General features: G+C 46.4%; 6 protein-coding genes across 6 annotated transcripts; 3 read left to right on the top strand and 3 right to left on the bottom strand.

Moving 5' to 3' along the window:
• Nucleotides 1-53,533: 53,533 nt before the first annotated feature.
• Nucleotides 53,534-60,141, bottom strand: RHOU (ras homolog family member U). Its single transcript, XM_082756316.1, has 3 exons — nucleotides 59,570-60,141; nucleotides 59,222-59,280; nucleotides 53,534-56,534 (listed from the first exon to the last, which is right to left on the bottom strand). Exons 1-3 carry the CDS (start codon nucleotides 59,916-59,918, stop codon nucleotides 56,079-56,081), a joined length of 864 nt encoding a protein of 287 aa, XP_082612442.1. The 5' UTR covers nucleotides 59,919-60,141; the 3' UTR covers nucleotides 53,534-56,078.
• Nucleotides 60,142-77,937: 17,796 nt separating this feature from the next.
• Nucleotides 77,938-83,418, bottom strand: EXOC8 (exocyst complex component 8; the record flags this gene model as incomplete). Its single annotated transcript, XM_082757625.1, has 2 exons — nucleotides 77,938-81,255; nucleotides 81,907-83,418. 2 exons carry the CDS (start codon nucleotides 83,416-83,418, stop codon nucleotides 80,647-80,649), a joined length of 2,121 nt encoding a protein of 706 aa, XP_082613751.1. The 3' UTR covers nucleotides 77,938-80,646.
• Nucleotides 83,419-83,629: 211 nt separating this feature from the next.
• SPRTN (SprT-like N-terminal domain) lies at nucleotides 83,630-90,419 on the top strand (the record flags this gene model as incomplete). The annotated part of the gene is made up of 5 exons (XM_082756160.1): nucleotides 83,630-83,907; nucleotides 84,642-84,741; nucleotides 85,487-85,615; nucleotides 86,704-86,971; nucleotides 87,239-90,419. 5 exons carry the CDS (start codon nucleotides 83,630-83,632, stop codon nucleotides 87,961-87,963), a joined length of 1,500 nt encoding a protein of 499 aa, XP_082612286.1. The 3' UTR covers nucleotides 87,964-90,419.
• A 1,665-nt stretch (nucleotides 90,420-92,084) lies between these two features.
• LOC309875915 (uncharacterized protein) lies at nucleotides 92,085-94,375 on the top strand. Its single transcript, XM_082755699.1, has 2 exons — nucleotides 92,085-93,109; nucleotides 93,289-94,375. The coding sequence occupies exons 1-2, from the start codon at nucleotides 92,696-92,698 to the stop codon at nucleotides 93,523-93,525; spliced, it is 651 nt and encodes a 216-aa protein (XP_082611825.1). The 5' UTR covers nucleotides 92,085-92,695; the 3' UTR covers nucleotides 93,526-94,375.
• Nucleotides 94,376-95,303: 928 nt separating this feature from the next.
• LOC309876844 (uncharacterized protein) lies at nucleotides 95,304-109,146 on the top strand. The gene is made up of 3 exons (XM_082757630.1): nucleotides 95,304-99,932; nucleotides 100,112-100,392; nucleotides 100,719-109,146. The coding sequence occupies exons 1-2, from the start codon at nucleotides 99,519-99,521 to the stop codon at nucleotides 100,346-100,348; spliced, it is 651 nt and encodes a 216-aa protein (XP_082613756.1). The 5' UTR covers nucleotides 95,304-99,518; the 3' UTR covers nucleotides 100,349-100,392; nucleotides 100,719-109,146.
• On the bottom strand, nucleotides 106,812-140,956 carry EGLN1 (egl-9 family hypoxia inducible factor 1). The gene is made up of 5 exons (XM_082757626.1): nucleotides 139,640-140,956; nucleotides 114,890-115,009; nucleotides 113,060-113,196; nucleotides 111,467-111,534; nucleotides 106,812-109,556 (listed from the first exon to the last, which is right to left on the bottom strand). The coding sequence occupies exons 1-5, from the start codon at nucleotides 140,597-140,599 to the stop codon at nucleotides 109,492-109,494; spliced, it is 1,350 nt and encodes a 449-aa protein (XP_082613752.1). The 5' UTR covers nucleotides 140,600-140,956; the 3' UTR covers nucleotides 106,812-109,491.
• Nucleotides 140,957-142,594: the final 1,638 nt, after the last annotated feature.

Here is a 142,594-nt window from a genome sequence, read left to right as displayed (position 1 = left end):
TAAATCCCCACAACTTAGATCCAAAATCTAGGTAACTAGGCTTCTACATTACTGTGGTGTTTGTGGTTCTTCTGCTTCATTTCTCAGCTGAAGATATGAAAGTAATGTAAATAAAAGTGCCACATTTAACTTTCCAAAACTTGGGGAAAGTTTGTCTCTGGGTAACAACATGTTGTAAAGGTGAGGGGTTTAGTGCCTAGCACAGGCTGCCACTTTGTGCACTTTCCTGCAGCTTGGGCCTTTTTTGAAGTTAATCTTGACATGAAAAGCTCCTGCTATTGCTTTTTATGTAGTCTCTTTCTCCTTTCTGCCTTTCCTTTCCTCCTTTCTTGCTTACCTTTGTTTTACCTTTCACATCATAGTCACCACATCCTTGAAATGGGAGGAGAGAAATTAAAAGAAAACATTCAGCACTTCAAGCATTTTTAAACCACCAGAAATCGGTAGAAGCTTGACGAGGTCACCCCTGGAAATAATCCAGCTGGTAAACTCCTTATGGATGTCACCCCTCCAAGAGCAGTGCCATTTCCTCATGGTGTGGGTGTACTTATTTGCTATGTCATTAAAGTTGTTTTCTTTCGGGTAGCCTTTAAGGACCTTCCCTGGGGATTCATCAGGCTGGGCAGCAAGCCAAGTGGAACCCCCTAACGTTAAGTGCTCAGCTCCGTTGGACACAAACCACTCAGTATTTCAAAGTCAACAAAAGCGATACAGATCCAATTTGTTTCCAGGAGGAAAGGAATAATGGGCAGGTAACACACTGAGCCCACTACAACTGCCCCTTCTTCAGGTACGAATAGTGTGGTGCTGCACACTCATAGCTGCAAGTCGTGATTTCAAATCCTTTGCTCTGCTTGCCATGGCTCAAGAGAGAACAAGGCTGTTGCTCCAAAATGCCATGCTCTGTCACTCTGATGAGCTCTTACGGCCACTGAGTCCCATCATGGCTGAAAACCTTCCCCTCTGCCCTGCTTACAGTGCTCAAAGTCTGATGCTGAGTTTCTTAGTTGCAGCAGGCCAGAGCTCACAGGACAGCACTGCTCATTGACTGCTCCTGGGACAGGTAACAGCAGAGGACCCTGGAGCAGCTGCTGAATCCCTGTCCTTGGAGGTCTTCAAGCTGCGGCTGACAAAGCCACGCTTAACTGACCTGGCCTTGGTGAAGCCCTTTTTCAGGAGGTTGGCCTCCAGCCAACATTTCCTATGATTTTTACAAAACAAATTAAAGAAGTTTTGCTAAACTAATCTCTCTCTCTCTCTCTCTCTCTCTTTTTTTTTTTTTTTCTTTTTTTTTTTTCTGTGGGATTTCTGGTGTGACTAGTGTTTACTGCTGTGTACTTTGGCACCAGGATAGCTTCCCCTTTGATGCTGTACAACATTTTGGTTAAGAAATGTGAGCAGTGAAGAAAATCAGTGTGACAGTTACTGATGGACTTGGAAGCAGACTAAATGAGAGGTCCTGAAATGAAATGGAAGATGGGGAAGTGTAAGCGTGCACAGCAATATCGAGCAGTGCATTTCTGGCAAGCATCCTTGCAAAGAGTGGCAGGGGGCTGATTTCATACTTGTGTGAATGAGCTGGAAGAAAAGCCCCTGTCAAAGCCTGCAGATGATCAAGAGATTTCAGAGGAGGTGAACACTGCCCTGAGAAACAGACAGGAAAACTGAGAGAGGGAAATCACAGGAGTGCCGTGTCTCTTCCTGGGGTCCACAAATCAGGAAGGATGCTGAAAAACTGGGGACAATTCAATGAAAAGTCATGGGAATTACTGGCCTGTTATATTAAGCATCTGCTTTGGTGCTGGGGGAACTGGAGCCCAAAAGACTAAAATGCAGTGTTAACAGTAAGAAAGGCACAAGCACTAGAGCATGAATGTCCTTTAACTTTAATAACTCAGAGCTGACAAGAGGAAAAGAAAAACACGACATCTCTTAATTTCACTCCTCTTCCCAATACTTCTGCAGCTACCTATTGCTCTGCTTGAGAGATAAAGCCTTACTCTTCTGGTCATTTGTGAATATTCATTGTGGTTGTTTTTTTAAATACAGAAAATTATTAGTTTTCAAGGCAGGGAAATGCTTTCCAAAAAATGCAACTTGTAAAAGAACTTAAAGCAAACATTAAAAACCATCATTCAGAGCTTTTAATATGCCAGCTTCTTTTGAAAAAAAAAGCATTTTCCTTTAAAGAAGTCAGTAATTACAGACATATATGTTTGTCCTACCCCGCACCTTTCTACAGAGAAATAATTTAAATGACTGAATGCAGTGGGTTTTCCCCAAAAGAGCAGAGATTTTAGTGGGAATGTTAATAGACATTTAACTTTAACACATGCAGCTATAAACATTTCTCCAGAATTCACCAGGGAACCAGGACTTCATCACTCGAGGAGCCCTGCATGACTCTGCGACGTGCTATGCATCTCGGCAAAGCCACCACACCTCTGGGAGAACCAGAAGACCTGAGACTAATGTGTACCCATTTCCCAGCCCACAGAGCAGCACGGACCAACAAGGCTGCAGCAGTCTTCTCTTGCAAGCAAGGCTTGAGGTAAAGTGCTTGACCCTGGGCATTGGATGCAAAAGCACAGATTCACTGATTTATTTTTTTTCCTGGAAATTGAACCTGCCATTACTCAGATCAGTAAATGTGGACATGCAAAAGGAGACCAAACTCCAAACTCTTCCTGTAGTCAAGAGGAACAGCAGGAGCTTTGCTCTAGTCTAGCCAATTGTGCTAGCAAAAGCAAAGTCTGACCCCTGGGAACTAAAAAGTGGGTGGGTAGGGGGATAATTGACAATCTTCATTTATTAAGAAAATGAGATTGCTGGTTATAAAACAAGAGACCTCTGGCTATTTCAGGACAGATGCAATTTCCAAGGCTAAAGGCATCATTTTGCTTTACAGCTCACGTTGTTTGAGGCTAGAATTTAGCAAAACCAGCTGAGAAACTTCTCCAGACACTTCCCAGATGAGTTTTTCCAGCAAGTGTGCCAGCTGAGCTTGTTGGGGACAGAGAGGGGCACTCAGCACCCCACAGCACAGGGCCCCTGGTTCCCCCAGCAGCAGCCATCAGGTTTGTGTTTTACCATGTGCTACGCTGATGGGGTTGTTTAGCTTTTAAGTGGTCTCAGTCCCTTTCATCTCCTCTTTGAGTGAGAAGAGGGAATTGCTTTGACGAGCGGCTGATGAGGTGGCTGGTCCCCAGGGGCAGGGGCTGGGGGCTTTCTTCCCTGGTGAAGCTCTGTGATCGAGTCCAGGGCACCCCTAGCAAAGCAGGACTTGAACTGACTTGTGGGTGGCAAAGGACAGAGTGATTTGCCAGGCTAAGGAAGATTCTGGCTGGCTGGAGGATCACCCATCACTGTAGCCAATACTTTTCTGGTGGTTTCCACAATGCATTCTCCAACTGGTGACTAAAGGCACTTCGGGTTTCCTGCCAGCAGACTCCTAGGGGTGGACAGATGAGGGCAGGTAAAAGGGATGGGAGAAGGCAAAAGCAGTGAGAGGGCTTGGCAAGGTGACCAGGAGCCAACCCATCAGCAGGATGTGAATGGAGGTCTGCAGGGGGTCCTTCAGACCCATCAGACTCCATCCCACACCTATGGGGTGAGGGGTTGCAGAGCTGGCAACCAGCCCCTGGGGGAGGCTGGCAGTGCCAAGCAAGTGGGCTGCTGTGCAAAACAGAGCCCAAATGACAAGGATAGAGGGACTGGGGATAGTGGGGACTAGTAACAGTGGTGGGGAATTTGTGTTGGACGTGCCAGCAGACGGTGGGTACTGGAAAGTGGAGGGGCTGCAACAGTGCAAATGGTGCAAGCCATTCCTCAGAGCATCTTGACCTTCCTCTAGCATGGAAACAACTGGTTTTAAAGTTTTAAAGCAACTGATGGCTTGCAGATTTCAGCTTTAGAAAGGGCAAAAGTGTTTCTGGTCCTCCCTGTAGAAGGACTTGAATAATCCTGGCTGGGGGGCAATACATCCCAGCAACCCTTCTCTCCATAGATATTATTCTCTCTATTATCTCTCCATATTATTCTTCAGTCACTTACCCACCTGGATCTCTCTCTCTCTCTCTTTTTTTTTTTTTTTTATAATAAATAAATAAGGATCTGAATAAGCAGGCATGTAAGCTTTCAGTCAGATGTTTAAAGGCCAGTGCTGTGACTGCTGTGTGCCATACTCACTTTCCATAGTCCTTTAATGACAGCTTTCATATACAGAAGATAAGCGCCGGAATATGTATGACACAGCCCTGACTGCTTAACAACCCCCCAGTGTTAATCCCTGGGTAAACCTGAGATTTTTATCATAGGAGCTTAAGACACTGATAGGAGGGTTCCTACAGCAACATCCGCCCACCCACCAGCACTCACAGTGTAATGGGTGCTTTCATGACAAGCAGTAATCTTCCTCTCCTCGTGGCATCTCTGGCAGACCTTGCCACCGGAGCACAGAGGCACTGATTTTGCATGCTTGGATAGCTGAGAAGGAGATGGAGTGGGATTTATGAGACTCCGTTGCAGGACTTCAATCAAGCACATGAGGTTTGTGCCTCAGAAGGAAAGTGTCAGAGAAACAGCCACCAACCCCATGCAGCACCCATCACTCCTGGTAGCATTTTGCCCAGGAAGGGACAATTCACCTCTGTGCCAGTACCAGTGTCCCTGATTCCTGAAGATATCAAACAGCAGTGTTGTAGCAATCTGAGTGCATCATAGCTGTGGGCATGTGACAAGAACCTTGTGGTTACTCTAATGAAGGCATTATGAATATTTCACTGTTTTCTGTCATCTCATACCTATTTGGCAAGTTCTGTCTGATGGGGATCACCTTCTTCTGACAGACATGGGCAGCAAATTCTGTGATATAGATGGCAAAAGGAACAGGGAACGACAGAGATCTTTAATCAGAATTTTGGTTGTTAAAGCTTCAGTCTAACAAAATCTATAGAAAAAAAAAAAAAATCAGATGAATCAGGTTGTCCCAGGGCATCTGATGCTACCACAAACCATTTGAGCTTTGCTTATGTAATTTCATTATCAGGCACAGCATGATGTTAGGCATCCACATATGTAATGCTGGGGATCCCCCTTTCCAGGTTCTCTGCTCCATTAGCCAGTGACATCAATTCATCACATTCAGGGAAGGAAAAAAAAAAGAAAAAGAAATAAAAAATATATATATTAAGGATTTCTAAGGATTAGAGATGGACAAAAAGCAAAATTTCAGCTCAAAACCTGTTCAAGGCAGTTGAAATCTCTCTGCCTGGTCAAGTCTGAGTGCCTTAGGTTTTGACATCTGCCATATCTGTATGCAGGCTGTAACTAAGATTGGGAGGATCTGTGGTTATATGGGTGGTTCACTCCTGTCTGAACTGAAATATGTGTCCAGGGCTGTAGCAGAGCCCCATTCTCTAATATAAAATCCATTTGATAATTTAAGACACCCAAACGCACTCATGTTTGTGCAAAGCATTGCTCAGCTGTCCCACAGGCAGAGAGGCAGGCTGTAATTTTAAGCAGCAGCTCATCAGATTCCCAGCCATCACCTACTAATTAACCCACCGAAGCACTCTCTATTGGAGTCTCACTTCCAGAAAAAGGCTGACAGTTTTTCTGCCTTTTTTGTTATGCCTCCCCAAGGAGCAATCTAACCTGACAAAGTGTTTTTCAGACCCACCAGCATAAGCATCTTTGGTGGGGGTATATGAACCGGTAACCTCAGCCATATTCCCCAAATGGTCTTCAGAACTGAAGGTCTGAAGAGATGCAGCTTTGCTCCTGGTGGAAGGTCGCCCCCACTCTGAGCAAGCACTGTCCCAGTGGTTTTGGGATCAGGATGGAACCCTCAGTGCCCCTCTTTGCATAGGTGCCCTGAAATCCTACTGCAAACACAGCCAGCTCTCGGGGAGGGGGCAGTTTAGCCCCACTGCTCATTTGTAATCAGAAAGATACAGCATGGACTGTGTCCCGCTGAAGGAAGTGTGAGGACCTGCCAGGCTGTGTGAGCACCCCTGTGGGCTTAGCCGGCTTACAGGGGGCACCAGGATGTGGGATGAGCAGAGCGGAGAACTCATTTTTGCTCCCTGGGGAATTTCATGCTCCATCAGTACCACAGCCTCGCGCGGAGATGAAATATTATGCAGAGCGAGAACGCCTTCATCATATAAATCAAGCCAAGGAAGCATGAACAAAGCCCTTTCTGTGCTCATTCCCCATAGCCCCGCTGCTTCGCAGAGTGAATGCCCCATACTAAACTTCACGACTGAAGCCTTTTGCTAAGAAAAGATGAATTTCATGCTTTTTCCAGGCTGGACGAGTACTCATCTGTGGAGCCATCGGGGAACTAACCTTTGTTTAAGGTTAACCATTAATCTGTCCTTGATCTTAATAAAGAGTACAACAAAGAGAAAGTACTCTTAGACTAAAAAAAAATCAGAAGGCATCGAACGGCAGCTTGTCCACCACCTTTCTGCAGAGGGGGAGAGCAGCTAGCACTGATAACGATATTAAAAGTGGGGATTAAGCAGCGGAGCTCTGGGGAAGCCAGCATATGGCAGGCCGCTGACCCGTCCCATATGCAGCCGTATTGTTCCCTGCCTGCTCTGCCCCTGCTTGCTTGCTTTCCCCCCCACGCAGGGACTGTGCCTGCGATCTGCTCGAACCTGACATTTGCACATGAAGTGTGCAGCAGGGCGGTGCAGAGAGCCAGGGTGACCTGGGCCACTCTACAGCACCTTGGCAATTAGGCTCAGCAGAAAAAAAAAAGAAAAAAAAAAAAGAAAAAAAAAAAAAGACCTGCAGTGCTGTTGGAGAGGAGGCTATGGGTGGGATGGCAGAGAGCTGCTTGCTCTCATTCAGCTGGTGGGTATGAAGGAACCTCTTGGGCACAACTGGATCCCATGTAATCCTCTGCAAAAGAGATATTCAAATGTCCTGCTGCTTGCAGCAGTTCCTGGCAGCTTTCACCATGCAGGACCACCAAAGAAATCCCAAACTAATTAAAATGATATAGCTATTTTAAAATTCTACAAGCTATTAATCTGTAACGTGTTCCTCAGCCAGAATTCTGCTGTTTTATTTGATTTCTATCTAAAACCATAACTAAGCCTCATTCACTGATGAAGTTTCAAATTTACTGAGCCAATCTTGAGCTACAGGGACTTTTAAGAGCTTTTAGAGAATGGCTTTTTCCCCCACACTGCCACTTTTGGCATTTTTCAGGTGGCCCTGTACCACATCTCCACAGCCACACTTTCCCTTCTGTAGGCACAGCCATTAAACTGATATTGCTGCAAATAAAAATGCATGCACATCAAGGAAAAGATGCCCTTTCTGTCATAACATTAGTCATCATGACCTAAATTGCTCTATGGGACAGTAGATATTTGGAAAGAATTCTTCACCATGCACGTGACCAAGCTTGGGAGCAAGTACTCAGGGAGGATGGGCAATCTCCATCCTCAGAGGTGTCCAAAACCTAGGTGGGCACAGCCATGAGCACCTTGGTCTCCTTGGCCCTGCTTGGAGAGGTGTCTTGTAGCAGGGACCTCCTGTGGCCCCTTCCCACCTGTGATGCCACAGAACCCTACACCCTCTGGTTGTGATGGCACTGAAGAAATGAGGGCAGTCAGTATTTCATCAGCTGCAGGCCATGTCCCATACTAGAAAAGAGGGAGAGGGAGAGTTGGGCAAAGAGGGACATTGCTAGCAGTGAGGCTCTGTTGGTGCTTGGGTACCACTGATGGCTGGTGGCACCAATTCTGCAGGAAGGGAGGGGACTGCACTGCTCAGCAAGCAGTGGGGGCCACCCAGGAACACAATGGGAAAGAAGGAAATCTGATAAAACTGATGCAAATAGGGCTCAGGGCTCCATGGAAAGTGTCGCGTGACTGTGGCTAGTGAAAGAGCCGCCTTAAAGCCTTGGGGTGAAGGATGGAACAGGCTGCTGAGGCTCTCCCAGTGCAGTGCAGGGAGCAAAGCCCCCGTGTGATTTCTCCATTACACACTGAGTTAAGCCGAAGGCCGGCACGTCCTGTGAGCGCTGAGGACCTGCCAGAGGCTGAATGGGAGCATTGTGCGTCAGCTGCTGCTGTCAGGAACCAGGTCTGCAGTCAGGCACTGTCTGCAGAGGCTCTTTTCTGCTGAGGAGCACTTTAATTGCTCGCTCGCTCGGTGGCATCAATGCAGATGCTTGTACCTTTGTGCTCCCCATGCAGGGAGGCCTTTTCACGGAGCTCTGTGCAGCAGGCGGCAGGGGAGGGAAGAGTGCTTCTTAATGGAAAAGCAGCAAGATCCCAGTCATCAGAACAAGAGCAGTGCAGAGTAACTTTATCAAGGCTACTTGGCCTTAGAGAATGAATGCAAAAGTGAGAAAACCAAAGCAGTGTTACAAAATCACTAATGTGGATGGACCTAGGCCTTTGGAGGGGTCACGCAGAGGTTTGGAAAACATCTGATCCATTGAAAACTTTTCCTTTAAGAGATGGGTGGGCTGGAGCTGTCACATTTATTTGATTTTTGAGTACTAGGACAGCACATAAGCATGCCCTGATGGCCAGATCAATATCCTGGAGGTGGGTTCAATGTACAGAAACTGCGTGATTTTGCTCCTCTCAACTTGAGTTTTCTGCTAATTTAATGCAGCTGATTCATGCCTGTCCCCACTTACACTGCAAGGAGGACCAGAAGAAACGGGTCCCTGGAGGCTCTTTGCCAGGGTGTCCTCTGTAGTTAGCCGACTTGCAACAGGCTGAGTGCACAAGGAAGAGATTAGTGGGGTGCCTTTATTCTGGCTGCAGCTCCTCTGAAGTAACAGGAGTCGCAGCACAGATTAATTTGGACCAGGGTTTTTACTTGACCATCATTATAAAAGAAGGTTGTTCAGGTCTGAGGAGAAACAAAGACACTGCGTCCTTTGTAATTCAAATGTGTTTTCTGCTTCAATAGGCTTCAGAGAGTGATGGACAAAAAAAACATTGTACAGGGATGTCTGTGGCTTTGCTCTTATTCTTCTGCGATGTGCAACTTCAAAAGAAGGCATTTTAATTTGACAGATGGACGTTTAATCATAAATAATAATGGATACTGGTTCTTAAGTCACAAGCGTGTGGCTCCTCTGCACCTGTAGTCACCCTCCCTTACAAATGAAGCCTCTCCTCTGCCCAGACCTTGCAGCCCATTTTTCCCTGTTTCCCTACGAAGTATCACTGCCGTTTTGGCAGGTGACCCAGCAGAGCTCAGCTCCTGCAGACACCCATCCCTCCTGGCAGGGTGGCTTGGGACAGTGAACACTGTGGGACCTGCCTGACTGCAGGCTGGAAGACGGCGGGTCTGGTGTGGCGAGAGCACGAGGCAGTGTTTGCTCGTGTCCACCTGTCTCTGGCCGTCTGCTGCCTCTTGTCTCATGTTTGAATAACCAGGCTCCCCAGGGAAGAGGCAACCTTTTTGTGCCGCGTGCGGCACAATGGGCCCGCCGTCGGGGCTGGATGTTATGACATTAATGAAGAGTACAGTGACACTGAGTTCCATGGGCATGGGCATGACAAAAAGAAGAACGGGACTAAGGCTGAGGATAGTGACTGTTAGGAAAAAAAGGGAGGTGTTTTATATCAAGGTTTGCCCAAACCTGCACACACGGGCTCTATCCAGCTCCTATTCATCACTTCAGAAATCACTTATCTCCATGACAGTTTCCACAGTTAGGTGATTTACATTTTATACGTCTGAATCTGCAGCCAAGCAGTGGAAGAACGTTTTCTCAGAGATGAACTCAGTCCGTGACATCCAGAGAAGTTTAGGCTGCAGGCTGGGAACAATGTGTAAGAGCAGCTCAAGCCTGGAGCTGAGACTTGCTTTGGAAGTCACTAAAAATCACATGATTTGTGCTTGTGAGAAGTGTTATTGCTGGTTTTAAGGGATTTAATTCAAGTCTGGGTCATGTTTTCTAGGCAGTCTGGAGCTATTCCAAGGGATTCGGTTTGTGATATTAGTGCTCGCTTCGTGCTCTGGGTATGTGTCTAGCAGGCAGGAAGCCCTCTGTAACATGTCGGGTCTGTGTTTAGAAATAGGCTGAGGAGATTTAGAAATTTTGTGGATTTGCCTGCCTTTGAAGTCGAATCAGCTTGAGCCAAAAACTTTGAAGGCAAGCTGGAAAGCCATTTTGAGGCTTTGTATTACCGTCACGGGCTTAAGGGGAAACCCAGGAACAGCTCCTCAGTGCGACAGGAGCCAACTCCTCAGAGGCCCCAGCTGGGCCCTCATGTTTCTATACCTGCAGGAGAAATTTGGCCTTGCCTCCCAGGCCAAGAGGGCCCAACAACCTCTGCCTTCCTGTGCTGAGCCTGGAGCACTGCCCCTGCTCCCTCTGCCCCCCTGGTGTCACTTCTCTGCCCCCCTTTTTTTGTGTTTTGTGGCACAGGCTTCCTGCAACATGGCTCTGCATCCAGGACCTCGTCCAAAGGGCAGCCAGAGGGGACAAAATACCCTGCAGCAGCACAGCATAAAACGTGGTCCCTGTCAGCTGGCTCCCTATCCTCTCCCTTCTCTCTCTCACACACACAAAGAAGTTAATATTTGGTTTAAAATAAAGCAGAGTAATTTAAAACACACACTTCGCAGGCAAACCAGTGTTCAGTGTAAACAAAGCATTAAACTGAAAAGATCCATATGCACTCGTTATCAGTTATTGCATTTTTTTTAAAGGAAATCTAATACATTTAAAATAAACCCATAGCATGAAACAAAATAAACTATGGTCTTGGTCAGTTTGGTTTGATTTTTTTTTTTTTTTATTATTTAATGAGGAAAAGACCTCTGTGATAAAGTTATCCTTTCAGAGGGAAAGGCCTGAGCAGCAGCGAACACATCAGCCACATGTTGCGGGAAGATTAAAGTCTGACAAGACTCTCTTTCCCACAGTTTTTGCAGCATTGCAATATTTCTGTGCTTGGGGTAGTCCAGAATATCCTCCTGGACGGAGGCCCAGAGCCCCACAGCCCTTTGCACAGAAGGCATGTAAAGACCCACTGACGGTCCTGTTGTTCTCCAGCACCTCGGAGTCGAGGGAATCTGGCACAAACAGCATGCACTCAGCCACCTGAAGGGAATCCAGACTTCGGGGGTTTGATACAACAATATTTGCAGGGAGCTTTACAAAGGATCCAGTGGGCTCCACCATCTTACCCACATCCCTCTCATCCAGTGCCACAACCTCCTTAGGAGGGGGGAGAGTTAGTTATATGCGTGGCTTAGGTTTCTGCCCTAGGTATTTGTCAGAACGTTTTCCACTTTTTTTCATGCCCTTGCCATGCTCACACATACACCTATATTTCTCTGGCTCCCATCATCAAAGACGACCAAAGAAGCCACTTCCAACTCTCCGCTTTGTAGCGGATATGGATGTTGAGCAGCACGCAGAGGAGGAGAGCCCCTTTACACCCAGCAGCAATGGCCTGGCATCCCAAACCAGCTCCTAATCTCTCATTATGATCCTGAATTTAGCTTGCACAATTATGTAAAGCTCAGGCTGAGAAATTTCCAAAGGTAGTAAGATGACATAATTAGTGCTAGTTTTTGCCTTCTGATGAAAGGCTGAGGACTGTCTGGCAAGCCATAAATTTCAGAGGATAAAGCTATGGGTAGAAGCACAGATACAGACAACAGCAACCAACAAGATAGAAAGGCTCTGATAGATGGAAGGAGTGGGGATGGAGCAGATTTTGAAGCTGGCCCAGCTATCCAGGCCATCACATCACATGAGACTTTAAATCTGTCCCTTTGTTTTGTCAGCATGTGGTCAAATCAAGCTGTGATGACTGTGGCTGGGCCTTTTGGAGCAGGGCTCCCTTTGGAGCAAAATTCTCTGTGTTTTGTGAAAAACAGGAACAGTGAGGAAGATTGAAAGCAGGGAAGTGGGATGTTTCAATATTGTCACAGCGTTAAGTGTTTTGATTTCTCAGGAACAGCCTTTTAATGTGACTGCTTTTTAAGGGTGATTATCTCGACTGAAACATGCTATTAACTGAAAAGCCCAAAATGATGATACAAAATGTTTCAATCAAACTAAAATCTTTTTTTTTTTTTTTTTTTTTTTTTTTTTTTTTTTGTGTGTGCGTGTGTGTCAGTCAGAAGAACTGTGGGTTGCTTCTTTCTTTTTTTATTTTTTTTCTTTCTTTTTTTTTCCCTTTTTTTTTTTTTCTCCCTTTCATTCCTTCCTGGAACAAAGGAAATGCAATGCTCTGCAAATGGTGCTGTCCTCTGGGATGTCTGGTCTGTGCCCATCAGTGTGCCACACGCTGCCTTGCAGCACCTCCAGCCCTCCCTGCACAGCTCTGCAGGCTTCTGGAGCAAGGAAAGTGATAACTGGCAGGGCAACAGAGGATATTCCAGTGTGATAGAGATGAAGGGAGGGGAAATCTAAGCTGGATTTCCCTCTTGACCTTAGAGCAAGGATGAAGGAAGTGCTTCAGGAGGTGCAGGTGAAGTGCCACAGAATAACCTGGTGTGGTAAGGTTCATTGCCACCTCCAGATGTGAGTGCCGTAAGGATGCTGAAAAACACAGCAGTGAGAGCTTCTGGTTTAATAGCTAAGGGGGTCACACCTGCTTTCAGCTTGGAAAATGTCTGTGTTTTAGAGCAGAAACCTGGTGCGAGTGGCCAAAGCTTCTTATATCCGCAAATTCTGTACACATGAACACAAGGAGGGAGTGGAAACACTGTGCCCCATCCCCTTCAATAAATAGCTGAGAGAAGCAGGTAATTTCCTCCAGCCCTGGCGAGCGGCAGGGCTGTCTGGCCCTGCGACATCTGTATGTTCTTACTGCTTGAGGAAGTGCATAATCTGATCCAGAACGAGTGGTTTCTTATTGAAAGCCTAAAGCGGAGACATCCCCGCCCTGGGTTTCGCAGGCGGGCGAGGCACTCGTCCCCACAGATGCTAGCAATTAGCCACGGGGAGGGGGCTGGCCGCAGGGCCGCTCGGTGCTGCAGGGTGCACGAACACGAGACGATGGTGGTGCCCTGCCTTCCTCTGCCTGGCCAACCCATTTTCTGCCCAGCTGGCTGTTAATTAAAAGAAACTATTACAGGATGACAGATGAACTTCTCCCCCAGTCCCAGGTCTCAAGAGTACCAGGCGGGGACTGGAAGATGGGGCAGCATCACCAGGTCTGGCTGTTCCTACAGACAGACAGCTCACCCTGTCCCGGGCAGAATTTGGCTTGGGAAAGGAAGAAATTGCAGTCAGCCTATGAAGTCCACCAGGGACCTCATTATTGTTAATTACTTTATGTGGAAGATGTTGGATACTCTGGTGGTGGGGAAAAGGCACAGAGAGGGAGAGGAAGGGAAAGAAAGCACAATAAGCCTTGAAATTTGCTGGGAGAGAAACAGATTTCCCAGTGGGGCTGTTTGAAGGGCTCTCATCTGGAAACCCCCTTTCTGCCCCTGGGGTGGAAGGAGAGGGAAGGGCAGGGGAGCGGTGGCTCACCCACTGCCTGGGCTCACCCAGCTCCCACCAGCACTGCTGCAGCTGCCTCTGTGCTTTCTCTTGCATGCTGGCTCTCCTCTGAGACAGAGATCATAACCCAAGTTAACTTTGGTGCCTCTCACTGCTGTGTGAAAACTTGCTTTTTCCGGACTTGGTGGTAAATTTTGAACAAAAGCAGGCACTTTTAGAGGGAAATGCTCCAACACTCCCACTTACAGAAGGTATTGCAGAGAAGAGACAGCAGAAAACCCATCTCCCCTGCCATTTGCAATTAGTCACACCAAAGCCCTGGAGAATAGCATGGGAGGAATATGCCTGAAGGTGTGCTACAGGGAAGGATGCAGGCACTATGACTCGGAAAGCATCCTTCTGTCTCCCACCTTGCTGAATGGGAACCTGCCCCTTTTTATGGACCCATTCGCAGATGCTAAGTGTATTAGCATAACCCTGGCAGGATATTCATCATCTGCAGGAATAACGAATGCCTTAGCAAGTACAGAGAATTAACGAGTATGAGCAAGGTATTTGATATGTAATTTGCACAGATTCCACAATAATTAATTGAGCTTCAGCTAAAGAAGTTAAATCTCTAATGTTAAGGGAGTTCACTGTACACTTCATTCCCACAGTGAGGGTATGTGTCTGTGAGAACCCCTGAAAACCACTTTGGAAAATTAGGGAGAAATATTCCTCCCCCACCCAAGTAATTCACTTTGATATTTGTGTGTGGGCCTCTCATATGAAAGAGGGGTGATATCGCAGCAGTGTTTGGGACTGGGCAAAGCAAGATGCAAAATTCAGATGATCACAGTTCCCAGGGATCCCAGTCAAAGAGATGCCTGCGATAGGCAGAGGTGACATGGGTTTAACTAAGGATCCTTGGACAAAAAAAACGCAGGTCTGCATTGCAAGCATTGCCCCTAGGTGGGGGAGAGGGCAGCCTTTCTCAGCCCATTACTGTTTATTTAATGAAAGATGGGAACCAGATAGGCCCACTTTAAGAAACAGTTCAGTGCGCCTCCTGGTTCACATGCATTCTTCTACAAATCAGATGCCAGGGATATACTTTATGGCTCGTAACTGGAGGTGCCACCTGGACTTCTAAAAGCCCTGCTCACTGGTGAAGGATAACTGTGAGACACAAATAAAATAAAATAAAAATAAAATAAAATAAAATAAAATAAAATAAAATAAAATAAAATAAAATAAAATAAAATAAAATAAAATAAAATAAAATAAATACATAAATGGCTGTAGGACTGTCAGAAAGATCCCATACAAGATAGTAGTTAAAAATAAATGCTGCAGAATGTCATACCCTTGCATCACCTATTGGAAATACCAACCCTACAAAGGAGCCATGGGTGGTGACAGGCAGAAGTTAGCAGTTAGTGTCTTGTTGCCACCTCTGATGGAAACAAGCTAGAGAGAGAAACTTGAGTTGTTTTCAGATGTCAGATGAAAAAGAGAACGGAGAGAGCCGATGAAACAGAGATTATCTAGGAGGTAGAAAAACTTTATCATAGCCTTACGAAAACATTGTACATCCTTATCTCCAGCTCTTTTGGTGGGTTGTTTGCGTCTAGAAAGACCATTGTTTCTGAAGGAAGTTTACTTCTGAAGGGTGATGGAGAATAGCAATTGCACTCGGTTGCTTGTGGGAGTTCCTAGTGCGTGGGAACAAGGGGCAGCTCCTCAGGGCTGTAATTCTGACAGCTGTAAAATGTTTGCTTTGAGAATATCCAGAGAAAGTCAGCAAGCCACCTCACTGTGCCATCTAGTTTCTGTACTGCCCACCTGCTTTCCTCCCTCTCGTTAAGTGTTCCTGAAAAAGCAAGGCCAAGAATTTCTCCTGGAAGGAGTGCATTGTAATAAAATGTAGCTTTTGCCCATTCTAGCGCTTGGAAATTGTGTTTTGATTTATTATATGTGGTTTGGCAAATCTGCTTTTGCAAGCTGCAGGCAATTGTCTGTAGAAACCATGCTCACTCTAAATGCAATGAGCACAGAGGCCTCTGATGGGCTCCTTAGAGACCACCGTGAATGGAGCCAATAAAACAGAGAGCCAAAGGAAACATTTGTGTTACAGTCCAGGAGGAACCAGACCTTGGTTTTATCAGTCTCCTTAGTCTTCCGTGATGGAAACCTTCTCTAAATGTGCTCATGATTAACTCAAGGTAAACACGCTGTACATCCCCCCTCCAGAAAAGGCGAGCAGGGCACTGGCACAGCTGCACCCTGGGCTGTCAGCATCCCTGACACGAGGCTCAGCCTCCTCCCCGTGGGAGGAAATCTCCTGAACAATCCCAAGACATTTCCATAGCAATTCCCTGTGTAACAGGGCTGAGCACTGCAATAAAGAAGGCTTGAGGAAGCCACAAGCACAGGAGGCTCAGCAAGGCCTCCAGGCACTCCACTACGGTCCTAAGTAGTGGCAATGACTTTTTCTGCCGTCCTAATTGCAAAAGATTGTGGTTATACTCACCTTTTGGCTAAAAAATAAATACATTTTCTATCAGATTTTCTTTCTGAAGCTGCCTTGTTTTGCATTGCACATTTCTAGTACAGCATTCAGCTGTTGGTCACCAGCCTCTTCATAGTCCAGCAACAGGGAAGGGAATATTCCTTCCTTTGTCAGTTCATAAATGGAGTTCCTAGTTCACAGCATCTTGATTTTTGAGGAAAGTGAAGAATCACTGCAGAGTCCTTCTAGGAAAGCCTGTGCCCTGCTACATGGGCAGGATCACTGCAAAATCAAGAGGAGATTGGCCATCCCCACCACTACTGCCACAGACCACCGGGACTGTCACAAATAAGGGGTCTTTTTGACAAGTCCAGAAGAAGGTCACACATCAGCAGGCTAATATGAGCCTCATGATAAGTCAGAAACTACTTTTTTTCTGCAAGGCCACAAAAATGTCACATCAGTTGAAACACACACTCACACTTGAACGCTTTTTCCCAGAAAGTTTGGGTGCATGTGAATAATGTTATTGCTGAGTGGGAAGATACTCAGGCTCCATCCCCCAGCGCTGCTATGCAGTGTGTGGGCTGCGCGAGGGTGAAGGAGGAAGCTGCTAGCACGCCTACGGTAATCTGTCATCCCTGGGTTCAAGCAGCAGTGAGCAAGTGCCAACACCATGCACCGTTTAATTAACCTTTCTACAAGTTGTAAGATGAGACATCAGCGTTCACCACCAGATTTATTTTCAGAGCTACACGACGGCAATAGAAAATAGATACTGCAATTTGACAGGAAATGAAGTGTAATAGGGGCAATGCCGTTCCATTAGGGAAATTGTTTCAGCACAATGTAGCATTTTGATTTTTTTACAGTCCCTAGCAAATTCATTTTCATTCATCCGTCAAGGTTACTGCAAAAGGCTTGTGTCGTATTCATTTCTCTTCAGCACGTGTGTGAGAGGCATCCTGGGCCCGCAGAGCAGAACTGCAGCGTAAGAGATTCGCAGATGTTTCGCCGGCACCATATGGCGCCTTAGTCACCAGTCCCTGCAGATCGGCTTCTTGCGCAGAAAGTCAATGTTTTTCCCACACATGGGGAAACCAAATGGAGTGCCTATAAAAGGGAAGAACAAACCAACGACCAACAAATCAAAGAAAACTGGTCTGAAAAGCCAACCCAGAAAGGGAATAGACTTCACTAACAGTGTGCACACCAGTATAAAAAGCTGTCTTCACACTTTTCAATGTAAAATTTTAGTTTAAAGTGCAACTAAAGACTACATTAGACAGTATGTTAATCTTTATCATAGCCATGTACCCTATTGTCAGCTTGTGCCCCAGCATTCATTCAGACATTTAACTCCAGAGGGGCTCTGGGGAAACTGCTGCTTTTTATAACTGTCTGTGCTTTGTCAGAGGGATGGGATGTTGTCAGCCCCGCTTGCAAATAACCTTACTGAAAAGCATAGAGTATTTCTGCAGCGTCTTTCATTTAAATCTGCCGAGTGCAGTAAGAGTGAATTCATTTTGAATTAAAGATAAATAAATAAAAAGAAATGGATTAAAGTAATACAGGACTTCCCAAGTCCTCAGGCTCTGTGACCTAGCTGTGTCTGTCAATCACAGAGGCATGTTCAAAAAGATTTTCTAAGGCACTAATGCCAGTAAGACACCTATGGTAAATCCTGTTTGACCTTTCTGGGGGCAATGTACCTAGCTCCCAGCTACAGCTGTGCAAATTTTCCCCAGGAAACATCTCCAACCTCTCTTTGCCCATTGCTTTGGGCCATGCTGTAGCAGCTTCTCATGAATGTATTGCTGCTGTGGAAATAGCCCTTCAGGGCAGGATGCAAGGAGCATCAGCTCCAGTCAGAACTAGAAGTTAAGCATAAAAAACAGCTTGTATAATCTCCTTCAGCCCCTTGGTTTTCCTTCAGGAATCTTCCATCCAAAATGAAGTCAATTCATGACTTAGCCAAGCCCAAGCATGCTCAGCTGGGGAAGCGGGAGCACAGCCCCATCTGAAAGCCCATGGAGCTGCACCGTGCCACAAGCCACAGGAGCATGAGGAGAGATTTTACATCCTGGTTGTCCCTGGCTTTATGGGGATGGTCTGGCAGCAAGCCTCCAGCCCGTGCAACAGAGCCAAGGGAGTTGTGGTGGTGGAAATGTGGAGTGATAAGGGAGTGTGGCCCACGGGCCCCCCGTGCACGCGCTATCGGAGGTAACTGGTACCAAGCTTCACTGTGTAAACAACGAGGGCAAAGGAGAAGGAGGCGGTGGTGGGGTTAAATATCTGCTTTCTTTTACAAGACCACCTACAAAACTCTGCAAAGACCCCGCAACAAAAATAATCTGCCCCGATTCCAGTGTTAGGCAAAATATAAACAAGTTAAGTGCTCTGTTAAAGAGAACATCTGGGAAGTTGCGGGCTGTGCAGATGTTTTCACAAGTTGTTTTTCACGGAAAAGTAACCCTGCTAAGCTTCCTGCCTCTTCCATCTTCTCTCTCTTGACTATGTTTATCAAGTCTGGATATAAACACATTAAAAAACCTTTAGAGGCCCTTCTCTTGTCGTGTTATTAATTTGGAATACACTGAGGGTTGACAGCTGGTTTTGTTTTGACCCCGGGTTCTTGGAAAGTGACTCCACAGGAATAATCACCCAGTTTTATGATGATTGGGTTTAACATACATATATATGTATATGTATATATATGTATTTATATGTATATATATACACATATGCATGTAGTAATTTGCCAGAAATGAACATTAGCATCAACACCCAGCTGGCACAGAGTGCCCAGGCCTTGGGTACCAGTAGTTTCAGGAGTATGGGGGATGCAGGGGATGAGTGGATGGCCTCAAGAGTCACTAGGTGAGGAAGATTTATTGCTTGGGGAGGTACAAAGAGTATGGTGGTTAAGGCAGCTTTTATTTTATCATCAAGTTCCCACAGCTTGGAAAGAAAAAGACTATGGAAACCTTTTTTTTCTATCTTTCTCTCTTGAGATGATTTATATGTCATCCATCAAATCTTGGGAGCCTGATCTCTGCCCACATTTCTGCTTTTCCTTTTGGAGTGAGGTTGATGCATATGTCATATTTTTAGGGTAGAAACTATCTATTCTTAATTTTGTTAAAAAAGTGATCTTGAATCATTAAAATATACGAAGTAAATTAGGAAGGCTAATTGGAAGAGCAAATATGTAGGTCATAGTAAAGTACAAATGCACCTATTCCTTGAAATACATGTGAAAATAAATTTGTCCACTGGGTCACTAGGAAGTAGAGCAATTAAACGGAGTGGTAATCTTATGGCAGAATATCTGTTTGATCCCTTTAAACCCAAGCCTTTTCCACAGAGGGTTCTGGAGGTACTTACCACATTCAGGTAATAAAAATAAGGCACGGCGAGAACCAGAGGTGTTGAAAGAAGAGGTGCTGAAACAAATTAATAAATTAAGTACTGTGAGGCACCAGATCCAGATGGCAAATGCTAACAAGAGCTGAATGAAGTGTTAGAGAACCCAGCAACTGAACAGCTAACAAAAATATCTTCTTTCCCACCAAAACCTGTTGATGCCTCAGAGGACTAGGAAACAGCTGGTGTTGGGACTGCACCTTCAAGCCACTCCAAACCTGTGATGGGGGAAGGCCCTTGCCAGCAGGGTTCATCTCAGACCTGCTTGGTCGTTTGAAAACTGAATAGAAAATAAAATGTTGAGTCATCTGCATGGGGATATGCTGTTGAAAAGCCATGCCTCTACACTGCAGTCAGCCGGTGGTCCAGCTGCACGGCACCTGGGGATAGTGAGGCAGGATGGTGGCTGACCTGGGGCTGGTCACAGGTGGTGTAGGGTGTCTGAGGCATGGTCTCACCAGCGCCATAACCCCTGGGAGAAGTTTTAGTAAAACCAGGGAGCTGCTCTTGTTGAGCTGGAAGTAAAATAAACTCATAATGACTAAGATAGTAACAAGCTTCACACTGCATTATTTGCTCCAATTTTCCTCCATCAAAAGCTTTTTAGCCTATCAGCACAGTGGGGGTTTTTATTAGTTCCTGGGAAGCCTCTGTTACGTGGCCAACTTGTGGTGCCTCAAAATCAGTTTGATTTCCTGCCTGTGCTGAACGCTCACTTCTTCTAGGACATAAGCTGGATCTTCTGGAGAATTAAGGAATTAAAATAAATGAATGAATAAAAATAAATATTCATAAAATGCACATGTATAATGTTTATATATGTATAATATTAATGCATTTTACACACGCTGTATAATTTTTTATTATATTTTTTTTTCCACAGTCCCAGCCTGCATTCCTCTGTGATCAGAGGTACCCTCCTTGCCTTGGGCTCCATCACAGTCCACATGAAATAACAACAGGCATTTGGCTGACACGTGCCCTGGTATGAGCTGGATCTTGAGGAATTCCCGGCTTCTCCGGGTGGCTGGGGCACGCAGCACCGTGTCCCCAGTCAGCTCCTTACGTTTCGGCAGATGGCCATGAGCACAGCAGGCTGCAGTGCTAGGAATCCAAACCTTGGAGCAACTTCAAGCCCCTTGTTTTACTGTGGCTGGCAAGAGACAAGAAGCATGTGGAGGCGCGAAGCTCGCAGTCTCCGAAGGACGTGCAGCTCACACCTCCCCGTGGAGTGAAGCCCCGGCTGCCACTAATGAAGTGGCGATGATTAGCCACGGCCCAGAAGGATGGAGAGCTGCACAGGAATGCAGCTGCTGACACACATGGAAGGGGACAATGCCTGCACTAGCCCCCTGCCACCACGGGCATGGAGATGTGGCCCCAGGGGGACTGTGCCCATTGCATGCCCAGCAGGTGGAACCAGAAAATGTGGTGGGACTGAGAAGCAAGGGGCCCGGGAGGCACTTCCCAGCACAAACGATGTTGAAACACAGCCCTCAGAAGGAATCCATTGTGGTTTCACATTGCAGAGTGTACAGAGCCTGAGGACTGTACTCCCTCTTTCTGGGGGTGAAGCAAATTAGTAAGAGAAGGCAAAGGAAATTCTGAAATGACTTTATTGCTGCTTGACCTCTGATACCTGCATGTTTTCCTCTTGAGTTTCTCTCCTCTGTCAAAATCCTGGAGCAATCTAAGCAAGCTGAAGATTTTGGGCGGTGATGGCCACTGAGCAGCTCTGCATCATGGCCAGGTGATGAAGGGAACTGCCCAAATACACCACACTCCTGACATCTTAAAAAGTCACTGCACTGCAAGTCCCAAAGGGACAAGCAAGAATCAATGCAACTTGCAATCTATAGATATAGATCCCTTTCTCTGTATTTTCTGCATAGGAAGAAAACATTGAATTCTCCCTTGCTAAGTACAGAAGGAAAACAAAAACGTGCCCCTTTCTCTCTATTTTATTCTGACTGTAATTGTGAGTGGGTTTGGTGGTTCTGGATTTGCCCTGGTGCAAAGGAAAGTATGATTGGAGGCTAAAGCAGAAGATTTATTTATGGCTGTGAACATCACTTATACCCAGAGATGTTGAACAGCAGGACTTTTGGTTTGCAGAGACACACAGCCCCCCTGGCTGTGTTTCAGACTACATGCCTCACTGTCTCCTGAGCCCTGCATTTGACTAAATCCCCAAAACTCCAAGACAAATTAAAACAAATCTGCACAGATTGATCAGGTTTCTTTGTGCATCTTGGAGTTGTGCTGTGGGTGTCCAAAGAAACCATCAGATGACACAAATCACTTTCTTAGCAGTGTCCCTTGGCATGTGGCACATCTTTATAGGTGTTTTTATTTGCATTAATTTCTCCTACTAGCCTGGTGCCCAGAGCTCTGGTCTTGGCACCACGGGTCAAGAACAGTTGCTTTACTTTCGCAAAATCTGGACAGGTTCAGCTCTGTTCAGTTTTGCACCAGGGACAGGAACTTAGCAGTAGACCCTACTGAACTGTGCGTTGGACTCAGAGGTTTTATCTGAAGATTTAGGGTCAGGTTGACCACTGTGCAGTCACAGGAGCTGTGTCCTTTTTCACCTGAGTTATTGCAGTGTGCTTGCTTGGGGCTACATGACACCGCAATGGGTAGTGGTTGCTCCCTCTCTGCCCTCTATCTCTAGGGTGGCTGCAGCCAGAAAGAGCATTTCCTTCTTCATATTGTGCTCATCTACAGGAAGTGACCATGCGATTGTTTGTGCCATGCTGTGTGTACAAAAAAGGCTCTGAGCTCCGGGCTGGCTCTGGGGTGCTGCTGCTGCTGCTGGAGCGATCACCAGTGGCAGCAAACAATGGCTTTTGTCTGCTAAGGACAATCGGTGACAGAGATGTGGGCAGGCAGCTTCTGCTTCTTGTCTCTCTCTGCTTTTAGAGACGTGGGGCAAAAGAGCCCCTTTTGAAGAGAGCAGGAAGGACAAAATGATTTGGAAAATAAAGTACTTCAATATTTTCAGTATCACCCTTTCCTTCTGCCTTTTTAATGGTAAAAGTAAATCATTTGTAATCTACCAGAGCCCTCATCTCATTGCTTTCAAGTAGCTCTGTCCTCCAGCTCGCAAAAAGCAAGATATATATTTTCTAGTCTGTATCATGTCAGTGTACCAGTTCACAGCTTGCCCCCATGCACACTTCTTGGCAAAGAAGCCAAGAGCTTGGCTTTGCCACCACAGCCAGCATGTCAGGCCACCAAGTCACCAGCACTGGATGTGTTAGCATGTCCATGGAAGGCAACTGGAGCTTTGCTAAAATCTGTTTGTGCTCCCAGGTCTGTAAGAAGTCATGGCTCTGACCTCTGGGGAGCCTCAGGACGGGTGAGATGGGAGGCAAGAAGTAACGGAGGAGAAAGGTGACATTTGCATTAATATCCTACCGCTACTATTTCAGGCAGCACGGGAGCCCACTGGTAGCGAAGTGACCTGATTTGCATAATGATCTGTGTGCCTCCACGCATCCACCAGAATCGTTTATTGCTTAATTGTTTGTAGCAGAAATGGAGATATCAGCGGGTCGCACCGTTAGCCTTCCAGCCACTTACTCCCTGCAGTGCTGCTCACAGCCCTTGCTGTCCTGCAACGAGAAAACGCCAAAGGAAAAGGTTGTGTGGGGGGGCACAGCCCTTCATGGCTTAATTCAAGCTCTTTGCTGGCTGGAGCTGAACGTGAAAAAACTCACCCACTATTTTTCCCCCTTTGGGAAGCTGCTGATGGGGATAAACCTGCCTGGCAGCCCCAGGGACTGAGTGAAGCTACAAGTCTCCTCTGCCTGCAAGGCACAACCCAAACAACAGCTTATTCTGCCTGGTTTGGGCTTAAAATGCTACAGCCCTGATCTTTGAGAGGAAGTGGGGAACTCACCTCTGGGAACAGTTTTGAATCCTCCTCTGTGTTTGTTTTTTTGCAGTTCTGCCTGTGCTTTGCCTTTCCAGCTCCCCTTGTGGGGCTGGATAGACAGACAGACACCAGGAAATATGAAATAGCCTCTCTAACAAGGGTCTTGACAACTCTGTTTTCATGGGTTCTGGGGGACAGATGGCTTCGCTCCTAAACAGATCTGCTAAAGCTGGAAGTCAGTTCAGATCCTGGCTATGTCCAGTGTTGTCTCCATGACCTTAGGAAATCCTTTAAGCTAGCTGAGTGTCTTTCTTCCATCTCTAGCCCATGGATGCTGCAATATTTTGTCGTCCTCCCTTTAGCAAAGAGACATGAAATCTGCAAATAAAAGATGCTAGGGAAGTATAATTTTGAAGTTGGTCCATCCCTAGATTGTGGGGAAGCTTGCAGGCTGTCCAAACTGAACATAAACCCTGCTTTTTTTTTTTTTTTCCTGATTTGTCTTTCTTTTTAACATAGAGCCATAAGACTTCATGTGAATTTGGAATTAATCCTCAAATCAATCCCTGTTTGCACAGCTGAGTGGAGACCCCGCTGAAGATCAGCGGCGTGTTTTAAGCTCACTACACGCGCTGAACGGGGACTTGTCTCTGTCACGAGAAACACCTGTTTCTTTGAGGTTTCCCTGCCTGCTGGGAGAAGAGGGGTAGGCAGCAACTGTGCCTAGGAAGGCCCACAGAAAAAAAAGAGGAAAGCTTTTTCTGCTTCTGTAACTGATTTTCACATATGTTGTGTGTTAAAGAGGATACAAGTTCGGTGCTTTCTTGTTCCTGATAGAAAATGAAAATTTTATTTATTATTTTTATTGGACACAGAGGATTCCTAGCCTTCAGCCAGGGTCCTGCTGTGTTAGGCACTGCACAAACACAGGACTGAAAATCTTACCAAGACTGCAAGAAGAGCGAATGAAGGGGGAACCACTCTGATGTCAGCACGGGCTTCAATACTTCACTACAAAGCACATTTAAGACTTGTAGATGGGAAAGCCATACTGGGAGCTGTTTTCCACCACATTTTCAGGAGGTGGCATGTCAAAGAAAGCTGCTGAGCCCCAGCCTGTCCACAACTATTGCCCATCCTTGGGTATTGCCTGGGCCAGACTGCATTAACCGAGTGCTTTAACAGCGTCTGGGGTCAGCACAGCTCAACAAGGAGACATCTGACCAATGAATCCCCAAATCTGTTTTTCTCAGTGAGGGATGTGTGCAGTTTTCTTCAGCGGTGTCAGTGCTCACAGGGTGTGTGGAAGTGCTGAGGACTGTCATGGCTGCCAAAAAATGGGACCAGCATTTTATGAGGCCGGCTATGAGGTACCATGTGTTTCACGTACTGCTCCTTGCTTTTATTTCAGGAGCTCAGGGACTTTATTTGCTGGCTGTTACTGCTGGATCTGCGATCAGCTGGTGCATCCCGGGTCTCCTGGGAGAGGCTTTCTAATGAGGATGGAGGCCCTGGGGCTACAATGTGAAACAGAGCCTGCTGCAGCGAGCGCAAAGGAGATAAGATCAATAGGAAATGCAGATTTACAACGTATTAGAAATATGACAGCATCCACGCACACCCTGGGGAAAGGATTTTTAAATCTCTTAAAGGAGTGGCAGAAAGACTACATCTCATGTATATACATTTATGTGCGTATGTCTGTGTGTAGCAGTAAGAAGCAATCTGCTGCCTCAGCTCTGAAATATTTGCTGAGGATCACAGAAATCTTTATTGAGTTGGTCACGTTATTTAAACAGCTTTATTTTCCTGCAGGAGACCCGAGCTGCACCAACTCACACCCGGAGCAGCCCCGATTCCCTGGGGCTGCTGGGTCCCAGGTTAGAGGGAATGGGGCAGGGTGTCATGAGCCAGAAGCTGCAAGCTGAATAACTAAGTACAAACAAGAAGCGAAGTAGAGGTTTTTAACAGTCGGGATAAGTGACTGCTGAAAGTGCTTACAGAAGGGTAGGGGGAAGTTGCTGTCAATTTGGAGCCTTTAATTCAAGAGCAGATCCTTCTAAATCATCGCTCAAATTCAGCCACACGTTGCTCAAGCTGGTCAAGTAAAACCTGAAGTGAAACTGCTGGTCTGTGCTATGCAGATGGACTGGCCAGAGCATCGGAATAGTCCCTCCTGGGCTGTGAGAGTCGAGTCTGTTGCTGTAATGCACTAGAAACACTGGAAGGAGTAATTCAGGTGTCAGTATCTTGTCACCTGGTCTATCAGCACCTGCTTTCCAGCCACCTGCTGTGTTAAAGGTGCAAGAAATGTCATGATCTATTTGAAATGTATTCAAAATCTTGTTCACACGTGCTGTCACCTCCTGCGATGAGCTTGTTCCTGCTGGGAGGGAAGCTGCAGGCTGCCTGACAGCTGAGTGCAAGACATCACCACCACCCATAAACACTTCCTTAGAAAAGATGTCCCCTTCTCACCACAGTCATTTATAGGAGGGGAGACAGGGATATAGGGAGGGGCAGAGACAGGCTCCTGTAAGCTCCCACCAAAGTGCCATTCCAGCCCGTTACCACATGTCCCAGTTGGGCTGACTACCCATTTGGAGATATTCGCCCATAAAACAGGTTTGGGGAAACTCACTCTCAGCCACACTGAAAAAAATCATCATGCCCTGCAAGCAGAACATGCTCCCACAGAAGTGTAGGTTTGGGTTCTGCATAGGGCACAGAACAGGTGACTGTTTCCTTCCCTTTTGTGATCTGTGAGTAACACAGGGCCTCCCAAGGCCACCTTTCTGTTTCTTCAGTCACCAGTGTCACTGGGTGAATAGTGCCTGCTTCCCTCACTGTACCTGAAGTCATGCTGTTAGCCCAGAGACTCTGTGGCATGGGGATGGGTTTTATACCTTCACTGTCACTGGCGGCTGTGGCAACCCCGCCCTGCGAGGAGCCCAACCCACTCCTGTGTTTGCTTTGGGGATGGAAAGGTTCGTTCTGTCATTAGCAGTGGCTGACACTAGTTTCATGATTATGCTATTAGCAGCAAGGGAACTAGCAGCTTGTCCTGTAAAACACACATGGGGGCTGGTGCTTCTGGCAATGCTGGGCTCCTCGTCGGCTCCCAGCCAGCCACCAGAGTGGGGACCTCACACTTGGCAGGCACCCTATACACGTCTGTCACTTTTCCTATCAGGGGCTGCGGTGATGTGTCCTGCAGCCCTGGAAGCTGAATGCTAAAAGCATCAGACAGTGCATTTGCTGCTAAAAATATCACCGAGCAATTTGCCTGAGAAAGGAAAATATTCCCCCTGGTTGGCAGATAGACAACTTTGCCTTGATTGCCTCAGCCAGAGCTGCGTTGTGAGGTCCTTGTGCAAAGCCATTTCAAATATTACAGCCTGATAACATTGGGAGCGAGGTTTAATCTCCTAGAAAATGGAAGTTGTGGGTGCTAAATCTTTGTACAAAGTGGCTGAAGGCTGGCAAAAGCAGCATTCCTACAGCCAGATGACAAGTGTGAACAGCAGCACAGCTTTATGCGTTTACGTCAAAGTGCGTGGTATTAAACAGGTGCTCAGACTGCAATCTCTGTTCATTGGGAATGTTTATGATTGAGGAAACAGCAAATGAAGTCCTCGCTCATTCATCAGATTAACTGTATGGTCATCTCTTGTCTCCTAACTATGTAATAATTGTAATACATTGCACTTGGCGGTATTTTTCATTCCAGCATTTCAAAGCACTTCAATTAAGCCTCCTATTGCAGCTGAGAAGTAGGGCCAGGAACACATCCTCTCAGTTAATCATTAATGAGTTTGGAGTACATGATATATAAAGACTAAAAATAATATTATATGAATATAATGCACGGTCTTGATAATACACACAGAAATAATCTCGTTCAGACACCAGACAAAGAACCAGTGTTAGAACAAGAGCTGCACACCTTCCCACAGCCTCAGTGCTTCCCACCTCTCAAAAGAAATACGACAAAAGCTGTGTATCTTGGGAGACTGAGGGAAAAGTTCCTGCTTGTGTAACCCTTCAGACACCAGCCAAGTTTTGGGAGAGAGTGAAGCTTCTTAACCACAATTCTTCCCACTCCCAAAAGCAGCAGCACAGACCTAACTCACCCTGCAAAATAAGAAACATGGGAAACACAAACTCCAAATATCTCCAGGACAAGAAAGCCAATTAAAAGGACACCAAATACCTCACTGTACGTTTTTTAAGCTGGCCTTGTGATTGTTTAGGAGCAAGATTCATGGTTTTTTAAATGCACCATATTGGCAATCCAGCTTTCATTACCAAAACGAAGGCAAAATTAATGTAGAAATTAACTCACAGACGCACTAAAACTATTCTTCTTTACCTTGACTCTCAGTCCCCAGTCAGATATAAATCCCCAGCCCTGAATCAATTGTACTTAATGTCCTGCCCTAATTGGGCTGGAGCTTATCTCCTTCTGCAGGAACAGCAGCATCCAGGGTGCAGTGCTTTGCATTCGTCCCAGGAAAAAATTACCGGCACAGGAAGCAGCGAGCTGAGGGACTGGTAAGTGTGCTCTTGGTGGAGTGAGTTAATGTTTGATGGACAGGTGGTGGAGTAGGCTAATATTTGAACCTCTGGAGATTTAACTTCAAACACCCGCTGGGATTTGAGTAAGCTCTGATCTGCTGTGGCATTTGCCACGTCAAAGGACACAACTGAGCAGGCTTCAGACAGGCTGGCGGTCTCAATAGCCATCCCCACCTGACTTGCAGAGGGCACCGTGTTCCCAGTGACCTTACAGTCCTGCCCCAAAGAGCGGCTGAGTGGCCCAAGGGTGCTGTGACAAGGAGAGTGCAAGTGAGTTGACTCCAGTATGTGGGAAAGGGACAGATCATTTTTTCTAATTTCAGATATTTTTTCTAATTTTCTAATCATTTTTCAAACTATCGTTTTTCTCTAGTTGGAAGAGGCCATTGTTTGAAATGAAAAGCTTGACAGGCTTGAGATGAGGATCTGTGCAAACCTCATGAAGTTCAACAAGGTCCAGTGCAAGGTCCTGCAAGGGGGTTAAGGCAATCCCAAACACCCATACAGGCTGGGCGATGAGTGGATAGAGAACAGCCCTGTGAAGGAGCAGGGGGTACTGGTTGATGAAAAGCCCTGCATGAGCTGGCAATGTGTGCTTGCAGCCCAGAAAGCCAGCTGTATTCTGGGCTTCATCAAAAGCAGCGTGGCCAGCAGGGTGAGGGAGATGCACCCTCCAAGGTAGGAGTTAGCAAAGCCGCACAGGAAAGTCCACAAAGTGCTAAGTGGTGCTGCTCAGAGCAGAAAGGACTTAGGGATTCCAGGGTTCATTTTCTTTACTTCTTTACTGCTTTTGTTTTTGAGGGGAAAATAAGTGTTTTTAAAGAAATAATTCCAAGGTACAAGGTTTCTCCCCAAATTTGCATTTGTTTGGTCTAGATTTCTCTGCTTCAACACAAAGTCAATTTATTTTATTCCATGGTCTACATCCCCACCTCTCCATCTCTGATGAACTTCAGACAGAATTAGCAACCAAAGCTTGAGTTTGCAGAAGATCTGTTTACTCAGCCCAAATGATCGTAAAACAGGGAAGTGCCTTCTGGGCTTTAGGCTCTTCTGCCAGTCTGTATCAGGGGAGCATGCCAACTTGCTCACTCCTTGCTCTCCTTTTAAAGCTTTCTGTGCATGGAGAGACTTCCAGGATGCGCAGAGGATGAGTGGAGAGACCTCTTGCACAGCTCACAGAAAATAGTCCAAAAGCAAAGCTGGAATATGGGGTGGTTTGTGCTGAGGTGGAAAGGAAAGGTTTGGGGTTTTTACTGCCCTGTGATGCTGCACTTAGATGTAGATTACTTAGAGAGCAGCATATGACTCATGTGTACCTTGTCACATTCAATACAGCTCATGTGAAAAGCTGAAAGCTTTCAATAGTGGCTGGGCCCTGGGGACCATCGCAATGCTGAGCTGCATGAATTAAATAACCACGAGCAGAGCCCTCAACTCTTCCAACACAGCCACAACCCTGCCAAGAGTGCAGGGCTGCTCCAGTCCTGCCCTTCTGCTTCCTGATAGGGCTCTCATCACCCAGTGACTCCAGAGAAACTACAATCGTTTAAATCAACACCATGTCTGGCCCTTTGTCTTAAATCTCCCACCCAGACTTGATTTTACAGATGCTCAGGGTCACGGCAGAGTCCTCATCTATCACAGTCAGGTTGCTCCCCTCCTCTCCTAAATCAGACAAGCCCAACTGAGGGCAGCTCTTTTGTGGAAGGTTTTCTGGGCTGGTGCCCCCCTCTTCCCTCCCTAATTGTTCGTTAATACACATAAATGATTTAACCAAATAGAGGCTGGAGTTCCCCTCTTTGGAGGAAGGGAGTGCTGGGAAAGGAGGGGACAATGGCACAGATAGATTCCTGGATTTATCTGTATCTGATCCTGGGCAAATATTTATTTTCCTTTCCCTTTTCCACACCCTTCTCACACACAGGAACAAGGGACACATCCTCCCCCAGCCTCTGGGCGGCAGAGAAGCATTTTCACCCCAATTTGACAGACACACAAGTAGGGCAAAGGTGACTTACTCTTGAGCTGGGGAAAGCCGGCAGTGCTTTTACCACTGTGTCTGAGGGACTTTGGCCAGGAGCAGACAGAGTAAACAGCTGCCCCAGGCTGCCTGTGTCACCTAGTTTCCTTCCACCAAGGGAGGCTGGGTCTCCACAGCCTCCCACAATGGTTTCACTCCCCAACAGGGCTCCCAACCCACTTCAGAGCCCCAACCCACCTTGGGGAGATGCTGGCAAGGTTCTTGAAGGAGCATTTGCAAAGCAGATTTGCAGCATGGCCCAAAATGAATTACTCGTAGCAAGAGCAGCAGCATTCAGCAAAATGCAGGGTGCAGGACTCATCCCTTTTATGTATGTATGTATGTATTTATTTATTTATTTATTTTTGCAAAAGGGAAAAATCCATGTTAGGCTTTTATTACAAAACAACAGACTACAGCCGCCCTTTTTTCTCGGAATAATAATAATAATGCATTACATCAGGTTACTCAGTAGTTTTCACTAATCCGCAAGACATGCACTGCTGACCTCTGAGGTAATTTTGGATCTCGCTCAAGCCAAATAAAGGCAGATTTGTGGCTGCAGGTGAGAGATCCTCTGGAAAACCATAAATGTAACCACAATGTCCTCTGGTTTGATTTGAACTCAGCCTGGCCTTCATCAGTTTTCTGGCACAGGTCCAGAAGTGAGGCAGATTAATGATTTAAAGGCATTGCACTCTGATATGATGTAACCAGGCACAGGGTGGTGTTTTTTGAAGACAGTTAACAGCAAGAACCCAGAGCAGCAAAGCGTGGGCCACCCCTCCCGGATGGCACCTTGGTTCTTGGGCAGTGTCACTGGTTTGCCCAGAGCCGTTCATGACATGGATGCATCCATGAGATCAAAGGGGCAGATGAATGTGCTCTTCTACAGGGCAGAAAATGCCCCTGTAAAATGGTACATCCTATTTTCTCACTCCTAAAGTGGCAGTTTGGGGTTCGGTGGATGAGGAATGAAGAGAAGGGAGGGTAGCACAGAGCACACACACAGAGCAGCTTGCAGCTCCGGCAGCAGTGGCCCTAAGGGCTGGTCTCTTCCTGGAAACCCCTGTCACCTCTCCAGCCACTGCTACCTGGGCTTGTTAGATAAATCTATCAGGGTTGCACTTATTTACACTGCAATCCCTTCTCTGAGTAAGGTCCGAACCCCTGTCTTAATCTTGAGCCTGTACAGAAAGTATTCCCCAGCCTGTTATGACTACAGGTCTGCCTGAGCGCTAATAAATCAGTGAAGCTCCAGCGGAGTAACGCAGAGCTGGAGGGAGTGCTGGGTGGGGGAATGGATGGAAAAGGCAGGCCCAATCTTCCTTTAGCAGCCATTAATTACTGTCAGCAATGAGAGCAGGAAGCAGCAGTCGTGCTGGGATGGTGCTGCTGGCAGCACAGGGAAAGCCTGAAGATGGGGAGGAGAGGCACTGCGCTGCAGACTGGGGAGACACGTGAAGTTTAAAAACAACCTTGCCTTGCTATTAAGGGCTGCTTAAGCATTTAGTGTATGAGGTAACAGCAGCAGGCACAAGACCATCATTTTTTGCATGGCAGAGGCATGGGGAGTGGTAGCACACAGAGCTCTGGGGGGGCCATCAGTGAATGGTGCCAGCCTTGAGGGACACGGGCCAAGCAGCACCCCATCTCCTCCACCCCAGAAGCCCTTCCCCACAGCCCCAGATCACCCTTATCCCACTGGCACCAAGACAAAGCCATGTGAGGGCAGAGGCACACATTCAGCCCCAAACCCAGCGCTGTCCCATGATTGCATTCCCTGACATGCTCGTCATTTTTGTTCAGGCCAGCCACACGGACTCGTCTGTCTGTTTCTGTACTGGTGAAAGTGTTATTGGTTCGAGACAACTTGGTACTTTGGCGTAAAGGATTTGGCTCATCCTCCCTGCTCGGTGAATTTCCACGTCAGCTCCATCCGCTGCGATCTGCTGTGGCTGGAGGGGTCCTGCTGCCCCTGGACCTCCTTCCTGCCTCTGCTGCCTGGGGAAGGTTTGGAGGACTCGTAGCAGATTTGTGCTGGAAATATCCCTGGGTTAAGGTGTTAGGCCGTCTCAGAAGTGCTCTCTCCCATCTGCTTTTTCATGTAAAAACTGGAGGTGCCAAAATCTGCGGAGAGGCCTGCAGAGGAGCGGCCAGGAAAGATCGCTGCAGTTGTCCCCCCAGGCTCCGGCCCAGATAGCGTTTTGCAGATGTGGAGTCACGAGCACGGCCATAAACATTTCAGGACCCACCTGCCAAATAGTTCTGGAGTTATCCAGTGAGAACAAACACCGTGTAAATGTCGAGGGGAAAAATTCAGGAAGATCCTCATTTTGTGGGTGGGTCCGGTGGATTCGCTCGCTCTGTCTTGGTTTGTGATGAGCACAGACTTTCATCTTCGTCCTCTCCTATAAACTCACTGTCATTTACTTAGCTATGTAAAGCATGAATTACAGGAAAATGAAACACATACACACGCTATCTTTTTTTTTTTTTTTTTTTTTTTTTTTTTGCAGTGTCTCTTTCACATGAATGAGAGTTAAAGCAGATGCACACACAGACTTCCCTCCTCTAATTTCTCCATGTTTAGGCCTGCTTGTGTCATCCATGGCCCACCACGAAGAGCAACCTTGCTCTGGGAGATATGTTCGATTTACTTTACCTTCTGGGGCCAGACCGTCAGGCCTGGTGGCTTATTCACACATACACACCTCATCCATTTCCAAACATGTCCTGCAACAAAGAAGAAGCAAGAGCTGCCGAGAGGGGCAGCTGGCTACAGGAGGGCTCCATCCCCTCACAGTGCTGGTGACTCCATCCCAACGAGGCTCCTGCATGAGCCTCTCACATCACCACCTTGGTGCAGGTCCTCCTCCTAATGATCTTACCCTGTTGGCTCCTTTTCCCAGAACTGTATCCTTAATCACAGGAGCATTTCAGTCCTGAGGGCTGTAAGCAGGCAGATGTCCACCTCCAATAACCCAGCTCCTGGCAGAGCTTCCTTTGCCTTAACATGGTAGGTAGAGTCTCTTTCCCCTTGTATAATCCCTGTTAGCTTATTCCACCTGCATCATTAATCACAACCAAGTGACCACCATGCTGGAGGTGGCTAGAGGGGATCAGACCCCTTAATCTTTTGGGGCTTGGGTTCACTCATCCATGAAGCAGGGACTGTCTCTCCTAGGAGCATCCTCTTGGCCTCTTCCCCTGGGTGAGCTCGTGCTGTGCTGAGGGCCAGCTTGGGGTTGGTGGAAGCCCGTCTCTGGGGATTTAAGTGGCACCAGCTAAATGGTGCCACTTAAATAATGGTGACACTTCCATAATAACCTCAGTGAAAAACTTTGTGACATTTTAACCACGTCTCAAGTGGCTCACAACCTGCTGGGCAGAGAAATGGGAAAACATAACCTACACTGCAACATGGGCGGTGCTAGCGCTGTAATTCACGAGTAGGTCAGTAAAGCTACATCAGTTATGGGAACTTGAGAAAAATATTATGGGAACTCGAGATAAATACATCGCCTCGCTGAACAGCACTGTTCACAGTGTCAGTCTAGCTATGCAGGCAACTACGTGCTGCCGTTGATACAGCTTATTCCAAACAGGGAATAGGTTTATATTATACCAGCAGGACAATTTGGATTTGATTTGTCAGGATGGGACTGCATTTTCAGTCCCCACAAACCCTTTTCACCACAGACAAGCAGGCAAGCCACTGGCTCTCACCTTGTGATGGTGAACAGACTTCACACATACACTCACCCTTTCTGTGAGTGAGGCCATACTGTGGGGAGCAGGATGGGAAAGAAGAGGGATGTGAACCATTTCCAGCACCAAGTGCCCAGTCTGAGGTTAAAGACTCTCTTTTATAGTTGGCCAGCTCTTGCTGCTCCTGTCTTCAAGGGATGCTCTTCGGGGATGCTTGGAAGCTGCCCAGCCTGGGAAGGAAGCCTGACCTGCTGCAGCCTCCATTACTCACCCACAGGAGAACCTCAGGGGGAAGCTGGTGCTGTGGAGGTTCCCCTGCTCCTCATCCTCATACAAAGGCTTGTAGCCCCCGCAGGACCCTGCTCGGACAAAGAAGCAGGGTCTAGACACAGATTATGCACATAGTTAAAGCACAAGACCAGACACTGTAAAAAAAAAAAAAAAAAAAAAAAAAAAAAAAAAAGAGCTCTGTTCTAGTCCCAGCTCTGTCTGCCTCTGATTCCTATGAGATTTTGGGTTACTTCTTTACGTCTTTGTCTTCCTCACCTGTGTAGAATGGGATAATATTTCCCTTTCTGGCAAGGCTATGGTCAGAGTCAATTAGCATTTGAAAAGTTTCTTTGAAATGGAAGATGCAGTTGGAAAACTGAAGTATTATTACTGGAATAGAGTGAATGGCTCACAGGGCAGGGGACCATTTCACTCCTTTTTCCCTGTGGGTGGAATAGCCTGGAGAATACTGTGAATTCTTCAGATTTATTCTTTATTCAAGCATCTAGTACATATCAGGTATCTAAAACAGACCTCAGTTTGGATATTTATCCCATGAAATATTGGATTGCAAATACATGAAATCCAAGGCACGTTGTATAGGTGAATAAATCACCTGACATTGGGTCCCTTCCCCTACCGGCACCAACTCTTTTGGCATGACTGCCCAAGGACGGGTATTTAAAATCTATTTTCCATGACTCCTTGCACAGGATTTTGAAATGCACTCCAGCTTTGCCAGTAAAACAAGCTCTTGCAAGAGTCTCCAGCAAGCAACATAAGGGCCCTGAACAGGGCTGAAACAAGTACATTAAAAAAAATAAAAAATCAGATGAATGTGCTTTGTTTGCTTAGGCCCACGATTCTGCAGGATGTTTTAAAGTATTCACTTGTAGTCTTGTGATTAATGCTGCTAAAGTGAGTGGAGCTGTTCCCGGGCAGAGTCAGGCAGGCACTTAAATGCCCCACTGAATACAGCTCCCAATTATTATTTCATCAGCCCAAGTGCTCTTGTGTTGTGTTTTGGAGACTTCCTGAGTGTTACTGCACTGTCTTCTCCTGTATGCTCCAATGCCAACTGCTGCTGGTTGGAAGCACACCACCCCTGTTACCCGTGAAACGACATTAATCCACAAAAAATGTGTTTCACATTCCAAGAAACTTCCAGTAAATTTAAATTAAAAAAAAAAAAGTTTGGGGACACATTTTTAGAGTAGTGCCAGGTTGTGGGGGTGGCGATGCTAAGCTCCATGTCTCCCATTAACTTTAGCTGGAATTGGCCATCTTCCCTGGGCACCACCTTCGAAAATCACCTCTGAAAGGGGTGCGTTTTGGAAACAGCACTGCCAAATTCCTGTGTAGATATGCAGGTTGGGGTTGGTTCAGAGCTGATGTATCCTGAGCTTGGCTTATTTTGACTCCATTGAGTTGGGTGGTGCTACCCCAATTGACTCCTGCATGTACATAGGCAACTCATTTACACTTTTAATGAATAAAGATGTGATGCAAGCATTTAACAGATCCCAATAAGAAAGGAGAATTCAGGTTAAATAGATCTATTAATCCAAACCCAGGGGTCGGTCACTTCCTTCTGGCTGAGCCTCAGATAAACGCTCATTCGTCAGTCTTCACTGGACCATTGGGCTCCACCTCAGATAGGAGAGATGTTGAACAGGGGATAATCAGAAGACATCTAGATGATCTGCAGCTCTGTCCTCCTCTGAGGCCTGGGGCACGGTCCCCACTGTAACCAGATGGGGGAGAATCCCCCAGCCACAGCCTGCACCCTGTGCTTGTGCAGTGCCACGTGGGGAAGGTTGCAGGAGAGCCACTGCTGGTCCTGGGTGACTATGGGCAAATGGCATCACCCCTCTGTGCCACAGCAATGGGGGTCTACAGAGCAAAGGGATAAAACCCCCACTTGCCTCAGGACACCTGCTTCTGAGCCATCTTATCACCCTCATATTTTGTGCTACAAAATATTCCTGCAGTACACTCAAGGGAGCAGAGTGCTCTTAAATGCAGCACTAAAAAACACACAATTTTTGGTCTAAGCAAGGGCTGGAGTTTCTTTAAACAGGCAAGGCAATGTTAGTTGCTGTGAGTGGTGGTCTGCCTTCATGAAAGGCAGCCCTGGGAGGTGCTGGCCACAATAAGTCATCTGCACCAGCTTGCACCTGCTTGGAGCAGCTGGCACAGCACAGGGACACCATGTGGCTCCCATCACAAGTGTCATCAGCGAAACCCCTCTTTTATTGCGCTTCCTGCTGCCTGATGTCAGCCCTGGGCCCCTCTCTGCTTCACCTAACGATGCTGCAGTGCTGGGCTGAATGGAAAACACTGGGAACACCTAAATAAAACTGTGTGAATGGCTGTGTTGAGGCAGCTCCATCCTTGTTCATGACAGCATGTCATCTTCAGGACAATTTCCTCCTATTTCAGCCTCAGAGGCAAAGACAGATCGTCTCAGCTTAGACCCATTGTTCCTCTGTTCCTCTAACTCATGGCTTGGGATGTACATGCCAGGGTGTATTTTCTCCCTCTTCCTTATGAAGCTTGCTCCCATGAGCAGTGACAGGAGTGCAAGCCTGTGTTATCCATAGGAGACCCAGCTGCTCGCTGTTAATGTTTAATGACAGCTCTGCAAGCTGGAGATATTCTCAGACTCTATTTCAGCTGGTCAGGTTTCATACAAACTGTTTTCACTAAACACTGTAAATCTACAGAGCATTAAGCTATTCAGTAACACCGGGCCAGATTCAGAGGAGACTAGAGAAAACTTGCTGCGACTTACCTCCTCCAAAATCTGTTCTACATCCAGACTTAATATTTTTCCCATATGCCAAGCTCACTGTCTGATGCCGTGGTGCTTGTGTGGCAACAAACGTGTATCCAACAACCTGCACCAGCGGGTCAGTGCTGAGCAGGACACAGACACCCTCCCTGCTGCTCCCAGACAGGCTGCTATTCTGTCAGCATCGTCCGGTATGAGAAGCGGTGTCAGATGGTTTCCTAGAATAAATTAATGCGGCTCCATTATGTTAGGCCAACTGATATCAGCAGAGAATTCAGACAGCTAATTTTTAACCTTCTCCAATTTCCCTTTGGCTCATGAAACCATTTCCTGCCCTGGTCCCTCTGACAGTCCCCTGGTTCCTCTCCAAGCATCTATCCAGAAGGGAGACAAAGCTAGATGTGATGTGGAAGAAGCATGGAGTTTAAGATCATAAGGGTATGATCTAAGGGACTGGTATTACTTAAACATTGAGCAATACAGGAGACTTGGTAGGTCAGATCACCTGGGCTAGGAATTTGAACCTTTAGACCAAACTCTGCCTTCATTTCAATGTTGTTGTAGCTATGAAAATGTTGTTGCTTTGACTTTGGGACCAAAGCAAGCTTGTACAAAGATTTAGGGAGCTCTGTGCTCACAGCAGTGGGTTTGCTACAAGGGAAATGCCAGCTGTGTACTTGTGCAGCATGAGGGGCCAGGCCAGTGCCGTTTTGATGCAAGGATAAAACGGAGCAAAAGGCTCAAAAGTCACAAAGACAAGATTAAACATAAGTTTAAACACGTTAAACACTTTCCTCCCTTTTACTTTCCCTCCTCAAAAAATAACAACAGAAAAAAAAAAAAAAAAAAAAAAGCCAAACCAACCAACCAAACAAATTTAAAGGCTGTTAAATGCCTGCTGAGGCGTACTCCATCCTTAACTGGGGTGGGCTGAAAGCTGTCAATCTGAATATCACAGGAGGGAGGTCAGTGACAACCCCTGCCCTGACAGGCTCTCTGCAATCACAAACACTCCCAGCCCCATGTTGCTCATAAAGCCAGGATCCTTGCTGTGCTACAGTGTAAACACCCCATCACTCCTCACCGTGACTCCCAGGCCTGGGGTTGTCCTCCTCACATCCCCCGTGGAGCTGTTTTTGGGGTGGGAAAAGCTCCTCCGCATGTATGGGGCTGCACGTGTTTGGCTGAGTCCCCTGCTGCCAGGTGTTTGCTTGTGCAAAACCACACACTGCAAGATTATGGGAATAAACTTTGCCTGCTGACTCGCCTGCAGACCGCTCATCCTGCTTGCACTGGAAATGCACAAGACAGCCTCGTCCCTGCTTGTTTTAGAGAGCAGGAAGCAAACTGCGAAGGCTGATTTCCACCTACCTGGAGTCCCACTGTTCAAATCCTGGGGCTGTTTGGACACAGAGATCATAGGTTCAAACCTGTGTCTAATGCCAATTTTAGGTCACAGAAAGGGAGAGTGAGCCAGCACAGTGGAGAAGGCAGGGGCTGGCTGGGGTGGGCACTCAGAAGCTGGTGCTGTGCTCCTGCTTCTCTGCACGGTGGTTTTATGGCCCAAAGTGGTGCCACTGCCAGCCTTCCTTTTCCTTCCCCTGATCCTGTGGAAAAGCATCCGAGGAAATAGATGCTCTCAGTTAAAGCAAGGGGCATTGTCAGCAGGCACTGTAAGTAACCATAATGATCTGTAAGGCAGTGTGCAGCTCTGATGTGCAAATGGGATTCGGAGGAGCTTCGCTAACGGGATATCGCAGACAGCATTTAAGTGGAGTTTCAAACTGATCGTAATGCTTCACTTGACAAATGTCTGGGTTTGAACTTTTCTAAGCCTGCAGGGCTTTAAGTAGGGAATGTCAGTCTCCTGCAGAATAAATCCTTAATATTTGGGCTTTTGCTTAGGAAGAGGAAAGAAAAAAAAAGAAATCCAAGCAGAGAAGAAGCCAAGAAGAATATCTGATTTCATTGCTTTCATCATACACCACCACGTACCATTTATTTTCTCTCAGAAGCCAGGGGCATATCTTCTCTAAATATTTACCTACTTTCTTTCTTTCTAAGGGCATGTCTGCACTGCAGTCACCACACTGATTTGTGTTGTAGGCATACTTGCCTTACTTTTGATCTAATACATCCAACATATCCAGGATCTAATATCAGGCTAATAAAACCAAGGTCCAGCAGTTACAGCATGAGGTTAGGGCAGCCTGTAGCAACCACTGGGAATACCTTGCAGGCCTTGAGGCCTTGCTCTGTGCTGCACCACAGGCCTTGCAGTGAAAATAGGAACCAGCTGGCTTTACTAGGCATGGCAGTTGGTCTAGGGGAAATTTCTCAGCCACACAGGTCATTAATGCCTTTCTGAAATGGAGCCATGTCTGCTGTCTCTCTGCCTCCACATTCACCAGTCAACCCAGACAAGCAGTGGCTGTGCTGTCTCCATTCCGAGAAGCGTTCAAGCCACAAGTGGATCAAGCCCTGAGCAAGCTGGCCTGACCTCAAAGCTGGCCCTGCTTTGAGCAGGAGTTGGTCTAAAGACTCCTGAGTTCCCTTCCAGACTGAATTGTCCTGTGAACCCTCAGTCACAGCCCAGAGATGCTCCTCTTCTTGAAGGGCTCGGTCCCAGTAACAACTACAAGGCTTCATACTCTGAGCATTTTCTACTTCAGTATCATGAACTAAAGGCATGAATACACCAAAACCAAGTTGTTGTTTTTCCACCCTACCACCTCATTTTGTCACAGGCAGGCAATATTGATCTCTCCGTCTTACAAACAGAACTAAGGCACAGACAGGACGGTTGAGGAAGTAGAAAAAATCAAAATCGATGGATTTTTGCAAGGAAAATAAGGATGGGTGGGCACAGGCTCAGAATGACTGTCTAGCTTAATCAGTAGTGAGGGAGGCCTTTGCCATGTTTCAATCATGTCAAACAGAGATTTCTGATCAAAGGAATGCTTTCACAGTATGACCACAAAGACTGGTGCACATGTCCTCAAAATTGCTGATCACCTTGGGAATCTTCTTGCTGCCCTGGACAATAAATGATTTAAGATTTTATTTTTATTTTTATTTTTGACCCATATGTTTGTCTTCAGTTATATTTATCTTGCTGTGCATGATACTATGCAGGGAGTCTGAACGCCTCAGTCTTCCAGTGTACATGGCACAACCTGCAAGCCACATAGAGGGCTGAGGGCTGGGAAGCCATAGGCTCAGTTCCCAATATTGGTACTGTCTTGCTTTGTGTGTGCTCACTTACATCAGTCTCAGCTCAGTAGAAAGTGGCAATAAGCAACAGCCTACAGGGATGTGAGGATCCGAATATTTGCATCAGCTCCACTGGAAGGTGCAAGAGAAGTGCAAAGTATTCTGTGCGCTGTAACAGCCCCATCTCTTCACCTCCTCTTCCCTCGAGAGGACAGGTCTAGCATTACCAAACTTCCTGCATAGTTATGTTTCCTCCATCCCCTGTAGCACTTTGGCTGTGCTCCACTATATTTTTTTCCATTTCATCTGCCTCCTTTCTGTAACATCCAGCTCCACGCACAGACTCCAAACACACCCTCAGCCAGCCCTCAGGCAGTGCAGCATCCCACTCCCCTGCCCTACACGCAGAACTCTTGCTGTTAGGCTTACTTGCAGAAATTTTGGGGAATACTTAGCACTTCACTGTCTAAACACCTCTTGGAGCTGCATGGCAGATGCCCAGCAGACAGGCTGAGTGCTCAGCAGTGCTGGTGCTGCTGGCATTGCCACCCTCATAACTCAATTACCAACACTTCACTCCCCAAAAGCAAGAGGGAGATGAAGAACTCCGTGAGCCTCTAATTAACTTGAAGGAAGTATTTCCCATTTGCAGTGGTTTACCTGAAATTTAAGAACCTATTCACTAAGCTCTTTGTAAAATGGGACTTGGGTGCTCTTGGGAAATTCGCCTGCAGTCTCTTCCCAGACTTTGCAGTGGATTCATCTGAAATGTCTTTACATGTGAGTGACATCTACATGTGAGCCAGACACCCTGGGCTCAGTTTACAGAGATAAACAGGCATTTACAGGAAACAATTCATCTTATCCTATGGTAGATAGGATAGCCCAATAGCCCAGAGCAATCACAAAATGACTGCTTTCCTCCATAAATTTAATCTAGAAAAGCAGCTCAACTTCTGACATGTATTGAAGGATTCAGTTGCCTGCTGCTTTTTGAACTACCTTATTTTAGACATTCACACAGACTGGTAGGTATATACATGTATGTACAGGAGATAAATGCACTTCTGACAGGTCACCTGGACACCAAGCAAAGACTCCCAAAGTGCTCAAAAAGCACCATTTTTAGACAACTGCATTCCCTCTCATACATTGTCTGTATTTTCTCAGGGGATTCCAACCCTACAGAAGCACATGGAAAAGCCCTAGTTTGGCATCTTTATGCTCCTGGATAATTTTCCTTTCATTTTTCATCACAACTTTCTTGAGCAGGTTTGGAAAAAGAAACAAAACAAAACACTCCAGTCTTCGTTTTGTAATCTCCCCAGGTCTCTGGCAGTCTGTTCCCTAAAGCTGCACACCCCCTCCCACTCACATACCTCTCTTTGCTCTTCCTTGTTCAGACACACAAGTGGTTCCTGCCATTTTTTTTCAGTAGGTCCTGTTGCATCTTTGCACTGGTTGCTCAGTGGGCATTGTATGAACATTTGAGCCTCAGCTGCAGCAGACATACTCGTCTTCTGGTCCCATCGAGGGGCTGTGAGATGCCATCCCATGACCACTGCTGGTAAAATTCCCACTAACTTGCCTAGCCAGGGAAGTCCTGAGTTCCCTGTCCTGTTACCAACAGGAAGGCAGTTGCTGCTTTTGGGGTAGCTGGAATAATTCCCTTCCATCATACCTGAGTGTATATCCCGTATCACAATGGTCTGCGCTGCTATAGCTGAAAACAGATAATCTGGGCCACAGTGCTGCACAACAAATAGCTGAGTTTATTAAAAAGCAAATAAATCAAGGGAGTTCCATGGAAACTGCCAGAGTAAAGCACGGGGATATCATTCAGGTTCTGCAGATAACTACCCCAACCAGGAAATGTATGCAAGATGTCACGTTACAAGTGTTACATCATCAGGAAAAAATCTCAGTGGTGATCATAGCCCGAGGGGGATGTCAGTATTCCCAGCTTCTGTGCAGAGAGTAGTCTTAGAGGAATTAACTCTTTCCTAGGTGACATGCACCACTAGATTTTACCAGTGTTTCCTCCACTTTGTTTGCCTAAAATGAATCATCATTCTCCCACTTTCCGTTTTTGTCTTTCATTCAGTCACAAGTGATTGAATGACAGTGGCTTTGCAGTGACTGCTGTCTGCCACACCTGCTGTGTGGCTGAGGATTTTTCTCCTCCACCTCACTAGTGGGTTTCTGCTGGAAGCTGGATGTTCATCTCACGCCACTCCCGTAGAAGGCAATAAATGTTATCCACTAAACACACAACAGATTGCCTCCCTTTTCTTTTCTTACTGGAGACTAGTCCTTTGTCTTGCATGAATCAAATCTCCCTGTGCATCACCAAAAAGTCCCATCCCGTGGTAATACCCAAGGTAATGTGAACATATATCTGTTTTCTGTGAAATGCTTTCTGGGGGGGGTGCAATAGTAAAATAGGTTTTCACCAACTATGGCTGGTTACTGTTAAGGGACCAGAGCCACAGGGATCGATGCTTTCTGCAGTCCCATGCCTGGGCAGAGCAGACCCCAAGGCTCTTCCTGGAGAAGAAATCCCCCCTTGCCCTGGGGAAACAGAAGTGGCTGTGCCTTTCCCCACATTTCCACAGACTCCAGGCAATCTCCAGCCCCATTAAAGTGTCCTTTCTAAGTCAGGGGAACAATGGATAGAATAAACTTCCTTCTCCTCATTGACTTTTTGTACATAAAGAGTGCCAGGTACCAGGACATCATCTGAGCTCTTCTTTATACTAGACTGCTGTTCACCTGTGCCCGAGGCCAGGCTCATGGGGGCAGAAGGAGGTTCCTCCCTCCTATTTGCATTTTTTTCTCATTTGTTTTGCATCCCCCTTGCTCTCTTGGCCAGGTAGAGCACAAATTGCTAAGCACCTTGTTTCATTTTACTCCTTTTTGCTCTAATGCAGAACGGTGTTGCTGAATCTCTCTGTCTCTCCAGGTTTTCCAAGCTGCCTATTGCATGGGCAGCACGGTGCACCTCCCCACTTAGACACACTACTAAGTCTCTTTTCTAGATTATATACCTGTGGTCTAGGTACAGAAAGGCACCACTTCCCTGTTCCACAGCTTACCACTGGCATGACTTTTGCCCTTGTATTCACACTGAGAAGCCCAGGGAACATGTGCATACTTGTTCTAGAGATCTTCACTTTTGTCTTGTCCCTCCCTCTCTCTCCCCCCACCTCTTTCCCTGTCTCTTTTTCTCTCTTTCATTATCATCCTTCCTTCCTTTCTTTCTTTCTTTCTTTCTTTCTTTCTTTCTTTCTTTCTTTCTTTCTTTCTTTCTTTCTTTCTTTCTTTCTTTCTTTCTTTCTTTCTTTCTTTCTTTCTTTCTTTCTTTCTTCTCTCTCTCTCTCTCTCTCTCTCTCTCTCTCTCTCTCTCTCTCTCTCTCTTTTTCTCTCTTTCTCTCTTTCTCTCTTTTTCCTTTCAAATTCAAGTGCTTTGTTCTCTTTTGCACAACCTCTAAGTCTCCAAACAAGTGACTTTCCTCCAGAGGAACTAACGCCCCCCCAGCACAAAGTACATACTGTGCTGCCCCTGAATGTCTCGATTCAGGAAGCTTTGAGCTCCCATTGTTTGCAGTTCACAGAGTTCACCTGCATTTTAGTCTCCTCATCTATTAAAGAAAACAAAGTGGAGAGGAGAGAGAAGGAGAAATACGGCTGTAAAAGCAGCAGTTGGTCAGAGAGCCCTCGTGTTCCTGGTACCAGTTGTGGTCCAATCAATCAGCCTCAAACAGCCCACTGGAGAATAACTGCCCAACTTACCCAAATTTATTTTCTTTAATAACTGAATCCTCCTGTGACCCTGTGGTTATTGCTGACACAAAGCAAGGCCTGCTCAAGCCTGATATCTGTTCCCTTGCTCCCTGCTGTGTGCCGAGCAATGGAGCCATCGTCCCCTTGTTTTTCGTAGACAGCAGCTTTAAATCAGTGCTGGCCACTTCTGCCTCAAGGTCCAGGACAGATTTTTCTACACAGGCCACTGTCTTTTGTGCATTTGCCCATGCTTGCCCATGGAAACTTCAGCTTTTTCTGTTTTCTCCTTGTTCAGTAAAACAGAGGCCAAAGTGCCTGGGGATGTCTGTTTATTGTTTGAGTACTTGGCTCTATAAGGGCTATGAACACTGTTCAGGTGATGCAGGGACTGAACCATCACACAGTTACACAGCTACAGAGAGAAAAGTGCTGTAAAGTCTCCACACTCACAGTGCCACTGCTCTCCAGGAGACTGGTGTGCCCCAGGCAGTAAGGCTTTGGGAGCATTGTCTGTCCTCAGCTACATGCCTCGAAGCTGGACCAAGCTGGGGAACACCAGTGTCCCACAGCCCTGCCTCTATACAAAGCCACTGTGGGGACACAATTGGGTCCCATTGTTTCTTTCCTCACCTCATCCAGATGCAACTTGCCTTCCTGAGCCCAAACCCAAAGTGGTGCCTTGAAGGACACAGAGGCGTGGGGTGCTGCATCACTGAAACAGGACTGTGACAGCCTCCTGGCCACCCAGACACCCCGGAAAGGTCAGGGCTTCCCTGCAAAACTGCATGGACAAGTAACCCTCTTGTGGTGGCCAGGGCAGTGTCCACCTTCACCTAATTGCAGCAAGAAGAAGAGACACAGGAGATGCAGTGGTTACAGGAATACCACCAGTGCATGGGATGCCAGGAACATCCAGGAGATCTTTTTGGAGGAGCATCCAGGACATAAGTGGACAGAAGGGTTGCAGGCATCTCACTCACTTGGCACGGCTGCTGCCACTGAAGCCCATGGGTCTGTCCATGGGGATGTTCTACCCATCCTATCTTCCTATGGAATAATTAATGGACTTCCAGCTAAAAATCTGGCACAGGCTGCAGATGAATGTGATTTTTAAGTCATTATCATGTATGCACTTGGATGTAATCCAAAATGTATAAACCTTCCCGGGGACATTAATTGGCTTTTTATTGCCTGTCCCTCAATATGGTGTGGGGCTTGGGGCTGTTGCTATTTGGCGTTTCATAGGCTTGCTCAGTCCCCTAATCTCATGTGAAATTTTTCTGGCATGAGTTCTGCAAGTCAGAATGGCAAAAGTATAATTAATTCCCTGTGTGAAATGAAAACAGCCAATTTTCCACAGTGTCAGCTTGAACATCAGCAAGTCATGGAAGCAATATGCAAAAAGCAGATGAAATTTGCACACAGACAGCAAATCTACTGAATTTTTATGGGGCAGTGCTTCTTATGCCGCTGGATAAAAATGTCAATAGATATCTGGAGTGCTCTTCATTCCCTTTATGTATTCAGCTGAAAGTATGAAACAGCCTATAATGACAGTCTCTGATCAGTATCTTAATACAAGGAATTTGCTGAGAATGTATGCCTGTGTGATGTTCTTTTCTAGACACTACCATTTTGCAGATAGGTCCTTCACAGATAACATATAATGGAAATGATTTTCCTCTAACCGGGGGTAGAGAGTTAAAGTAAGTTAAAATAAGACATTTCTGAAACCCAGGACTATCTCTTCTACTACCTAAGGCTTTTTCTCCCTGTAGTAGATTTGGTGTGCTTATGTCTTCCCTCCCACTTTGTGTTCATTTCCACCTCACTGTTCAAGGGTTGGGGCCCTGAAGCATTGGAAATTAATTTGCACAACCTGCACCTGACTTAACAAATGCCAATAGCTCTAACAGAGGTCTTCATTTCTCTTTGACCCCCCAAAACACACGTGGCAGTCAGCACAGTTAGGCTGGCTTAGAGATCTGCTTGTATGCCTGTAAACCAATAGAAATGGCCCTGTGGGCTAGTCCTGACCTTGAGCTGCAAGGCTGATGATTTGATTTGGAGAGGATGGGTCTCCAAATGAAAACCCAAGCTCTTTGCATGCTATGGAAGCCACCACGGTGCATTGCTGCTCGTAATAGGCAGTGTTGAAAAGCATCTCTCAAGTCTCCATCCGGTTGTTTTGCTACAGGTGAGTTGCAACACAAAGAAGAGTTACGCTCAGATAGCGTCAAACAACTTGTTCCCATTAACTGGGCTCCGGTGAGTATCCAGAGCAGATGTTGCAGATAAGTGTCTCACCTCTCTGAAACTCTCTTGACACTTCCTGTTACATACTGGAACAGCGATGAAATTAAATATTAGCACTGCTGTTAAAAACACCAGCATATGAGAACACTGAACTGAAATGCCCATCTTTTTTTCTATTTTTTTTTAACTTCTATTTTTTAGGATAAATAATAGATAGCGCAAGTGTATGGTCTACATAGAAGAATGTGAATTCTTGGGAGCAACCAACACACTGTGTATTACAAGGACAATGTTGTATGTAATGCCATTTTATGCAACAAAGTGAAACAATAATTTCAGAAGAAAAATTTCTAAAGAGGGCGTGTGGTAATTAATTATTTCCCTCTACACAATCCTAGCCTTGTTATTGGGAGTAACAGAGATAGAAATCCATCTTTAGTCTTAACTCATCTCTTCTTAGCAATTCACACATCCCAGAAGCTTCCTTACCATCATGAAGAACACTTCTTGTGCCTCTCCAGACCGAACAATTCTTAGTGAAAGGCCACGATAGCTCTTTGTGTATGTAAAATGTAGCAGAAATATTAAAGCAGAGATCAAAGACAGCTCTATTCCTCAGATATTTTCCCTGACCCTTTAAACTGGTTAGGTGCAGAATGAATAATAAGGAGCAGACTCTGCCATCAATTACATGGAGTTAAATCCAGAGCGGGCTGTTGTAAATCAAGTTACTTTAGAGTTACACAGCATAACTGGGAGCAGATTTGGGACCCGAGTCTGCAGGCCAAAGAACCAGACTGCAAGGAGAAAATCCCACCTCTCTCCTCCTCCATTTCACTCAAACTCCCAGGCTCTTCAAATAAGCAGGTCCATCTGCCTGCTTAGAAAAGCACACACAACTAAGGCCTTCCTAATCTGCTCAGCCAGAGCAATCCACCCTTCAAGCGCAGCCCAAAAGGACCAAACAACATCTATTTTTTATCAACAGCTATAAAAGGTGGAGGGAAAAGGCTTGAACTGCCTGGGTGCAAATCTTACTGGAAGAGAAATAAAAGAAATAGAGCAAGTGCCAAGTAAAAGTTGTCTGAAAGCACATTTAGATAATAAATTCTGTCTCTTCTCTTTCTCTTCCTATTACATGATGCTTCTCCCCCTCACAGCAGCCTAATGCCTTAATCTGGCTAAATATTTGTAAACTGGCACCACATGTGATCGAGACAATAGAGGGGGAACAAGCAAGGTGATTCAAACCATGATATACTTCTTATTACAGAGATAGCATTTCACAAGATTAAAGGGGATTTTCTAGACAATGGAGACAAATCCAGCACCAGCTTTATTGAGAAATCGTCACAGATGCTTCACTCGTTAACATGTGGTAGCACAAACAAAGGAGATTATCTGCTTTTCCAAATGAGCACCATCAATGCTGCTATTTCATTTATTACACATTTTCCCACTCACCCCTTTGAGTGTTTACTTTTGAAAGGCAATGTGTGTTGTCTGCCAAGACCTGGGCAAATCAATGGAATATTCTTTGAAGCAAAAATTCCAGCCTGATGGCAGCACCAGGAGAAATTATCAGTCCAAGACACCACTCTTGGGAATAACACTGCCAACCAGCATGAGAAAAGGAGAAGGGGAAAAAAAATCCAACAATCCCAAGTCCCTCCACTATGGAGATTTTATGGGTCAAGTGTCCTGAGAACCTCCACTCTGGTCCACCCACCGAGACAAAGCTATTTGTAAACACTAGATTGCGCTATCTTTTTGCCACCCCAATTGCTAATTAATCAGAAACAGAAGCGTCTGGGTGAGAAATACAAAGTGTCAGGGGAAAATGAATGGGAACCTGCCCAACAACTGCTGTCCCAAGTACGGAAACACCCCTCTGAAGTCCTTAGATTTCACTGCAAAGCACATGGGGGCTTGTGTTTAACCAGGACTCTAGGATCTAGCATTCCTGAATCCCAAACACCTTTTCATCCTGTTCATTTCAGAAATGACAACTCTCAACACTGCAAAGAGCTGCGGGACACAGCTGGGTTGCAGCCCTGCCCCTGCCCACCACCACTGCTGTTCCTTTTGCTGCGTCCCTCTCTCCTCCATGGCCTTCTGGGTCCAAAGCGTAGGTCAGATTTCAAGCCTCATAAACGTTAAGACTCTCGACTGTACACTAAAGGGATGCAAGGGACCCATAAGAAAGCTGCCATGATATGTCGATTTGCTTTGAACTGTCACAGATCAATGAGGATCCGTGGCTGCTTCCTGGTCTGACAGGCCTGGTTCACACCAAAAAGTTTTACCAGCAAAAGCGGCCTCCAGTCAGAGCAACCTGGTCCTAATTAGGGCTGATCTGTTGCACTTTAAAGGGCTTTGTGACTGTTTTAACTAACCCTTCAGATGAAGAGCTCCAAAAATCTGGACTGGATCCCAAAAAATAACAATGCTTATCAAGGCATCCTTCTGTCATCAGGCTTGCCAAATGCCTCCCGTCCATCTCTCATCATTATTTTGCTGCTGCTGCTCCCAGAAGCACTGAATGTAAAAGTTGCTTCTTTGGCTTCAGGAACATAAAATGCCTGATAATCTCTACAGATTGCACCTCGCATTCTTATGGTAAGTCCCTGATGTGACAAGGGGGAGTTTTGCCTAAGTAAAAATGAGGTTAGAGTCCAACTGCTTTCTTCTTTTGCACTTTTCCTGCTAAAGGTAGCAGTAATAATAATATCATATTCCATTTCTTCCTAGCCTGGAGTAACAGCATATTGAGTGTCCCCTCTGCCTAAAGCAAGAAGCTAACAGACATATTGTTGAAAGCCTGGGATCACAACCTCCCAGAACACTAGGAATATTATAAATATTATAAAATGTTATGTAAATAATATTTTAATATTTCATAATAATATATAAATGTTACATATAATTATATAAATATTATATAATAACTAAATATTTGTATATAATTTTAAATAAACATTATAAAATACTATATAAATTACTTGGCCAAATTTGCTCTCTGCAACTCTATTACAAGTGCTAGATTTGCACACATCCACATTTTTTTCACATCCACATTTATTATAGGAACATATTCCACATCATTTTGTCAAAATTCACTATGTTTCCATTCTAACTGGGCAAACAATATATTCCACACAAAATCTTGGTCTAACGAGTCAAAATCAGATGCTATGCTTTAAAGCAGGACACGGAGATCCATTTCTCAAAGCGCTTTGGCAGTAGAATAGCATTTCCCACTGCTACTCTGTCTCCCACTTCAGGCAGCTCAAGTATTTTTGCCCTTCTAAGGTCAAATGTTTCAAATGTGACTGAAGATCTGTGCAATCAGACTTAGAATAATTATGAAAAGACCTGCTTTCCGCTGGGTACGTGATAAGAAAACCTGTTGAAGAATCGCTGGTTTGCTATCCACCAAAGTGGCCAAAAACTTGTGTCACATCTGGAAATCTTGACCTGGCATACTGGAGCCTTTATAGTACCCTGGTGTGATAGGAAATTTTCACTGTCCTTGTCCTCTAGATGGAGGAGGAGATGCAGAAAGCAGTCACTTCACTTTCATCCTTGCAAAGATCACAGGTTCATCATAGACAAGTTTAAATCAGAGGGATCCCTGAGCAGTTTCTCCTTCACAGAGCTATATACTGCTTACAACAAGGACAATTCCTCATATATTCATTTGGAAGGTAAATGCTACAATAAGAGTGAGATTATTGACCACACAAACAATATTGTCTGTTGGGAAACTACCAGCCTGGCTTCTCTGAAGGGAAATCCTACTGGAAATGTGCTACTGTTGGAAGGGGTGAAGGCAAACTCATGGGTATTGGGGGTCCCAGGGAAATAATACAGCTGGGTTTCCAGAAAACTTTTGACAAGGTTCCACACCAAAGCCTGTTGAAACAACACCCACAAATTGCTGGGCATGACCAAGAAGATCGCTGAAAAACAAAACACAGGGCTGAATTTTTGCCCGTGGTTCTGCTCTGCATCCCTTACGAAGGGGATGACAGGGTTAGGGGGGACTCTAAGGGATAGCAACTGAAATGGAGGAGGGGATAGAGGGACTGCCTAACAGGAGAGACTGGAAAAGGCTGGGGCTTTTCAGCCAGGGAGGGAAAATGCAAACACAACTGTGGTTTACAAAACAGAGAAGGCAGCTGATCAAGTCTCACTGTCACTTTCCTGGTCACCTAGCCACCAATTTATCTGTAAACTGCTATTCACCGTAACCTACAGTGCCACAATATATCTAGGGGTCATATTGAAATGAATAGGAGCACAATTTAAATCAAGGAAAAGAAAGTATTTCTTTATGCAGTGGATTTTGAACCTCTGGGACTGGCTGTTCTGGTTGGCTGCAGTGTCAGCAAGGAATTAGACAAAAACATAGTAACAGATTCAAAAGCAGATACTGAAAGGACTAGGTAGGGATGTACCCACTAACATCCCTCCTACAGCTGCTGGATCGAATCAGATACTTGAAAAGTAATCTATGGAAAAGGAAAAGGAAAAGGAAAAGGAAAAGGAAAAGGAAAAGGAAAAGGAAAAGAAAAAGAAAAAGAAAAAGAAAAAGAAAAAGAAAAAGAAAAAGAAAAAGAAAAAGAAAAAGAAAAAGAAAAAGAAAAAGAAAAAGAAAAAGAAAAAGAAAAAGAAAAAGAAAAAGAAAAAGAAAAAGAAAAAGAAAAAGAAAAAGGTTTTTCCCATTACTTTGCATTTTCTGCTTGAATCCCTGTCTACCTTCTCGGGTGTCACCAGCCCAGGTTTTGGCCTCCTTCTGCATTACCCAGACTAGATAAACATACGTGCTGCTGGAGCTGTTTTCAGGAACTCCTTCCTCCCTCTGTAATCTCTTATCTTCCAGAGGAGATTGTCAGGGGATACTTCAAAGCCCTTTGAAGATGGCCAGGGCCCTGCCTGCAGCAGAGCAGATGCAGCGCCCTTGCCCCGAGATGTCAGCAGCTGCTGTGCGTGCAGGCACGCGGTGCCGTCTTATCGCCCCTTTGGGCAACTGCAGTGAGCACTAGCAGAGACTTTACCCCCTTGCTATCACTGTCCAATCTTCAGGCTTTGCTCTGCAATATTCTGCCCATTTTTCCATTTTTTTTCCCCCAAATTCATCCACTTTGATTCTTGTAGATTATGAAAATGAGGATAAAGGAAAAGGAGGTTTTTTTTTTTTTTTTTCTTAGCTCGGAGGAATAGCAAAGCTTGAAGCCTGCTGAGCTTATAATTAAAATGTGGAAAGGCCACGACATAGCTCAAAAGATGCAAGAATGTGATACAGGGAGCATAAAAATGCTGAGTACCAGGCTTTGGGCAAAGTGCCGTTTTGAATTGAAAATAAACGAGAAGATTGCCTATGGAGAGGAGAATGCAGGGGGAGAGGCAGCCGTGGAAGGGAAGGATGAGTGGGGAGCTATTGTTCAAGCACTGCCTTCAGACAAATCCTGTTCAGAGCTCCTCCACCAAAAGGCTGCAAGGAAAGCAGTGCAGCTGGCTTGTGGTGCTGGTCCCTCTGCTGAACCATCAAAGACCAGGTAACGCAGATCTCCAAGTACGTAGCTCTCACTCCATCAGCAACTCGAACAGGGAAACACAAACCATAAAAATCGCATTTCTACCAGAAACTGTTTCTTTTCCTGCCATTGCTAAAAAGTAGCACTGCTGCAGGGGCTGGCATCAGGGACACGGGTGAGGTGGCCCAGAGGACCCGCAAGACACTGGGGACATCCCACAGCAACAGAAAAACTGGCAGCTGTCTGGGCATGCTGCTCTACCCCACACCACCATCTGTACCAACCCCATTAGGCCACTGGTACTAAAACTACTATCCCAAAGAGACGTATTTTAAAAAGGCGTTTGGCCTTTGTAAAGGCCAAAGCATAGCGGCCAAGCTGGGACTTTACACCTTTTATTTTTCATACACCTCACTGATTTATTCTTCCTGTTAAAACAGAGTGGGGAAATAAATCAGCAGCCCTGAAGAATACTCTGCCTCAGATGGTAAAATTCATTGAATTACACAAGTGTTTGCTCCCCGGTTTATACCATAGAGGGCTGCACTACATGGGTAATGACCAACCCTAACCGCATTACATCTTCCCTCTAGCTGCCAGCAATGGTGGGAGCTTAATCTTCAGAAGGTCCTGTTGGGTCCCGGGGCCCTGCTCTTGGCTGAAAACCCATCCTGCGAGAGCAAATGCGAAAACATTAAATACATTAGGACGACAGTGCTGGATGATGCCAAAAGTCCACCTCATCCCATATCCTGTCCCTAACCCGCACAGATGCTTGGGGAAAGACTGGAAGAACTGAGGAAATGTGGAGTGATTTTTCCCTGTAGTGTGCAGTGATATTTCCTTCCAGCTTCCAGCTATCCCCAGCTTTGGGACTTCCTAAAGAAAGGCTGTATTTTTGTACCTAACAGCCCTCACCGGGGCTGTTTGCTTCCTCGTGCGTTTTGTCTAATTGTTTTTTTGATCTCCTTATGCCTGAAGTAGGTAAAAGCAGTTTCTCTCACTCCACATTGCCCAGGTGTCCCTTTGCCAGTTCTTCCGAGCTTTGTAATGTCTTACTGTCTCCTAAATAGCTGTTTTCCTTGCTCTCCCCACCCTGCTGTATAAAAGGGCAACCAACACTAAAGGCAGGAGCTGATGGAAGCACATGGGTTGCCTCCCAGGGCTCAGTTGTAGGGGCACTTGCATGCTTAAGGTCCAACATTTAGGCATAATGCATATGACAATATTAGGTCAGCTGCACGTGGTCATACAAGGCCACCTCCAGCATCAATCCCCCCTTCTCTGTGGTCAGTAACTGGTGTCTAGGAAGAAAATAGAAAGCAAAGTAAGAGCATGGTCAGATTTCTGTGGAGATCCTCTCCCCCAGCTGAGTCTGAATACCCATTTGTCACTGTCCCAGCTAGGCAACCCCCGGTCATACTTTAGAGATGTCCAATCCACAAAATACATGGGAAAAAAATGATAAAGGTGGCATTTATTTTTCCATACAAGAACAAATCATTTATTTTTTTCTACAGCACTTTGATTTGATAAGGAAGAACACGAAATCCTCTCTTGGGAGCTTCCATCCATCAGAAAGCAGCAGCGATTTCGGTATTTCTGGAAAAGCTCTCGTACAGCGGGCTTACTTCAGTGCGCTCTTATCAGCCACAGCTGCCACCTCATCCAGTAGCTCAAGCCAGGCAGCCGAAGCAGCCTTTTGATTACAGCTGCATGCACATGTACAACGTTACCCTGGCGGCAAGGATGAGCTGAGCTGGCTTAGCCTCGTCCAGACGCAGGGATAGGTAGGACAGCAGCCCACGTAGCAGAAGAGCAATGTGGCACAGGTTGCAAAGGTGGTTTGGCATTGGGATGTGGCAGGGGTGGGCCCTGGGTGCTGGGTGGGATAGGGGCAGAGAGGATACTTGGTGCCAAGAAGAGGGAACAGGCTCTTCCAAGATGCCCTCTCCAGCTCCCCAGGGTGTGCACGGAGCAATGTGAGTGGGAAACATCACTCTGCTCCTCCTGCTCCGCACCCCAGGTTTTGGGGTCCAGGAGCAAGGAACCCGCCCGCACCCTCCCAGCCTCATTGCAGTGGGCACCAGAGGCAGACGCATACACAGATGAGCATTTATTTCCAAATACCTCATTTATATCACTCTCACATGAAATATTTCTTTCAGAATATAGCCTACATGTAGAAAACAGAAGACAGGTTTGTTTCTTTTTTATAAGGCACATCAGATTATAGACTACATAGAGACATCTCCCCCTCACTCGCGCTTGTAAAACACAGGCAATTTTAAAAGGAATATTTCTAAAACCTAGACCCTGTGTAGCCCCGTGTAGAGCAGTATTCGTAAAGTTATTAGACCTCAGTTTACATACACCTAGTAAAGGGCTATAACAAGTTGTATATACATCACATTTTCAGAAACAGTCACAGCTGGCTACATTTAAAAGTAATGCTACTCCAGACTATGAAACAGGCTGCTTATAAAATATAACCTACTGCTTCCAGTACGGCATGATACAAAGCAGTATGACCTTGCAGAAGAGATTGTGTTATTTTTGCAAATGGGAGTTGTTCAGATTTTAGCCTGTCTCCTTCCAAACCCCACATTTTTGATCAACTGAGACCATTTTACAGAGAAGTAAAGCACCCAAGAGAAGTCTGGCTTTGCATTCTTCTCCAGGATGACGGTATGACTGTGTATCTGAAATCCTGTCAATGCATTAGAATAAGAAATATAAAGGCTCAGATGTTAACTTCATGACCAGTAAACATTAAACCATTACGAACCAGATGCAACAAAGTTAAATGTATCCAGCTTCTGTGCTATGGAAACTGCTTTTGCAGGCTGTTCCAGTGCAGAAGCCAACGCGTTTTTATTGAATCAGGCCCTATGTAAAGATTTCCATTCCATTTTCAAGTTTTCAGCCATGGAACGTTATCCATTCTGCACTCATTTTGCTGTAGTGCAGGAAAAAAATACTGTCTGTGGAGCTTATGCCAATACACCCCAGAATCCATTTACATAGTGTCATTTTATTTAATGGGCCAGGAGGTAAACTGTGGTCAGCTTTATCAATTCAGATGGCTTCCACAGCTCCTCTTTATATCGGGCATTGATTCATTTACAATGAAAAAAGGTTCCGGCTTTCTGCAACTGCAGTTTAGTTTAAGACTATGAAAAGGTCACTTTAAGGCTACGGCCAAAGGAAAAAAAAACTAGAATATAATCTGATCTTGAAATACCTAGGAAAGAAAAAAAAAAAAAAAGTAGCCAGGGCCATAAAAAGACAGACAGACAGCACAGACTAAATGTCCTCTGCAGAATAAGTTAAAATACCAATTCTTGCAGAGAGTCACGTTACTCCTCCAGTCTCTCAAACCCACAGGAGCTGGAATTAGGCTTAGTCTAGTAGGAATCGGATCTAGTCAGAGGGCAGATCATACTCAGTTCTCCATTACGTTGATCACCCAGCTACATTTTAGGCAAGTTTCACTTTAACTTGTTGGACCCATGGGGGAAAACGTTATCAGCTAAATTTCCAGGGTGGCCTCAGCCAATTTCCCCAGCGTGAGCTTGGACAAGATTCAACCACAAGCAACTGTTGCCTTTAGAAGGGAAACATTAACTGGGTTGAAAGCAGCATGGTGAAGAGGACACAGCAGCCTCAGTTTCTAGATTCCAGTTTGTTATCATCTCGATTTGCCTGATCTGTTATTTGTTTATCAGCCTTAAAGGTAAGGAGGGGCACTAGGAAATTCTTGGCTGTAGACTTGAAAACAGACGCAGTTGGCGGTGGTGCTGCACGGGTATTTGTTACTTCTCTTTAAAATAAAATAAAAATGAAAGCACAACACAACAGCATTTACATTCCTTTCAGCTGAAACAGATGAACTGCCACCATGTCTGCAGAAATAGAGGAGCCCGCTACTACCCGGAGCGGTGGCTGAGGCTCGGTAACGCTCCCGCCTGACTTCCTGGGAAGGAGAGGGGGACAAGGACAGAAACGACTTTCGAGTCAGGAGGTGACAAATGAGATGTCAGTGCCGTAACGTATCGGGTTCCCTTGCAGCACGCTGAAGGTGTATTTGTGACCTTTCCAGCCGTGGCATTTGCGTGTAGATGACACCTCTTGCATACCCTTTTTAAAGCGATCCCTAAGAGTGTTGGTTTGGGAAGACACGGAGAAGAGAGGAGTGGGTTTTTAAAGCTAGAAAACATCCATTAGGAGGCACAGTGTTATTTTTCCCTTCGACCGTCTGGGCTCCACGCTTCCACAGTCACTCACACGTTTCTGCTGCACAGCCCTTGCAGCAGAGGGCTCCGGTTCGCTCCTCCCCGTAACGTACAGATGGTGACACAAGTCAGATCCTTCGGGCAAATCCTTCCAGCCTCACAGACACACGGTGTGCACTTCTTCCTTAATGAAAGATTATTTAGTCATGAAACTCGACGCCGGACCTGGTTCATAGCGATCATTTAACTACAAATCCTTCTGCTGCCCTCGCAAGGGCAACCGAGATACCCAGTAGCAACATATACACATACATACAGATCTACACTATACACCCGGGACACACAGAATGAGAGTTGAGCTAATATAGCCTCTATTTGATGTCCTCAGAGCAGCACTCGGGTCCTCGCGATTCCTATACAAAACAGCAGTATTTTTTCCACCAGGATTTGGAGAGGTTTTTCATTTTGTCTGGAGTCCTACACTTGGATTTCTTTGGTTGCTGCTGGGTATCCGAGTACTGAATCCCAGCCACGATGGCCGCATCAAAGACCTCCTTGAGGTTTTTCTGAGTCAAAGCCGAGCACTCGATGTAGGACGCGGCTTTTATTTCCTCGGCACAGAGCTTCGCAGCCTCCTCCGAGACGGGCTTCTCTTTGCACTTGTCCAGCTCGATGAGAACCTTGACGTCCTCCCGCAGGTCCGACTGCGTCCCCACCAGGATGATGGGCGCCTTGGGGCAGTGGCACCGGATTTCGGGAACCCACTTCTCACTCACGTTCTGGAAGGATGAGGGGCTGACGACGCTGAAGCACAGCAGGAAGATGTCCGTGTTGGTGTAGCACAGGGGCCTGAGCTTGTCGAATTCATCCTGCACAGAACAACATTGTGTTAGCACCCAGCAGAAACAGCGCTGGAGGATACCCTGAGAAGCATCAAGCCTGCTGCTGATGCTTGGAGAAGCTGAGGCTCACCTCCTGCAGCCTAAGAGACCTTAGCACCCAGGCCACAGGACAAGGTGCATCAGTAGCAGCAGCCACGCGTGCTAAGCCCGAGGTCTGGCTCTGCACTGCTGCCAGCGTGTGGACACCCTGCCACTATCAGGAAAGGAAGGAAGGAAGGTGCTGGTTTCCTCACCTGGCTGAGATTTCCCAGACGGAAACATTTTTAAACCCAGTGCCTACTTAACAACATCCTCCAGGAGATGGGAATAATTTCCCTGCCATTGTGCCCAGGGATTTAAATCTGATGGCAGCAATAGGGAATCACAATGCGCAGGCTTAACATGCCAATGGCATGGAATAAGAGCTTTACCTTTCCCTCCCAACCATGCCACATCAAACAAACTGCAAACAGGCCTCCCAGTGCTACCTGTTCTTTTTTTTTTTTTCCCTCCTTCCCTCCTCCTTTCAGAGCAAACTCCAGCAAAGCAAAGCCCTTTTTCAGCTTCAGGAGGTAGCCACAAGGAAGCCTAAAGGTAACAAAGGACTCTGCCACAGGCAGCAGCTAGCGAAGAATGCAGCAACAAGCAAGGGTTAACTCCACGCAGCCTGCCTTTATGCTGACAGCAGGATAAAAGCAGGGTAACACTAGCAGCCTGAACAGGTAGGATTTGCCTCAGCGGCGGTGACATTTTAATTAAAATGGACCGTGTTCTCAAAAGCTCTGAATTTAAAGCGCAAAGAACAAACACAGCTGAAAACATCTCTCCGGTACCGGCGTTTTACTGCTGAATTGTGAGTCACATGTTAATTTTCAAGATGTGAAATTTTGCTCTGCAGCCTCTGAAGGCCCAGGATATGCAGTTTAAAGCCCACTGGAAGCCTCTGAAGTCTCGTTCCACTCGAATGAATTTCTTCCAGCAGTAACTCTCGGAGAGACAGCAATTTATAAAACACGAGTCAAGAAAGCAAGCTTCATTAGCTCTCTTGATTCCCAGATTAAGCCTCACAGGAAACCAGGCTGTCACCATTTGGCTTGAGAGAAACTCGGCGTTTAGTGAGCTGCAGCACTGAAGGACAGGACCATTTGCGGAAAGGCACCTCGCCACGGAATTGCCTCTCCTCACAACATGAGAAACCTCAACGAGGCTCGATTCAATAGGCTGGAAAGCCAAACCCAGATCTTAAGGGTTTCTAACCCAGATGAAATAATACCCTTTATATTCCAAGTGCACTCCTACGGTTTCAATGGTAGTGCATGAACTGCAGGGACTCTACACCTTTTTAGGCTGCTGACACTGAAATATCTACAATTTTTCAGCTGCAGATTTCAGCACCAATCTCGCTGCAGCACGGTCTTGCAAAGCAGCCAGCCAGGTACGGTTTATTCAAGACAACTTCGATTGCTTTAGGTAGCCCCACTTCTAAGGAAGCAACTCCCCTGTTCCGGCTGCTCTGGGACAGAGCAAACACCTCAACCGCTTAGGGCAGCAAAGGCAAGAGGCCACCAGACCTGCCGCTCCCTCCTGCCACCAGGGGCTGCCCTGCCCTGGGCACTGCCCTCCCATGGGCTGTCACCCTGCCACCACCATGCCTTCAGCTGCCTCATTCCCGCGGTGAACACACCCAGCCACCACGTCATTGCTCGCTTCTGTTATCTCTCTTCACATCATCACCTGCAGAAGGCTGCTCACAGGCTTTTAACTGTGGTGTGCAGGGCAGATCAAACAGTCCTACAGCGCTGCCAGGGCTGCGCAGCCCTTCAAGCTCCTTTACTGAGCGGGGCACCCAGTCAAAACCCATATAAATAGGTTTGTACATTAAAGCCACTGAGATTTCTCCATGGGGTTTCAGTGAAGGCATAGACCCAGACCCACAAAGCTGTTCACGAACCCAGCTCCCATCACCTTCAAATGCGAGATCGGTAGCAAAACATTTTTAGCTGTCCAGGCTCAGCCCCTCCCAAGCTGTGCTGCACACGGCTTAGGGTGTTACGAGCCAGCGGGGTACAGAAATACAAGAAATGGATTCTCCTAGCAGGCAAATGAGGAGCTGAGAGGCACTAGCCACCCTCAGCCCCGCAGGAGTTAGTCAGGTTAGGGGCAGCAGCACGTCTTATGGGGGGGGGGGGGAAACAGCAAATGTGAAGTCTGTACAGATAACACCAAATAGGATTTTTTTTCTCCCTTAAGCTTCTGTCCCTTTAAAAGTGCAGTGTCCATCTGTGCGCACCTACAGCGGTGAACACTTTGTCCCAAACACCTTCATTTTAAAATCTGTAGCTATTTGGCTAAAAACAAACCCAGTGACAACCTCTCAAGGAGAAAACCTTAAGGTTTTCAGCCTATTCAGAGGCTGACAGCCCTGAAACCCCAGACCTTTCAGCTTTCTGGCCAGGCAAAGCAGAGCAGCAGCCGTGCCCCGTCCCGGTGCGGAGTCACAGCACGCGCGTCCCCCACCCCGCAGCAGACCCCAGGCAAAGCAGCGGGCAAGGAACAGGGGAGAAGGGCAGCGGCTTAACGGGATGCTCAAAGCCACGAAGCCCCTGGCAGGACTCCCCGGCCAGCCGCTCGCCCCCTCCCGCTGTCACCTGAACCGAGGAGGCGGCTGCACTGACCTGGCCGGCTGTGTCGCAGAGCTGCAGTCTCACCGGCTTGCCGTCCACAGACACAACAGCTTGGGGGAGAGAGAGAGGAGGGGGGAAAGCGTGGTGAGTCCAACTTCGTGCATTTTCCATTAATGAAGAAAAAAAAAAAAAGGAGAGGGGAAGGATCCCGCTGCCCGGGACTGAGCTCCTTATCCCCTTATCTGTCCTCGGGACGCCCCCAACCCCAAAACCGGAGCGGCTGCGGGGCAGAAGCAGCAGCGAAGCCTCACCGCAGCCCGGCTGGCAGGGACACAACCCCGGGGCAGGCTCCAACTTTCCGCCCGGCTCCCAAACCCCCCCGGCGCCCCACGTCCTTACCGGAGAAGTTGTCGAAGGCGGTGGGGATGTACTCGGTGGGGTACCCGTTGGTGGTGTAGCTCACCACCAGGCTGGTCTTGCCCACGGCGCCGTCCCCCACCAGCACGCACTTGATGCTGCGCCTCGGCTCGCTGCCGCCCCCGGCCCCGGCTCCGCCGCCGCCGCCCCCGGCCCCGCCGCCGGCCCCGCTCCCCGCCGCCCCCCGGCAGCGGCCGCCCAGCGCCGCCCCCAGCGCCGCCGCCGCCCGGCCGCTGCGCACCCTGCGGGGGGGCACCGGCGGCACCTCGCAGCCTCCGGCCGCCACCGGCTTGCCGATGTAGCCCGCATCGCCCTCCTGCTGCGGCGGCATCCGGGGGGCGGCCGGCCCGGCCCCGCCACCGGGGGAGCGGCGGGACGAGGACGAGGACGAGGATGAAGAGAAGGGAGAGGCGGCGGGCAGGCGGTGCGCAGCCCCGGCGGGGCGGCAGGAGCGGCGCGGCCGCCGCGAAGCCAGCCCCGGAGCAGGGAGGGAGCAGCGAGCCCGGCTGCGCTGCGCTGCGCTGCGCCCGCCTCGCCCCGCGCTACCGAGTCGCGGCCGGCGGCCCCGCGGCGCCGCGTGACATGGCCGGGGCGGGGAGGGGCCGCCGGCACCGGCACCGCCCGGCGCGGCGCGGCGCGGCGCGGAGCCCTAGGGGGCGCTGCCGCGCAACCTGCCCGGCTCGCCGCCGCCGCGCGCTCATTGGTCAGCCCGCGCCCGCCGCGCGCTGCTATTGGTTAAGGCGCGGGGGGCGCGGTGGGGAGGCTCCGCCCACCTCCGCCCAGCCCCGCATGCCGTGGGGAGGGGGTCGCGGAGCGGGGATTGCGCGGGGCACGTGTAGCGGGAGGGGCCGGTGTCGCATGTACTGTGGGCACGGTGTCGCCGTAACGCCCCGGGTGGCGGTGTGCTGGTGGCAGCACCAAGCGGGGAGGGCACGGTGATGGTGTTGTGCAGCACAGCCCGCGGGGTCCCCTGGTGGTGGTGGCGGGGCTGGGCTGAGCCCGTGTTTGCAGCCCGGGGGCCCCGTTCAGTCCGGTTTACTTTTTGTGGGTCTGAGCGTCGACTTAGCCACGTTGCTGCACAAGACGAGGCCAGGTTAACAAAAGCATCTGCAATGTTCCATGTTCCTTCTTAATGCACTGATGCTGGAAGCTGGCATACAGTAAATATCTCAGCTTCAGCCATCGGTGTGTCCGGGCACGCTGAAGCCACGACAGGTTTCTGTCCATCCTGCCTGATGTGCCAGCCAAGGGCAAGCAGACGTGCTGCCATCTCCAACACCGGCATGAAACACACCCCAGCTGCGGGCACGAGGCTGGCTGAGCGGTGCCACCCCTTACCCGCAGCAGCAAACAGCACGTCCCCATCCCGTATCAGCGCTGCAATGAGCCCTCGTTCAGCGCAAAGATGCACGAAGACGAGGAGGACTCCCGTAGGTGGGAGATGACTACAACTGTCCGCTTTGTTTCGGGGACGGGGGGCGGGAGCGGGCTCGGAGCTGCATGGTTGTGCCATACCGTAATGTGCCCTACGGAGCACAGAAGGCTTTTGTGCAAGAGGATGATCTAACCCATTGTTTGGCAGGGGGGTGCAGCGGGTCGGAGCAGCCCCCGGTGCTGGCGGTGGGCTGAGGGCTGGTCCCGAAGGGATGCTGCCACCGATAGCCGCTGTCGCCGAAGCCTACGGCCACGGCCCTATCGCACGCACACATCTCGCAGGTTTTAACGCGGTTGTTTTCCGAGCTCTGAGCCGCGGGATAAACAGGCTTAGCTCCACGTAGGTCAACAGGGGGGCTGCTGTCTGTCTCGGGGCTGAATCTGGTCCATTATCAGTTCACAGAAAAGCTCCTGCCCTATCTTCCGTGCTCGTGTTAGTCAAATATTATTCTTCGAGAAAAATGACAGACAGAGGAAATTATGTTATCAAGACGTGAAGTAGGTCATTGTTATATCCCGGCTTATCATTTTCCCTGCGATACATAAAATACAAACTGGGTGCTGGCCTTGTAGAATGAAAGCTTGCTTTTTTTTTTTCTTCTTCTTTTTTTTCTGTAGAAACTTGAAAAGCCTGACACGGAGAGAGGCGCGGGAGTGAGGCGGCGCGCTCCGAGCATGACGTGATGCAATGCTGCTTGTGCAAGGGAAGGGTACAGCCTGCTTGGCGGGGCCGTCACCGAGATCCTGTTCTTTGTGAGAGGAGCAACCTCTCAGCCTGGAAATAAGCCATCTGTGATGTACCCCTTCTTTTTCCAAAGAGTGGGATCGTGGTGACGTTGCTGAGCTGGCCGGTGGCTGGGGAGATGGGAAGGAGAGAAAGGGGAAGCACGAGGGAGCAAAGAGAGGGCAACCAGCTGGGAAAGAAAAAGGAGCTTGTATAAAGGACGGGTCTGACCTGCTCTGACTCCAGAGAAGTGCTTTTGAGGCTGCCTTTTGAAAACTAGGAGCGAACAGGGCTAGGGAAGTACAAGATGTTACTGTTTTCATTATGTATTTCATTTGTAATTAAAAACCGTAAATATATATATATATATATTTTTTTTTTTTTTGCCAGGGCTTTTTTAAAGAACATTTTCATCACCCAAGATATCGATCTCAGGCAAGTTTTCACTACCTGGGGAAAGGGATCAGTAAGCAGCAGACATTATTAACACAATAATCTCTCCCCACCCCTCAAGCTAAACTCTGACTGAGGAGACGCTAACGCAAGCTCAAAGGCAAAAAGGCTTGTTGAGATAAACCTGAAAACAAAATAATACAAAACAAAACAAAGCACAATTGCTTCGAGCCTCCCAAATTCCTAATTAATTCAGAAAACAAATTAACCCTAGCCTCCTATCTGCAGTGCCTCTGCAGGGGCATCGCCGTGGGAGGTGATCCCTTTATCTCACTTTTGACGTCCTTTCCAGCCCATCTCGGACCACTGCTGAGAGAAGGTGCTCCATGTCCTGTATGTGGTGTGATGGTCACCCTTTAGTTTGCTTGTCCTGAAGCCCCTCGTCACCCCAGGGCTGTCCCACACCCCTCTGGGCACGCTGGCCATGGGCTGAGCAGGGACAGAGCAGTGGCTCCTGGGCATCTGGGCACTGATGGGGACAGGCTGGGTAAGATCTTGGCAATGGCAGAGAAATGTCCTGGTAAGAAAATAACGTAAGATTTCACTTTTGCCACACATCTGAATGCAGGAACTGAGCCTGCCTTGCTTCTGACTGCCCTGTGACATTTTGCTGTGCTTCGACTCATGAGGACTTATAACACGCCATGCTATTTCTGCCCCAGGTTGCAGACACAATCTGGAGAGAGGGAGGTAAATCCCAGCACCAAGCCAGACAGCTCAGATGAGAGAGAAGCAAAGAAGAAAGCATACTTTGGCAGTGTGCTGCACATCGCTGGGGATGGCGAGAGTGGCAGAGGAGAGAGCTGAGGGGGAAATGACACCCAGGTTGGACACACATCCCTGAGGAGCTGTGACAGAGCAGCTAGCACTGAAAGTAGGCACTGTATCTGTAGCACAGATGCTTTTTGCCACACTGCCCATGGGCCTGTATGTGAAGCCCTTTACTAGCGTTTTTTTTTTAGCTGCCACAACCTTACTAGTTCCCTATGTGGACTCCCAAAACAGCTCCTAGCCCACCATGCTCCTGTTCCCTAATAATAATAATATAATGCTGACTGCCATCTTAGGGTGCTTATAAAAAATGCCCGAGTGAGGCTGAAAGAGTCACCAGCCAGTGCGAACAGAGATCAGTGCTCCCTGGAGAGCTCTTCCCCTCCTCACCACCATGGGGTACCTCTGAGGGCAAATTTGGGTGGGCCATACACATCCTTGCAGGTGCCCACATCTCACAGGCTTGACACCAGCTTCCTAGCTGGCTTGACCTCTGCCACCAGTGCTGGGAGGTGAGGGGGCACAGAGACCCCTGCGCTCTGAGGGATGCTCCTGCTCTCACCTCTGTGCCCACCCTCCCACATGAAGCTTGCCCCAGCCAGCAGGGCTGTGTGGTCATGCCTGCACGGGTGATTTGGCCCAGGCATTTTTAGTTGGTTACTTCTACTTTACTTTTTCAGACTTTACTGAGTCTGAAAAACAATGGTTGTTCCTTGTGCTATCTCCTTTGGAGCTGGCTGCTTCCTCTCAGTGTCAGACTTGGACAAATCCCATGCCAACTGCTGAAAAACCTCTCCCTTTCCACTTTTAATGATCTTTCCTGAAAGCAGTTGCTAGGATCTTGTTGGTGGGGATTAAAAGACTCAGAACAATCCAGCACAAGCGTCAGTTTTACTGAAAGTGAGCAGACTGTGCTTCCCCGATCGCTGCCCTACTTACAGCCCAGAGGTGCACTGCGGGGCAGCTTCCACAGCCGAGCAGAGGAGAAGAGAGCCACAGCTCCTCTGTGCTGCATGGCAAAACTAAGACAGGAAAGTAAAAGCCAGGATTCACTCTGTGCAGAGCAAACAGACCTCCCCATGCCTCAGCATTCAGCTGGGCTTCAAAAGGGTTGCCAGGACGGTGCAACCAGTAGGCCACTACAATGCAAGGCCACTTCTCCTTCAGCTTTAAGGCTCTCCATGCTTTTGAAAGAGAGTATCAGAGCAAGAGGGACAGAAAGGCTGCAGCTCCCCTGCTCTAAGAGCGAAGGAGGGGAGCTTTGAGTGCCTGATTCTGTTAGCTATAAATGCAAACCACTAACATGCACTGCAGCTTTCCCACTGCAGTGAAGGCACTGGGAGTGGGAGATTAATAGGTTGCCAGCTGTGTCAGTATGATAAGCCAGGCAAGGACCCCGATGCTTTTGGTTGAAAGTGGGTTGAAACCTCAGCAGAGACACAGGGCAAATCAGCACAGAAGCCACACATGGAAAGCTGAGCAAGGCACCATGGGCAAACGTTTCTTATCTTTAGCTTACGTCAATAGGAATGGCAACGCAAAAGAGGCAGCAAAGTATTTAGTAGAGAGGAGGAGGAAGAAGTCCCAAAGCCTTTTTATCTGTACTTGTGATTTATAAAATGCTACTGTTGTCCTCAGAAATTTTTCAATGAAAATGAACAGGCAGAAGCACTGAGCAAGTTCTTCCACAAGGCTGTTTGCTTCCTTGGGTGAGTTTAACCCCATCATGTCTGCAGGAACACTCACTGCCAGCACTGCCACATCCCAAAAGCAGCTGAGGAAGAGCAACCTCTTAAACAGCACAAAACACAGCTGTGATAATTACCCCCACCTGGTCTGATCTGGTGTGAAATAGGACTCGGGGAGAGGCAGAAGCCAGGAATTTGGGGCTGTCTGTAAGGTGATGTTGCAGCCATCTCCCCATTTCCCAGAGCTCCTGCTTTTCCAGCAGCCTGTCCCAATTACCTCCATTGACTTTTGCTTTACTTTCTGGCTTTACTGTTTTCATTAAGGCTAATTAACAGAAGAGTGGATGAGGCCCAGATTTCTTGGGAGGATTTTTTTGTTGTTGTTGTTGTCAGTAATTTTCATTTTGCCAAGTTTCCTTTCTGCTTTTAAACTGTTTTGATAATGGCTGAAAAAACATCTTTGCTACCAGAGGCGGTGCCGAGCAAGGAGAAGACTCAGCAAGGATAACAGCAATTAGGGAAAGGCCACAAGCAGGTTTCACCTCCTCGGTGGGATCCAATTTTGCCTCCCCACCCTGTGTGCGCAGTGGGCCCTGGCTGCAAGGCGCGGATATTGCCTCCACGTAGGAGGCGTGCAGGTGTCAGCCAGAGGTGAGACAGGGAGAACAAAAGGCTGGTGTAAATGCAGCTGAAGGCTTACAGCCTGCATCCATATGGCCCAGCCCTTACCCCTGGGTTATAGCCCAGGGTGGGCTCAGCTCTAATCCAGCCACCAGCTCTCTGCAGCTGCGCTGCTTGGGGCAAGGCAGCGGCAAACCCACACCCGAGGTGTGCAGGGGGCTCTTCCAAACGTGCCTAGGAGCTTGCCCTGGGCAATGCTAAGGAGCTCTGGGAAAAGGTCCCATTGTGACTTTTCAATTAGCAAAATAATGGTATTGCTTATGAAAATCTCAAAATAGGGTTGTAGATAAAAGGGTGCATTTTCACATGAAACTCTTGGCTAAAGCCTCAATATATGAACGCAGATGTTCCGTACTCACTGTCCCTGACCCCATGGTGATGAGCATGATACAAGAGCAGAGGCGGATGATGAACCAGCAACTAAAAGACTGATCATCATGCCAGACAGCCCAGGGAAGGTTTTCTGCCCCCGAACCCCTCCATGTGACCTGCCACTCCCAGAGGGACGAGCTCTTGTCCCCACAGAGCAGGAGCTGCACCCAAAGCACTGTGAACCATCCTGGGCCACCCCAGCTCCCAAAACATGTCCAGGTGCTAGCTGCACAAGCACTGCTTTGCTCTGGGACAAACTCCCCCAGGGACCACACCAGACATTTAGCAGCACAGGCAGGGCCCTTCTGCGTTGTTAATTAGCACATCTCTGCCACTGAGGCCTCGCAGCCATGCAGGCCTCCCTTGCCTCCCCCTGTGAAATTGTTCCACGCAGAGCTGCTGAGCTCTGGCTGCCGCCTCCTTTTCCTGACCAGGGTCATCTCCTTGCTCCCCCCAGACTGCCCAGCCTGTCCTTGGCATCTTCCTGCTGCTTTTTGGGGGTTGAATTTGCAGAGCACGGCTGTTTTCTGTGCAGGGCCTCATGCGGATAGCCCAGGCTGTGTGCCTTGCTGCCAGTGTGGCTGCTGCTGCTGCCACAAATAATGGGGTGACCAGGTCTAAGGCAGGCTGCCTTGCAAGAATATAATGATCCTAGCAGCCAGCTTGCCAGAGGGAACAAAGAAATGATTATAGGTTTGGGGAAAAAAATAAGGAAAAGAAAACTAAAAGAAAACAAAGAGCCATTGACAAGAGGGACAAATTAGTTAGGTCTTAAGTGTCATTCTCCATCTGATAAAACAAAAATGTCCAGAGCAACAATTAACAAAAAAGAAAAGAAGAAGAAAGAAAGAAAGAAAGAAAGAAAGAAAGAAAGAAAGAAAGAAAGAAAGAAAGAAAGAAAGAAAGAAAGAAAGAAAGAAAGAAAGAAAGAAAGAAAGAAAGAAAGAAAGAAAAAAGAAAGAAAACAACTCTACAAAACAAATCCTCACAAAAACATGAAGGATAAAATATCTCTGTTTAGCTCCAGGTACTGACTATTCACGGAGCTCTTTTTCCTTTCGTGCTTTGGGTTATCTTATTTCCCAGTTAATGTGGAGCTGGTGCATGTTTACATGTGCATGGTGGAGGTCCGCAGCTCTGGGAGCTGGCTTTTGTGAAGCCTGCACCCCCAACAGTCTGAAGGGAAGCAAAAGAGCAAAGTGGGTGCAATGCAAAGAGGAATGTGCTTTGGCTGACCCCTGAGATATGTCTAAGGGATAGGGCTGAGAGCTTGAGAAGGACTCAAAGCTAGAAACGACTCCAGCAAGTGGTTAAGGACGGAAAGACAGCACTGAATAAAAGCAAAGCAGCAGGGAAGGACAGATGTGGAGGGTGCTGTTCTGGGCTGCTCGGGGCAGACTGGCTGTCAGTGACTCACTTTCAGGCAGCACGGGGAAGGAAGGAAGGATGGGTTGCCCCTCCCGGGGGCTGTGTGAGCAACAGGAGGCTGAATACAATTTGGCTTTGCCAAGCTGAAGAGAAGGAAGATAATCCATTTTCCACAGCATATGGAGGCAAATAAGGCAAGAAATAATGACCTTAAATTGCAGCAAGGGAGGCTCAATACAGATGTCAGGAGAAACTGCCTAGTGGTAAGGACAGCTGCACTTTGCAGTTGCCTACTGGGGCCATGGCATCTCCACCAAGGTGAGAGGCATGGGGCTGTCAGGGATGGTTAGGTACAGCTGCTTGTATTTCTAGGCAGTGCGGATGTGCTGGTGTTTCCTGACAGTTTCTCTTCCAACTACACTTTTGGAAAACAATCCAAGGACCATCAAGTGCAATGGCACCATGGTAATTTTTGCAGACACCAGAAAGGAAACTGGATGAGCCTACAACACATTTCAGTACTGCTGCTCCCTCACTGTGGTATTTGTTTGCATGGAAGTAGGTGTGCCTGCGTGACCTGCATTTTCTCCAGCCACTTCCCTGACCACGTCTCCCCATGAAAATCACCAGCGTGCCCCTGAAGCACAGCTTGAAAACAAGAGGACAAGGTGTCCTCCTGGGAACCCACCTGGGGAAACAGGAATTGAAAATGAACAAATAAAAATATGTTTTGTTTTGTTTTAATAAAATAAGGGCTGGATTCTGCAAACCCTCATGTGGCTTGCTTCACTGTTAACCCAAGGGTAAATGACCTCATGCTCAAGGCCTATTTCCCCTGACTGGACCTCCACATTAAAAGAGGTATGCTTCTTCCTAGCTTGTCCTTCAAAAATTAAAGGACAGTAATGAGTTTTCCTACTTGTACAAGGAACCTATTTCACCTCTTCACCACACTCATTAAAAAAAAAAAAAAAAAAAAAAAAAAGGCAGTGCTAAATACACTTAAAGATCAAAGCTGTGTTATGCAAAACAGATTTTGTGCACCAAATTGACAGGCTTCTTGAGGATTTGTTGCTATGGTGCTATTGCCTTGACAAGTTAAAATATCCCTCTTCAGCCTCCATGGGAGGCTATCCAGAAAAACCATCAAAAATTAACAGAATATTGTCTCGGCTGCAGTCACCCAACAGTTAATTTGTTTTAAGCTTTAATCATCCTTAACTTCATGTTTGGCTATTAACCCTCAAACTGATCATTAACTGCATGTAATGAATGACTGATTTCCAAAGAATTGTTCCAACGCTGGGTTGTGTTTTTTTTTTTTTTTTCATTTTTTGCCGAATGACTTTAATATCTCCCACCAGCACACACATGACCTATTGAATCCCCTGTATGAGTCTGAGGCTAAGCAGGGAGGTACTTGCAGGTTATCTGCCTACAAACATACTGCTCAGAGCTGATAAACTCACTGGGGCTGTATCCCACTTTCCAATTTAACTCAAGCCTTCCTAAGTGGCAGGAGTAACCTGGCTGAATTGTTGTGGGTCACAGCTTGAGGTCTTTAATCAACATTCCCCGTTAAATCAGCGGGAGTTGGGTTGGCCTGAAACCCAAATCAGGATTTTGCTGGTATTTACCTTGGTGTTTTATTTTTTTATATCGTACAACTGGTTATGAATGTAATGTTGCTGCAGAAATGATCAAATGTCAGTTGGACTTCTTTTTGTTTGGTTGTTTTTCTTGCCCTCTCCAGCTTTAAAATGCTGACAACTTAAATTTTCTAGTGGCAACTTGTTTAGGACGGTAAGAGAGATCTACTAATAAATGGAAGGAGCAATTTTTTTCCCTATAAATAAACTCTTCTGACTCACAGTCCTCATACTAAGCCACAAGACCATCCTTCCATTCTGACTTAAGATCTGTAAAACCTAAGGAGCTGACTCTGACTCACTGAAGGAGGGCAGGGACTGGGCTGTATCCACAACAAGCATCTTTCTTCCGCACACAACACAGGCAGAAGTGAGATGGGAGAAAGCCTCCAGTATGCTGGCTCTGATTTCTCTTTGGGATTCACTGGGGTTTTGATTGCTCCCTTTGGTATGAGAAGAAATTAAGCTTGTATTTGGAAACATGTCTAAATACCCCTGTGCTGATAGGCACAGGCATCAGGAAATATGCATTTAGTTCCACCACTGCTGCATCTTTGAACTTAATTTGTAAGCACCTCTGTCATGCCAGTGGAAGTATAACACGATCTGGAACTAAAAGCTTCCTGATAGACTTTAAATGCTAAGTGCTTCCAGCTTTTTCTGGATAAGCATTCTCAGCAAAATATTTTTTTAATTGAGGATTACTGATTCCTTAAAACTATTGTTTTTCTTGTGAGAGTTGCAGAAGAAAACATGCCTGCTAAATTTCTCAAAGCAATGAAGAAAAAATTATGAATGTCAAAGCATCATGTTTTTATGTTGTTGGCATTTATAATAGTGTTTGCTTTATTCAAATGCCTTCTATCATTTAAATAATTTTACTTTCAAGTGAACAACAACAACAACAAAAGCTTGAAATTATTGAAATGAAATGTTTCAATTGACTCAAACTGCATTTTTGTTATTTGCCTGCAAATATTTTCCATGGTTTGATTTTCTGTTCCGTTTTGTGACTTGATTTTTTTTTTTCCATTTCAAGTACCTACTGTCCACAGCAAATAATAAGCAGAGAGTTGTGCCTGAGAAGAAAAACGGATGAAGTTCCAGCTAAGGCACATGAGCACTGGGAATATATTTGCAGTGGAGCAGCACACCTGTGCCATGGCTTCAGGTGTGCAGCAGGGCTCTTCTGTGAGCCAGGCAGGAGGGGATCTGTCAGACCAAGCACCCCACTGGCCTCCTGCGAGCAGTTGCCAGCACGAGGCTCAGCAGCACAAGAAAGTGGAGAGCAATAGGCCAAAAACTGGAGGGACAAACGTTTTTTTCTGCCTGTGTTTATTGAATTTTCTGGTTGCGGAAATGCAATCAAGTCAATTCACAGTCAGCAAGAAGAATGTCCCGGTGTAACAAAAGCACCAGCTTTCCCGTGGTCATTTCTAGTGCTAAAATCCTGCAGAAAAATCTGTTACCATGCATAGGGAGGGACAGTTCCTGACAGGGACAAAGCTCACAGTGAAGTACCAGGTTGCAGCACCAAAAAGGTGCAGAGGCAGCTGCTGTTGCTTTTACCCACACTGTCTCAGAACTGTGCAGCAATGGGACCGGGAGCACACCAGTAACTCCTGCTGTATCATGCACATTTGTAGAGCTGTCTCCTCAGGCTGCACCAAGCCCACACTAGAAAGATTTTTCCAGCTCCCAGCGAGGAAATAACACCTCTGCCAGTACGGTTTATAACAGGGCCTCAGGCAAGAAGCCCCAGTATAACTTCAACCACCTCGGTGGTCACAGAGTTGTCCTTGCCTGTCAGGGCAGACACCACAACAAAACCCGGACCCCTGAGCAGCAGCAGCACTGTGCCAGCAGCGCCTGCCCCATGCCCTGGGCTGGGACGTGGATAAATTTGGGCTGCAAGCTGCTGGAATGCTGAGCCGTAGGGATGCTGAGCCGTAGGGATGCACACAATTCTTCCAGGCTGCTGCAGGGCTGGGGGGCTGCAGGGTGCAGGATGCAGGGATGTCGCGATTCCGGGATGTCGGGATGCAGGATGCAGGGATGTCGCGATGCCGGCATGTCGGGATGTGGGGCTGCGGGGCTGCAGGATGCGGGTTGCGGGTTGCGGCGGCGGCGGCCGCCCCCTGCTGTCGGTGCCGCCGCGGTGCTTCGGGGCCGGGGTCCCGCAGCTGTGGGGACTCCCCCCCTTGTACCTGCTCTAGCCGTAGCAGGGTGCCCACCCCCGATTTTACAAGATCCTGAAGGATCGTTGCGGTTTTTCTTTATTTATTTTTTCCCTTTGTGCCTGGTGTTGGCGGCAAAGGGCCCTGCATTTTCCATGCAAGATGTCCTGCGGTGCCATCAGGTTACTGATTTATCCCATTAGTCACAGCTTGGAGGTCACAGTAGCACATTCAGGGGCTATTTGTCTGCTAGCCAGTCACTCGCAGGATACAAAACCCTGGCATCAGCCTCATTTTTAGCTCACCGTGGCAGTGTGTGAACCCGAGCTGTGAGCAGGAATTTTCAAAACCGCAGAGCATCCGCGTAGAGCAGCACAACAAACCTGTGCTTACAGGTAGTTCGATGGCTCGAGCTTTCCTTTCCCCAGGGACCGGTGGGACACTTGCACAGGCACTGCACACGCCCTAGCTACCCATGGTGAGGCTACTTTTCTAGGTTCTTATTTTCTACTTTTGCATTCTCTTTCAATATAATAATAATAATAAAAAGGAACAGCGCTCTTCCACTATTATCAGAAATGTCCTGGTGTAAGTACAAACAGGCTGTGCTGCATGCATTTCTTTATCTCCTCTCAGATGAACTGAAAAATTACTCACGTAGTTAATTAGTTTTCATCAAATATAGGCAGCACCAAGCTCTAGGACACTGCATGCAGTACAGTTTGTTTCCCAGGACTGTTCTGTGCCACTTATGCAGTGCTAGCAGCACGACTGATGCTCAGGGGACAAGATCCAGGACAGCATGTCTCAAAGCCTTCATGTCACTCTGTGAACCACTTCTGAGGGCTCTTCATGTACCCAAAAACTGGCGCTTGAACTGTTAGCAAAGAGCAAGAGGAAAGCATGGCAGTGCCCATCCCAGGGCAGGGCAGAGGTGGGGAAACTGCCCCTGCAGTCCTGCCTGCGCTGGCAGACTGTTCAGGCATCAAATTGAGAAATATATATATTGTTCCACAGATCTTTAGTTTTTATCCAGTTTTAATTTGCCCGATATTTTCCACTGGACATGCAGACCATCTGTCATGAATTTAAGGCAACTGACAACAGGGTTGATTTTCTTAGCTCCCTTTCCCCTACAGATAACCCGGAGGTCCCCTCAGGGCCTGCAGACAATAGGTTGCAAACTGTTGGCATTGATAGATGGGCTTCCTCCCCCTCTGCTCAGCCTGGAAAAGTGCTTGCTCGTCTGTTGCTTAAACAAATCAAATGTTCCAACCCCAAACAATGCAAGAGCTAATAATGGAAACAGGGACTGATTTAGGGTTTGAGTCTCCTGACTCCTGTTCCTTTCCATCCCCACCCTCTGCTCTGGCACCAGCTTCTTAGATTGCATTTCATTTAATAGTAAAGTGTCTGTGCATGTGTAGTGAGGAATAAAAACATCATTCCAAAGGTACCACTGTTTCAATCTGTGGTCTTGATGCAGGATTTGAGCTGGCAAGGTGGGGAATTACAGTCTTTTCCACTACAGTAACAACAACAAATAATCACCGTATGCCATTCCTACAATTGGCAGACTCCTTTACTTCAGCTGACCAATACTCTCCCATCCGTATCAGCTCTCAGGAATGGGATCTGGCCTTGGACAGAACCAGGCACATATAGGTGCAGCACCAGCATGAATACAGGAGTACAGAAGCAGGGACACATTTAGTGCTGTAGGATCCTGGAGGCAAACTTGACTTATAGCTCCCACACCTATGTGCCAAGGTACTTGAAGTATAGACGTGTTCAAACCCTTGCACCACAAAATACTGGGCCTATTTTAAGGATGAGAAAGTGTCTGGCTAGCAAACAAGCTTTGTGTGCTTGGGCCTGGCTCTATTATAAACCTTGTTTCTTCCAGAATATTGGAAGTAATGAAACTGCCCGCAGTAAAATACCCGATAAGCCTCTCCTCCTCTACAGAGGGTAAATGCATGTCATTTTCCAATTAGCTCTTGCTCTGAGCAATTATGTTGATCAAATAATTGAATAAGTGACAGGAATGTGAATTCTGGAGACAGTTAATTTCCCTCATCTGCCAGTTTATAGCTTGACTTGCATGAACACATAAACCAGGCTAATGTGTTATTTATAACATTGGAAATACAATTATAATAGTCAGGCATGAAGAGCTGTGTGTTTGGTGTACAGAGAGGAAGGTTTCTGCTAGTAAATTATAATAATAGCATAACGAGTGAGTTTGCTGTTTATAGCCAGCATGCAGGACAGGAAGGATGTGGGGCTTGTGTTTGAAACAGCGAGCAAGGTTGGCGTCAGTGCTAGCAGGGCTGGAAGTGTCCCTGACCCGAGTGCAGGGCAGAAGGGCAACCAAATCCCCTCCATCATGTTTGGTGGGACATGGCATACGTGCTGTCCCAGGGACTGTCAGCGAGGGGCTCCACCTCCTCCAGCCATCCCTTTACTGGTGCATATGCACCACGCTCATATCGAAGCTGATCATCTTTTTTTGAGGGAGAGCCAGGACTGGGATCACTTTGCATGGAAGATCAATTGCAAAAGAGACAAATAAGGTGTTTCCTACTTGGCATTGGTTTTGGGCAAGCACCAGGGTGCTCTGGAAAAGAAGTTGAGCATGGTCAACATTGACACATGGGAACAACCTTCACAAACCCTGTCCTGACTTCCAGCAAAAGTATGAGCTGTGCTGGGAGCTTTCGTCAGATATAATAATATAAAAAAGAGTTAAGTAGAAAAACAAAGCTTTTTTTTTTTTTTTTTTTGCTTTTTTTTTTTTTTTTCCTTCTTCTCCTTAAAGCTATCTTTAGATTCTCTTAACTGGTTGTACCTTTTATCTGAACCCCCTGTAGCAATCTGGCCTCCCATCCGACAGGAACTAATTAGCAGAGATATACAGTAATAAAAGTAGTGTGCAGGCATGAGCCATTGCCTCCCAGGGAGTATTACCTGGATGAGTGCTACACAGGCTGCAAGGAGGAAATTTGTGCAATTAATTGCTTCCTGATTAAAGGCGTTTGCAGTCTGGCCCTTGCATCTTCAAGGCCTAAAATCACACACTGAGGTAAATCTGGAATTTGCCCACAGTAGTCAGAAAACATTGCCCCAGACAGCAGAGTTTGGTGCTGTAATTTTGATTGTGAATAAACACTTCCCTGTCTAAGCGTGTTATACCCCAAGCCAAGTCTGCAAAAAGTCAAAACTAAAGGACGACAAAAGGTTTTGCGTGTGTTTAACTAAAGCATTTCCTAAGCCGGTTTGGTTAAACCAGCATGGTTTTCCTGCAGGGCCAAGATCCTACTGGAATTAATTTCCCGGGCTGTGAAGCAGAAGAGGCAGAAACCCCCCAGGAGGCTGGGAGGCTATTTAAATGGTAATAAACTTCAGGGCAAAACAAAAAATGGCCACTGATTGCAGGCACAGCGGGAGAGGGGCTATTTTGTGTGAGGACGCAGGCGGCGGGGAGGCCTGCTGCCCGCTGCACACCCTGCACGGGTCCACGCAAACAAGATGGGGCCTGGCCCCATGGGGAGAGCAGAGACCCGCTTTGGGAAGGGGGGACAGCACTTGGGATCCGAGCTGTTGGGCTTGGAGGCCTGCTGCTCTGCAGGGAAGCCAGCAGGGGAAGAACGAAGGGCAAAACAAGGGTATTTGAGCACACAGAGCCCTCTTCTTGCTGCCTCCTGGGAAGCCACAGCGCTGGTGATTTATGGGCAGTACTGGTCCTGCTGGAGATGGGCTTTGTTTGGCACCACAAATTGTCACGCTGCAGGGGGGGGTGTCACAGAAATGCACACTTTGTTTGCTAGTGTGTGCTGCAGTTGCCCCAGTATTGCCCCATTATCACTTCTTCGCCAGTTGGTTTTGTGAAATTCAACAGAAATACGCTGATATTCCAGGCAAGAAAAGCATTTTAACATCTAATTAACTCTGAGTGTAGGAGTGGGCCTGTCAGACTCAGGGGGACATGATATAGGTCTTTAAGCATGTGCTTAAGCACCTTGCTGAGGGGACAAAGATGACAGATCTTCTTTGTAAGCCCCTAGCCCCTCTCCTCCCCACATACATTGACATCAGTGAGTGAAGGCAGGGAGGTGTATGGCCTGAATTATGGAAGGCTAATGCACAGATCACAATTTAATATGCCATTAGGCCTGCCTCCTCCACGAAACCAATCTCTCACCTCTACAGAAGTTAGGTGGTGAGGAAGGAAAGCAAACAATCCTGCCAATTGTTAGTGGAAAAATGAATAAAGAGGAGAATGGGACCTGCTTATCAGAGACCCACATTTTGAGAGGAAAATTCCCTGAATCCTGAGGAAGGAAGGAAGGAAGGATGCCCTGCAGAGCTTCAAGTACCCATCTGACAGCCCTGTCCTGCAGGAGCTGTGGTAGGGTGCTGGGCCCCTTCCTCTTGTGAAAACTGGGCCCAGAGAGCTGCAAGTGGATGTAACAGGAGTCCCCGGGCTGCAGCAGGACTTTGAAGCTGTAATTAAACAGACTTGGTCTTAACAAATCTGACTGGCACAGAGCGCTGTGTATGAACTGTGATTTTAGAAAGGGGAGGAATGACTCCGAGACCAGAGAACCGAAGTTTGGAAGAGTCTGAGGCAAGGTTTTCTCTCAGCCCCCAGTCAGACTGGGGGCCATCTGAAGTTCAGATCTCACTTTTGCACAAGTGTGCAGGTGTTTAGATCTGCACACCTTATATACAGCAAAGGATTTGGCTAACTTGCTTTCACCTTCAGGAGAACTTTGATTTTGACTCATCTGGGGAACAGCTGTGTGATTTATTTAATTTTTTTTAATGACTGGAAATCATCATTAATTGAAGCACCTTCAAGGACTTCCCTAACACCAGTGAAATTAATTTGCCCTCTTGCCTCCCTGGTCCAGTTTCCTAACTCGGTAGGTCCAATAATCACATGCAACATATCAGCACCTTGGAACAAGGTTCCAAAGAGATGCAGGGCCAAATTATCTTTTGGGTAATCTAATCTCAGAATCCAGCTCCTGCCATTACATAAAGGGATTCATATCTCAGCTTTCATATGCGCTTTTAGCTCTTGTCCTGGCCTGTGAGAGCAAGCTGAACGCAATCCTACCTGCTTGTGTTTATGGTGAGGTGTCTGTTTTCCCTTCAAAGGTAGAGCTCGCCAGTGCAGAGCTCTTGTGGGACACCCACTGGTAACTGTGTGCTATCACAGCTCCTTCAAGTCATTTGGGAAGCAGGCTCTCTCCATCCTCCCATATAATCTGCTTGGGTGAGAAGTGGGATGCTCAGCCCATCGAAAGAAATGCAACCATGATCCAGCTACAGCATGGGGAGGGAGAGAGCATAAACAACACGGGGTCACAGAAGGGTGATCTAAATTGCCCTAAAGCTGTTCTGTCAGTCTTGTAAACCTCTGGGAAGGAGAGTTGCTAGTACTTAGTCTCTACTGTGTCAGACGAAGGACATCTGCAGCAAAGAGCCTGTAACCCTGAAGTCCAGGTCTGTATTATGGGGCACACTGAGGTCATTAAAGTTGCTTTAGCAAAGTTTCCTAAATACTCAGGAAGTAATTACTCTGTCTGTGCCTGTGGTGGCTCAAGCATAAACTGATCTATTACACTAGTTAGTGTCCATTGTAGTAATAAAGGGCATACACCTATTTTCATAAAAACAGTATACTACATGTGATTGGGAAACAATCTTCCCCCAGTTTGTGGTGTTTCTCTCCAATGGGTTTCGGAGTTTATAAGCACTGAACATACACCATCACACTTGAACCTCCGAGGAAAAGGATTTTTCTGCAGGCTATGCTCACAAAATTTTTTGACAGATAGGCTACATGCTGGATTTGACTTTCTTCATAGAATGAGCTTGCAGAACTACTAATATTTTTAAGTAAAAGGTAGTCCAGTTAAAATATGAGTTGTGCAAGAGAAGTTTAAGGAGTGTGTAAAATATGAAGATTGGTGTTAGGGTCCTGCATGACTGTGTTAAGAGTACAAAGCTGCATTATGAATGAGACTGGTTAAGCTCTCATTAGGAATTTCAGTCCAATATTATAGTAAAATGACAAAAGGCCGTGCAGGCTTGGTGATGAGAAGTCACTAAAATGAACACCATTCACTTAGCTGTAAAGAATTATCAACCATGAGACAGCTGAAGCTAGGACAAGCAACTTTCCACACCCCTGCAGGGGGTTGCAGTCTAGCAGAAAGTCTGAGGCAGATCAGTAGTCACATACTGGTACACACTTCTAAAAAAAGCAGACAGATGAGAAATCAAGATCCTCTGCAGGATGCCTACTGATGGTGGAGAAACACTGCAGGAAAAGAAAACATGAAGAATTATGAGACTGATGGTACAAAGATCAGAAAGCACATAAGAAAAGCAGTATCAAGCAAGGAGTCGTGACATGTTGACGCTAAAATTCAAATCATTTGTTGCAGCACCTTCATTCCCAAAGGTACTACAAAAACGTCCCCAAGCAAGCTGCAAGGCAGTACAGATTTAACGCCCATACCTGCCCTGGCTTGCTGAGGATTCAACTGACAAAACTCCACCTAGCGAGAGGATGGGGCACACTGCACATTGAACATTCATTTAAGTATGAACATATCTAAGGGCAAAATCAGCTCTGGAAAGTAATAAACTATATGACATTACGTTGTCCTGTTGTTGGTAAGGCCTCATATATTGAGCCCAGATCATAGTAGACTGCAGCCCCTTCTCAAATTTTAATCAGATACTATTTTGAGAAACATTATTTTTAAATTTCACTTTATTATGCTATGTGCTGGCTTTGTAAGAACATAACTGACAGTGTAACTAGCATCTCTTGGCTTTTTAGCACCTTGCTGCCTCATGTATCCACCTCACAAATATTAACTGACCTGAAGCTCTTCAACATCACTGGAGATTTATTAATGGACTTGGACTTTGAAAAAGGCCATCAACATTCTCCTTCTGATGATGATGTAGTAATAACGGAAATACACCACCGGTGTTGTATGTCCAAAAGGTTTTAATATATGGTCCTCACTGTTCAGAAAAGTTATTGCATTAAATTCTAATACATAAATTCATCTGAATTAAAAAAGAAATAAATCATATTACACATCATAATTTTATCACAGCAGCTAAAGGAAACCAGATTTTATATGCAATTCTCTCAAAAGAAGCAGTAACTAGCAAAATTACAGCTAGCTCTTCCCCAAATCAACAGAACTGCTATTGTATTGTTCAGTAGTTACTGCAAATCCCAATTTGAGCCACACTACCTCCACAAGCGAGCAGCTCAGGAAAATAAAAGTGCCATTCCAAATTATTGTCTGCAAATCTGAAACGCATTTATTAAACAATGACTTTCAGCATGTGTTGGCTTTATCTGTTAACTGAATTAACACACAGAGTGGGGCTAATGTAATTTACACACCATTTTCCTTAAGCCATTGTTTTTCTTTCCACATGACTTGAATAGATTTGCAAGTTAAAAATTATCAGTGCTCCTTACAGCAGCTTACACAATTCAAACGTGTGGATTTCTAACAGGCACGTGAAAATGACATTTGATCACTAAAGTGAAAGGTCAGATCCCCTGATCCATTAAAGCCAACATCCACATAAGCCTACTGCCCCATGGATAACAGCAGATACAAGATCAGGAAGACCTGCATGCCTTAAATAGATTAATGCCCTCCCTTCTCCCTGTCTTCCAAAATGCCCATCATCACACAGAGTTCTCACTCAAAATCCACTTGAAAATATTTCCCAAATTAAGTGAATCCAGATTGCTACCTTTGCCTATTTGAAACAGTTGATGGAAAATGTATTACTTTAATACAATTCACTAGGTTCTGGTATCAGAGAGTCCACTAGTAGAAAAAAAACACCTTTTTGGTGCTCTCTTGAAGCTCACATTCACACGAGTGCTAGCTCTCCCCAGCCCTGTACTTTAAATCAAAACTATAGTTATTACAGTGGTTTTCAAACAGTTTTAGCTCAGAGCAGTGAGATACACCTTACAAAACACTGTTTTTTGATTTTCTAGCAAAACACTCAGAACTTTGGAGAGCAAGCAAGCAGACACTTTGCAAAATCTGACAGCTCAAAAGGCATCCAAAGATCAAGAGAATTAAAACTAGTCACCAAAGCAAAGGCTGCATTAAACCAGAAGTGTGAAGACATGGCAAAATGACACACCTCCAGTATAAGCAATAACAGAGGCAGAATGTTTTACTAGTGGTTTCTTTTCTTTGCTCACACAGTCACAAGGTATTCATTATCATGATACAAATTGCAAAAGTGTTCATTTGAAAACAAGAGGAATAGGGTACTCAATTATTCCAGTTAAGACCGCTTATTGAGTCTAATATAACGTTAAACTGCTGCGATTTTCTCGCAGTTAAGGTCTGCACTAAAAGGGAAGAAGTTTATGCAGTTTAGAAGGTGATGCTGACAGCTTCCTAAAGGCAGGCTTTACATAAGACTTGGCCCATTTTATTTCATAATTTGCCACATACTGAACAAGACAGGCATCACCACTCAATCCCAACAAGAAAACATTCACATAAACTTCCCCCACCTACACTTGAGCTCACAGCCAGATATAGTCCTTGTGTTTTCTGTAAAAAGGATTGTTATTGCTGTATTACAGGAAACAGGAATATTTTCAGGAGAGTTAGGGTGTGTATTTTGAAGATGAAAGTCCTAAACCCAGGTTTTTTACCCCTTTTTTTTTTAATCCTCTGCTGCTTCTGTACAGCAAAACTAGAATCCCGTTTCTTCCAAACGGAGCAGCACCTTATGATCCTCTCCCTGCTCTGAGTGTATCAGGAGCATTTACGCCTCTTTGCTGTGGTTTCTATCAGCAGGTAATGGCCCATAAATTCATTTATGACAGCACCTTGAGCAAGAGTGCCTACCTCAACACATGGAGCTGGGAGGACCAAGGAGGTCCATGAAAAAAACAAGAAAAACAAGGGGAACGCAAAGGGGAAAGGAAGACAACTATCCTCATTTGTTCTCTGCACGGGTTATATGTTTCTGACAACAGCAGGTTTGTTTTCAAAGAGCTGTAATTTAAGTTGACAGGCAAGCTTATTAGAGGAAAAAACCCCTTCACCCAAACACAAAAATCTATCCAAATGAGTTTAATTTAGATCTGTCTCTGGAATGAATGAAGAGGTTTTGCATGTGGGAGAAACTGAAGAGTCTGCATTGCTACCAAAGGAATCACAATGTGCAAATCCACGTTATCTGTAGTGCTGAGTCACATCTAGATGGTGGATGTGCCTTACCAAATACCACACCCTGGGAGTGTTTCAGCACTTCCCCTTCCACCAGAACACTGCATTAAAAAAAGAACTCAGACAATGTGACAAGAAGTGATCTTTTCCTGCTGCACAGTTTACATACATTTAAGACTTTCACAAACATTTGGCCAAAAATTGTACACCACAGTATTTCCCAAGTCACAAACACTACACCAACCATTCTTACAGGATATGCAGTCCAAGCAACCCCAGCGCTACCTCTCACTCCCACACACCCTCCCAAAAGAAGTGTTGAGCCCTTTTAGGCTTTGACTATAATTTTGCCGCCTCTGTAAAGTTGCAGCTAGCCTTCGTCATTTCTCAGGGACTCAAAAAGCCATTTAGTTCATCTATTCATTGTACAACATTTTCAGTAAGCGCCTTCACACCCTGTTAATAAGAAGAGTTAGTTTGCTTCACACCACAGAGGTGGTACTTTCTGGGTTCACACGCATCAACCTTGAAGCATTTCTCAGATCCTGGAGCTGCTTGGCTGGCTTTCCAACTCCTTCCTCAAATCTTTTTTCCACAACAGGAAGGACAGTTTCATAAAGGAAGGACGCATTCTGCCTAATGAATGCTTTCTTCTCAGGGTCCTGTTCACACCGTAAACTGTAATCAACGTGCTGCACAGCCACTAGGATGATTTCCACAAGACTCTCCAAAAGAACCATGTGTAGCTCTGGAAAGTAAAGCTTTAACGCTTCCTCCAAGAAGGCCATAGTCTGCTTAGTGAAAGCCACCACAGTATAGCTGAGGTTGACCCAGCAGTCATCACCAGTGTACTGGTCGAAATTCCCCACCCCGCAGCTCCTCATCTCCTCTCTGAGCTTCCCCAGAGCCTCCGGGGTCATGAGGTTCATCCTTCTCCACATCTCCTCAGAGTTGCGGTGCTTCGTGGCCTCGATGATGATATCCTTGTAGCTCTGTAAAGCACCTTTGATATCCTTTACCAGGAGGGCGTGAATGATGAAGGTGAGATCCAGTCCAATCTCGCTGAGCTGCTTGCAGTGCTCTTTGGCGACCTTGGGTATTAATGAAAAGCAAAGCATTAGTAGTTTGCATGCCCCCTTTACACTCTAAATGTTTACTTCGTTTTTATTGTTCTCAGAAAACAGGGAAGCATTTGTCATCTTTCATTTACTTCTTGTGCCAAGAAAATCCTTATTAGTAAAGAAATCAATGAATGAAAGACAAGCCATGCATGTCAAAAATACTCTGGACAATTACTTTACAACTCCTTCCCTCCCCCATCAGTAGCTACTATAAGTAAAGACACCATAACCTGAGAGAGCTGGTCCCACAATAAGATTAAGGAAGCGTAGTCCAGAGCAGGCTTGGAAAACAAACAAAAAGCCTTCAAAATACTCATCATTCAGATGTGTTTTTACAAATTTTAGGATCTCCTACTGGTCAAAGGCAAATTAAGAAAGAACACATTCTGTGTTTCTGATAAGGGCAGCATTTTTCTTGCTGTGCATTCTCATCGTAACATTTTCTTCTGATAAACTGAAAAAGGCACAAACCAACCCCACATGCCTATGAACCGTTCAACGCAGGAAACCTCTCCAGCAACACTCTGTCAAAACATTTCTAGGGTTAGAAATGAAGGCTTGCAAACCTTATAGCTTGCGTTCAGGCCAGCTCGTCACACCACCCTGTGTGGTCACACCTACCTTCACGCACTCCGCTGCAGTCGACAAGCTCTCTTTGCTGTCAAACACCTGCTTACTGAAGGCATCTACGAACATCCTCATGGAGGAGCGGGCCCACACAACGAAGGCAGAGTAGCAGCCGTTGTTGCCAGCGAAGTCCGTCTCGAACTCCCTCGCCGTCTCCAGAAGGCTGGTGAAGAAGACGTGGCAGAGTTTGTGGATGTAGAGCAGCGTGGCGCCCTCGATGCGCAGCTGCCGGATGGCCGTGTGCACCGCAGCCGCCCGGTTCTTCAGGAAGAGCTCGCACGCCTTGGTGGACTGGCCCAAGCGGATGAGCTGGGACACGGCTCGGCGGGTGGCCCGCGGCCCTCCTCGCAGCGAGCGGTCTGGGGACAGCTCGAACACCAGCACGTCCGTCAGCTGCCGGACCCGCTCGTCCACCTTGGCCCGCAGCTCCTTCACGGGCTGGCTCACGGGCTTGTCCGCCAGGTACTCGTTGAGTTTATCTAGCAGGTCCACCGCCCCCTCGAAGTCCCGCTGAGCGATGCAGACGTCCAGGTCCTCTGGCAGCTCCTGGATCCACTCGAGCGAGAGGTCGACCGCCTCTTCCTCGGCAGAGGGCTCTTCCTCCTCTTCCTCCTCCTCCTCCTCGAAGGGGTTGGTGGATTCAGGGGGCGTCGGGGCGGGCCGGGGCATGGCCTCCTGCTCCAGCCGCCGCTTCTCGCTGAGGGCCCGGTTGCGCTTGGTCTCCTCCAGCACCTCCAGCCACTCCTTCTTGATCTTGGCGTTCTCGGCCTGGAAGATGCGGCTCTCGGGGAACATGAGCAGCTTGAACATGTCCTTCATGGGCGGGTTGTCCTTGACGTTGACCACCGCCAGCCCGTCCAGCGGGTAGAGGGCATCGTAGCGGTAGGCGCCGCGGCGGTTGGGCAGGGCGGTGGCCACCAGCAAGCAGTCGTTCATCAGGAAGGCGTGCACCCGCTGGATCTGCGCCATGTGGTCGGCGTCGTACTCCAGCAGCTCGCCGTTGTACACCAGGAACTTGCCGGGGCTCTCGGGCAGCAGGTCGCGGCAGCCCTCCACCTTCTCCAGGAGGGTGGTGAGCGTCCGCTGCCGCCCCTCCTCGCCGCCCCCCGCCGCCTCCTTGCCCGACAGCGGCAGGAACGGGTCGGAGGGCCCCAGGGCGGGGTCGTCGCGGTCTGCCTGGAGGAGCAGGGCCTGCGTGACGGCCTCCATGATGCCCTTCTGCTCGGTGAGGATGTGGCTGAGCTGGTACATCTCGCTCTCCAGGTAGCTGATCTCCCGCGCCGTCTCGATGAACTGCCGGTAGTTCTGGTAGACGTTGCGCTTCAGGCTCTGCGCCGTCTCCTCGCTCAGCGCCTGGATGCGCTGCCGGTGCTCCTGCAGGTCCCGGTCGCCGTCCGACTGCTGCGACAGCTGCTTCACGTACTCGCCCGCCACGAAGCCGCCCGACTCCAGCTGCCGCCGCAGCCGGCTGCCCCCCCCCCCGCCGCCGCCTTCCCCCAGCGCCATGGCCCCGCTCCGCTCCGCTCCCCTCCCCTCCGCTCCCCTCCGCCGCGCCTGCGCAACCAGCGCCGCGTACGCCACCTGCGCAGCGCAGCGCCGCGGCCGCCCCTAGCGCTACGTAGCCCCGCCTACGCGCGCAGCGCTGCGGACGCTGCTTGCGCACGCTCCTTGCGCACGCACGCCGCCTGCGCCACAAGCGGGCGGGGGAGCCGCCAAGATGGCGGCGGCTGTGGCGGAGGGGGAGGACGGGGACGGGGACCTGGCGCTGGCGCTGCAGCTGCAGGAGCTGTGGGAGGCTGAGGACGGGGAGGGGGTGGCCTCCGCCCAGCCCCCGGCCGTCCCCGAGCCGCTCCGGCCGCTGTCGGTGGTGGATGAGGCGTGGGAGCTGCTGGACCCCAGCCCCGACGTGCGCGGCCTGTTCGTGCAGCTGAACGAGGCGCTCTTCTGGGGGCGCCTGGCCGCCGTGGAGGTGGCGTGGAGCCCCCGCATGACGCTGTACGGCCGGGAAGGGGACGGGGAGCGGGTGGGAGCCGCGGGCAGACCCGTGTCCTGCTGGCAGGGGCCGTGCCGGGCACTCCTCGGTCCCTGTCGCAGGGTTTGGGGGGTCCCGGGTGCGGGCGGCAGGTGTGCGGCGCAGGGTGCCGGAGTGCTGCCCCCGCTGCTCTTTAATTTGGGGTGTTGGGCTGCTAGACGCATAAATCGGTGCCGACGCCAAAGTTTGAAATGGTTTCTGAGCGATCAATCCACCGCGTAAAGGTTCAGGGAGAGTCGAAAGGAGAGGGAGGGTGAAATCGCAGCAGCCCCGAGTTCGAACCCACAACCCCTGCTTTAGATGTTTCTCTCCATCTGGAGTTTTAATGAAAGCAGTGCTTTACTTCCTTAACATGTTAGCTTGGAAAATTCTTTGTGTATATATATATTTTTTTTCAGGATTGCCAGCTTTGAATTAAGGGTTTGCGAGAGATCTAATAAATTATATGTTGTCTTGGTAGTTCCATCACAGCTTATTAAGAACAACTTGTGAGCTCTTATTCCTTGCTTAATGACGTCGAGTTCTTTGAGTAACTACCAAAAGTGTGTTTCATATTCAAAGTTACTTAGTGTGTGTTGGAAAGGGCCAGCATTTTAACTCCCAGTTCTCAACTTACTTCACGTAGAAAATCCTTATTAATAAAGAAATCGTAGAAAAGCACATAGCTTTCAATATCTTGTTTCTATGTCTCTTTCAGATGTGCTGGAGTGTGCAGATATGAAGGAAAAGGTGGAATGTGTTCTATTCGTTTAAGTGAGCCACTCCTTAAGCTAAGACCAAGAAAGGATCTTGTTGAGGTATTTGAAAATTGCTCATGAATATGCACATAGAATGCAGTGCGTGTCACACCCCACATTTTATATTTTGTAATGTAATTTTTATATACAAAGACTTACAGATCATAGAACAGTGGTCAGTATTGCTGTGTTTGTGTTGCTTGTGTGGGCAACGTCACTTTAGTTGCATGCTCCTAAATGAGCAGCTCTGAGTAGGAGTCTAAAGTCACTTTTTTTAAACTGATGGGAAAAAAAAACCACTTCTTTGCTTTTAAATTATTCTCTAATATTGAAAGCAGAATAGTCTTAAAGTGCAAGGAGGAAAATGGCTGTAGCTTCATTTTTTAGGCCAGTAGCATAAAACAAGGATGTAGAATATGACTGTAAATATAATTTTGTGCTGCTTGTTATGCATCTGTCAGACTGCTTATTTGAGTTGGCTTGACATTCAGATTTGCTCAATAAAATAGAGTTTCAACCTTTTTGTAAGCATCTCTTTGGTTGTGGAGGGGATGACCCCTTCAAGGATCTGACTGGGGCTTGAGGATAATTTCTCCTTTTTGGAATGTCCCTTATTAAATATTGTATGGAAATTGAGTTATTCTACCCATCGTATTATGTACTGTGTTTTTATGACCCAAACTTAACACACAGATGCGTGAAAATTAGATCAGTACCAATATAAACATAAAAGAGTAAAATACTTCAGCTTAATTCTGAAGCTGTTAACTTTTTAGTTAACAACTAATAATTTTCATCGTTTCAGACGCTGTTACATGAAATGATCCACGCCCTGCTTTTTGTAACTAATAATGACAGAGACCGTGAATCTCATGGGCCGGAGTTCTGCAAACACATGCGTCGCATTAATCGCTTGACTGGAGCCAATGTCACAGTAAGCCTAACCCACTTGATACAATACAATTTTTTTTCTGAATTTGGTAACAAGTTTTTCGATATTCCGGATGTGGTTTGAGTAATCTAGTTGTTTTTCCTTCACACTCTGCGGTTGACACCATGACAAATTTGCATTCAAGTCTGAAAATTTCATGGTTATTTTGTTGTTTGTTGTTGCGTGATGGAGGGAAGAAGTTGAGGAAGATGCAGTGAGTTTTGAGTCATGTAATTACCATACGTGCCCTTTGTACAAATTTCCCTTTAAAGTTTGTTTTAACCTTGAAACAACTTACGAGTTCAGAGACAGAGTAGCTCCACGCTCAGGACAGTATTTGTGGAAGAGCAGTCTGTTTTAGTTGGGATTTATATCAGTAGAGGCTGATGAGTGGATGATACTTAAAATTTGTGTCCCTGGTAAAATCAATTCAGATAATAGCTGGAGCGAGAATGCAACACTAGTATTGTTTACAATCCATTCTAAACAATATGTTGTTTAGGGTGAAATTATAGATACATATTTTTAAAGTGGTTTTATTGTAGTCCAAGCAAGATAGCCAGGATGTATTTCTATATGTCTTGTCATTTTTAAAACTCTGTTTTAATATTATCTAAAGATTCAGCAAGCTTCAGCTCTTTTAACCGATAAGGTTAAAATCACAACAGTAACATATCTTGGGGATTAAAATGTAAAACCAAGCAGTGGGGAGCAGGGAAAAGTTGTTTCTCACAGTAATGGGTAGAATAATTTTTTTTCAGAGTGGGGCAGTAAACTTCAGTGGTACAATGCAAGGGCTTTTCAAATCACAGAGCACTTGTCAGTGTTCAGGTCCCCTAGGAGAAAAAATCACGTTTATTTTGTGAGGAAGGCACTTGGAGAAAGACTTTCTTTCTACTGTGTCTATTCCGTTAGCAGATATATTTTTCCTTCTGGACACATTACTGACGTGCAGAAGTACTTTATCCTTGACCTGTATTATGAAATAATGGAATGCTCGTGTGTGTATATGTGAAGTTTGTAGAGATAACGACTGATAAAATCAGAAATTTTTGTGTGACTGGTGCTCCTTTTTGTTTTTCTAAACCTAGATCTATCACAATTTTCATGATGAGGTAGATTTATACCGCCAGCACTGGTGGCGATGCAATGGCCCCTGTCAAAACAGAAAACCTTATTTTGGGTATGTGAAACGTTCAATGAATAGAGCACCCTCTGCGCGAGACTTCTGGTGGGCGGAGCATCAAGAGAAGTGTGGAGGTACATTCATAAAAGTGAAGGAGCCAGAGAACTTCTCTAAGAAATCCAAGGAAAAAAACGAGCCAGCAGAACTTCCAAATTCCAAATCAACTAACAAAGGTATTTAAAATATTCTTTTCTTTTCCAAACTGTTTCTGTCTTAACAGTTCCTTGAACACATACAGGTCCACCCTTATGTGAACTTTGTTACTATTACGTAGCAAAGAACAGAGCCTATTTTATAAGTGCATTTCTAGGCTCTTTCTCAAGTGTTTGCAGATTTATTTTTGCTGCACTGTTTTCAAGCAGCAGATGTTTCATGTGAAGCACAACATTCTAAGCCCGTGGTTTGTATATGAAAAAGTTACTAGCTTTTCTTTTTTGCAGACAAGAAACACGTGGATGCTAAGAAAGATCTGGTTCCTTTTAGTGGAAATGGCTATCGGCTTGGAGGAAGAGAAGGTGGACTCTCAGAAAAAAACATAAAATTCATCAGCAGCATTAAAAACAGTGAAAAATCCGATTGGCAGCATCGACCAGCAGGAAGCACAATACCAATCCCTAAAAATGAGATAAAATTTGAAAAATCACCCCGTAACGGTATCTCTTTTCCTTTCTGTGCTGATGATACCAGTAAGAAGGTGAACTTGGCTTCGAAGCGTGATTTCCCCAAACTCTCTGTTGCTGATACAAAAGCGTACAAGAATGTTGGCGGATCACCTGTTAAAATCTCTCGTGTTGTGGAAGAGCAATCAAAGCAAGGCTCTGCAAAAGGCAAGAGGGCTTTGCCATGCTATAATAACAGGCCACCAAAACAAACTTGTTTTGAGCAGACAACAACATCTGAGAAGAAGGGCTTGGAAAATAGGGTGCAGCAGTGGCCAAAAAAGGAAGACAAAACTGCCTTTGAAAACTATTTCATAAAAAAAGAGAGTACTGATATTACTTTAAGCATAAATACACCCATGAAAACCAAAGCTGAATCTACAGTGTCCTCCTCTGCATGTTCCAGTGCTACTGAACGGAGGGAAAAAACAGTCAGTTGTCCAGTTTGCCAGGCTGAGGTTTTAGAGCCTAAAATAAATGAACACCTTGATTCTTGTCTTGCATAAAGCCTCTCGGACAGCTACCTTGAAAAAAATAAACCAAGGCTGAAAACACTGCTTGAAAACTAGTTTGCTCAGGGTTTGCTTAGCTGTAGTTGTTTCTCTGTGTGCCTGTCCTGAACTGCAATTTGAACTACCATCAGCATGCTGAAGAGTAAGTTCTGTGGAGCTGCACATCAGCACTGACTAAAAAACTAGCTGCTAGCTGTGCTCCAAAAACTAATGCTCATATTTTAGTAGGTGGATGCTTGTGCTAATGTTCGTATTGCACAACCTGGGTATTGCAAGAGGAGGTGGATACTTGCTGAACTACAAGTTTTCAAGGCAGTTTTTAAAATGAAGACATTTTAAATCCTGCTAGTTTCTTTGTTCCTAGGACCATTTTTTATGTATTTTTGGCTGTTCTTAAAGTTAACCACTTATAATAGATAAGCATTGTTTACTGTACACCGGATAGTTTTAGAACAGCAAGTATTTTGCTTAAGCCACTGTTAAACTCTCAGGTGGTCTTTCTCACCTCCTTCTCACCTGTGACCTTTTAGAGAAGATAGATGTGAATGAGAAACTCACAGAAAATCCAGAGGGGCAATAAAGATGCTAAGAAATCAAACACAGAATACTTGGTAGATTAGGAGGAGGCTCTAGGCTATAAGGGCTCAGTTAAATAAATAACGCAGCTTTGTTTTCAAGAGGATTCGAAAGCTGGTTATTCTGTTAGAAGTTGCAGTGGTCAAATGCAAGCTAATGAACTTCAATCTTCCGTGTATCTTTTGGCCAAGGATCAGCTATGTTCTCTGTCCACTTTTTTCTGATGTTTTGCACAAATTTGTTGAAACCTTACTACTTCTCAGCACACAGGTATTATGTACATGAGTAACTGCCCCACGTGGGCTGGCTCTGGTAAGTGAAAGTGAAGAATATTGGTAGCAATACTGGTAAAGACAGTTTCTGGCCATGCCATAACAGGCTTCACAATTTTTCATTTTTCAGTTAAGCTTCCAGTGCTTTACAGACCAAAATGGCATTGAATCGACATTACCTGACAGTCTTTGTTTTGCTGATTCAGTAAGTCAGCCAGTTTGGTGTTTAGTATTCATCAGGCCAGGCAGTTGAATGCTAAAGCCATTGTGCTGTAAAGTTCTGAATGCTGAGCAGATGTGTATTCTGTATAAACTTCCTGAAATGTTTACCGTTCTTCTTGCTGCTGAAAGTACTTAACTGGTTAAATAACTAACAGCTCGATTCCCTACTTGTAAAACTGGTTATAATTATTTTTGTTAGAAAAAAAAAAATGCTGTTTCATATGATATTGCTGCTACAACTTTAAATGGCTATATTAGCCTTAGATACAGATTTTATATACAATACTTGTAGTTCTTAGACTAATAAACAAACTGATGTGCAATAGAATTTGGTAAATTACCTTTACTCTTTTGAAATAGTGGTGTATTTTAAAATTTTGATGCTATGGATGTTTAATATGAATCAGTTTGTTCTTGCATATCGTGAATAAATTGTTAATTTTACATTTTCATTAATCCTGGTCTTCACATGACAGTCATGGCCATCTTACATTATCCATCAGTGCTCTCAATTGCCTATCCAGTAGCTGTCTGGTTTAATAGATCCTTTCTATATCGACACTTTCCCTTTTTATACTTCCCTGTATATTCACCAATACCCATTTTTAATTTGGATTGACCTCTGCCATCTCCACTGTATGTTTAGTCCAGTTTAACTTGTGTTGCATTTCATTGGAAAATGCTGATTTTTACACAAACTGCTTCTAAAACTTGATTTGGCACGTTCATTTTCCATACATCCTTCTTAAAACCACAGTGTCTATTCATATTTCCAGTGAAACTTGACACTCACAAGGACAATATTACTCAGAAGTATTTGGATGACTATTGTTTTTTTTTAAACAGCAAGTAGAAAACAAATGCGGGAATTGATCTGTAGTACTTGGTGAATAATATAGCCCATAAAGGGGAAAAATAGTATTAACCCATTGGAAAGTCCCGTTTCAAATACAAAATGTCTTAAAGGTGCCCTAAAATATCTTTAAAAAAAAAAAAAAAAATCAATTTTGAGTCAGAAAACAGTCTTCATATCCACCCAGCTTTTTCAGTTGTTAACAGTTCATAGCCTCATTTTGGGGTATGTTACTGTGAATGCTATTTCAATAAGATGTAGTTCTTGACTAGTTTCCATTCCAGCATTGTCATAATGAGCACCACACATGCTTTTTAGAATATGCTAGTAAATTTGGGTCAAAGGGAAGAAATCTTGCTTTGTGTATCAGTTGTCTTTGTCCTGAAGGAGTTTGAAAACTGCCTATAAAAACAGACTGGTAGAGTAATGAATATTGAACATATTGTGCTCTAAAGTTGCCTTGAAATTGGTTATTGAGCAAGAAATCCTGAAGGTCAAGTTTTTTTTTGTTTTTTTTTTTTTTTTTTTTTACTCTTAATGGAAACATTATCTAGGAAGTTGGAGCTCCTGTTTCCACCTAAGTAGAATTTTTCTTCATGAGCGTTTTGCCAGAAGATGTGTAACCGGAATAGTCTGCTTTATAACATGTTTAAAAAGTGATAATGTGCCATTCTGTACTATATCCCATAGTACAGCCACTGTGTGTATTCACTTGGGATATCTAGGTGCCATAGGAAGTATAATCTTACAGCAAGTTCAACCCTAATTCCTCTGAGTAAGCTGATGAGCAGGCTATTCATGTCTAGGTGGAACTATGATTCTCAGGGGAGGTACTGCTGCTTGCCCTGCATAGGAATTAGGTACCTGAGCCGCCTTCTAGGAATGCTTTCAAGAGAGCTCAATGGTTGTGTAGAACAACCTTCAGCAGGGCTTATGCTATCGTGTGCCACCTGCTGCTGTACCGTGTGATGATGTGCTCTAAAAAAAACAAGAGGCAGGGAGGGCTTAGTTGTAACTGGGCAATTCGTGAATAATCCCAGAAATGCAAAGTGGCTTTTCAAACTTCAAGCTTCTCTTCTCGCAGCAGCAAGATGTACTCTGGAGTAAAATTCTAACGAGGATTTTCTTCCTCGTGTGTTCTGAAGCCCCTTGGTTCTGTTGCACTTTTCCCTCCACGCGGAGCATGCAAGCCAGCACTCATTAATTTTTTGCTCTCAAATACTCAAGTTCTGACTTGCGTCTCAACTACTACAGCTGCTTTGAAGTCTGAAGATTGATTAAACAATTTGTTTGTATATGAACTCGAAGACTCTGCATTAAATTGCTGTTAAAATTTAAATTACAGGTAGACAGCCGTGGAAGTGTCTTGCACTTCAGTATGTTGTGTACTCCGATATACTAAAAAGCACCAAGATGCCAGGCTGTGTAGGACTCCATGGGATTCTCCGGTGGGCCATTAGATGGCACTCCTTACACTTAAGCACTCCTTATTCCTCCTTTCCAGCCTGTACAGAGGAAGAGCAGGAAGTGTGGAATTAGCACCTTCTTGTTCCACCTATACCGGCACTCCAGGCTGAAGGTGGGTCAGGGCCCCAGGCTGCACCACAGCTGAGGTAGAGGAGGAGGAAAGGCAGGGTGAGGAAGGGAAGGGAGGTCTGCAGCCTGCTGGAGCTGAGAAGCAAAGTGTACAGCTATGTGGCTTTCATCTGAGCGTTCAACTTCTATGTGAGAGGGACTTGGAAGATGAAAGAGGAGCTCCTTTTCAGCAGCTCAGTGAATAATGCAAAAGGCATCCTTCTGTGCTGCATGTACACCATGCCTCTTGCTGTGATTTTTTTTTTTTTTTTTTTTTTTTAGTCAGAATTTGGCATCAATCCAGCTCTACAAGAGAGGCGGAACTGAGCTGTAAGGAGCCAGAGAGGGTCACAAAATAAAAAAGCTTAAAAAAGCTTACCTCCTGCTCCTTGGCTAAGCTTGGGAGCCAAACGGGTGTGACAGGCTCAGGACAGGGTAGGGTGTTGTAGGTGTGTAAAAGCTTTTTTTTTTTTTTTTTTTTTTTTTTTTTAAAAAAAAAAGGGAGGTGGTGGCGTCACGAACCCTCTGGGGGTTTTAAGGAAAGGCTGGACGTGGTGCTTAGGGACATGATGTAGTGGGTGACAATGGTAGTAGGGGGTGGTTGGAACAGATCATCTTGGAGACGTTTTCCAACTTTAATGATTCTACAATTTTATTCAACCAACAGCCATTTTGGGGCTTTCTTCTTGATAGGGGCTTCTGCTCTGCCCCCAAGAGGGTTTTGAGGAGAACCGTGCCACGGCTGCCCAGCTTGGATGTGGCTCTGCCCACGGCTCCCTCTCACTGAGAAATCCAGGGCACAGTCCCAAACACAGGGGGCTCAGGCCCACCGCCCTGCTGGTCAGACAGACCCCCTCTGCAGACTGCAGTGGCAGCAGCAGGCTTCGAAGCCCAGCTGCCCGCGTCCTCCCCAGCCTCACCATGGCCTTTGTTGCCTGCCCGTCTCCAGGCGACAGGCCCTGTGACCTCAGACAGGGCTGGGTATAAAAGCAGGCTGCGGCTGGGCACCGCTGCTAGTGCTGTTGGTCACTGCCGCTAGTGCTGCTGGTGATTGCCACTGGTGCTGTTGGTCACTGCCTCTAGTGCTGTTGGTCACTGCTACTAGTGCTGGTAGTCACTGCCGCTAGTGCTGTTGGTCTCTGCTGCTAGCGCTGGTGGTCACTGCTGGAGCTCTGCTCAGCGTGACAGCCATCCCAGTGTCGATTTGTGTTCATCAGGAGAGAGCAGCATGAAGTTCATCCTGGCTCTCCTCCTGGTCACGGCTCTGGCCGTGGCTGTGTTCCAGGCATGTGGCCTTGGCCTCTGCGGCCACCACTGCTGGGAAAGGGTCAGGGTCAGCCGGAGCCTAGGCGCCAAGCACCAGGTCTCCAACTGGCCCTGCAGCCTCGGCCTTTCCAGCTGCCCCAGCTGGATCCGGCTCAGGCTGAACTCCGTGGACCCTTCAGAGGGCCCAAAGCTACGTCCCGTCGGCACCGAGCGCCAGCCCTCCGACCTGCCCTACCCCCTGCTCCACTTCTGGGAACACCTTGCCCTGGGCAGGAGGCTCTGGCTGCTGTGCACTCACTGGGACACCATCTGCTTCCTTGGCGTGGGGCTGCTTGCCCACAGCCTCTGGAGAAGAGTAAAGAGACGCCTCAGACAGGTGAGTGCTGGAGACGCCGCGTGCAGGAAAGGGCCAGCCTGTGGCGAGCCCCCACGGCTGCCCGGAGCAGTCCTACGAGGCTGGAAGCTCCAGAGGAAGCCGAGCCCAGCAGGACAATTCGCCACCTCGTGAGCCCTCGTCCCTGCCCTTCACTGTGCCGCTTCTCTTGTTGCTTCCAGGGCACGGGCCGGCGGGCCTCAGCTTCCTTTTGGACAGACCGCCGGGGAAAGGACGCTCTGGATGATGGCGCCTTGCTCTGCCGGATGGAGGCCAACGCTGCCATCATGGTGAGGTGCCTGAAGCGCCTCTACCAGCTCCGCCTGCAACAGCTTGGGCTGCCACGTCGGAGGAAGAAGGCGCAAAACAAGCACGGGAGAAGAACAGCCCCCATGCGTCCCCTCCGCAAATTCATCTAGAGCGTGCGTCCCGTGTACCGGTGACAGGAAAGGCAGCGCGGCGAGTGAGTGCTGCTGGCCATGGGTTTGGGGAGGCTGATGCTCCAGGAGAAGGGGGGAGAGGAGCTCGGGACCCGTGGCTGGGGGTTGCCCCATAGGAGGAGCCCATGACCCAGGGAAAGGGGCGCGTGGCCCGGCCACCACCCACGGCCCTGTAAGATGGCAGTGGCCAGGGAATGCCCATGACCTGCTGGGGTAGCCCTTGGGCTTAGGACCTTCAGGCCCGTGAGAGGGTAGGCATCGCACTGGGAAAAGGGGCAGGTGGAAGGAAGTGCCTGGCTAATAATTGTGGCACAGCATTTTCAGCCACCTGACAGTCAATTCTCTTCAGATTGACAGCGAGCCGGTGAGGCAGGACACACCTCAGCCCTCCGAAGGCTCTCGCTGCGCTGAAGGCATCTCCCCTGACAACTGGATGCCAACATCGCCCTGAACACCTCCTCCCTGCGTGGGCACCACCGACAATGCCAGCTGTCCCCTGCTGGGCTGCCCACGCCCAGCCAGAACAACAGCCAGCGGGGACTCGCCATTCATCTCATGAGGACCTCTGAGGAGAAGTCTCCTTTTCCATCCTCCCTGAGGTGCCGCTGGGACCGCTGGCATCCCAAAGGACGTGGCTCTGCTTTGTTGCTCCACAGAGGACAGCAGGAGCACGCGTGTGCAGCAGAGCTGGCTGGGAGACTCTGGAAAATTTCTGTTGGTAGCAGACCACTTCTCCCAGCTCAATAAAGATCATCCCTACACAACCTGTGTCCGTCCTTTTGGTACCAAGGGGCTTGGGGCAGCAGCCACATGGGAGGCAGTGGGGCAAGTGAGGGCTGCTGGGTGTGGGGTGTAGAGAACACACCTGCAGAGGAATGAGGGAGCTGGGCCGGGAGAGAAGAGCTGTGAGGTGCCGCCCAGGCGCCCATGCCCCAGGAGGAGAGACCACATCCTGGCAGGGTGCCCGTGTCCCACTGAGGTTTCCTGGGGGTGCCCATGGCCCTGGGAGGTGGCAGTGGCTGGTGAGTGCCCAGGACCCCGAGAGTCATGGCCCTGGGGACTAATTCCAGACTAACTCCACTCCTACTTCACAACACTGTACATTTGGAGGCTCTGCACAGGGACCTGGAAAGCTTGGATCAATGGCAGAGGCCAAGGGGATGAGGTTCAACATGGCTAAGGGCCGGGTCCTCTGCTTTGGCCACAACAACCCCATGCAGCGCTACAGGCTTGGGACAGAGTGACTCGAAAGCTGAGCAGAGGAAAGGGATCGGGGAGGGTCGATGCTCATCTGAACATGAGCTGGCAGTGAGCCCAGGTAGCCAGAAAGACATCCAGCATGCCTGGCTTGTATCAGGAATGGTGCAGCCAGCAGGAGCAGGGAGGTGATCGTCCCCCTGTGCTCTGCTCTGGTGAGGCCGCACCTCAAGTGCTCTGTTCAGTTTTGGGCCCCTCGCTATAAGAAGGCCATCAAGGCCCTGGAGCGTGTCCAGAGAAGGGGTACGGAGCTGGCAAAGGGCCTGGAGCACAAGTCCTGTGAGGAGTGGCTGAGGAACTGGGGGTGTTTAGTCTGGAGAATAAGAGGCTCAGGGGAGACCGCATTGCTCTCTGCAACTGCCTGAAAGGAAGGTGTGAGGAGCTGGGGGCCGGCCTCTGTTGTCGACGGAAGGAAGACAGGGACACTCAATATGAGTCATCAGCAAGCTTCATTTTATTGCCCGAATAGCCTAACTTTTATAGTGAACTTAACAGGGGTGGACAGTGTTTCACACAAGATTATTGGTCAAAAGCACTCAGACAAGCAACTACAAGAAAACAAGCCCACCTGCAAGAAAACAACCCCCTTGTGATTAGCAGTCACATAGACCTTGTCCTTGAAGCCAGCTACTGGTAACAATATTTTTCTGAATTCCTCAATTGGGCGATGTGGGAGCACTGTCATGGGAACTTCTCATAGTTGCCCTGGTAGCTTGGTTTGCTCAGCTATAACAAGACATGGGATTCTTGCTGTTTCAAAAATCCCTCAACAACTCCCCCCCCCCCTTTTTTTTTCTTTTTTGAGCAAACCACGCCCAATATAACATTTTTGCAAGTAACCCTTTAACCACATTTATCATAATACCACATGCAATGATGATTGACACCACAGCAAACAGAATCCTTAATCCCTCTTTGACTAATCCCAGTAACCATCTATGCATTGTTTCAAACAAATCAGTGAACCATTGATTGAAAGGATTGATACCATATTGAATCTTTCTCATGTGGTCTTTCAGGAAAGTAATGGATTTGTGAATTGACTCATTATGATCAAAAAGGTTTAAACAGTACATTCCCTTAAAGTCCTCACACCCATTCCTTTGAGCCAAAAACAAGTAGTCAATAGCAGCTTGATCCTGTAAAAGCACATGTTGCAGACTATTTTGATCTGGTAACATCTCCTCAAGTATCTCTGTCATGGCATAGGCTTGCTTCTCGGCCCAGCATACCAATTTTTCTAAGTTGTTACGTGTGGCCGCAGATGCCACTCCAGGCACTAAAATTGCCAATGCTGCTCTAGCTGCAACCCCACACAATTCAGCATTATCATTGCAATCCGGTGCAAGCAATGCCCATTTATGTCTGGTGATCTCACGCAACTGTAACAAGCTAGGAGCAAATACAATGAGTTTATCTAAGTAACATGGACATCTGATAGCATTTGCAGGGATACCTTGCCAGGCCCCATCCCCACAAATCAGAAAAATATCAGGAGGTAAGGCCAAAGCTGTACAATTGTTCCAAACACTGTAGTTGTTACCCCTTGTCTCCGTGCCATAAACCCCTAAACCCTGCTTAGCAGCGTCATTGTAATCACAGGTGTTATTTGTATTTCTATACCCGTATGGCCCTTTCCAGGTTCCTGTAGCAGGATCCATCTGATAGCCATGGCTACATTCACATTTGTAGCCAACCTTCAGGTTGATACAGATTTGACTACAGATACCAGGGTTTTGGCATTCATCGATATCTCCACAGTTTCTCTTGTCTACAAACTCAAACCCAGCTCGACAGTCACATTCATTTATGATGCATTCCTTCAGGGGCTCATCACCCCAGTCCTTGCAGTCTCTCTGCTGGTTACACACTTTATTGATATCTATGCATTCTCCACTTCTGCACTTGAATTTGCCAGGTCCAGAGCACTGAATAACATTGTTACAGTTTGCTTCATCAGTGATGTCCAGACAGTCTCTCATACCACTGCACTGCCTACTCCTATGGACACAGTTCCCATCTTCACATCTGAACTGGTCTGGCCTGCAGGTCCAAGAAGGGCAGTTAATTTCATCACTTCCATCCTTGCAATCAGGATCTCTGTCACAGTCTTTTCCACCATCCCATTTCCAGGACACTGGGATACACTGGGTTGACTGAGGACCACAGCTGATTTCATTTACCCGGCATGTTCTCATATGACACAGCTCAGCACTCTCATCAGACCCATCTTCACAGTCCGGATCCCCATCACACTGCCGTCTGTTTGGCACACACTGACCACTGTTGCACACAAAGTCAGATTCAGCACACGTCTTCTTCACACAAGCACTCTCATCACTGCCATCTGAGCAGTCTTCACATTTTGCTCTAGCACCATCGGCAGCAGTGCACAGGCCGGCGAGGGCGAGCAGCAGGCAGAGTGCCCCGCAGCGTGGCAGCGCCCACCGCCGCCCCACACCCGTGTCACTTATACTACTCCTATTACCCGTGCTGTTAGTGTCAGTGGCATCCTCCTGGTACCGTTTCTGTCTTTGTCGCCCCTTACTCTCCCCATTTTCTTTTTGCCACTGACCATTCACCACGAATGGATGAGACACATGATTACTAGTTAGGAAAGAGAGTGTAACGTCTGCTACACGGCTGCAGGCAGTGCCGGCTGCAACCTTAGAAGCTGTTTGTGAAAGAGCCTGCCGGTGGTCATTTGGCAGTGTAATCTGTGTCTCTGCACTCCTGCCCCGCAATAGAGCTGTTGTCATTAGTAATCCGTAGAATGTGGCAACCCCACGGAATCTTATCCAGAAACATAGTTATAACACCGATCTGGGGACAAATAGTCTTTTTTGCAGTGCAAGATAAACCTCTTATGAAGAGAATGCCAGAGAGAAGCAGCACAGCCGCCGCTGCCTCCATGGTTACGTCAGACAGGCTGCAGGGTCCTGATGTCCGTCCCTCTGCTCTGTGCCGACTCGCCACACGGTGAGGGTCAGCTGCTGTTGTCCACTGACGCCTCTGGTCTCCTGTAGCAACTCGATCTCGGATGTCCCGCATCGCACCGCGATTACTTCAATTTCCCGCGTTTTCCGCGGCTCCGTTTCCCGCGTCTCTCCGCAATTCCTTTTTCCGCATCTCTCCGCGATTCCCTTTTCCACGTCCCTCCGCGATTCCTTTTTCCGTGTCTCTCCACGATTCCTTTTTGCAGTCTATACACTACGTGCTCCACTTTTCTAAAAAGCACTTGAGCAGATCATACGCCGCTTGTCTCTCCATACCTTTGTTTACGTCAGCACTGTTGCAGCCTTTGCAAGACCTTGGCGACGCGTGGCCGGCGGGACCCTCTATAGGTGCTCCCGGGTGCGGGGATTCAGCGTTTTCGTCCCTTTCACCTCCTGAGCTGTGTTGCAGGACCAGTTCCCATATTCTGTCGATCCGTGGCTCGCAGGTTCAACCCCAGCAGGATCCCTGTTCGGGCACCATTTGTTGTCGACGGAAGGAAGACAGGGACACTCAATATGAGTCATCAGCAAGCTTCATTTTATTGCCCGAATAGCCTAACTTTTATAGTGAACTTAACAGGGGTGGACAGTGTTTCACACAAGATTATTGGTCAAAAGCACTCAGACAAGCAACTACAAGAAAACAAGCCCACCTGCAAGAAAACAACCCCCTTGTGATTAGCAGTCACATAGACCTTGTCCTTGAAGCCAGCTACTGGTAACAATATTTTTCTGAATTCCTCAATTGGGCGATGTGGGAACACTGTCATGGGAACTTCTCATAGTTGCCCTGGTAGCTTGGTTTGCTCAGCTATAGCAAGCCATGGGATTCTTGCTGTTTCAAAAATCCCTCAACAGGCCTCTTCTCATAGATAACTAGTGACAGGACTAGAGGGAATGGCCTCAAGTTGTGCCAGGGGAGGTTCAGGTTGAAGTAAGGAGACATTTCTTCTCAGAAAGAGCAGTCAGGCACTGGGACGGGTTGCCCAGGGAGGTGGTGGCGTCACGAACCCTCTGGGGGGTTTTAAGGAAAGGTTGGACGTGGTGCTTAGGGACATGATGTAGTGGGTGACAATGGTAGTAGGGGGGTGGTTGGAGCAGATCATCTTGGAGACGTTTTCCAACTTTAATGATTCTACAATTTTATTCAACCAACAGCCATTTTGGGGCTTTCTTCTTGATAGGGGCTTCTGCTCTGCCCCCAAGAGGGTTTTGAGGAGAACCGTGCCACGGCTGCCCAGCTTGGATGTGGCTCTGCCCACGGCTCCCTCTCACTGAGAAATCCAGGGCACAGTCCCAAACACAGGGGGCTCAGGCCCACCGCCCTGCTGGTCAGACAGACCCCCTCTGCAGACTGCAGTGGCAGCAGCAGGCTTCGAAGCCCAGCTGCCCGCATCCTCCCCAGCCTCACCATGGCCTTTGTTGCCTGCCCGTCTCCAGGTGACAGGCCCTGTGACCTCAGACAGGGCTGGGTATAAAAGCAGGCTGCGGCTGGGCACCGCTGCTAGTGCTGTTGGTCACTGCCGCTAGTGCTGCTGGTGATTGCCACTGGTGCTGTTGGTCACTGCCTCTAGTGCTGTTGGTCACTGCTACTAGTGCTGGTAGTCACTGCCGCTAGTGCTGTTGGTCTCTGCTGCTAGCGCTGGTGGTCACTGCTGGAGCTCTGCTCAGCGTGACAGCCATCCCAGTGTCGATTTGTGTTCATCAGGAGAGAGCAGCATGAAGTTCATCCTGGCTCTCCTCCTGGTCACGGCTCTGGCCGTGGCTGTGTTCCAGGCATGTGGCCTTGGCCTCTGCGGCCACCACTGCTGGGAAAGGGTCAGGGTCAGCCGGAGCCTAGGCGCCAAGCACCAGGTCTCCAACTGGCCCTGCAGCCTCGGCCTTTCCAGCTGCCCCAGCTGGATCCGGCTCAGGCTGAACTCCGTGGACCCTTCAGAGGGCCCAAAGCTACGTCCCGTCGGCACCGAGCGCCAGCCCTCCGACCTGCCCTACCCCCTGCTCCACTTCTGGGAACACCTTGCCCTGGGCAGGAGGCTCTGGCTGCTGTGCACTCACTGGGACACCATCTGCTTCCTTGGCGTGGGGCTGCTTGCCCACAGCCTCTGGAGAAGAGTAAAGAGACGCCTCAGACAGGTGAGTGCTGGAGACGCCGCGTGCAGGAAAGGGCCAGCCTGTGGCGAGCCCCCACGGCTGCCCGGAGCAGTCCTACGAGGCTGGAAGCTCCGGAGGAAGCCGAGCCCAGCAGGACAATTCGCCACCTCGTGAGCCCTCGTCCATGCCCTTCACTGTGCCACTTCTCTTGTTGCTTCCAGGGCACGGGCCGGCGGGCCTCAGCTTCCTTTTGGACAGACCGCCGGGGAAAGGACGCTCTGGATGATGGCGCCTTGCTCTGCCGGATGGAGGCCAACGCTGCCATCATGGTGAGGTGCCTGAAGCGCCTCTACCAGCTCCGCCTGCAACAGCTTGGGCTGCCACGTCGGAGGAAGAAGGCGCAAAACAAGCACGGGAGAAGAACAGCCCCCGTGCGTCCCCTCCGCAAATTCATCTAGAGCGTGCGTCCCGTGTACCGGTGACAGGAAAGGCAGCGCGGCGAGTGAGTGCTGCTGGCCATGGGTTTGGGGAGGCTGATGCTCCAGGAGAAGGGGGGAGAGGAGCTCGGGACCCGTGGCTGGGGGTTGCCCCATAGGAGGAGCCCATGACCCAGGGAAAGGGGCGCGTGGCCCGGCCACCACCCACGGCCCTGTAAGATGGCAGTGGCCAGGGAATGCCCATGACCTGCTGGGGCAGCCCTTGGGCTTAGGACCTCCAGGCCCATGAGAGGGTAGGCATCGCACTGGGAAAAGAGGCAGGTGGAAGGAAGTGCCTGGCTAATAATTGTGGCACAGCATTTTCAGCCACCTGACAGTCAATTCCCTTCAGATTGACAGCGAGCCGGTGAGGCAGGACACACCTCAGCCCTCCGAAGGCTCTCGCTGCGCTGAAGGCATCTCCCCTGACAACTGGATGCCAACATCGCCCTGAACACCTCCTCCCTGCGTGGGCACCACCGACAATGCCAGCTGTCCCCTGCTGGGCTGCCCACGCCCAGCCAGAACAACAGCCAGCGGGGACTCGCCATTCATCTCATGAGGACCTCTGAGGAGAAGTCTCCTTTTCCATCCTCCCTGAGGTGCCGCTGGCATCCCAAAGGACGTGGCTCTGCTTTGTTGCTCCACAGAGGACAGCAGGAGCACGCGTGTGCAGCAGAGCTGGCTGGGAGACTCTGGAAAATTTCTGTTGGTAGCAGACCACTTCTCCCAGCTCAATAAAGATCATCCCTACACAACCTGTGTCCGTCCTTTTGGTACCAAGGGGCTTGGGGCAGCAGCCACATGGGAGGCAGTGGGGCAAGTGAGGGCTGCTGGGTGTGGGGTGTAGAGGACACACCTGCAGAGGAACATTCGTTGTATCAGGAAGGGTGTAGCCAGCAGGACCAGAGAGGTGATCATCCCTGTAGTTAGATGGTTGGACCTTATGATCTTGTAGGGCTTTTCCAGCCTTAATGATTCTGATTCAGAGTTTGCCCAGAGGTGTTGGAGTCTCCCTCCTTGAAGACAAACCCTGACTGAGCAGCTGGGTCAGGGTGACTGCTCAGGAGTAGGGATCTGTACCAGACCTTCTCCAGGAGCCACTTCCCACCTTCACAGTCCTGATATTCTGTCTTACATCCCCATGAGCACTTCGGGATGGACGGAAATCACAGCTGAATGCAGTTATGATCCATCTTGCCCTCACAGTGGAACAGCCTAGCAGTGCTCACACCATCTCCAGCCATCGGCTTTTTTTCCAGCTGCTGCTTTTGTTTTGCTGCTTTTTTTCTCTGACTGCAAGGTTCAGCACAGGCAGCTCTCCTCACCGCCCCCACCCTGGCCACATCCAGGAGGGACAAAACTCCAGCCTGAGCATCAGAGGCCTCAGGAGGAGCCGGGCACGTGGCATGACACACAGGAAAAAAAGGTGAAAGGAAGCTGTGCCCTGCCAAGCCTGGCAAAGGAGTGGGCAGCTGCATCACTGCTCCTCACTGCCTGGCTGGAAAGGCAAATTTTTAATTGTTGCTTCTTCAGTGAGCCGTGGAGGGGGAGCCAGGATTATCGGTGCTTCAGATGACGTGAATTAAAGCTTAGATGTAACCAACTTGGAATGTACCTAGAAGAGACTTAGGAGGCAGGAAAAGCATCTGATGGCAGGAAGTGGGAGGGACTTCAGGCACCGCAAATCCCCAAAAGACTTTTCAAGCTATCTGGCAGCACTTCCCCGGCAATTTCACAGAGTTAAGAGGACACCACCCAAGAGGTTTTACTGCTAACATTTGTGCAGGCACTTGCTTCTTGAAATGCAGTTTTGTCAAAGCAGACGCATGTCCCAAGTAGTAAGTAATGGTGTTGGAGCTTTTTGCAAGGCATTTTGGATGCCAGCATTCACCAGAAACAATGAGGACACCTGAGGTTGGAGGAAGATGCCTAAAATGACCTTAATCCAGACTTCCTCCTCATTCCTTTACATGCTCTAGAAATGTTGAATTTCCTCAGGGAATCAACAGAAGTCCCTCAGGACTCTGCTGTAGCTGAACTCTCCCCCACTAAAAGTAAGGCTTTGCACTGCTAGCAGTGCAGGCACTGAACCATTTGTAGGGTCATGGTCAGTCTGTGCCCACCCTGGAGCAGAAACCAAAATGGGCATTAACTTCTTCAGAAAGGGCAGAGGGAGCCGAAGTCTCTGCTGTTGGGCAAGCATCCCCAGCACTGGGTTGTTGTATGATGTGTCGATCCCAGCCCACGCTAGGACATGTGGGCACAGGCACTTGTTTCTGTGTTGAAGTGTTGCCATTTTCAGATTTGCAGCTAGATGCTCTGCTTGTGGATCCTGCACCAGTTTCCAGTCTCCTGGAGTCGGTCCCTACCCAAGCTTCATGTGAAATTGCTCCTGGGTGTCCAACAGCAGGGACGTGGGGCTCGCAGCAGCAGCCAGAGGCAATGCTCCTGGCTAGGACGTGTCACAGGCTCTTCTCTAGGCATTTTTGTGTTCTCCTCGCTCAAGGGCTTAGCTACCACTTGACCTCCTGGAATCGCCCAGCAACCTCAAATATTTCCCTCAGCCAAGTATTTTATGATTCAATCCACTGCCCACATGAGGGTAGAGTGGAAACGCCTGCAGGTCAGCTGACAGTGCTTGGGACAACGCTTCGGGACTCAACGCCGCCTGGAAACCAGGGCTCTCCTTGGACAAAGACAAGGATCCAAAAGCGTGCAGGGCACCCCAGGCAAGTGCACGGGCAGAAATGGCACCGGGCACGCTGGGCAGGGCTGCTGTTCTCCATGCACTCTTGCCCAAGGATGCTGGAACAAACTTTCAAGCCTCCTGTTAGTGCTGGAGGTGCGACCACTGCCTCCTCTGCTCCCTGCTCCTTCATCCCCAGCCGCAGTGGATGTAAGGCTGCAGGTAACATCAAGGTGAAAGCAGCCTCACAAGGACCTAAAGAAGAGCTTGCAACAACAAAAGCCTCCCAGCCCAAACGCCCCCCCTGTGGCTGCTGCAAGCTCAAGCAGCACCTCGGGCCCCCTCGTACCGGCGGCAGCACTAGGGGGACCCCGCTGCTCGCTGTTGCTTCCCTCTAACTCGCTCCGAGGTTCCCGACGTGTTCCTGCATTCCTGCTACGTGCCCTACAGATAGCAGCTAATGCGGGCAGGTTTGCTGAGTCATAAGTGAAAATGATCACGCAAAAAAAAAAAAAAAAAAGAGGTTTTGTAGAAGCCTAATTTTTACTGTAAATACACTCCCTTGCAGATTATTTCATACAAAATTGTGGCTCTTAGCTACGTAAAGTTGCTTCCTACTCGTGCTATTTAAAATAAAGCTTTAAAAAGAAAAAAATATATATTCTCACAGTGCACACGAGGAAAAAAAAATAATGTAAGAAGTTTAGAAATTGTTACCTACGTCCCTTTAGAGTTCTACATAGAACAAAACTTAAGGTCCAAAGAGAGTTAAGCTACTACTACACTTCTTGCTTGTGCTTTAAAATGTGACTGTGCAGAACATGTGCCCATTATTATATTGCGGCTGGGGAAGGGGAAGTAAAGGGAAAATAAATATGCCCACGCTGGCAGCTGAAACTTGTTGTGTTTTGTTGTTGGCACACCATCTTCGCTGAAAGGAGCAGTGTCAGCTGGGTTCTCATCTCAGAAAACAGATCCAGTTATTACACGTGGCCCTGTGTCTCTTTACCAAATGTTAGTGGTTTCCAGAACCACATTTTCCTTGGAGAAATGGTTACTCCTTGATGTCCGAAGATGCTGCCAAGTGCTCAAATAAAAACAGTTCTGAAATACCTTTCAGCTCCAGGAACTCAAGGCACTGCAGTCACCAACAGTTGAGATTGTATTTGTCAGGTTTGGGGCTGGTTGTGTTTAGTTTGTTCTAAAACTAGTGGTTTTTGTTTGTTTTTTAATGAAAAACCTTCTCTAGATTGCAGCAGCAATTAATCAGGGTCCAAAATTCTAGTTTTCTTACATTTTTAGCCTTATGTTTCACCATGTCATCTACATCTACTACAATGTAATCCTTATTACTTTTAAAACTTCATTATTTTTAAAGCTTGCTTACATGTACTAATGCAAGCAAGGTATATTTATAACACACAAGATTTATGCTAGTTTTGAGGGTTTTTTTTCTTTATTTTTTTCTCACCTCATTTCATCTCACATTCTGAGATGAAATTTTGTTTCCCGTGTCCAACCAAATTTGAAGACAAAAATGGGTTTCCAGTTTGGGCTCTGCCCCAGAGCAGCCCACCCGTGTATTTTACAACCCTCAGCACCCACGTGAGAGCTGTGCCCTGCAAACCTTCAGCCACACAAAGATGCTGGCTTATAAGCTAAACTACCTGGTCACCTTTTCCAGCATTTATTGCCATGTTGTTCACAAGATAGTTATATTAATCCTTCCTGAAAAATGCACAAACTGTTACCAGTCCAAATATAACATTTGTGCTTGGTTATGTTCCATATTCCTCTCACCCACTCCACGTGCCTCTTATTTTGGGCTCAGGCATCAGTCTCTTCCTGTCCTACTTTACTATTTCTATTAAACTCTTCCTTCCTCCCTGTCATGCTAAGTAAGGACTTCAGTTTATCCCCAGTGGGTTGGTGATTTGTATCTCATGTGCTCCTTCCACTTTTTTACTTCCACTTCCATGGGGGGCGGGGGAGCTATGGGCTTTTTTTTTCCTTTCTTGTCTTTTTTTGGGAAATGGATAAATGTGCTTACATTCAGTCATCTTCAAAGCTACGGGGAAAAGCTCGATGGAACGGAGTAAGTGGTTGCAAAAGTCAACAGAGCAAATTCTCTGGAACGGGTTTTGTCTGGTAGGGCAGAGGACCTCGAACCCCATTCTCTCAGCTGCTGTCTGCTCCCACCTGGCAGGTCTGATTGAGCAGGCACCTCGCAGAGCTCCTGCAGCGGTGTAATGGCCCAAACAGGCTTCAGTGCATTTGCAGCAATCATTCGCATTGAAGTTTTACTTCACATTCACGAAAAAAAGGCTAAATTGTTATTTCATATGAAAGCCGATTGTCAGAGCCCCAAAGTTTCTGCAGATTCGTACCCACCTCCCAAAAATGCAGATGAGATCCAAATCCAAGCAAGTCCCATGAATGTCTTCAAAGTCTTTGCTGCTGAGTACTCATAAATTCCCACTACGCGTTTGCAAGTCCATGCAGCTATCTGCATGCCTACAGGCAAAGTACATGTGCTAGACTTCCGGATTTTTCAGATTTTGAGTTTGCTTTTGTCATTTAGCAATCTCCCCTCTTCTTCAAAGGATTCAGCAGGCACAAAAGCGGTACTTTCCAGGCTGATTATACTTATCAGCATGACTTAGAGATGTGGTCTTTCCACTCCTGACCTTAAGAGTGGCCAGCACAGCCAGATGTTTTACATACGATACTTGCCTCCCGTGCTCGGGCTGTCAGCTAGCTTCCTGTCAGATTCGCAAGTGGCTTTCTTTAGAGCAACAGCCAAAAGACTGACTTCATCGTTCCCTGGTGCGGCGTTGGACTTTGCAATGCAAACTGATCCCCCTGCACGCTGTGCGCAACAATGTGGTAATTAAAAATCGCATCTGCACGGGATGGTTGTGAGTGCTATTAGACTCGTAACTTGTTCAACGTAAGAGAAAGATGGGGAAGAGAGTATTTCAAGAGAACCTAAGCTATGTCTCTGAAGCATGGAAAAGCCTCAATCCACGCTGGACCAGATGAGTGAGTGCTGCTGCACACAGGCATGAGCCTAGCACACTGACAAAAACCACCACCTTAGAGCAGAGCTGAGCCCAGCAGGTATCGATTGGCGTCCCAAAAGGTGCACTATGGCTGGCAGATTCACCCAGAGATCCAGGCAGCTCTTCCTGGGCCTGCAAAGACAAACAAGGGCACATAGGAGTGCTTTATAGGAGCTGGAGCAATGGCACTGCACTCAGATGCTTCCTTGATTATCTGACAGCCCTTTGAGACTCAATGGAAAACCACAGGGAAGTGGTGTGGCATCCTGTATGGGCTGTCTTCTGCACACTACTGCTCTCCGGCCATCCTCAGAGGGCTCACTATTCACTAGGAGCCATTTAAAATTGAAGAGCTCCCATTAAACCTTACTAAAGCCTATCTGAAGGGGACTTTCAATTTGTACCTCTTGCACACATCAGAAAGTGGTGAAAACCAAGAACTGCCTCTCTGTAGGTCATTACTCCAGCCGGTCAAAACCTGATGCTGTTTTTGATGGAGAAAGTCCATCACATGAAAAATGATCGCCACACCCACATAATTAGGACAGTTCAAAAAAGAAACAGACCCTCCTCTAGAGTAAAACCAGCTCTGATGTAAAGCACAAAAATCCACCTGCCCCCTTTCTCAGGGGCAGTTATAAATTAGTTACTACGGAGCAGTTTTTAAAAGTCACATAGATCACAAATAACCACATTGTTTTCAAGAACCTTTATACATCATCTTTTTTTTAATTAGATTAGCTTTACAAGCAACTTGAGAGCTCTTTCATAATGAACACTGCTTTTCAAATTACACAACTTTATAGGCAACCTGTAAATGAATCCTGAATTTCTTTGCCTGCTATAGATAAAGGTCTCATATTTTACAGCTGGCTAATATCATGAATAAAAATAGCATTATGAAGCTTTATCTTTAACCAGGACTAGACACATACAGATCATAAGACAGTTTAAAAAATATTTTTAAAACAAGGACCTGCTTGGTGATGCTCAAGACTGAATATTCAACCGACATGAAATGAACAGTTCCTAAAGGACACTGAAGAAATGGCTGACCTGATTTGTTGACCCTATTGCAATGACTTACATGGAGTGAAAAGTTAAGCACTTTTTAAACCTGTCTGGCAAGCACAAACCTACAGTGTGATTAGAATTTGATACGTTGTGTAACTGCAAAAGTTTGAATTACAGAGGGACTGAAAAGAGTTTAAAGGCTTATGCTGTACATTTCTAAATCAAAACCAACCAAACCTCCATTGAAGTAGTATCAAAGAAGATGAAGTAGAAGAGGTGGCTTTTTTGCTTGTCTCATTGATAGCCTAAATGCACGGCAGACAAGACAGTAACGAAGATTTGCACTCCTTGGCCAGGTTGGCAGAGGCACTTACAGTAAAGGAATCCTGTATTTTTTTTTTAGTTTTTTTCTTTTTTTTTTTTTCTCTCTCTCTGGGAAGAAATGAGGAAAGAGGAAGAGTACTGTAAAGGGCAAGAACTTATTAAAGAAAAGGAAAAGCAAAATCAAAACAAAACTGGGATTTCTGTTGGTTCTCCTAAATGATATACCATTACTGAATTTTTCCCCTTTCTGTCAGTTTGTTATTAAACAATTAGCTTTTTCATGTTTTACATGAACAATAGTAATCTTTTTAATAAAAAATTACTGAGCTTTCCATAGAAAAGGTCTCTAATTGAATACAAACTATACAGATGCTAAAATTGTCACAAGTTGTAATATATACAGAAATATTTCTGTACACTCACATTGTTTTGGCTAAGTAAGGAAATAAGGGACAGATAGAAAACTGCAGTGGGTAAGTTGATGAACCCCCAAACTCCTGTAAATATGAATGCTGTCTTTTATAGGTTTGCTTTTGTTTTCTGAAGCTTTTAAAGCTCAGGAAAAAGAAGAAAAAAAAACAGTGTCCAAAACATCTATTTCTTAAAATTAAGAGTATCAAAGTTTCTCACGTCATTTTTATTCTGTGATGTCCCCTTCTCCTTCAAAAGAATGAAAACAATGTAAAAGAAAGTAAAGGTTTTCTTACTAAATATATATCTCAGTATTGATCAAAGGCCAGCGCCTTTTAGGGGAAATCCTTCAGCACAGTGAAAATCTAAAGGTGTATTGCACAAGGAGCCTACAGTGATGCACTTCAGCTTCAGTGTGCCAACCATTTCCTTGATACTATATAATAGATCAAGGTGTCAACTTAAAGACTGCACGGGACACCAACATTTGGAAAGGAAATTTTTTAAAAAGCAAATTTTAGATATTCTATTAACTTATATACAAAGGAAAAGGGGATGGCAAGCATTCTTTAGAAAGGGGAGAAAGCTCAAAGTTTTCTGTCAAGTACATAAGGAGGTTCTGGGTACCTCTAATAGCCTAGGAAAGCCCTTGTATGTTCTTGTAACTTGATGGTATTTACCAGGTCCCCATAGCCAATGACAGCAACCGATAGTGTCAAGTTCACTTAGTGCCAGTCACTTAAAAACAAAACAAAACCCAAAAACCCCAACCCAACAACAACAAAACAAAACCAAAAAAAACAGAGACTGAAACTTCCCCTCTGTGGAATCAACATACAAAACCACAAACTGAATGTTACTAATAGCAAGATACTGATTTGCTTCTGTTAATAATGTTCAAGAGGACATAGTCAAAAAACAATACAGCAGCAATTTTTAAAAGTTAAGATTAGTGTGAGATATGATATAAAACAATCAGGTTTTTAGCTGGTAATTAAAGTGCTCCTTTTCTGACTTAAGGTGTAAAGAAAATTAAAGTGATTATCAGTTACTGGCAACCCTTATATTAAATTAGGTCTTTCATGGCAGAGGAGAACAGTATGAACAGTTTTACAAAAATAGATTCATGTTATTTTGGAGAATACTGTAATTTTTTTTTCTTTTTTTCCCTGTTTTTCTTTTTTTTTCTTTTTTTTTTTCTTTAAGACTCAATTTTGATAAACTGTACCTGGTCATACAAAAATTACCCAAAATTCAAACTTTTACCATATAAAAAAAGGGAGAGATGAATTGGATTCAGCTGGATGACAGGTCTGGCAAAATATAAGGATGAACAAATTCTATGTAGGGCACTTGTTTATGTCCAGATGCATATGCTGTTTCATACTGATTGCTTATCTTCTTCACATAAGCAGTCACAGGCCTGGAGTCACAATCACATAGTACAATGCTTCAGCAGTCAAAAAATCTTCTATTTGATGCAACATTGAAACACTGTTTGCTTCTTTATTAAAATGTTGGTTTGTTGTTGATTTTCCTTTATCTTGTTATTCACATTCAAAAGTTAATAGATAGCATCAAGATATATCAGGGAGAATAGCAAGGGGAGTTGCTAAATCAAAGGCTTATAAAACGTCTTTCCCAACCGAGTCAGAAGGTTTATTAAGTTCAACCCTCACACCTTTTTCACCTGCAGAAACATGAAAAAGAAATCAGCATTATTTTTCAGCATTTATCAAAGTACAGTCTACAGAATTGCTACACCACTTTCCAGATTAGTTCTACAAAATTATCTTCAAGGTTTATCTAGCACACATGATCTATCCAGATACAAATTTTTGTACATATGCTCTGTATGCTCATTGGCCTGTGATTACTCATCACCTCTGAAAATAGGCATTTATTTGGTTGCTCAAATAGAAAGCTGGATACGTCACATCTTATGTGCAGTTAGGAATTCACTATCTCAACCATTACAAAGGTGAACTTTAAGAACAGCCATGTGAGAATCTGAGGATTTGGTCGATTATTCTGGATCACCACATCCAGAGTTTCTGGGTATTTATCCTTTTAAAGAAACTCTGAGGGATTTTTAAATGGCAAAGTAGCATTTGACTTGCTGCTAAAGAAAAAATACACCTCTTCTGTCCATTTTTTCCTTAATAACTTCAGGTACACACAAAAAGTTCAGCTATCAAAACATTAACAGACAATGTTCCATATCCATGAAAAATTCATATGTACTATGCATGGCCTTGGTAAGACTGACACTAAGCCAGAAAATGAATAGCTTTCAATTTTTTATTTTATAACTTTATCCTTTCCTATCAGTAGAAAATAAAAAGATTCTTGTACAACTCTTGCTACGGACACAGAGTAAAGAACACAATTTTAATTGCCAATGATACTGGAACCACAAAAATATGATAACAGGTATCAGTTACAGAGCAAACCAGTACCAAAACTTCTATTTCTTCCTTCCTTCCTGAAGTGCCTGCAGTGCAGGGGGACACTAGAGAGGGAGGGGAGCAGCAGATACCAGCTCACCCGAGCCATTTCTCTGTATTTCTCCAACAGTAGCAGCTGAAGCTACGTGGAGACGACCAAAACAGCTCCAGCCGTGCTCCAGCTGGCTCAAAAAGCTGCAGGGTCACACGCGGGTGACGCGAAGCCTGACTTACAAACGCCGACACACTTCCTGTGGGGCCAGGTAGGCGTCACCCGGCATTCCCCATGGCCTGCAAAGTGCCACTGCCACCCCAAACACATGCAGGCCTAGGGGCCAGGGACTCGCTAACAAAGTGCTTCAGGCACCGAAAAGCCATGAACAGGAATCCGATTTGGAAGCGACTGGCCTAAAGTGTCCAAAATCATCATTTTCAGAACATTTGATGAAACTGTCGAGAAACTGGCCATGTGTGCATGTGCACCTGCAGTACACCTGATTGTGGTTTATTTTTAAACTATCGCAGCAAATGCAAAATCATGATGCATTTACAAGTATGACAGAAGTCCCAGACCATTTCTACTTATAATGCTAATTTGAACAGGAAAATTAGATCAACTTCCTCTTGAGGGAGAAGCCAGAAAAGGAAAACAGATGCTAGATATGTGGAATTGGAAATAGAGGAAGTCACTCCATTCTTTGATTCCAGACTTTAATTTCAGGCTTTTGTTTTTCCAGTGCAGAGATTCTAGTCAAGTTCAGTTGCACTCACTTGTCAGATCACTGTATCCTACCACAAGTATTTACATGGCTGTCAGTTCTGCAGTGCCTCACAATCTCTGGTGTATTTGTTGTGTTCCACACCTACTAGAGAGACACGAGTAAGGAGAAGCTGTATCCCCCGTAAGAAAAGCCTGAGCAGCCTCAGGTCCCACAGGAAGTGTGTGCAGAACAAGGAGTTGACCTGGATTTCCCAAGTCACGGGCTAGCAGCTTAACCACTGGATCACCTCCCCTGTAAAGCCTATATGAGTTAAGTCTTGCTTTTTCCTCCTGCTTTTTTTGCATAAGGGAGATGAGGTTGGAGTGCTATTATTCCAGGAAAAAAAGAAAAAAAAAAAGAAAAAAGAAGAGGAGATATTAATGAGAGATTACCTGTTAGATATTTTACTTTAGCTCGTGCTCTTTCATCTGCATCAAAATACCACACTGTTATTGCGTACCTAAGGAAGGGGATGAAAAAAGAACTCCTGAACTAGGAAGGAAAGCAGACATACTACTGTGAAGCACTTGACATACAATTCAGACTAAATGAGACAAGATTTCTGCAGTTCAACAGATACAACAGATGAAAGCTTTCATAAAGCAAGCAATTTTTATTTTTTTTCCTACTCGTAGGCATTGTCTGACCAGTCATTGAAAAGGTGACACTGATGCTTTAAGTATACAGTGTTTTTTTGTTTGTTTGTTTGTTTGTTTGTTTGTTTCTCTCCCCAGTGAGTTGTCATTATGGTTCTTGCTCAGGAACTGTAATACAGTCTCTGCCTTATGACCTCATCTCTTCGACTTTACGCAACTTTTGCTTTACCTCAGCTTTTACTTTACTTTGTCAAGTCCATCAGTGAGTCACACAAAGCTTTTCTGGACATTTGCCATAAGGGAAAATTAACTACCCCCATCTTACACAGCTCCTCTGGTTTTCCATGGTCCACAGAGGATTTAAATATGAAATGCCAGCTATTGAGAAAAGACTTTAAGGAGCTTTAGTAAATGGCATTTCACCCTCTGACTCTGCCCAGAGCATGCAAGGGGGAAGGGAGAGTGGGGCAGCCTTGGGAAAAGGCTCTGAGTGCTGACTGCAGTTTCAAATTACTTCTTGCAAAGGTACTTGTGTTATCTAACAGCCCCAGTTAATGTTCAGTGCTCTGAGCATCAAAACGTGTTGCAACATGTGCAACAGGAAGTTTGGATTAACGACTCCAATGATTTACCTATTAACACTATCTGGTAGCATTACTTAAAATGTCAGGCAGTGAATGCATTCACATTTAGCATCATCCTCTCCCCAAAACAGGGACAAAAGAGGTTTCAGGTTCCATCTGTGACTCAGACTGGAACGAATTCTTGCAATACTCCAAAGAAAGAGTTTTGTTTATCAATGGTCATTACCACCCCGCAGCCCTCTCCCAGTTCCCAAACTAAGTCACCTGTAGAGCAAAGAAAAGGGAGAGTGAACCTAACTATTGGCTAACAACTCCCTTCCTCCCAATGAAAACAAGCATAAAACTGAAGCACCTGGTCAATCTTTACAAAACACAGAACTGTGCTAACGACAATGGGAAGGGACCACAGTATAAAGCCATTACACAGCAACAACGCAATCAATACCTTTTGGCTGTGGTTGGGGCCTGCTTAAGGCTGTGAATGGTGCCTTCCAGCTCTGTGAAGTACACTCTCAGGAATTTCTGAGGATTCATGTACCTCACCCTACCCATCCTGGCTGAGAGAATATTCTCTCCAAAATAAGCGATCAGACATTGGTACCAACTCAGCAGCACAGCTGAAGCCTATCCAACCATCAGGAAAACAAAACCAAACCAAACCCTTTGCCATAGTGTAACTGGAATTTGGGATGGAAAGACCTAGGATCAGGTTCATAATTCACAGTTTAATTCATTTCTTGTTAGGAATCCCTCACCTTTTGATAAAAGAAGCATCATGCAATGTATCTGAGTCCGTGAGTCCTACCTTGTAGCAAATGCTGGCTGTACTTCATGAGGGTTGCGGCGATCAGACCAGAAGAATAGCAGTCTATCAAATTTGGGTTCAATATCTGCAAATTGGGCTTTACCTTCTGGAAATATCCGGAGGATGCCTCCACTTACCTACAAGTTAAGTATTTAAAACCAGTGCGTTAAATATAATGAAATAGTATTTTCAAAGTACTGAATATCATATTTAAAAATACTTCAGATGCATTGAGCTGAACTAAAAGCCTTTATCTTTATACATGCTACAGAAATAATGATTCTGTGGCTCTTCTGTAAATGCACTTCATGTAGCAAGTTTTACATATTTTTCAGCAAGTAATTTCAAAATGTTTGCAAATATTAAACCTCCATTCATGTTTAAATAAAAGGCATGGTTTTAGATTGGTTGGATTTTAGTTGTATCACCTACTTGCAAAAAATAAACGAACAAAACTGAATGATATGATGGAGGTGGCTAAAAATATGGCCATACAGTACAGAAATGTATTTCACATCCGAGTATCACCTGTTCCCATTAATGGGATCAATTCATTTAACAGCAGCAGAAGCAATAGTTTCACGTCGTATTTCTATAACTAAGATGAGGAAAGACTAAGGAACTACAATTTAAAGCTGAGACCTGTATTACTCCAATTTAGATCACTTACAGGCTTTGAAAAACAGTTGGAGCTACCTATACACACCTAGAAAGTATCATGAGATCAGGTTGTTTTTAAGTCGCATTAACTTCTTCTTACTGACGGTACTGATGTCGTTAAATGAAAACGAGGTTTTGCAGGAAATCACATACCTTTGATCATAAATTAAATACCCAGCTAGTAAATTTTTAAAGTTATTGGGAAAATGCAGTCTGTTTTAATTCTAGAGTTTGAAATGCATCCAATTGTTCCAGGAGAGAAATTGTAATCCATGCATGTTAAGCTGTTCTGTCCAGCCAGTACACTTGTGAAGTGTACAGGGGAAGTACACGTCAAGATGCTGTCATAGCAAAGAAGGTTAATAATTTATTTCCTAATTGAAGGATGAAATTTAACATTTCAAAGAGCAGTCAGAAAGATTCAAGTGCACCCATTTCTCACTTAGCTTTCTGATCAGCAAGTTTTGCGTGAGCATGGACGTGGTCTCGTCTCATCCAACTCTTGTAAGAAATCGATTGTACCCATAAGGAAAAAAAAGAAAACCTCCTAGCTGCAACTTACCTATATTTGGTGCCCCTGATTCACACAAAAACTGACTGCTCAAGTGCTCTTCCACTTTCTGTTTCTTAAGTATTATGACAGAAGTATCACTTGTTTTATCTTTTTTTCTCCATATACAATGAGAATAAACTTCTGTACAGCTGACTGCACGGGAGTCACAGAATAAACAAAGGTATCTGTGCATTACACTCTCATGCTATCAACACACCCAGTTAATTATATCCCTTCTTCAAATCTATCTAAACCACTGGATTGCAAGGATAATCCTTATTAAAAAGTTAGTCATCACATCTATGGAGAGTTTTAAACCGATGGCAGTAAATTCTTAGGCCACTCTTAACTGTTATAAATGCTCATCTATTCTACACCTCGCACCCATAATAATATTAAGACTTATGCTGATTTGGATTATACTGATACCTTGAAAAAAAATGCCTCATCTATAGAGTGCCTCAATATCTGCTCAATCAACAAGGCAAAGGACATCCACAAATACCATAATGTACGAGCAGAACTAAGCACAGATGTTGGGAAGGACGTGAACAATAACCTACAGCAAAGATGCATTAGCAAGTAGATGTAAAAAAGTATAGAAAGAAGTTGCATACCTTGGCATCCCAGTCTTTATTAAGATAATATATACATGTAACACATCTTCCATCTCCGTTTGGGTTATCAACATGGCGCACATATCCTGTTCCATTGCCTGGATAACAAGCCACCATAGCCTAGAGTCAAGGAAGCAAAAGTGATAATTACTTTTCCTGTGTTGGTGGAAAAGTCTATAATTTATCTGCATTGGCTCCTACATAATCCATACATAAGCAACACAAAATTTAGATTAAAAATATTTTACCGCTATTTCTAATGAAGTTCTCTTTGTAGTTAAGAATAGCTTTTGAACATGAGCAGATGTCTACAACAAAGGCGTGAAACACATTGTGAGGAACACTGTTAAGGTACTGAAGGTGAGGCTGCCTCCATGCTGCTCAGACTTCCCTCCCTTGACTGAGATATAGGAGAAGAAAAACGTCTTGTTTATAATTTAGTAGCACACACTTCTTGTGGTAGAGGTACTAGTTCTCCAGACTCAAGTTCACAGCTATCCTTTTTTTTTTTTTTTCTTCATTTCCAGTGTAGAGTTCCTCCTCAAAAACTGGTGCCAAACTTTATTGTAGGAGACTTGTTAGACAACACAATTAGCCCTTCTTACTCAATCACTCCAAGTGCGATCTTTGGCTTGCCTTTTGTCCTGTACATAGGAGGTCTTTGAACCTTTGTTGGAACAAGTCTACATGTACAACAAAAACATATTTTACAGTCAAGTGAGAAACTGAAAATAGACACTGAACAGTAATATCCAATAACCTTAGAACATCAAACCATTTTCAGTACAGTAGCATATTTAGCTTCCTATGCCGCAGTTATCCAAGCCAATTAAAAGACCCTGGTTTAGTTCGTTAGGACTCAGACACGCAGATGTGCGTGTGCAACAAACTGGCCATCTTGCTCACTCATGGTCTGATTCGCGTGATTAGCTGCCACTTCACGAGCATGGCCAGTTGTGAACAGCACATCTGCACATCTTTATAAATTTCCTGGAAAAAGTAATCATTTCAGGCTTTTGAAAGAGATCAGAACAAACTTTTCCAAGCCAAGTTATTTCATGTATTATTATTCATGTTATTTCACTGCCACAATACCCAAATGTCTACAGAGACAATGCAACTTCTGCAAAAAGTCATAACATGAATTTCAGAGAAACGCAAAAAAAAAAAAAAAAAAAAAAAATTGGGTTTCTACCAACAATCCAATACACTACAAACCTCAACGAATGTCTGCTGCCAAAAGTAAGTTTTAGCACAATCATTACAGTACAAATTTGGCCTGGTTAACTTAGAATTTAAAGTCAGACCCCCAGATGTTCAAAATTCAGCCACACCACTCTTACATAAAATATCAAAAATAATTTTCCCATTAGAATGTTAACTGTGAAAATATAACACACCAGATTAAAATAATCTCAAATAAAATGTTTCAGTGCATTTTTTGCTTCTTTATACTGATAATTTTACTTTTTTTTCCCCCTTTTAAAAATTATAATAAGTGAAGCTTTCCACAGTTTCTAATACTTGCAAGAAACTTCTTTGAGCAAGCTGAGAAATAGTTTAAAGTACTTGTGTTTTAATCAGGAAAATATCTGTATATGATACGGAAGTAGAATGTATTTTGCTATAGCAGTAAACCTCTATAATCTTTTATTTCCAGATATACTCTAGTAAGGCAAGAAGCAATTTTTTTTACTAAATCCTTCTAGGATCTATGAGAACCTGTTTTTTCTAAAGAACAGCATAGTGGCTATAAATAACAGTAAAAAAAATAGGCCAAACTATTCACATGAAATGGAAATAACTACCCTGATTGGGCCTTGCACAAAAATTACTCAAAAGCATAAAATCGAAATATACTTGTAATTTTGAGATTAGGCATTTCAGCTTCCAAGCCCCTTTACTGTAATCATAGCGCAGTCATCATTACAGGTCTCCCATTATGTAAACATATTACATAGATCAAATAATGTGACCTAATATTTGGCAAATCTACTACTTATCAGTTTTGCAGGAAGATAAACCCACAAAAATCAAAACAGCGAGTTAAAGATACCAAATAATGTAATAAGGGTTCTGTAATTTCCTTTCTTAGGGAGAAAAAGGGAAGAAAACAAAAGCGAAGCTGGCCTGGAAGAGGAAGATATTTGGTTTCCACTGTAAGCCAAACCTCTTGAAGAAAGGCCCATGTACCGCAGAGCTTGTGCCGGGCTCCCATGGCACGAATGCAGTGCAGAACACAGATCCTGAGCTTTGCTGGATCCAAGCCTGTACCAGCATTCCTAATAACGTGAAAACGTAAATTTAAAAGTTCTGCTGTGAAGTATCATGAAAACAAAACCCTGACATTCACTGCTCCTCAGCACCCATGTGAAGCTGCTGCTTAACCTCCTTCAGAACAAGGAAAAGATTGAGGCCAAGCAGCCACAGCAACTTCAACTTTCACTGACATCACGAGTTAGACTCAGATATGAAAACATCTCCAGGCATGTAAGCGACATCAATATCTGTCCGTGCGTTAAAAGACCCTACAGTTACAAGTTCAGGAAGCACTGTTCCCAGGTCACCCTACTCAACACCATATTTTTTCCAAAGGGCACAATTGCCTGCCTTCTGTTTCTCAAGAAAGTTAATTTTGCAGCTAGTTGAGCATAAATTTGCATTCTGTTTTTCTCATCTCCTTTCCAAGCAAGGCACTGTTTTCTTCACTTAAGGGAAGTCCCCACCTGCATCCCCCAAAGCTGAGCTCTGCCCAGGAAAGCAAAAGAGGATCCTTTAACCTCAAACCTGCTGAAGGCAGAGGACTAGCAGCTCTTGTCAGAAAGTTTGGGGGCAATGTCAGCTGCTGTCAGCTTAACATCAAGATCAGCCACAAAGGTCGGTGTTAGAAACGTTTCGTGCCATTTGAGTCTAAAATACAGTCACTGGAAGGAAAAAAAAAAAAAAAAAAAAAAAGACCATTTGTTTTTGACTTTGGAGCCTGAAACTTCTGCTATCGTTAACTGCAAGAGCGGAGAAGCAGTGTTGCCGCGATAAGTTAACTATATGTGTTTGTTATAACAGTAACAATGACTCAGCCTTTAGCCAGAAACTGGAAAGCAAACACATTTGCACATCAGGCAGTGCAGCACAATATACACGGCGTTCTCCAGCTAGCGCGGCAACTGCCTTTCCCCAGTTGAACTGTGATAAGAGAAGCTACAAGCTTAACAATTTGCAGGACATGAGAAACACACTGCTTTGGGGAATGATGCAAACTGAGCTTGTGTCAAACTGTCACGGACTGCAAGATTAGTCACGATTCTGCTCTGTGGGAAAGCACAGAAAAGTTACCCATGTAAATAATGACATATTTTTTTAAAACCATTTTACAATACACATAAGCGTGCAAATATGTATGTCGGGCAGGGAGAAAATTTTGGTTTTGTGGCCTTTTTTAAAAAAGACTTTATTAATGGCAGCCAAAAGAAACAGGCATCTGAGACCAGAATGTCCAAAATTCCTTAACATTTCAGACTACGAGCAATAGAGTTGTTAGCTCTCCGAAACAAAGCTACCTGTCTCATCCGTTCTCTCATAAAAATAATTAGCAAATTTAACATAAGACATTACTTCCAGTTTTATAATTGACAAGGTCTCCCCTTTTGTGCTTCTCAGGCGTTGCAGCTTTTAATCGTTCAGCAATCCTAACTTCTGCACAGAATGTGTTTAAGTCACACACTGGATTTGTTCACCCTCTGCAAAACACTTCCAGTGTTAACCTTCTTTAATCCAGCAGCAGCATTCCCTCTGCCCGAGCACTCATGCCTAGCACATGAGCGCTGTCCTAAGATACCCTCTGGAATTCATGAGTAATTGAAAAAGTATGAAAGCGCCCTAGCTGCTCTGCAATCAGCACAACTCGGGTCTGTCAAACGAAATTAATCACACACTTAAGCAGCTGCTGATCGCTCATTCACACACACGTTCTGCTTCCAACTGTTCAGCTCTGGAAAATTAACTTTAGGTTTTTACCCCAAACAAGCAACACTAAGTTGCTGTTACTAGCAGAATTAATTGAAACCACAGATTTTTTTTTTTTGCAAAGCATCTTCATCCTTACTGTGTCAACCCTTATTGTAATTAGGGATTAAATGAAGGTAACAGAGGGAATAACCCACACTCCATACAGTTTTTGTTCACTACATGAAGAGGCATCAGCTAAGACACCTGACCTGGCAGGCACAGCACATCAATTCAGCAGAGCTGTGATGAAAAAATGAAAGAAATGTGAAGCTGAGTTCAAGGGGAAGCAGTCTCAACCACCTTCACAGAGAAGAATGAGAGCCTAACCCATAAAATAAAGAAGGAAGAGCTGCAGGTAAACAAAATGAAGCTTTTTCTCTCTCCTCTCCCACCCCTCTCACAGCTGGACACTGACAAGTTTAGATACTTGCTATTCCTTCCTTCTATTAAGGAACAGTATCAAATTCTTAGGAAAGGGAGGAAAATACCATTTACATGACGACATAAAATTCTTCCAGGAAAACAAACAAACAACAACAACAACAAAATAACCCACAATAAAATGGAGAGAGGATGTGTGTTATGTCACATTAATTTATTAATATAAAATAACTTTATTGTTTAGCTCAGATTAAAGAAAGCTGCATCAGTCAAGGAGATGTCACTTTTGCTGTTTGCTGGAGGAACTGCAAATCCCAGTGAGCAAAACAAGATGTCTAAATGTAAGACCGATGACTTCCTAGCAAAATTTATCAGACGCTCTCACAAAGACTTCACTGGAAATCCTTGGCGTGGGTAATTTGACAGATTATTCGAAGAAAAAAAAAAAAAAACAAAAAAAAAAACCACCACTGGAATGAAGAACCAAAGTAAAGAATAAAACATCTGACTTGTCTCTTTGTGGTCGATCTAATGCATCTCTAGTTCAAGTACGTGTTCATCCTGGACAAACAGCAGTCCCAAAGAAAGACGTTTCAGTTTGAGCACTCGTCAGTCTGAGATTTTTCACAAGGTGTACAAAATAACAACTGACTGAAAGAAAAAAGACTGCATTGGTACTACCTGGTGTGAGCACAGTCAAGATTACTGTTTTAGCATGCTAATGTGGTACAAATTGGCTTGCATTCATGTGTCTTCTACTGCAGGTTCTTCACAATCAGAGACGGAAGCTTTCAACAAAGACAATATCAACTGGAGAGAAACTCCTACCAGTTCTGCCCAAAACAGAGGAAGTCAAAAGTGGTAAAATAAACTCTTTGGGTCACAGCTAATCCGAGTATTTCAATACTGACTTTCATCCGAGTAAGACTTTATGCTGATATACTCCATGTATAGCAAGTACTCCTGGCAAGCAAGGCCGGGGCACCAGGCGTTTACAGAAGTCAGAACTGCGAAACTAGAAAAGCCAGAGAGAAATACCAACATTGGCAAAGATTCCCTCAGTAAAGATCTACACCTTTCAATCACTGTCAGCCGAAGAACCTGAAAGAAGAAAGCAACCTTACTTGTTATGGGCTTAAAAATTAAATAATGGTGGTTCACGTATCCACAAGTGAGAATGGGAATCTCTAAGTTTGAGTTAGGAACTAACAAAAATAGGAGACTCGCCCACTGCAGCAGCTCTGAGGCCCTCACTGCCTAAACCACCAGCTATCTGGATCCTACTCTGGCAAGCGCAGAGCAAGCTGCTCTTCTAGGAAAAACCAGCTGAGGGTAAGGATGAGAAGCAGGGGTCACCCCAGGCCACAGGGATGGCTCTCGGGTGGCTGCAGAAGGCGGCGGCGGCAGCAGTTTTATCAGGAAAGCAGGCTTGGAAAAGCTGCCAGCCCTCCAGCTGGCACACCGAAGGCAAACCGAACGGAGAACAAAGTTGAAAAACAAACTCAGATAGGTGGGGAGAGAGGGAAAACAAGAGCTGAAATAGCTTCTTGCTCTATAAATAGAGTCAGGCACACAGCTATGTGGGAGGTTTGTATTTTCCATGAACTTCCAGGCAGTCCAGAAAGTAATGGCAAGCTGACCTGTCTCACCCTTCCCCAGGCCTCTTTCGGTGCAACGCCCACTGCAAGCTTTCTAACTGCTCTGACAGAAGCATGCTTGTAAGTAACTTTGGCACAGCAGCTAAATGATTTTACCACTTCACTTCTTTCTCGCTTTCTAGTCATATTACAAAGACACATGAGGAATCATATGATTTCTCAGCTCAGAGAAAGCTTTGTCCGGTTAGCAGTGTGTCTCTTCAGCCGCAGACTTCTCAGTTTCTCCTCAGGTTAACTCAAAAATATCCACTTCACCCATCCTAGAAATGTTCATGCTGCTTAACCGGCCATGTTCAACCCCCCATCTATTCTGAATTTACACCAAACGCCTTCAGTGTAACCAACATGCTGCTCAGCAAACAGGCTCAGGCATCCTTTGGGGTAGCTTCATGAAGGTCAGTGGTACCCCCCCTTCACCATTCAATTCAAATCACACAAAGCTCATTTCCAAATATCATCCCTTTCATTCATGCCTGTATACAGGCTCTAAGAAACTTTCATGGGCTCTTAAACTGATGAATAAATTTCCATACAAATTTGTATAACTCGGCATTTATTCCAAACGGCACAGGAAGAACTGATGCTGCTGATGTCTGTTATTCAGGAGTCGAGTGTGAACATGGGACGAGCTCACATTTTAACAAATAAATCTAAAATGAATAATAATAAAAAAGCATACCTAGAAAAGAGAAGCTCCCTTAAAACAATCAAGCAGGGGCCATTAACCTGGGGGAGATCTTGAAGGTGCTTGGAAGCTTGGACAGAGAGCACTTGGACGGAGCCCTGAGGAAAGCAGGGCAATCAGAGAAACGTATCTCCAAAGGCGAACCGATAAGCGACTGAAACCCACGTTATAGACAGAAATAACAGGAAGACCTAAAATACGCTTCCTACCTCCCAGACAAGCATTGTAATGTTTTACAGCCGCCAACTAGTCTACTCCTTCACTGAGATAACAGCATTTAAACATTAACAAGGTTCTCTCTGCTCTCGCACACCTGAGCTCGTAAAGTTACTAGTCTCAGATCTCCAAATGCAAAGAGAAGAGATCACCAAGCCAGCTTACAAGCTTCAGGGGAAAAAATACAGATGGTATCTTCCTTAATAGTTAACACGCTGGCATTTTCCAGGCTGCTAGCCAAGTTAGGTAAGAGTTGCCTTTTCTCAAAGTTATGCCAGTTTAACCAAAAGGCGTTGCTTTAAAACCAAATCAGTGAAATGAATGCAAATACCCCTGCAGTCCTTCAATTTGATTAAGATCTGGCTTCCATTAGCTTAATCTAACTCCTTATTGGAAAAATAAAACTGGGTTCAAATCTAATTAAGAAAGTCTACTAATAATTGTGCATTGACTTAAACAGGATTTTAAAAAAATAAAATAAAAATGTTTATCTAATGCAACTCTGAACATAAACAATGTCTTCAAGCTTAAAATGCCCATATCCCCTTAAAAAAAAGTAATACATCTGAGTTGTTATTTACTGATGTGCTTCAAAACACTAGTAGTTTCCTTGATGTTCAACATACACATTCTGAGTTTTAATACTGGTCTATTACAAACATAAAATTCAACAACCTAGAACAGACAAAGAAAAACTAATTGAAGCTTCCCAAAGAAGGTAGACGGAAATTGCTGTCACCAAGGGCAGAATGTTCTCTTTAACATCCTAGGCTCGAACACAACACTCTACTTTGCAGCTGAGAAAGGTGTTTAAAGCATACTCTGAATGGTAGTAGCCCAAATCTCTTTACAATATGGTTAAATAAGTTGACCAACAGACTTCAGATTCAAACAGCTGGTGAAAAATGTAAAATGTGTTTCTTCAGTTGGCTGGCCTCCATGGATAACTCCCCATTCTCTCCAAGAGAAGCAGACTAGTGAGTCAGTGTTTTGGCGCTATGTAAAAATTTGACAGAGAAGTCAATCAACACAAATGTTAAGAGTCTGCTTTTAATTTAACATCATAATTGCTTTGAAAAGAATAATACCATCCAAAAAAAAAAAGAAAGAAACTTTTGAAACCACTTTTTTTTTCCAAGAAGAGGCAGAACGTTCTGCTCTTGCATGACTCCAGTCAACTTAATTCATCACTAACCATTCAGAAAAAGTGCAGGAAAGCAGCATCTTTATGAACTAAAAATAACACAACACTAAAACCAATTATGATAGTGCACTAAAATAGAAAGAGGTTGTCTCATTCAACTACATCACTTAAAATATATTCTTGCAGAGTTTTGTGCAGACCAGATTCTCTGATCTAACCACATGACACCAGCAGACACACTGATGACTTCATGTCTTACTTGAAACTATCAATTTGTTTCCACTTTAAGGAGAAAAATAACCATGGAACAGGCACTCGGCTTGTATGAAAGATTTCTTTATATATGTTGATGAAAAATTATTTTTAAAATATTTTTCAGTGACACTTGCAAGGAGCCATACAGTATTCAGCAACACCCACAGCATCCCAGCTTGACAAAGTACACTAAAGCATTCACTTCTACCTTTAAGAGTTCTGACTTATTCTTATAAATTATGTATTAAAAGCAAACAAACAAACAAAATAGCTATGCAGTGAAATGTTAATAGACAAAGTTCTGCTTTAATTCATATTAATCTTCAATAGAAGCCTTACTGAGGTTTACAGCCAAATAACAACAAACAGCCCGTAGCATGCTCTCAAACCACCTACAATTGAAACCCAAGAAATGCTGACTCTGTCCATACTGGTTTTTATGGGCTTTCACACACAAACTGTCTTTACCCAAGCTCTTCTTTACAGTCCCTGCATCACAGCGTAAGAGGGCCTCTCTCACAACTGGTATAAACAACACTTAGGGTTTTTTTGGTTTTAACCAGATGACCCAGCATATGCAGCTCAAACACAAGCAGGCATCATACAGACCTACTCCTACTAGTGCTGGTAGAGAGTCTTGAGAAATAGCCATGGCCAAACAGAATTAAAGGCTGATCACAAAGGCCACGAGCAGGACTTCTGATGTTGACACACAAGTCATTATTTCAGCTTCAAGAAGCACGCTGCGGTAGTAAACCCAGCCCTGACTACCTGAGAGATGATTTCCCCATGAGAAATCAAAACAAAAGGTAGAAACACGCCGGCCACAGACACCAAGACACGCAACTTGTTTTTCAGTGCCAGTTTCGGACATGGAGCCAAATGCCGTGAAGCCACACCAGGCCCACCAGGCCTCATGTTCATTCACGGCGTTTGCTTGCTGCCCTACCACCAAGTCCACGTAAGCGTGTGCTGCAACGAGAAAGTTAGGCAGGCACAATGCAACTCCCGGACAAGACTGTCTCAGGAATGTGATTTATTTGCTTTACGAGTACGTGTCCATGTGCACGAGAAAGATCTGAATGTACCAAGCACCGACTCCAGGCAGCCAGAAAAACTTGAGAGAATTGCCTGCCCTGGCCTGGGTGATACAAAAGCCCCACCATTTCCTTAAACGCCAATTCAGCTGACTCTACAGTAAATTTAAGTTCACAGCAACAATAGCATCCCTACTTTAGGAACTGGTGCTGCTCGGACAGGATTTCCCAGTCCCCCTGAAAGTCACCTCCCCAGCCGCCACAACCACTTCTGCCCCAAGAGAGCAAACAAGCAGCGTGGTGGAAAAACACATCACCCTCGTGCCTTGGGAGAAACAAAATGTGTTGTATTGCCCACTATCCATTGATTAGAAGGAACCCATCTGGCTTGTTCTTTGTCCATTTATAGATAGCATTATGAAACTGCTAGGGAAAAAAAAATCCATGAAAAAAAAAAAAAAAAAGATGACTTTCCTCCTTCCCACTATAATGATAATGAAAATAATATTTTATATCATCATCAAACTGAGTAATTTGTCCTCCCTAAAAGGCAAGAAGACTCCTCCACAGATCTGTCTGTAAACAGCTAAAAAAAACCCTGCTTATTCTGTCAAGGTTCCTGTCAATCACCATTGCTCTGACTGGATCTCCACAAGCACCGTGGGCAGAAGCAGGGTGCTTACCTCAAGCTCAGACTGCATTTTCCACTCTAATACTCAGAAAGTAGCTGAACTGAAACTCTGCATGAGTAACAATGTAAGAAGTAAAGCTATGGTGCACAAAACCCAAACCTGACAGGAACAACAAAAAGCCTCCCTAAAACAAATTATCCCTGAGATTTTTTTCCCCTTTTTCAAGGCATTCAGAAGAACCCAGAACCAGAACCTCTCTCCCTTTCTGCCCCGTACTACCACATAAAATGTTAGAAAAGCTAACACCTGGCTGAGTTAACACATAGCCACTCTTACTTTACATTTCTTAAAAGCATCGCATTTACTAAAAAAAAATGGGAAATACATTGTTCCAGGTTGCACCCATAAATGATGGATTTAAAGACAGAACACACACCTCTATCCATTCAAGATGTGTGCTTCTGCAGAAAAGTTTTCGTGTATGTCCCCAAAAATCCTACGAGTGATAATAAACTTTTTGGTTAACCAAGTGAGAATTATGGTTTTACAATATCCTGTACTTGCTGGGGAAAGGTTGCAGGGACTAGCGGTAATAGCCTAGATAGAGGTATCACGTCAGCCCACCAGAACTGATCTGTAAGATGTATTTATGCAACCTAAACACTAGATCTGCAAAGCACAAGTTTTATTTTTCAAAACCTCTTCCCAACTTTAAGTTGTAACCAAGAAAAGAAACTAAAGCTGTATTTAAGAATATAAATCTGGAAACATCTTGAAATAACTCCCAAACTCCCCATCATCTTAAGCAACAGCAGTGGAAATTATGGCTGTAAAGATGTACAGTGAAGCAAAAAGATGAAGAAAGAGCTACCAGAAGTAACAGCAGCACTGCCACAAGCATTACCAGAAGGGTGAAAATAATGCTGAGTACCACAGGAGCTAAGGAACAAGTGAACCAACAATCAGTTCTGCAGAATGCTGGATTCCAGATTTCTATACGAGAAACAAATTTCCTGTCCAAGTCAGCAGGCAACCAACACGGATTTTGGGGTTGGCAGAAGTGAACCCTTCAGCCATGGACCATATTTTACAAGGAAGTTTCTCCATCATTGCTGAAAAAGAGCAACAGCTCTTTAAAAACGTGAACCTATTATTTTGCACCACTGGTGATTAATAGTTTCTGAGTAGGAGAAAACACTTCAGGAAATTTCCTGCAGACAGCCAGGTGATTTACGAACTTTGGTAACATGTAGCGATGGCCCCATATTTTTATAACAATGGTAATACAGCTCCCAGAACGTCACTTTGCATCCTCTACAGGTCTTTGTTTGATCCAGGGTATACAACCAAAGAAGAGCAAAAGCAATTTTGAAACTAGAGCATGACGGAAGGGAAAGACGAGGAGGAGAAGGAGGAGCGGGGCAAGAACTCGTGGAACGCGGTGGCGCTTGCCAAACATGCGCTGAGATAACGAAGGGGAGCAACTTCCAAAGCACGGGGTTTAATTGTGACTGCCCTGCTACTAACCCCATGAAATCGAGTTGCCGCTAACCACTGAGATACCCCAGAAAGCCTCAGCTGCAATTGCTTCGCTGTGTCCCCCAGCCCCTTAATCAATGGCACTACAACGCATCTTGGATGCTGGAGGTTACTATTAACATACAGAAATGCAAATGAAAAAAGAAGAAAAGGCACCACACACACAGCAAATCGCTGTCATGCTCATACCCACCCCCTGCATGCAGAAGGCTGTTCACATAACCTGCCTCCCAGATAAAATGTTCGCACAGAGTGGCCTTGCAGAAAGCTAACTAGAAACAAAAAAAAAAAAATCAATTCAAGTGGCAGGTGCTGTAACAGCAGATAACTGCAGTGTTCCCAACAAACCTCTTCCATTAGTTGTAGCCGAAGCTGACTTGCTTCATGTTCTAAATAATTAATTAGCTCTTGCTGGAGGCTGGGTACACACAGAACTGCTGTATGTAAAGACTGAACTAACACTGAATTACAAATTCTTCAGGGAAGCCGTTGCTTTTGTAGGGCAAAATAAGCAAAATGGGATTCAGGCCTATAGGCAGTAACACATAAAATGTTTTTTAGAAACCAGTTAGCATTGCTAGAACTAAATTCTCAAGTAGGAAAACAGAGCTTGGGATGCCATGTGAAAATGACACAGCCCAGGGTGCTGACCAGGAGCCAGCAGCAGCCATGGCAGCGGGGAAGGGCAGCATTGTATTTTGTTCCCAGAACCAGCAAGCAGTGCTACGTAGTTACCAGAAAGACTGCTAAAAGTTGCTCCAGAAAACAAGGATTTTCTTCCTCTGTAAAGACAACCTCAATTTCGGGTTCCAAAGCCAAGATAACCCTTTCCTGGAAATCGAGGAGACTGGAGGGTGGGGAAGGAAGTATCGGATTTTTTCAAGGGGGAAAATCTCCCAGGGACTGCATCTTCCTATCACCGGCCAATTCTGTTCCCTGCTGAGTCCCTGAAGAATTCCATCACTTCCTCTGGAAAGCTGTACCCAAACGGAGAAAAAAATGTGCTTCGGATTTTTCACTCCCTCAAAGGCTATTTTTTCCTCTGGCGTTTTTACCATGCAGCTATTACTAATTGAACTGGAGGAGCTGAAGCCTTAATGCCGAGGAAGGGCCGTGTGTTTCTAGCATTGTCTTGCCGTGGGTGTATCTTCCAAGTAGCAGGATGTGTGTTCAGAAAGAGAAAAAGACACAGCAATAAGTAAAACCCAGAAACAGCACATCTGCAACATTCCTGTGGAGATGGGATAAGATTAAGCTGAAGATAAAGCCAGTTGATGGTATCTTCATCTACGCTTCTTGATCTGCAGAAGTGCATTTATTTCCCAGGTTTGCAAGGCTCCCTTATAAAATTATAGCTCTAGATGGGTAAAAAATAACAATAAAACCATCTTAACTCATTAATACCAACATAACTTACAATGCAATTTGGGCCTAGCCTTTGGCTCATGAGAAATTACCGCTCCTGTTTTCTGTTTTCTCCGAGGAAAATGACAAAGTCAGGACTCCAGTCTAGGAACTCCTGTGTTGTTCTTGAGCCGGTGCCAAGTGTTAGGAGGCCTCAGGGAGTCACTACTTGTCATTTTCCCCAAGCTATAATGGAGATTTACTCAAGGCATTAGCTTTAATGCAAAAATTAGAAAATTTTAGTTATAAAGCACTTTAAGTATGGCCCTTAGTCCCAAGGCATTCCAAAATCCTGGAACAGGCAAATGCAAATAGCAATAAAACAGTAAATTTCAGTAGCAATTTCATCACAGCAAACTAACCTCCATTAAGTGAAAAAAAATGACAGCTGCCACCAGGATCCCTAAGGGGTCTGAACTGTTCACATGACCTGGGAAGAGGGGGGCGAGTGGCTGGCTGACAGTGTTCACATGCAATACAGAAAAGAAAATACATTGCAGAGTCCTTTCTACCACCGACTGCAGAAAGGTGCACAGAACAGAACGACACCAAGCCCCAGGATGACAAAATGGCAGGTAACATTCAGTAAGGAGTAAGTGCAAGTCAATGCCCCCAAAAGGGAAAAAAAAAAAAAAAAAAAAAAAAAGCCTTATACGCAGTGTTATCTTGTAAGCTGGATACTATCACATTAGAAAAAAATGTAGTGAATATGGGCAGAATATAACCTCAGCACAGCGGCAGAGGCAACTAGTGTCACAAAACAGAATACATTATTATGCTACTATGCAAATTCATGCTTTATTTGTACATTAACAATGCAATCCTGGTTGCCTTACCTTAAGGGGGGATTAGCAGAACCAAAAAAGCTGCATAAAAGAGCAATAGCAACATTCAGACTGCACGAAGCAGTACCCAAGTGAAGAAATCCTAAAAAGAATCCTACAGTTCTTCGGTTTAGGAGGGAAAAAGTGTCAGCTGAAAAATGCATGGAAGCAAGTGTCAGACTTCTTAAAACCATGAAAGACAAAACGACTGGGAAACGAGTTCTCACAATAAAGAATCTCTAGGACATGGAAATCATCAGGCTGTAGGCTTTAAACAAAAGGAAGTTCCTTCCCCATCTAATCAAACGGTGGGACTCATTGTTACAGGATGTCGCAGAGGCCAAAAGTACAAATGGCTCTTAAAACAAGATTACATAAATTTAGAGCAAGTATGTCCATCCATCTGTGCGCACTAAGAGCAGTGGTCCAGATGCAACCTCTGGCTCGGAGAGTTCCTGAATTGCTGGAAACTGGACATATATAGGAGCATCGTTTTGTCAGTGTTTTGAAGCTTTATCTACACACTGATTACTGATTAATTACAATAAATGCATAATGGTACGATGAGCTCACATACTTATGTGGAAAGGAGACATCTGATAAGGAAGAACACGAGAAGGCACTAGAACCTGAAACGAGATTACTCAGCCCGCGAGAGGGGGTTAGATCTGAGCAGAAGGGACTGCCAGCATCTGAACGCTAACAACGGCTGTTTTTAACCACTTCACAGGAAATTTTGTAGCTTCAACCTACAGCTCAGGGACGGTCTAGCATCGACTGCATATAAACAGTTCCTTCAGATGAGCACAACTCCATCTGGCTTCAATTTACGGATAGAGATAGGACACGGATGGTCAAGTGGCACCTCACAAGAGGCACGCAGCCCTTATCTCCCCGATGCAGTCCTTGTGGAGGACAGCTGGCAGGGTGTCTGCGACTGCTGAACACCCAGCAGAGCCCAGGAACTGAGCACAGCCTCGTCCTCTGCACCCAGGCCGGGCAGCCCTGCTCTCGGCGCCTGCTCCTTCTCCACCCGTTCACCAGGCAGGGGCTCCATCCTGGCTGCCCTGGGCCTTGAGGGGATCACGGGCAGCAGCAGCATGCGTGGGGAATACGGGAGGCCAAAAAATGGCTAGAAGTTACAAGGGGGAAGAGTGAAGGACTGTAGCTTACAGTGGCTATGAAGCAGTGTTAACACAGAGAAAACCACGAAGAAGCAGCAGCAGAGGCTACAGCACAAGTGACCACCTCCATAACTAAAAGGATCCAAGGCAGGAATATTTCAGACTGATACACTACTTGGACATCCAGCAATGTTTCTTTAAGAAGCAAATGACAGCAGGAAGGCAGGCTCCTGGACACTTCACTCCAGCAGAGGTGGCCTGGTTCAGCCCCTGCTTGGAAAGCCACTGGGGCAGGTCGTCCTGGGTTTTGAAGACCTCCAAGGAGGCAGACTCCACAACCTCTCTGGAGCCCATCTCTCTGTTGGATCACCCTCCCATCAAATAAGTTTCTTGTATACAACCATAATTTCCTGCATGTCAGCGTGTGCCCTTTTCCTCTTGCCCTGTCACTGGGTGCAACTGAGAAAAGCCGGGCTCCATCTTCTGTACTGGCCACCTCAGGTACCTATACGTACTGATTTGGTCCCCCCAAGACTTCTTTTCACCCCAACTCTCTCAGCCTTTCTCCATATGACCTGAAACAGTGACTCCACTATCACAAAAGTACTTTTGACTGGATGATGCCCACTAAAGGAGTCACTAACAAGGTTAAGCCCCAAAGAGGCACGATTAGCTGACATCAATTCTGCGGGGCATCGTATCATATCACATGCCTGCTGAAACTGAACCAGTTTGAGATGCCCTTATCAACCGGCCGCAGTTTCCTTTCTCACAGTGGCAAGGCTGCGTGCCAGCTGCTCGAACAACAATGCAGCAACCAGCAGCAACCAGGAGGGCCTGACGCCTTCAGCTGAGCGCCGACCGAGCGCCCCTCACACACGGCAGAAGCTGTTCGCACAGGCTGGAGCCCACGGCAAAAGTTCGCTGAGCAGATGTCTGAACAGGACAGAAAGCAGCGACAGGAAAAGTACCTTATTAGTCAACTAAAAACTGCTCTGAAATCCTTTCGTGTGCTACATCACTTTTTCTCTTCCACAGTGTACAGCTGCAGAGAACTTTAATATATGAGGATTTCTGCCTCAGACTGGGTATGGACCAAGTTTTTGATCTACAGCAATTTAAAGTCCACATTGTCATACCACTCAGGTTATTCTATTATTATATTTTTTTGGTTTAATTTGATCAGTAACTTCAGGACGATTCTAGCTACCTATCTGCTGCTTTCTGGATGATGTAAGCACAAAGATAACAGACCCTAGCACACCAAAAGGTCAGCAAGTCACAGGAAGAGTATGCCCAACACAGAAGCCTCCATCCTGACACTTCACCAAGACTTTGGGGCTACCAACAAAATGATGTGAATTGACCATACAAACTCTTCCTGTAAAGAAATTTTAAATATATTCATATAAGAAGAAAAGCAAACAAACAACAAGAACAACCACAACAACATTAAAAAAAAAAACACAAACCTTCCGCTGGTCCATTGCATCTTAAAACCTCATACAGTCGTCTGACAATCATATCACCAATTCCTCCACCCTATTACAACCAAAACAGAGACCAGCTTCCTGAACCCTCTCAGTGCATTCACCTTTGTATTCTTTCCAACATGACGCCTGGTTTTGCTGCAACAAGGCAAGGCAGTTCCAGGTTCACACAGTGCACTGGGGCCTCACGGCACCATCTCCTCAAAATCTAAGTCATCTGTAGAGTTCAGAAGGTCCTCGTGGTCAAACTATGTGCTCCAAGCTGGCCTAACACTAAATTAATGTGTAAAATTAATCCTTGGGTAGAAAATTATCTTTTTTTTTGTAAGACCCCATTAATTACCTGACAGGTATGGCGTTTGCGTATGTGTTAGGGCGCTGTGCACACAGCACATCCATCACTGCCCTGCATTCACACACAATGACCATACAGACAGGCAGGCACTCGCATTCCTACCCAATTCCTATTTATAACATTATACACGAACAAAAATACTCTTGAGTAATTTCAAGTTAAATACCAAAGAACAAGAAAGTCTTCAAGTGCAAGCAGCTGTTACGTGCATGAAAGCATTGCTCTATTTTTGACAGATGCTGTTCTGGAACAGCGAGTGAATTAGCTTTCAACCTGACGCTTATGACTGCAGCTTACCAACCAGCTCTGGCACAAGCCTGCACTGAAAATGTGCTTGATCAGCCATGGCTAACCAGTAATCTCTGGAAACAGTTTACAAGGACTTAAAGAGCACCAACTGACTTTTGAAAAAGGCCACATAGATCAGCGCTGGTATTTCTTACACCCTTCAGAAGGAAGAAGTCACGAGTTTGAAAGACAAAAAGGATATCATAAATAATGCTTACTGCATTTAGTAGTGGCTGGGAAGTCAAACAACCCCACTGCTCTGTTCACTAAAAATACTGCTTTCATTCTCTGATTTCATTAATGCAGTGTGAAAAAACATGCCAGTGGTTAAAAAAATTAGATTAATAAATTCAAAATAAACTTATAAAAAAAAAAAACAACAGGCAAAAAACACACCAAAAAATCACTTTCACAGTCCTTAGATTGTCTGCAGTCACTCCCTTACTGTACAAGAACAAAATACAGTGGTACAAGAGAAAGGCACCCCCCCAGCATCCCACTGAAGAACTAACTAACCAACCCACTCCGACAATCCAAAAACCAGTTTTGAAACAAAAAATAAAACTTGATTTGTAATAGAGCTCTTCAAGTAGCTTAAGGGAAAAGAAATGATCTAGTTTCTGGGTGAGCAAGAAGCCGATTGCTCTGTACAGCTTACCTGTTTGCCTTTATCAAACAAGTTCCTTTCTAGTGCTGCAGAAAAGCCTTCCTCTCAGCTGTAAGGTTAACTGTAGCTTCATCGGCAGATACAAGTACGTACATATATACATGCTGACACTCAGTAGAGGGCAACAAGTAGCAAATTCCAGCAGCAACTAGGCTGATTAAACCAAAAGCTGTCAGAGATTAACTGCAAAACACCGCAGTTTAATCACAAGCCTCACGATTGCAGGTAACCACCATGAAAGAGAATAATATGCTGTTGATTTATTTGCAGGAAACAGCTGGCGAACTATTCAGAAATTAAGCGTGAGCTGGAAAATGGAAAAACATCTCCCAGACACGCAGTCAAGGTCACAGACGCAACTGACCAAGCAGTTTGAGGAGAGCTGCACTCGGCCGGCCCCGCGGCTTGGCAGGACACGGCTTTCAAAGAATTCCAGCCCCGGAGGCCGCTGGCAAGGGAAGGCAGCTCTTCCTCTCGAGCTGCAGAGCTGAGATGGAGAGCAGCCCGCTTGATTTTGGGGTGGAACTGCACCGAGCTCCTTGTGGCTAGGACGGGCAGCAAGGCACATCAAAGTAGCAGCGCTGTCAGAAAACAGTGATGCCGCTGAGAGGAACAAAGGCTGTGCATGGAAAGCACCGATGTGCCCAAACCTCAAGGCTACAGGTGCTCTGAAACAGCAACAACTCGAAATCGAACTGCAGCTGCACAGCCCCAGGCAGCTGCTGATGGAAGCAGGGTGCTCACAGCACAGGGGATGCCAGCCCAGCTCCGTCCCGAAACAGGGAAACCAGGACCTTCCTCGGTGCTAATAAAACTCCAGGATAAAGGAGAGGGGCAAACGCTGAGCACAAGGAGCATAGCTAGCAGGTTGGCTGGCTTGGAAGCTTTGTGTGTGTGTGTTTGTGTGTGGGAGAGATGGGGGGGATCACGTGGAGAAAATACGTTTCCTTCTGCAGGTTCCATGGGGTAGGCCAGCAGAGCTGCTGCATAAAACTGTCACAAGGAAGATGCTGGAGGACAGAACAACACGTCTCTGCTGGCAAAAACAGCCTCACGCTGAGCACGGGAGAACAAAGAGAAGAAAGCTTAAGAAAGAAAAAAAAATACATAGCAAGCAAAGATCTCTTAACTGTTATTCAAATCTTCACAAACAAATTTTGGGATAATCAGTCCCTAAGTGTTAAACTAAGGCTGTAGTTTGGCAAATCCTTTAAGCTGGCATAAATTTGCATTGCCGCTGAAAGAAAGTCTCACCATCTGCCAGTCCCCCATGCCAGCACAAACATCCGAGCTCTGAACCAGGAGCACTTCTTTTGCCAGTTCACTTTTTCAGATGGATCGGTTCCCCAAACCAGTTCACAGGCTGGCCATGTAAATACTTGTACTGGCAAAGAAGCGGGACTACTTCTCCGGCAGCACCAGCCTGAATTATTCCCTGGGCTACAGCCTAAATCATGTCGATCCCGAAACGCTGAGAGGAGTCCCAGGTAGCACTCCCCACCCTCAGACACATTGTATTTGTGCCACGCTTCACAGTTACAATCACCAAAGTGAAGTATGGGAACTTCCCAGAGCCTCAGAAATGCCCATCTTTTAATTTTCACCAGCCATAAACAAGCATCTTTTCTGGATACTCTGCTCCTCAGTCAGAACACCATTTGTGTTTAGAAATAACAGGCTGCTGCTGATCATTTGCTCACGTTGGGCCCCAGAACACTGGTACATGACTGGAAAACGAAACTGGACTCAGCTCAGAGCTCTACCCCAGCAGGAATGTAAGATCTGTGGGCTGCCCTGAGTATCCGTGAGTCACCACACAATCCTTTGCTGAAGAGCACATGCGTCTAGAAGAAAATGCCACTGCCAACAAAAACACCGTCAGGAAAAATCCTTAAGCGTAACTATCTGTAAAACTCTATCTGGTTCGAGCAATTCAAGCAAATACTGAGAGATGAGACTGAGAGCTAGCTGCTCTTTCCTGCAACTCAGGGACAAACTCTAGCCAAGGCAAGCATGCACGATGAACCAGTTAGATCAGCAAGTTGTAGTGCTCCTGCACTGAATTTATTTCTGGGTACGGAGCGATCTCTACAACTGGGCATGCCATAGGCAAACAGAGGGGAAGGGAAGCTCCTCTGCTCCACAGCTGCTCCTCAGCCTGAATCCCAGCTGAAGCTCTAGGCTTCCCCAGGGCTCACACAAGCAGCATCCGAGCCCCGTGCCCATCTCTGCCCTTACTCCACGCTGTCAGCACTTTTTGGTACCAGCATGGTTGCAGAGCCCTCAATCTCCACTTCTTTGCCTGTCACCTTACTACTGCACAGATACTCACTGGGATATTCTGCAGAACAAGATCTAGTGGAAAGAACATCCAGAAGTCCTGCTCAGGTTTCCTGTACACTGTTTTAAACAGCATCTGCAGAACTCAGAGCTGTGCCTCCTGGTGCCTATTCAGTGCTTCATCAGCTGCTGGCAGCTTCAGCTGTACCAGCTCATTACCTCTTCCTGGTTAAATTTCTACATCCTTGGCAACATTAAGCCAGCATGTCTGTAGGAAAGCTGCTACACAAGTGTCCAGAGCAGAGAACCTCTTCTCTATGGTTTCTAGAAAAGCTGACTGCTGGATGTGAGAAATCCGCACGCTGTTAGAGGATTATTTTCTAAAGGAGCATTACTAACTCTGAAAGAAGCTAATTTAACAGGACACAGTCAGATCAGTCCAAATCCACAGCACTCCGGGTCTTCAGAAAACTCCAGGACACGCTAGTATGCGGCATCACATTGAAAATTTATTAGTACCCAGGAAATCACACGCAGCAGTTAAGGTAGTTATAACCAGGTCAGTTTATTTTGAGATCAGAGGAGAGGAGAGAATAAGAGAGAAGCAGTTGGGTAATTCAACCATTTCAAGAAAAAGCACGGGTGCAGGTTTGCACCACATGCAGCCTGTAGAGCAAATTTTTAAGCCACCGGTGGCTGAGAAGCAGTGGGTGCCACTGGCCTACGGGTAGAGACAGGAGAGCATTAAAATCGAGCCCTCTGAGTTGCAGCTCTTCTGCTGGGTTACAAAGGGGTGGGAATGACACAAAGCCTCCAGGAATGTAACAGAGACTGTCAAACCATCTGTGTGCTCTCTTCTCAATAAAAGGCACGGGGTAGGGTTAGGAGACGGGGTAGGGTTAGGAGACGTGGTGTTGGGAGGAGCTGAAGCACGAACAGTAGATGGATCAGATGCCTGCTTATACGGTGATTATTGGGTCCCTGTCTGTGGGTACGATCTCCCTATATTACTGCAGCACCAGTAAAGGAAGCAAGCTTCTGATTTATAAAAGGCTTGAAGTTTTAGATAATAAGCAGAGTTCACACGAGAGAAGACAGACACGTAACAAAAAACAACAACAACAAAAAAAAACACATAAAATAATGAAGCTTCCTCCCTCCTCAGCCTCTGCTTGGGACGGAGGAAAAACCTTCTCACCTGGGAGAGATTCAGGAGTAGTTCACTCCCTGACTCTGGTGAGCAGGTTTCTATCTCCAGTGGCTATCTAGGACAGGACAGGCAGGAAACAGAACTATGTGCACGTACGAGTGCGATAACTGATAAGAGAAAGGAAAGAGAGAGTTAACATTTTGGGAGAAGATGGAAGAAGTAAAACCAGTAATAACAGGAAGTGGGAGAAAGACAGTGCAGCTCATGTATGCTGCTCCGTGCCATGTGCTGCTAGGGGAAAAAAAAAGCCGCACAATCTGGAAAGAAAGAGAACAGCAGAACAAAAGCAAGGAATGTAGTAAATCAGGCCTCCTGAGATGAGCAAATAGTTAGCCATTGTGTTATATCTGCGACTGCACTGTATACTCATGCCAAAAGTAGTTCATACCTATTGCTATGCAGATACCTTTCAGCCTGGAGAGTAATCTGCTGATGGTCTGGTCTAGGCTGAGCCACATCCCTTGAAGCAGACCAATTTCGGGTAGCCCACTTAGTCCAGAGAAAATCCCTAACAAGATGTTTGCAAATGTATAATTTCAGATTTCTCACACTTAACCTTTCTTGGTGTCCTCTACCTTAAGGACTAGCACTGGAGAACGTGGATCAGTTTAAAATAAAATAAACGTCATTGAAACAAGTAGCTTTTCCCCCCACAGACGGTTTTACAGGCTGAGAGTGGAGGGTGTGGACTAAGAGCCGCTTCTTTTCCCCTTTCATATACAACATACCTAGAATCAGTATAAGCAATGGCAAGTTCAAGGCCCTAACGCTCACAGGTACAGAAGCCGAGCCTTAGCTAAAGGTGCAATTATAACCTACATATCATCTCTTGCACTTTATCCACAGCTATTTTCCCCCACAGTCAAAAACAACCCATGATCAACAGCGTCATTAAAACCTTCGGCCAACAATCCATCCATTCCTGTGAAAGTGCCCAGCTGCCAGCTGAAGCTCGGAGAACAGAACTCTTCACAGGTTTATTTAGTTAACAGAAATGCTTTTGAATGCTCAGTCCAGAAAGAGGCTAGGAATTTCAGCGCACTGTGGCGTGGATGTATTTCTGATTCATTCCCTCTGATAGGGTATGCTTGTTCACAGAGCTCGAACTAGGTCTGGTAAAGGCTGAAGATTCACTCTTGTGACTCCTAGGACATAATGCCAACCCTTGCACAACACCCAAAAACAAAGCTAGTTTTCCAAGACACTGCAGTGAACACAAAAAAAGTATTTTAAAAAGCAGGCTGCAAGCGTGTTTTGTTTTTGCTTGTTTTACATACAAAAGTCTAATAAAATAATTACAAAAAAAAAAGTTACACTTAAAAAAAAATGCATGTCCCCAACTGCACGAGGCACCCAACCACAGAGGGCTTGCACCATGCCGCCCCCAAACCCCTACTGCCCTAACTCCAGCCTTTGGAGACAGCAGGGGGGCCCCAGGGGCTAGATTTCTGCTGGTTTGGGTGCTCGTGAATTACCAGTCTCACCAGTGACACTGCCAACTGGCTTATTTAGTGCCCTCAGTGAAACAGTACGCTAAGTTCTCCACGCACCAGCTCAGTGAACCACAGGGTTATTGCAATATTTACGTGCAGGAGCAGTAAATTATTGGGTAGAGCTTAGTCAGTGCGTGCTACGTTTCTGTCCATTTTGGTCCTATCACTTGAAGTAACACCAGTAAGAATAAAGATTACACATGGACCACTCATTTTTAAAAAAAAATGTTGCTGTGAGCGGCAAAATCCCACATATTCATAAAAATTTAGAAATGGGCTGTCTTTGGCTAAATGAACCGAGCAGCTCACCACGCAAAGCGCACCAACGGAAAAGGTCCAGAGTAACCTGTTGTGGCTATTACAGCATCTCCACGGTGTACTCCTCTGTACTGCCAAGAATAACACCCATGTACACTGCAGCTCCTGCAGGAACGCAATCAAACCCAGATCCAGAAAAAGCAGGAGTGAGGTGAGAAGCAAAGACAAAAAATTGACTTCATGTAACCCACAGGTGTCTCCACTTTCACTCCGCTTCCTCCAGCCCCCTACAGAGGGCCAGGAGCTCTGAAGGGACACGTGGAAGAAGTTTGGGCTGACAGACTGCTGCCCCCTGCCACAGCCCTTGGCCTAAACGTGCAGTGACAGCAAGGGCAGAGGGAAGGCACAGCAGAAGGAGAGAAGGTGAAGGCCACCACATTGCTGCTGTCCTTGCGGACTTGATGAACCAACGCTGACAAACCCAGCAGCATGCTACAAGCTCTGGCTTTGCTGGGAGAAGATCAAGGGAACACGAGAAGACAAAGTGAAGCATTTCTGTACCGCTGAGCAAAGGACTGCACCTGTTCTGATCCCTGAAATACACGGGAATTTCAGCAGTGTCCGAAAGCCAAGCAGTGCTAAACAACCTTCATCACTTTACTGTCACTCCAGAAAAACGTAGAGCTGTCTGTACGGAGGGATTCATCCCCGTCCACAGACATTCTTTGACAATTAGCAAAAGCATCAGTCACCACTGAGAAAGGCAAGATGCAGCAGCTCAGGAATCACACGCGTGATCCGGCATTACAATGCCAAAAGCCCTTTTGTAAAGCCCTGGCACGTATCATTTACAGAAGCATACCGCTGCAGATGGAAACAGAAGCTGTATTCCTCTTTCCTGCACAAAACTGAAACCCAGTAAAGCCACAGATATTTTTAGAGCGCAAGTTTCAAGCGCTGGGGCCTTAAAGAGATTTAGAGCCGTCTGCAAGATAAATTGGCTTAAAAAAAATCCAAGCTAACGGGGGTGTGGGGGGGAAATCCAGACCACGTCCCTGCTGAGAGCTTTAGCACAGTACCGGTTCAACCAGAGGTACACAAAGCCCTCATTTCAAAAAGGAAAAAAAAAAAAAAAAAAAAAAGCACAAGAAAGAGGAAATTCCCACCCACTTTCTGTATCGGAGGAGCTGGGATTTAGCGCACCCGGCACAAACCCGGGGCTGTTCCTTCTCTCCTCCCTGCCAGGCTCCCCAGCAGCTGAGGTCCTGCAGCTGCAGCAACAACAGCCTGTCTGTGGCTGGCCCCGGCGCTGGGACGCTGCTGGGCAGCTCACTGCCTCCCTTATGCTGCACCGGGGGCAGCAGCAAAGCGTGCAGGGCTTCCTTCTCCCCCCCCCCCCCCTCCTCCTTTCCCCGTCCCCTTTTTTAAAAAGTGAAAAGCTCCTGATGAATATTCATCGCCCGGCCTTTCTACCCGGGGTGTGAATTTCATTTTCAAGGGCTCGGGGAGAATTGCAAATCAGCCCGGCACAATGGGCGAGCTTGACTGGCTTTCTCCGGCCTCAAGACACGGCGACAGAGAGGAAAAAAAAAATTGATTTGGGCAGGGAAAAATAAATAAATAAATAAATGAAATGACATGAAAAGCGTGCGAAGATCTTGGGAACAGCCAGCACGGCTCCAGCGCCGGCTGGGCCGCGTTTTCGGGACTCTGTGGGTTTGCTACTTTGGGGTTTGTGTCATTTGCGTTGTCTTCCTAACCCCAAATTTCAGGGGGAGGCCCCCTGCCCCCCGCGCCCCACTCACTTTCGTCCTGCCGTTGATGTGGTAGTTGCCCAGCTTGCCGTTGCAGTGGCGGATCAGATCGTCCATGCTGTTCATCAGCAGGCGGATGGTCTGGCAGCCCGGCTCCTTGCCCTCCACCCAGGTGATCTTGTCGCCGCGGATGTCCTTGGACGAGTCGCTCTTCTGGCTCACCAGCTGCCCGTCGGTGAAGCGGCCGGTGTGGTGCAGCGCCCGCACCTCCTGGGCCACCAGCCCGCCCAGCTCCTTGCCCAGGAAGTCGTCCACCACGCAGATGCCGTGCTTGTTCATGCAGGGCACGATGTACTCCAGCGCCAGCCGCTGCGGCACCAGCGACTTGGTCTGCCCGTTGGGGCGCAGCGCGGCCCCGCCGGGCCCCGCCTGCCCGCCGCCCGGGCACAGGTTCGACTTGTCCCGGTACAGCAGCACCGCCTCCCCGCACGGCACCACCGACGCCGCCTCCGCCTCCCCCCCGCCGGCAGCGGCAGCGGCAGCGCCGGCCCCGGCGACGTGGTTGTGGCTGAGCGGGGCGGCCTCGCCGGGAGCCTCGCTGCTGGGGGCCGCCGCCGCCGCCGCTGCCCCCCCCGGCCGGCCGCCGCCCCCCGCGCCGTGAGCCCGCTGCGGCGGGGGGAGCCCCGCGCGGGGCTCGGCGGCGCCCCCTGCTGCTGCTGCTGCCGCTGCTGCTGCTGCTGCTGCTGCCGCCGCCGTGCCCCCGCCGCGGCAGATGAGCTTGTGCTTCTTCCAGTCCTGGCGCTGGTGCTCCTTGCTGCAGTAGAAGGAGCTGCGGCAGCGCCCGCAGCGCAGCAGGTTCTCCATCTTCCCGCACAGCTCGCAGTACTGCCGGTCCCTCTCGCTGCTGCTGCTGCTGCTGCTGCTGCTCCCGCTGCTGCTCTCGCCGCCGCCGCCGCCACCGCCACCACCGCCGCCGCCCTGTCCGGCCCCGCCGCCGCTGTCATTCGCCATGGCGCTGCGCTGCGCTGCTCGGGGTTATGTAAGGAGGCGGGCGGCCGCGGCGCTAAGGCGGGCCCCCGGCCGGCCGCGCGGGGAGGCAGCGCTCACTGCATCATGGCCGCCCGGCGCCGCCGCGGCCCCCGCCGGCCCGCGGCCTCCTTCGGGGCGGCCGAGGCGCGGGGCTGCCGCGGGGGCCCCCCCCGGCGCCTGCCTCCTCCTCCTCCTCCTCCCTCCCGTGCGGCGCGATCGCCGCTAGCGCCGCCTCATCGCCGGCCGGGCGGGTGGCGCGGTGCGGGGCGGGGGGCGCCGCTCGCTGCCCGCCGGCTGCCGCCTCCTCCTCCTCCTCCTCCTCCTCCTCCTTCTCCTCCCTCCTCCTCCTTCTCCTCCGGCCGCCCGGCGCTGTGTCGGGGCGAGGAGGAGGCGCCACACTCGCAGCCCGCTCCGCACGTACGCCACTTCCAGCCCCACAGCGCCGCCGGCGCGTCAGGCGGGCGGGGCCGCGGCGGGCGGAGCCGGGCAGGGCGGTGGAGGCCGCGCTGAGGGGAGCCCGGCGCTGAGGAGGGGTGATGTAGGGCGGGAGGGGGTTGTCGCGCCTCTCCGCCCCAAAGTGTCCCCGCCTGGTGCCCGCCACGACGCCTCCTGGGCGGCTGGGGTGGCCGTGGTGCCCCTCAGAGGCAGCTGGTGAGCAGCCCAGAAGCGCCCCTTCCATGGGTTTGGCTGGGCTGCGGCTGCTGAGGGAGAGGCGGCAGCTCCCAGGTGGTGCACACCGCCTTTCTGGTCAGAAATCCATCCTAAAATCCAAAAAGAGTCAAAGAAATGAGCCGATATCTAGATTCGGAGGGAGAAAGGTGAGATGAGCCCTCTGGTTGGTAACCCAAGATGAGTGGCTTGGGCTTTCTACCTCTACGTTGCCACAGGCTTTCACATGATTTTGGCCAATTCAGTTTTCCTTCACCTCTCAAACAGAAATACCAACACTTTCCCTCCTCACAGGCTGTCGTGAGGCCTAAGACTGTAATATAGTCCCGTAAGATGGCTACATTCACGCTATCGATATGGCTCGTTCTCACCATCTCTCTATAGAGAACCAGGTTTAACATGAACTGACGTATCAGTAGGCCTTCGAGGGGCGTTGGACACTGCGTGTGCTACGTGAAGGATGTCAAAGCAGAAGCAAAGTGTGCCAAGGCTACAAATGCCTGTGGTACATACACAGAAAAAGGGAAGGAAAAACAGGGTGAATTATGAGGAAGGCAAAAGGAGGACTGAGAGGACAAGGTCGTGTCATGGCCATGAAATCTCCTGAATGCGATCAGCAAGTGCCAAGGCTGAATTGAAAATAAAGAAAAGCTGAGAGAACTGGAAAAGCTGGGAACTGAAAACAGAGTCACAGGTTAGTAATTTCTGTGTTCATGGCTCTTAAAGGGAGGAAAGTGTAATGGTAGAGGCAGAAGGAAGTGGTTTAAAAACACGTTTTAAGTCCAGAGCATAAAGGGGACAGATTTTTAATCTAGGCTTAATGGCAGTTGTTCACTGACTACAGCAATATGGGGTAGGTCAGAAATACGAGGCATTCCTCTAGCGTGCTTTAAGCTGAGATTAATACAGCTGAATTCTTTGGACGTAGAGCATCGTTAAACCAGGCTAAATGAGGAAAGAGTCAAGCCTGTTATTTTCAAAAACTTCAGAAATGCAAACAATGCCAGGGAGAAACTGAAGAGTTAAAGACCTTTTGTGTTTGTTGTGTACTCCTTTGGCAAACATCATGGAGATGAAAGTCACAGGCTCAGAGCCCGGTAGTCCAACCATGAAACAAATAAGAAAAGGACCAAGGTACGAATATGGTGTCTGGCTAAAACCAAATGATGGTTATTAATTCATGGGCAAATTTGACTTAAAAACTCCTTTGTTCTTTCCCTCTTTCCCACATGTCTTTTGGGATGCAATTAAAGGTCTTGGTCTTAATTTTTACGGTTACTAATGTGCTGAACTACTTCAGGCTGTCTT

This window comes from Aythya marila (assembly GCF_965140915.1).
Source record: "Aythya marila genome assembly, chromosome: 3".
Taxonomy (NCBI): domain Eukaryota; kingdom Metazoa; phylum Chordata; class Aves; order Anseriformes; family Anatidae; genus Aythya; species Aythya marila.
This window is presented reverse-complemented; position numbering and strand designations above follow the sequence as displayed.

Bases quoted from the DNA above. Each gene is read 5' to 3' on its own strand.
- RHOU (XM_082756316.1), bottom strand. From the start codon at position 59,918: ATGCCGCCGCAGCAGGAGGGCGATGCGGGCTACATCGGCAAGCCGGTG. The intron at 59,281-59,569 runs GTAAGGACGTGG...CTCTCCCCCAAG, and splicing joins CGCCTTCGACAACTTCTCCG to CTGTTGTGTCTGTGGACGGC. The intron at 56,535-59,221 runs GTCAGTGCAGCC...TGTTCTGTGCAG, and splicing joins TCTGCGACACAGCCGGCCAG to GATGAATTCGACAAGCTCAG.
- LOC309875915 (XM_082755699.1), top strand. From the start codon at position 92,696: ATGAAGTTCATCCTGGCTCTCCTCCTGGTCACGGCTCTGGCCGTGGCT. The intron at 93,110-93,288 runs GTGAGTGCTGGA...TGTTGCTTCCAG, and splicing joins TAAAGAGACGCCTCAGACAG to GGCACGGGCCGGCGGGCCTC.
- LOC309876844 (XM_082757630.1), top strand. From the start codon at position 99,519: ATGAAGTTCATCCTGGCTCTCCTCCTGGTCACGGCTCTGGCCGTGGCT. The intron at 99,933-100,111 runs GTGAGTGCTGGA...TGTTGCTTCCAG, and splicing joins TAAAGAGACGCCTCAGACAG to GGCACGGGCCGGCGGGCCTC.
- EGLN1 (XM_082757626.1), bottom strand. From the start codon at position 140,599: ATGGCGAATGACAGCGGCGGCGGGGCCGGACAGGGCGGCGGCGGTGGT. The intron at 115,010-139,639 runs GTGAGTGGGGCG...CCTTGACTCTAG, and splicing joins ACATCAACGGCAGGACGAAA to GCTATGGTGGCTTGTTATCC. The intron at 109,557-111,466 runs GTAATCTCTCAT...ATGTTTCTGCAG, and splicing joins TAAAGTAAAATATCTAACAG to GTGAAAAAGGTGTGAGGGTT.